Here is a 106,757-nt window from a genome sequence, read left to right as displayed (position 1 = left end):
AATTTTGTTATATGTTATTTGTTTGGAAAAAATATAATTTGTTATAATGTTTTATTTATTCCTAGTATTTAATCTTTATTTATTAATATAGATGGATTAAAATTGAAGTGTTTTTTTTTTCTGTTTTTGTTTTGTTTTTTATATCTTGTTAAGTCTAAGCCCCATTTAACACTAATGCTTTGAATATAAATTGTATGCCATTTTGTTTTGTAAATTTGTAATATTTTTGTTAATATTTAAATTTTTTTTTAAAAAAGTGTTGAATGAAAAAAAATACTGATAAGCATTTTTTAAATAAAATATGGGAACTATGAAGAAAAAGGTCACATCGTTTTTTTTTTAATCAACAACATTATTGTTGATAATTTTAACCCCTCCCCCTTTGTAGTCATTATGAATATCTAAAAGTCTAAAAAATATATAAAGACTAATTATAAATGATAAATATAATTTATTATAATATTTTGTTAATAAGCCTGTTATATTCTGAATATACTTTTTTATATTTTTCATTTTAAATTTATTTTTGTCTAAGCCCTTGTTATATAAGTTGTAAATTAAATGCCATCTTGTTTTAATTTTTTTGTTTTCTTATTAATACAAATGCAATACAAACTACAGTAAAGTGCATTCATAAACACATTGTAAAGCTAACAAATGTTTAAAGTCTTAAAGGTTTTTTTATTATTTAAAGAGTCTTTCCTGTCAATACCCAAGCTGGTTTCACCATACGAGTTACTGAGAATAGAGCTGTTTGTAATCCTAAAATCTTGGTTGTTTTTGACTTAAAATAAGATCTGTGGTTAATATGTTGCTAACAATGTTCTACATCAGGACTCCATCCACAAGGATGTAATTTTGCATGCATGAGTGTAACGCAGTTCGTAAATATGGGAAGAAGGAGGCGGGAACTGGCGAACGTTTAACAAAACTTTAATATAAAATAAACAAAGAACAAAATGAAAGTAATGCCGACAGACCTCGCGGACGTCTGCCAGCCACACAAACATAATAAAACATAAAAATAAAGTCCAGGCCTGGTCCTCTCTCGTCGTTCACTGTCGTCGCTCCTCCTTTTATGCTCCCGGAGCTCCTCCATGAGAGACTCAAGGCCGGTGCGCCATTCCGGCCTCGCGCCATTCCCTCACGGCTCTCGCCTGCCCTGGTCGCAGGTGTAGTTCTTATGCAACTTGTTAGAAAATAATGTTTTAAATACCACAGCAGCTTCAAAACTCAAGGTATATAATTTATCTTTTAGTAAAAAAAAAAAAAAAATGAAGGTCTTTCAAAGGGGACCTATAAAATTCACTTTTACATGGTGTTTGTTTGAACATAAATGTGTGTCGGCAGTGTGTTCACAACCACCCTATAATGGTAAAAATCCACCCACTCCTATTATTCTAATCCCTATAAATCATAAGTAGTGTCTCGGAATAAGCCGTTTGCAGATTGTAGATTTTGTGACATCACAAATGCTTAGGCCCCGCCCACGACTGCTGACGGACTCTGCCCTATTAGCATAGACCCCGCCCTGAGTGAGCTGTACACACTCCACCATGTTTATCTCCTCGCCAGATCATTTACCAGCAGCATTAAAGACAGTCATTCTTAATAATCAATCAACAGCAGTGAGTGATTTTCTGTTTTTCTTTTGTTGTTTGATTCATAATAACAGCATATACATCAGTAGGTACTGTATATTACGCTGCTTTCACTTTAATACACAGATCTAATACACATGCAATTTCTTTACTTGATATAACCTTGTTTGGATTTGACAGTTTAAGCACAATAAGACGTGAAAGAGAACTAAGTTTAATACTCACAGGACGCGCCGTCTGACTTTCTGTGCGCGTGCTTCAGATGTGTGCGTTCAGAAAACCATATATCAGAAGTTTAAACTGTTATGGCTTTAAAATGCATGCAAATAATTAACTTTCATGATGACAAAGAACTTCAGTGTCACGTGAGTGTGACCACGATACAGATGATAAGCAAAACCAAACAGATGTTTTAGTTTTTGACAGAGTATCCGAAGCACAAGTTGTACAGGCTCTTCTGGGAGCAGAAGCTCATTTGCATTTAAAGATACACGAAAACAGCATGTTTTCCCTTTCACTCAAAAATGGGCATTTACAACATGGTATAATAAATTATCTGGTGTATTTTCAGCTGAAACTTGTAAAAATGTGCATAATAGGTTCCCTTTAAAGCAATGTTAATAACCACAGACCTTATTGAGCATGTATTTTCATCCACCGGGCCTGGCATATTAGCGATACATAGTGACGTAATTTTGTGATGATGTAAATGAATCTGACATCCCATCACTATTTGTTTAACTTTTTCTTTTTTTATTAATGCCAAGAGCATAATAATGCCAGGGCTATGTAAGAAAGAAAATTAAATTACATATCACAAAAATACATATAAAAAAATTAGGAAAATAACATAAAGATGACACAGTAAGATTTTTAAGGGATTTGGAGTTGTCCAGGTAAAGTTCCTTACAGAAAATAAAAAATAGGCCTAGCACCATTTGTTCAACTCATAAATTATACAACACAAATCTTTCAGGTTGGCTAACAAATGAGGTCATGACTGAACAACTCTGTTGGTTAAAAGAAAAAGATGTGCTTGCACTCTTCTCTGAAGATAAAACTAAAGATATAATAATAAGTTACATAATAAATCGTTTTGATATATTATCATATTGTGTACAGAACCGTTGAGTGTTTTAAAATGGTAAGGATTCACTGATCTATAATGGAGATCAATGTATGGATTAAATTTTGGATGTTATTGTATTTAAACTTCACCCTGACTACATTTACAGTTTGAATTTATGCGTTGTTAATGATTAAATTACTCATTTGCATATTCCATCCTCACTACTCAGATATTTCAAGCACGTGGTGTTGCTTTTTGTAGAATATAGGCTACAATTTAACGGTGATTCATTTTTGGACACTTTGATAAGTTATACAAATGCCCCACATTAGCGAAATATTACATATTTAGTTAGTAACAAACCAAATTTTGTTCGAAACCTACTGTGTTCAACTTGAAGCGGCTCTGTGTAGACCGATTGGTGTATGACATCAAAGTACCGCGAGAGCGATTAGAGAGCAGACGGATCTGCATAGACATTATGATACAGGACGCTGTCACACATTGAAAAATTCTGCTTTCATGTTGAAAGACTTTGTATTACGCTCTCTAACAAAGACATATGGTACGCTATGGCATATTGATAAATGTATAAATGAATGAATTTTATATTTTAATAAAGAAACAAGTTTGATTGTTCATTTGAATTTATTTATCTCTCACTCACACTAACTCATTTATAATTTTATAAATGGTAAAATAACCTAAATCATTGCTCAATCTTACTTGTGAAATGTAATCCCATGCGATCTGGTATCAATACTGCACAAAATACGGGCATAATTGCTCGCTCTCCGTTGACTCTTGTGCTAGCGTTGAGTGGAGAGACCCAACCAATATGGCGGCGACGCTGGATCTGGATCACGCTCCAGCACGTCATGAGGCGTCTACGTATATATGTCTATGACGGATCCGTGTGCTTTCGGATCGCTCTCGCGGTACTTTTAATGTCATACACCGACAAGGCATCTGAACGCAAGATAACATGACAGCGTTTATTGGGTTTCATCTGCGCACTCTCAGGTGCAGGTATATACGAAAATTATTATATACAGTGACTTCTACTGTACCTTAAACCTTAAATGGTTAGTTTACCCAAAAATTAAAATAATGTAATTTATTACTCACCCTCATGCCGTTCCACACCGTAAGACCTTTGTTCATCTTCGGAACGCAAATTAAGATATTTTTGTTGAAATCCGATGGCTCAGTGAGGCCTGCATAGCTAGCAATGATATTTCTTCTCTCAAGATCCATTAAGGTACTAAAAACATATTTAAATCGGTGCATGTGAGTACAGTGGTTCAATATTAATATTATAAAGCGACGAGAATATTTTTGATGTGCCAAAAAAACAAAATAACGTCTTATATAGTGATGGCCGATTTCAAAACACTGCTTCAGGAAGCTTCGGAGTGTTATGAATCTTTTGTGTCGAATCAGTGGTTCGGAGCGCCAAAGTCATGTGATTTCAGCAGTTTGGCGGTTTGACACGCGATCCGAATCATGATTCGATGGGCCGATTCATAACGCTCCAAAGCTTCCTGAAGCAGTGTTTTGAAATCGGCCATCACTAAATAAGGCGTTATTTAGTTTTTTTGGTGAACTAAAAATATTCTCATCAAAACATCAGCCAAAACATTAACAGATGTTTACATAAAGTCTACAAGACAAAAAAAAAAATATAGCTGAATTTATATAAATGACCCGGTTCAAAAGTTTACATACCCTTGATTCTCAATACTGTGTGTGGTTATGTGGATCATCCATGACTGTTCATGAGTCACTTGTTTGTCCTGAGCAGTTTAACTGCCAAATATTCTCCAGAAGGTCTCAAAATTCTTCAGATATCCAGCATCTTTGGCATATTTGAACCCTTTCCAACAATGACTGCATGATTTTGAGATCCATTTATTTTTACACTGAGGACAACTGAGGGACTCAAACACAACTATTAAAAAAGGTTTAAACATTCACTGAAGCTCCAGAAAGAAACACGATGCATTAGTCAGGGGTGAAAACTTTTGAACAGGATGAACGGTCTGGAAATTTTTCTTATTTTGTTTAATTTTTTTTTTTTTTTTTTTTTTTTTTTCATATAGTACTGCCTTTAGGAAGCTACAGGAGATATTTTCATGTTTCCCAGAAGTCAAATTAATACAATTTACCTTGATCTTAAAATTTAAAAAGTTTACACCCCCCGACTCTTTTGCAGATTCTACAAGGTGTGCAAACTTGTGACTTCAACTGTAGGAATACACAAAAATCATGCCAGAGCATACAAAGCATTGATTCATCAATCAAAAAACTGTATATTCATTAAAAATATGACAAGTTTTCCTTGTTTTTTTATTTATAATGTTCTCCAAACTGGTGCAGTAGTCCTTAGAGAAATGAAGAAAATTTGGCTTGGATCCTGACCATTTCTTCTTGTGCATATGACATTTTCCCAAAATAATAATAATAAAAAAGTTGTACAATAAAAGTAAAAATATTATTTTTATTGGCATAATACATACATATATCAAAATGATTTAATTTAAATTATAAAAATTTTTTTCTAATGAAATTTTCCACATCCACCCAAAACATCTTTGTGTTTATACAATTACAAAGCATATGAATAATAGATTATTTTTCTATTGAACAAAAATCACATAAATAATCAATATCTAAATTAAACCTCTCTAACACACTTTTAACTGGATATATACTATTAAAAAAAAAATTTTAAACGTAAGAAGGCAGCATTGTTAAAGGGATAGTTCACCCAAAACTGAAAATTTGATGTTTATCTGCTTACCCCCAGGGCATCCAAGATGTAGATGACTTTTTTTCTTCAGTCGATCTCAAATGATGATTTATAACTGCAACCGCTGCCGTCTGTCAGTCAAATAATAGCAGTGATTGGGAACTTGAACAATAAGAGTCGAAAAAACTTCCATAGGCAAATCCAAATTAAACCCTGCGGCTCGTGACGGCACATTGATGTCCTAAGACACGAAACGATCGGTTTGTGAGAGAAACCAAACAGTATTTATATAATTTTTTACCTCTAATACACCACTATGTCCAACTTCGTTCAACTTCCGGTTAGTGAGGTCTGATCGCGCTCTGACAACGGAAGTGATGTCTCGCGCTCATTGAAGTATATGGGCGAGACATCACTTCCGTCACCAGAACGCGTTTTTTGACCTCACTAACAGGAAGCTGAACGAAGTTGGACATAGTGGTGTATTAGAGGTAAAAATTATATAAATACTGTTCGGTTTCTCTCACAAACTGATCGTTTCGTGAATTAGGACATTAATGTGTCATCACGAGCCGCAGGTTTTAATTTTAATTTGTCTAAGCAAGTTTTATTTACTGTTATAGTTGAAGTTCCCATCTACTGCTATTATTTGACTGACAGACGGCAGCGGTTGCAGTTAAAAATCATAATTTGCGTTCGACTGAAGAAAAAAAGTCACCTACATCTTGGATGCACTGGGGGTTAGTGTTAATTTCGTCACCTATTTTTAATTTAGTCTTAGTCTTGTGCCAAATGTCCTTGTTAGTTTTAGTCATATTTAGACATTCACATATCTTTTTTTGTTAGTCAAGTTTTAGTCGACTAAACGTCTCGTCATTTTAGTCTAGTTTTAGTCAAAAGAAAACTCAAGGTATCTTAGTCAAGTTTTAGTCGACTAAAAGTCTTTTAATTTTAGTCTAGTTTTAGTCAAAAAATTGTAGTCTTTTTTTAAAAATAACACATTATTACTGAGATTATTACTGATAAACATTTCAGTAAAAAAAAGTGTTTCACATATCTCAAACATTGGTTAAATGTCATAATTACCTGACAAAATACACTTGTTGAATGATTTTTGTTGAATGCAAATGTTAAATGTGTCTGGTTTTCAATTTCTGATTTAGGAGACACATTCACAAATGGTTAACCTGTGCTGAAGAGTATTTTATATTAACCAACACAATTCAAAAGCTGGGGCCCAACAGACTCCGACTGACAACTTAAGTTACAAAGGTTTTTAGTCAGACATAGATGGCCTCTCCTCTTTCCTGGCTGGTTGCTTGACCATATCTAGAAGCTATTGTAAGAATAAATACAACGAGGCCTCATTAAATGCAATAATATCAGGAACACACGTGTTATAGTGGAAATAAATATGACTTAATGAAACTTAATGAAAAGCCTAAGATCAAAACTATATATAAGTATAAAGTAAATTACCAACTTAATGCAAGTTATACATGGTATTGCACACACCATTATTGATATTTGGAGCAATATTACATGTAATTGTTAAACTTGATTCCCTTACATATACATTTGCTTTTAAGCCTAATTATTAATTTTGTTTATGATGTAATGTGACAGGGGTGTGGGAAGAGGTTTCAGGTTGGGGGTGCTTAGTTTTTTCTGTCACCACTTTTGAATAAGAAACAATATCAAGGCTATAAAACTTGTCAAAACTCCGCGAATCACAAAATAATCAGTGAGAAGTTGAGAACACTCGTTTAAACAGTGCATACACTCGAACTTGACTGAACATCACATTTTTTTTACTTAATTGATAATGCTTTTAATCGTAATGCAAAGACCGGTCATCGGGACATAAGCTGTCACGTACAATAAAAGAACCTGCGCAGCGACAGGAAATATAATTTAACACAAAAAGCCTGCCTAGACGGTGGACTTGCACTGTGGGGTTTTTTTGTTTGTTTTTTTGTTTTTGTTTTTTGAGCGGTGTGTGGACGAATTCTTTCTACGCACACACTATAGACCTTTTTCTCACTTCCTGGTTTTTGGCTTCCGGAATAGCCCTCGCCGTGCAAAGGTTTTTCCGGTTGCAGTGATAGATAGCCTTGTTCAGAACCAGCTCGGGAATCAAAGTCGTTTTACGAATTAAATGCCATGAAAATGTTTGAACGTTCTTGGTGAATTATTGGTGAGACTACAGAGCTCTCATTAAGATCTACATTTAATAAATAATTCAAAGTGATGGCGGTTAAACTGGTTAAATTATTCGTGTCTGTTTGGCGCGGCTGTGCATTATCGCGCTCCATGTGCTGTAAAGACAGTGCCTGCTTCTCAACGTGCATACTATACATCCTAAATAGTAGTCTATGTGACATTAGTAATATTCAGTACTGTTTAGGCTGGATATGCACATTGGGATGTGCGCTATATAGATTGTTTTTAGTGACGTGCTGGGGAAATGATCAGCTGGCAGCTCCCTTATCACACAAGCCTGATCCTCTGATTCATGAAACAGGACCGCTCGCACCCTGATATTTCTGGATATAAACACTTCAGTCTCTCACTCGTATTTTCCTGTCGTCATCATCATAAAGTGTGTATTATGCACAGTGTTGTGCTGTTGCAACATTAATGCAAAGACTGATAGTTGTAAAGTGTGGTGTTGGAAATTAATTATGTCTTAGTTTAATCATTTTAAACGATCAGGATTAATTATAACATAATGCTTGAATGTGGGATGTGATGCCATATGAGATTACATGCTATATATTTTTAAAACATATTAAACGACAATATTATGTATCTCGACTTTATATCCCCTAGCCTATTGTGATTTTTTTTTTATTATTATTATTATTAATTAATTATATAAATAATGTTCGTCGTAAGTGATACGATCGGGGAAATTGCTGAATGAGTAGCTGTGTAGCCTTTACTGTATGACAGCTGGTGATATAAATCCACCTGCCGGTAAATACGAGCAACGGTCTGAGTGGCCGTTTAAGCTACAAACCAGTAGAAAATAATTTATTTGTAGATTATACAACAGCAGGTTGGAAAACAGAAAAGGTAAGAAGCGATATTTGAGAAAAAGCATATCAATCTAATAGACGCACAGCGGTACTAACTTTACCCATCGTCACGTGATTTCCGATTCTTGTGAAAAAGGTCTATTTTATTTCTTGATAACAGACCGCTGCTAACTATAACACACCGTTGCCATGGACACACAGGATTCTAACCGTAGAGACGGAGCGCACTATTTTCTTTAGCGGAAGCAATACAATCATTTTTAAATCAATAAACTCCTTTTTAAATCATCATTGTGTGTCAAATTATTGATTTATTTGGTAGGTAGTCAGCCTAATCAGCCTGTTGGGGTTGTATTAGCTATAACAACTGCCTCGCTGAGACTATTGTAGACGAAAATGAAGAGAGATTTTATCTTAGTTTTTATTTCATACAAAACATTTTCGTCTCGTCTTTTTTCGTCAACAATAATGCATGTTAATTTAGTCTTAGTCAGCGTTTTTGGACAGTGGTGCAGTCTTGTCATCGTCTCGTCTTAGTCATGAAAAAAAGGTCGTTGACGAACATATTTCGTCTCGTCTCGTCTCGTCTGACGAAATTAACACTACTGGGGGTAAGCAGATAAACATCAAATTTTCATTTTTGGGTGAAGTATCCCTTTAAGCTTTCGGACGCAGCCTCTGTGTGGCGTCATGACGCATGTGCGTCTGTGAGGCGGAGTCAGTCAGAGTCAGACAGGTTTCACAGGTGTGCAGCTCCGCAACAATAACCCCAGAGAACTGAACGAAACTCAGACAAACGAAAAACAGGAAAGAAGAAGAAGAAACTCAGACAAATCACTGCCTATTTCGTTTATTTTGGTAAAAGGTAGGCTCCAGATTAATTAATTGTTTTAATACTGAGTTACATGTAGTTTTTCGTTGCCTAGTACGGCTTATTTTGGTGATTTAATTCAGGAAATTATACCTTCTTGTATACGGAGTGACTAGATAAACTTTTAAACGTTTACTTTACTTTATAAAAGAATTATGATTAAACTGAAAAATATTTTTAGTTCAGAGATTGAATAAATGTTTGAAACCACAACCAGTTCAATCACATCAGTTAACTGATACTGTAACTCCGATGTTTTGTGTGTTGGTTTCATTATCCGGGGACTTTATAGCTACTCACGTGAACGTGCATCAAGTTTGAAACACATGATATTGGTGAAATACAGGCTACTTATCTCATCTGTTAACGGAACGTTCAAAGTAACTTTCACTAATGTTTTGTAAAGGTTATGTAAATGATGTTGAACAACGTGATTGGAATCTTTATGAGGTGTTTACTTGATGAACAATCTCATAATGTTAAGAGAAAACGTACATTTTTAGAACATCCATATGATTTGAACTTGAATGTTGATGTTAATCTTGGAATATTACAAATAAATGTTCAAAGAATGTTATATTGTGAGTAAAAATAACTAATTAAGCTTATGAGAATGTTCTAGCGTTTTCATAACCTTTTAAATAATGTTTCAATCATGACAAGAAAACTGGACACTTTAACGTTTTTTTGAAACATTTCAAATCGCTGTTTCCACAACGTTTATAAAAAATAATGGGTTCTCGTTTCTTAGGCAATGGCAGAATCAAACCGGCATCATCACACAAGGGACAAAGACTACTCTAGTCGAGACAGGAGAGATGAAGGGGGACGTGAACACAGACAGGACAGGAGATCCAGAGAGGACAGAAGAACACCTGATGAAGACGACCAAACACGAAGCCACAGAGAGAAACAGAGATATGCTGACACTCAGAGGGACCCCCGTGTGTACGAAGCCAACCGTTACCATAGTCAGACAGTGTAAGGAATGATTTTGATGTGCTTTTCCTCATCTACAAAAATATTTGTTCTGAAACATGCAAAAATATGCATGTGTTCTGTGACTTTCTGCCCTGATTGTTTTATTATTTTTTACAGGCCCAGTTACACCGAGACTTCATCTTCATACTATGATGACAGTCAACCACATAATCATAAAGGGGCACTTTACAACCTAAAATACATTACAACAAGCAGAGGTAAACTAATTTTATGATTATGCTGGAGAAACTACTTCGAAACTGTCTTGCTAACCTAATAATTAGTATATCAAGACTTCTGATGCAAAAGCCTCTAAGTGCCATCTGAAATTTGCTTATAAAATGAGCATTTTTATCAAGATTGTATGTTTAGGGCCAGTAATTTCACTGTAATAGTAATTAATAGGTCCTTTTCATTGCCATTAAAGTGAAATAACTAAACATAAACATACAAGCTTGACAAAAATGGCCTTTTTAGAAGAAAATTCAGATGGTACTCAGAGGCTTTTGCATCTGAAGTCTTTTTTATATATATATATATATATATATATATATATATATATATATATATATATATATATATATATATATATATATATATAAATATAAATATATAAAAAATGACTGTTAGTAGTTTCACTACTTTCAGTGGTTTTGCACTGAAATGAAAGACATTTGTATGTTTTTATATACACTACCATTGAGTGTCAAGATTTTAATGTTTTTGAAAGCATTAATTTGATCAAAAATACAGTAAATACAGTAATATTGTGAAATATTATTGCAATTTAAAGGGATAGTTCATCCAAAGATGAAAATTTGATGATTATCTGCTTACCCCCAGGGCATCCAAGATGTTGGTGACTTTGTTTCTTCAGTAGAACACAAATGATGATTTTTAACTCCAACCGTTGCCGTCTGTCAGCCGTATAATGCGTGTAAATGGGAACTCCACCTATAAGAGTAAAAAAAAAACATGACAGACAAATCCAAATTAAACCCTGCGGCTCGTGACGACACATTGATGTCCTAAGACACGAAACGATCGGTTTGTGTGAGAAACCGAACAGTATTTATATTATTTTTTACCTCTAAAACACCACTATAACCAACTTCGTTCAGCATCCGGTTAGTGAGGTCTTAACGCACTCTGACAACGGAAGGAATGTCTCGCTCTCATTGAAGCAAAGCGCGAGACATCAGTTCCGTCAGCAGAGAGCATTTTTTGACCTCACTAACCGGATGCTGAACGGAGTTGAACATAGTGGCGTCTTAGAGGTAAAAAATTATATAAATACTGTTCGGTTTCTCGCACAAACCAATCGTTTCATGTCTTAGGACATCAATGTGTCGTCACGAGCCGCAGGGTTTAATTTTTAGTCGTGTTTTTTGACTCTCATACATGGAATTCCCATTGACATGCATTATACGACTGACAGACCGCAAAAAATCATCATTTGTGTTCTACTGAAGAAACAAAGTCACCTACATCTTGGATGCGCTGGGGGTAAGTAGATAATCATCAACTTTTCATTTTTGGGTTTTAAAAGGTTGTTTTCTATTTGAATATTTTGTAAATTGTAATTTATTCCTGTGATGGAAAAGCTGAATTTTCAGCATCATCACTCCAGTCTTCAGTGTCACATGATCCTTCAGAAATCATTCCAGTATGCTGATTTGCTACTAAAGAAACATTTCTTACTATTACCAATGTTGAAAACAGTGAAAATACTTTTGTGAATATCGTGATCATTTTTTCAGGATTCTTTGATTAACTTGAAAAGAATAGCATTTATTTTAAATAAATCTTTTGTAACATTATAAACAGTAATTTGCGCTACTTGTTTTAAAAACTGATATTTTGTAAATTTAAAAGTAGTTACTTGAAAAGTAATCTGATTACATTACTCACATTACTTGTAATGTTACCCCCAACAACACTGATTATAAAATGTCTTTAATGTCACATTAGATGAATTTAATGCATCATTGTTGAAAAAACTACTAATTTTTTTTTTTTTTAAAAAACGTACTGACCCCAAACAGTATTTATGAAATATATTTTAATGTGCATATGTTCTGTAGGCATCTGTCAGGCCATGGAATTCTTTTTAAGCTTGTTGATTATCATCTGTGCTGGAGTGAACCACAGTAACTCGGGTCGGTATCGGGATATCGCCAGCTTAGGCGGTCTGTACCAGTACTATTATGGAGGAGCCAACGCATTCACTGGAGCAGAAGCACAGAAGGTCCAGCAGCTCGACGACCAGTTCTACCAGCTCAAACTGCCCCCTTACGTCTATAGCATGGCATGCGGCGGGGCATTGATGCTTTATGTTTGTGCCCTGCTGGCCCTCGGAGTGTTTCGCATGCCCTACCGCTTCCCCCCTCTGCTGCTGGCTGAAGCCCTGCTGGATGCGCTCATAGGTCTTGGTTTTATTCCTGCTCTCGCTTTCTACTTCATAAAGCTGCAGGAGATCTACAACAACCCCATCTGTAAAGAGAGGGAAGCGATGTACAGCAGCAAAGGTCACAGAGGATTTGAGTGCAATCTCAATGGGGCAGACATAGCAGGAGGGTTGTTTGGTGTTCTGGGGATTATTATTTTCCCCATAAGTGCAGTGTTGGCCATCAAAGCCTTCATAAGAGTGCGGAAGATGAAGCAGAGGCCGGCGGTAGACAACAACCTCTGAGTGTTATGTTATTTCATGTATCTTACTTGCAACCATGTAAATGCATAAGTTAGTATTTTTACAATGTCAGAAGGATATATATTTTCCAATTTTTTCAAAGTTTATTATAAGGGACTTTTGTATGGAAGCTTGTTTCTGCCATGAAAAAAAAGATTTTTTTTTTTCTCAATTGTTATAAACTCACAATTGCAAGTTATAAAGTCAGAATTGCGAGTTATAAAGTCAGTTACTCGATATAGTCAGAATTATGAGTTATAAAGTCAGATGCATGATATAAAGTCACAATTGGGACAATTCTGACTAAGACTGCGAGTTTATATCTCAATTCTGTGAAAAAAAAAAGTATAGTGAGAAAGTCACAATTACCTTTTTAATTTTTTTTTTGTTTTTATTTAGTGGCAGAAACAAGCATCCATACTTTTGCACATTTTTATACTTTTATAAAAATACTTTTTGTTGGAATTTACTTAAAGCCATCATATTTAATGCATTAATTAGGCCTTGTAATGCACTTATGGCCTCATGAATAATTGTAAGCACAGTTATAATACTTATGTATTCATTGAACACACCTTTAGAAAGTATAATGCAGTACAACCAATTTCAGATGCAACAAGGAATCTGCTAATATTATGCATTTTAACTTTGCTTTCAATTATTTTTTTATATAATGCATTATAATGTACATTATGAATACCTTTAATGCATTATACAAAGGCTTAATGTAAAGTGTTACCATACTTTTTTTTCATCGATTACAAAAAAAGAACCTATATTAACAAAATGAAGTCTACTGCATATTCATGAGTTAATTATGTCTATATTTCCTTTGGTGCCAATGGCTCACAGTTTGTAATTCACCATATTAAGCTGAATCATTTGTTTTTCTTCTCTTTATATGTGCATCTATTTTACAGACTATATTTAAAGTATTTTGAGACAAATATGCAAATACATCTGATAAAGAACTGTTGTGAGATCAAAGACACATGTTTCACAGTAAAAATCTTTATTGCTACTTGGCTGAAAAGTTAATTAAAAATACAGCTTTCTGCTCAAAACTAAGCATAGCAGCATCTGAAATGAAACGATGAACCAGAACCCACTCAAAAATCCCAAGAAGTACAGTCCTAGCTGACAGACGGCAAAAGTGCTCGCATTTAGTCCTTTTACTGAACTCAAATGATCTCCTAAACTAAAAACAATTAAATAATTTAACACAATGAAAATATTCAGCAGTGTACTGCATGCTAAAATAGAAACTTAAAAATATAATATACATTATGCTTCAGATATTAAAACAATTTCTTATAAACAAAAGTTAATATTTTATACAAATAATCACATGATAATATATTCTTTATATTATATATTTATATTCATTTATATAGGGCATGCTTCTCACATTAAATACATGAATAATTAGTATCTTCAACGATAGTACCTTGATGGGTGACGGTTTACCATAGAACCCTTAAATCCTAGATTCTGCACTGGAGGACCTATAAATTTGCATGAAACAATGAAGTACAAAAATAAACCTCAGCTTCTTGGCATTGAGAGGAAATATTAAAGCATCTCTTTAAAACAAAATGTACATAAAATGATGACAAGATCAAGCTTTGGTCACATGTCAAACAACAGGAACTTCATCTTAACCCTCGTCTGTCCAGAACGAACCATGATTATGTGCAAAAATGTCAATGTATACGCCAGATAAATATGCGTTTTTGCGTTCGAATGAAAATATTATCTCTGTCAGGGTAAAACCACAATCACACGTGTCATGCACCAACAACAACTCTCACACTGACTTGAGGCGAATGCTTTCTTTGTTAAAGATACAGAAGATGAAGCATGTTTCAGATAACCTCACTGGAGGTCGAGTCAAAACTTAGAAAAGCAGAAACATACTGTATTGTTAAATTAGGCCAACAATTAGGTGAAGACATTTCTGCCAAATGGAAGTGCAAATATGATCACTGTTTTCAACACTCCCCCATCTGTCATTGGTCAGACAAACAGATAGCCCCACCCCCAAGTTCACACCATTGATTGAGACCTTTTTCTGTGTCAAGCACAAAGCACACGCAGATAAAAATCCAGAATGTTTACACTTTTTGTGGGAATCGACCTATAAATGGCTTGCTTACAATTGAGCTGTGATAAGAGGAATTACTTTAACCTAAAAAAAAGACCAAAAAAAAGTTTTAATATCCAAAATTGCTTGTGATTATATCATAGTTTTATCTTCTAAATCACTGTTGTGTTGTAACATGTTCATGTTGTTCTGCGTAAGTGTTCCCACAAGAGTTATAAAATGAGAGAAACTTACAGAAAATTCAATAATGTGCTGAATCTGATACAAAAAAGAAGCTTTCTCTAACGTTTATGTTCAGTTTGAATATAAACATGTTTGAGATCATTTTCTAGTGCAATGCCCAACTAAGACACCACTAACACACTGGCATACAAATCATCCTAATCACATTTTAAAAAAGAAATATATATTTCATGCTCCATGATAGAATATTAGAATCCCCAAATGTCCTATAAAGTTAAAATATAGTAATAATAAAAAATTCTAATATGTAATTTAAGCGGGATGTTCTGTGCTTTGTGTTCTTCCGGTAAAGAAACGGTTCACCCTACAATGGAAATTCTGCTGTAATTCCAAACCTGTATGATGTTCTTTCTTCTGTTGAACAGAGGTAACCAAAACTGTTTGGTTACCAACATTCTTCAAAAAATGTTAATTTACTCACATGATGGTGAGTAAATGATTACAGAATTTTCATTTTTGGATGAACTATCCCTTTAAGAATCACCTCTGTCCTTCCATTTAACGGATGAATATAAACTTTATGGCTATTTGAATATAACGCATAGGAAAACTGCATTTGGCTAACATCTTCAAAAATGTTTGCTCAGTTTCACCACAACATGTTTTGGCCAGGAGATCACAGAGCACAAATGTTTAAGGGATCTAAGGGTATAATGCACTAAAACGGAAAAGTTTTTCCTTTGCTTTTTGTTTCTCGCGTACAGGCAACAATGTTGTCAAAACGATCCCCGTTCACACGGCTCTGTGAAAACATTTAAATTTGCAATGTGTAAAATTTAGGAGGATCGGTTGACAGAAATGCAATATAATATGTTTTCAGTGATGTATAAAGACCTTACATAATGAACCGTTATGTATTTATTACCTTAGAATTAGCCATTTCTATCTACATACACTGTGGGTCCCCCTCCATGTCAAGTTGTCGTTTTGCACCAGCATGTTTCTACAGTAACCCTAAACGGACAAACTGCTCTACAAAGCGCATTTCGCCACTGTGTTCGTTGGTGTTTTTAGAGGCAGCTTGCATTGTCACTATGTTGAATACGCACAATAGAAGCGTTCTTTGTTAGAAGTAAGAAGAAACCTCATTGCTTGACTGCTACTCTGCTGTCTCAGACAACGACATATTTGTCTTTGTGTCGGACACCATAGCTTCTCTAAAGTGCTTCGAAAGGGAGGGGTGAGCACGGTGCTGAGCCATTGGTTGCAATTGGCAACCTCACTGCTAGATGCCGTTAAAATTTACACACTGCACCTTTAAAAACGCTGTATTTAGTAGATGTCACTTTGTAAAGAAACACGTGATACGCACGCGCATGACGTCAAAAGTTTGCATTTTCAGGCCCCCAAAACGCTGTTGTCGTGTAAATAAATGGCCAAAACATTTTTAGTTGAAAACGTAAAACGGCCCCTAAAATACAACATTTGTCCATGTGGCAAAGCAACTAGCTTGTTGCCTAGACTGAAGAAACTATTCCACAACAGTGCGCTCCACTTGACACCCGCAGACTGATTTTCCCAGTCCCATTCTTAATAATTTCATATTAATAATCTAATTAGTATGATTTTAGCATATATCATTTTTACTATGATGCAGATATGCATCATGTTGTAGGGCTATACAAAGTCTAAGGTGCTCTCAAAAGCAGCATGATTTGCTGTGTCCATGACATTTGTTTGAAAAATGACTTTCCATTTCAGTTCCATAGCTAATAACAGAGTTAGACTACATCTTGCTAGCAAAGCAAGCCATCAAATGCTTGAACTCTGCTTCTTAGCACAGTATGAATCAGCATGTTGTGCCTCAATAACCACATCTCTACTCTCAACCAAACATAAGAAATTACATATTTTAGGGGTTATAACAGGAAAAAAATATCTACTTTCTAAAAGAGGCCATAAATCACAGCCTAATGTTGATTTATATGCATTTCAACAAATAGCTAAAATGCAATTCTTAAATATGTCTATGTATATAGATTCTCTGAGCTACGTACAAAGTGCTTATACAGTGTAAAACCCTTTTACTTTATATGATTGTACAACAATACTTGATGCACTTAAGCTCTAAATGATTTAGGTATTGGTCTAGGGATCAATTTCCAGTAAAATGTACTTCACATTTTTGTGTGCAAAAAAATGGGAATCAGAATATAAACACTAAAGAAAAACTACCTTTAAGACCATGACAGAAAAAAACCCCTATGAGTCATGCAGGGCTGCTGCATCCATGCCACTGGCTTCAGCTCTCAGTAGAACCCGAGGGACGGCTGAAATTCTCAAAATAACTCACCTACCTTCAAATACCACTACTACATATCTTTTGGCACAAGAGCTACAGTTTTAGATCTGTAGGCAATTAAAATTAACACCACAGATGACTCGCTAATGCTTGCAGAAAAGTTAATGGCAGTAAAAGACAGTAAAAAAAATTCAAAATGTTCCTGGATGTTAAATACTGGGATCCAGATTAGTTACATGGCAGCCTTTTCTCACACATATAGCAAACACAATCGGTATGCAAGTTTGGCACAAAGAGCATTTACCAGCTGACCATGAAGAATATTAATTAAAAAAAGAAAAACACTCAAAATGTCCGCCGCAATGGATATAATTCACAAAATGAATCTTTTGAATCTTGAGATGAAATGGCTTAAACAATATCTGAGCATACAAGTGTACTTAAGCTCATTTTCAAGTTGAATGTTTCATGGATGATTTACAAATTCAAGTACTGAATTTTTTAATATGCCAATGCTGACACTTTTTTTATGAGATGCGATTTCTACATTTGAAGTACATCAAAGTTTCAGTGTTGATAGGGAATGTTGTTTCCCCTGCACACCTGTGTAAAGACCGTTTCTAATGAATTGTGAGAGTGCACCTAATAAATTATTAATAATTTAATACAACCGATGCTCTAAAAGTGGCAAAAGAAAAAGTGGGCTTCATAGAACATCACTAAATTTAATATCTAACAATTAACAGTGGGCTTTGCACTTGATTTTCCCTCATTTTAATTTTCCCAATTCTTTATTATAAAAAAAAAAAAAAATAATTAAAATGTAATTATGAATTGCGAAAAAATAACTTGCAGGGAAAACACTGAAAAAAAAAAAAAAAAAACGTTGTTTCCAATGAACACCACTAGATGTCTCCTCAAACCATGGGAACAGTGTTTTACTGCACAGAATTCCTTGATACTGTGACTGTGGCAATTACAAACTCAAGTAACCCAATATGCAATAATACTTCTTTTTCCTCTTGTCCCCCTATTAAAATAAAACAAAACTCTTTTTTTGTACGTACCACGCATGGCTAAAATAAAGCGCACACACACAGCACAATACATGATATCATATGCCCTGTACCTCTCATACAAAAAAAAAAAAAAAAGTGTCAGCTGTTCACTTTTTTCCTTGATAATGAGAAAATATCCCAAACTCACTCAGATCAACAGAAAAACCACACTACTACAAAGACCCAATGACATATTCATGGCTTGAGGCTTTGTAGTATGAGCTCTGTCGTGTAGTCATGGCACACTCGAAACTTCAAGTACTCTAAACAACCCGAGACAGCTCAAGTTATGATTTTAGACACGGTTGTGAGGTCTTTCTGCTCCCCAGTTGACCTTAGCCATAAAGGTGTGGCAATGCTTCCACTGAGAAATGGATGTACTAAGAAATAGAGGTTCTCACTCTGACCTCCATCACTAGGCTGAGTCCCTCTCCAGGTAGATCTGTAAGGGCTTGAATGTTACGTTGGGTTCATTGTACTCTTCTATTGTGCAGAGTGTTCCAGAGACCCCCATGGCTTTGTCTGGGAGATCCCGTATGCATACAAGTGAGGAGATCAGGGGAGGTGGCGAAAGCTCTGGTCTTTTTCAACAATACATCTTTCCACAACAACTACTCTTTTCCATGAAATGGAGTGGGATGTTTCCAGCAGGTCAGATGGGGAAGAGATCCTTTTGACCCTCTGAAATATTCCTCACAGACTTCAAAGGTGAAGATTACTGACTAGTTGCCACTATAGGAAGGTAGGAGAACAAAACTGCACGTACACCAGAACAGTAAAGGCTCTCAGAACCTCAACCATCTTCAAGAGGCACTTTTCTCAACTTTTGGTCTCAGTTTAGCTGATAGTATCTTTCCGCCAGAAGGCAAATGTGATCATTGAGCCTACTTAAGCCTGTGACCTTTGATATAAAGGGCGAATGTCGAAATGAACTCGCGCATGGTGATGAATGAGGTACTCCAGCTCCATGCTGTGGTTTTTGGTCAGGAATAGCCCATGTATTTCCTCAATCAAAGACCTCAATCTTCGTGATTTCATCGGTCCTGACACTTGCACCCATTTCCACCCTTCCGGTTACACATCTCTGAGGTGGCTACGCCACCGCCGATCAGCCATAAGAATGCACATGCAGGGACCCACACGTGATGACGGCGCTAAATAAGAACTGGAATATCTCGAAGGCAGGAAGTGCGTGCTAGCCTCTTTGATGTGGTGCTATGATGCGGAGATGCTCCAATGGTGCCGCTTGCAGCCACTATAGAGCTGTGTCATAGACATCCTGTTGCAGGACGGTGGTGGGGTGGAGACCGGGGACGGTGGGGTGAGGATGGTCCCAGTTGGGGTCTCTTGCCGAAGGTGGTGTTGAAGGAGGCGGTGGCCCGGGAACCACAGGGCTCTGGCCTCTCAGCTGCTCCCGCACATCCTGCTCCAGACTAGGTGGTATAATTAACTGGTCTTCCGGGTCTTGCTGGGCTGGTGCGGCAAAATATCCGGATTTCTTTTTGGGGGCCTCGAGTGCTACTTCAATGATGTTGTGGCTGTCCTCCAGAGCCACTACCGAGCCATTAGAGAGCTTCTTTCCGAAGAGGCTGGAGGTGGAAGGAGACTTCTTCAGATCTGAGATCTCTCGTCCACATACAGCCAGTAGGCAGCCGTTGGTGGCAGAAACCACAACACTGTTTTGCCGACGCATTTTGCTGTTGGGATAGTCCGAGCCCCTCAAATCATGGCGGCCGTCCAGGTCCTTGGGACTTTCGGGTGGTCCAGACCGTAGCTGAAAAGCACAGCAGTGAATGTCCACCTCCACCTCTAGCTTACTCCCGTTTGAGATGACACCTTCTAAAGGAGCCTCATCGTCGCTGTCGAGCCCGTTGTCTGACTGGTTGCTGGAGAAGGTGGCACTGGAAGGTTGTCGTTGGAACAGAGCCGGGTGCGCCCCTGGTCCCAGGCTCACCAGTGGCCCCATGTTACACAAGGTAGCAGCAGGATGTAGACTACAGCGGCGCTCCGGACGAGCTGTTGGTCCCGAAGAGGGGTGTTCATCCGAGGCTGTGGATCCAGCCTCGCTGCCCACTTCTGAAGCTGACATCTCGCTGTTAAACTCAGAGGCAATGCCGCTGCTAGATGATGGTGTGGCTGGGTCACCAGGTGAGACGGAGATTGGTAAAGGTGTCGGGGCAGGTGGTCCTCGTGCTTCTGCGGTCAAAAGAGGAGGCTCGCAAGTACAGCTGTCTTCTCCGATATGCAAAGCCACCACTACTGCTCCAACATTATCCCGGCACCCGTAGCTCTGTGCCAGAGTGCAGAGCTTTTTGGCAGCAGCGCGGGGGTCTCTGACAGCTAGCACTGTGCTTACTGCCTCCTGGTACGAAACCTTCTGGAAGAGTGCTTTGTTTCCTAGGATCAGAAACTCATCCTGGGAACACAGAGGCTCTGTGTGCACCCAGGGTTTGGGAAGCACCCAAGGAAACAGGTAGGAACAGCCAAGTAACCGTGAGCAGCATGTCACCCCACTCACCTTGTTATCCTGCAGCACAAAAGAGCCAAATGATTAAAGACACAAAAAAGCTTTTACTTCTCACTTATGGACATATTGACGTCATGAAGCATCAGCCAGTTGACTTAACGGGTATGAACTGAGAAAGAGTCAATACCTCAGTGATAATAGCTTTAGCCAGTTTGACACGCTCCATCTCCTCAGCGCTCTGTTCTAGGCTGAAAACTTTCGAGAGGGCAAGAGGTTGCCCGTCACGACACAGGACAGCCTGGCAGGTGCCTACGTTGGCCACAGTGAGGCTAAAGTAGCTGCCAGGCTCGGAGGACTCATGATGGATGTAACAGAGCAGAGCCGAGGCACCTAACTTCTGGCCTGCCATGCCAAGTTTCCTGCAAAAATGCACAACAGCAACCAGAGAAATGCATTTATTATTAATATAGGTTGAAAAAAAAAAAAAAAAAAATCTAAGGCTATTTGTGAATTATAGTGAAACAAAAATATTTGAATGCAACATGTCACAACTGACCAAAATTCATACAATTCTTATTAAATGACAAGCTATCAAGTGTTACCAATTATTGTACAAGCAAGGTTTAAGCATACAAAATTTATGAATAAAGAAAAGAAAGCTTAATCAAATCATGCTTAATCAAAATGTGCAAAACACACCTATGAGAGGTAAGGAAAGTGTTGCACATGTATACACTATCCACACTGGAGTGCTGTATCTCCTCTGCCAATACATCTCCCATGGTGCACTGCAGTAACCTGGAAACTTCCTCATTACGGTCGCCATCAAAAATCCCATAAGCAGCCTCTGGACTGTCCCCGAAGTGATCCACAGCCAGCACAGACACACACAACCTGAACCCAGGTAAAACACAAGATTTCAATTGAAGAAATGGTCTTCATGAAAACAACACCCAACCAAAATGTTGTACAATATCACATTACAATACATTTCACTGAATGGTAATGGATATACCTATATAGGTACATACACAAACTCACTCTCACTGACAAACACACAAAAGTGGCCCCCCTTGGTGGATATAGAGTACAGAGGATGCGATATTTGAAACTAACTCCTTTGAAACTGGAGGTAATGCCCTTCGCAGGGGGAGCCATGCACACTGAGGTCACATTAAACATGTAGAAACAAGACCTTTAAGCCTATGGGAAGCATTCTGCATTTAAACCAGCCCCCCTGCTGCGTTTTGCCCCTGGAAACTGCGAAATTTACTGTGAAAACCAACGGTATGATTATTCTGAGAATGCCAGCGGTTTTATGCCATCCAAGTATTTCTTTTTTCGTGAATTGGTTGTCTCAGAGCCAGATTTTTGGTCGGCAAAATATCTGGGGCCAGATTCATAAAAATCTTCTTAAGCCCAGGATAAACTGCACGATTTTAGCAATCCTATAAGATCATTACAAATCACACTGTGCAACATGGATCTGAACATGCATGTAGTAGACTGTACGATAATGACACCTATTGACTTGTAGGCTACGATGCAAGTTTCTATAGAAGAATAAAACGTCATCTGTATGCGCTAGTGGTAAACAAAAAGACCATGTTGAATCACACTTTGGCAATTGTAGTTTTTATATGTGCTGAAAAAAAGGAAGCAGTGAAAGAAGAAGGGGAAAAGAGCTTGAGGTAAGCAGTTTTAAGTTTTAGCGCCATGTCATGTTGATTTCATGTCGTATTTTTATTGGCTGGTCAGTAGACGTAGCAGCAAACACACTGTGCACTGATCATGCTGAATTTCTGACACCGTCAGAAAATTATCGTAGGCTATCTTTGGTTGCAAGATCAGGAAAACCTCTTTGAACCTCTCTTACTGTACAACATAGGACCACTGATTAAGAGCCACGATCACAGAAATTACCACGATAGTTTCACAATGGCAATCTTTTGTCTACATTCTTAATCCTACCCAATACATAAACTTAACAACTACCTTACTAATTATTAATAAGCAGTAAATTAGGAGTTTATTAAGGGAAAAGTCTGAGTTAATAGTTTATATGTGTTCCCTATGCTAAAGTGTTACCAAATTTTTTATTAGACCGCAATGAACAAAAAAAAAATAGTTTGCGCCTTCAGATCCTGAAGTTTCACTGCAGCCAATATATTCTCAATATATAATAGAGAATTGGGGATGGTATTCTGGGCCTTCCTTTAACCAAACAAACCAACACTGACAAACACACTCATTCTTTCCAAATCTTTGACTCTCATGTCTCCAGATGTTGCTCACTTGTTCCTTTGACCACACATCTCAGCATAACCATGATCCCACAGGGTGGACGTGCCCTGTGCGTCTCCTGCTGTCACGGCTGGCTTCTGGTCCAGCTTCAGTGTACTTATGTGACTGGAAGAGAGAAAGACACAGAGAGATAAAGACAAAAGAAATTAACCATCTGTGTTTGAGTATATCAGCTGCATAATTAGTGTAGACAGGACTGTGTTGCATCCCACGGAGAGGACTGCTGTTTAGTAGCACCTCACCTGAAGAGGTTGAGTGTTTTATGCTCTAACATGAGGCTACTGTTGCCGGTCAGGTCCAGCTCTTGCAGTGTGGAAGGAAGAGAGTCCGGCAACAGGATTTCCGTCTGCTCATTACAGCTCACATCTACCAGCTACACAAAGAGCAGACGAGATACAGCATACTTCATGTGAAACACTGAATATAAAAATAATGTGTTTAACAAACAACCGCCCACATCAAACAAAATTTTGTTGGATTTGGGAGTAAAAACGATTTAATTTTGCCAGACTTAAAGGGATAGTTCACCCAAAAATGAAAATGATCCCATGATTTACTCACCCTCAAGCCATCCTAGGTGTATATGACTATTTTCTTTCAGCCAAACACAACTGGAGTTATATTAAATAATATCCTGGCTCTTCCAAGCTTTATAATGGTAGTGAATTGTGGGCGCCCTTTTTGAAGCCCCAAAAAAATAAGTCCTTCCATCATAAAGAATAATCCATACGGCTCCAGGGGGTTTATAAAGGCCTTCTGAAGCAAAGCCATGGGGTTTTGTAAGAAAGTAAATGAATGGATCATTTTCATTTTTGGGTGAACTATCCCTTTTTTTATAGTGCCATTTTCACAATTCCATATTATAAATATTGAAATAATGATAATAATTAAAAGAATATTTATAAAAGTATTAATCAAGCTATTAAAATCAAAATAATGCATATAAACCTTATAAAATAGAAACATTAAATCTAAACATGAACAATCTAAATCAATTTAGATAAATTTAGGTATAGAAGTTCTGTGAAGCATCACTAATTTTCATGTTCTCACCATTTATATTTAGATTTAGCATTTAAATGTAAAAATTCAGCTTTTTTCATAAGAATAAATTACATTTTATATTAAATATATTACAATGATGATCTCTATTAAAACAATGTTTTGTGACCTAAATTGCTATAATTGTCTACCCGTACATTTAAAATTGCATCTTTTTTCTTCTTTCTGTGTGTTACTGCCACCTGATGATGACTCTGTGGTTGACCCTTAAGATCCTTACAATATTTATGGCCAGGCTTTCATGCCCTGATCATCATATATCACCCAAACGCACACCAACCTTGATCTCGGGGAGGTTGAGGACCTCTGGGAACACGCTGATATGGTTGGAGTGGGCGATGAGGGTGTGCAGTCTCTTGCAGCTGGACACAGTGGAGGGGATCGTTTTCAGCTTGTTCCCACTCAGATTTAACTCCTCCAGTACCTCCAGTTTACTGAGTTTGCTGAAAACACAACAAAGGTGATTTATACAGATATAATCACTGATCGTCCTTGAATGATGTTAGATGGAAGTATCCTAGTTCAAGGTGTCAGTGAAGTATAGGTACCTAGCAGGAAAAGACAGCAGTTGGTTATAAGCCATATGCAAGACCCGCAGGTTCTGATGCCCCACCAGTAGAGCAGCGCAGTTCTCATTCAGGTTGTTTCTGGTGAGATAGAGTTCCTGCAGGGTGCTGAGGCTCTCCTCTGATTGGCTGCTCGGCGGGATTGTCTCCAGTGCATTGGCAGACACATTCAGATACTTTAAACTAGTAGACGAGAAGACAAAGGAAAAGCAATTTGGTGAATATTGTTTTTCTTTTCTTTTCATTTAAACAGCAATGTTTATAAAACAAAAATCCTCTTGGATACAATCAAAGCCTCAGAGCTGCAGTACATCTTTCAGCATTAGAGATGCTTAATGGATGACAAGTAAATTAACATACAGGAAATGGAAGAGCTTCGGGCTGTTCTGGCTCATATTACTGTGTCTCACTGAGCCGTATCCTCCTTTACGCATCCATGAGAGTCTTTGTAGAACATGTCAGTTCCTCTATGCACAGCACATGCACTTGCATACAAGTGTTGGACTAATATACTCATTCCTCCTTTCAAAAGTAATATTATTACATTATGTTTTATTTCTGGGCGACAGTAATTTACTACACTACTAGTTATATTACTTTTCCATTACAGCCCACAGAAATGATTATAGCGTATTTTCGCATGCGCGTCTCTATGAATGTTAGAGCATATTTAAATTATTTAGTTCACATTGTAAATATGAAACATATCTGTCAATGCATATTTAAAACTTTACAAACTATAAATCACTGGCTTCCGCTAACGGCCCTCACGCAATCATGAGAGGGTCGAGTTCTGGTGGAAGGGTGACCTCTGACCTGACATATGACGTAGGCGTAGCGTAAGCTTAGGTGAGAATAGACACCTTTCATGTAAACCCTCTCATAAACACGCGTACAGCCATTGTCGGAAGCCAGCGATTTAAGTTTTAAATATGCATATTTTTCTTACAAAAACCCCTCGCTTCGCTTCAGAAGACATTTATTAACCCACTGGAGTCATATGGATTATTTTATGATGATGGATGCACTTTTTGAAGCTTCAAAAACTCTTGTAATACTCAATAATATTACAAAGCTGGGAAGAGCCAGGATATTATTTAAAGACCCCCCTGTGGTGAAAAATCATTTTTTAAATGTTGTTTATATGTCTATGTAATGTTTTTAATATGCTTTAAGACAAACCATGTGCAAATTCATAAGACAGCATATTCCTGAGTATTTCATGTTTAAAACCGCAGTAAACCAAAGACCCGCGGTTTGAAATCGGTGGTGTTTGTGACGTCACAGACTACCTTGTAACCAATCACAACAACATCCCGGCTGGCTTTAGAATATCATTAACTATGACTGCTCTGAAGCAGGAAAGTCTCGAAAGAAGCCAGGTTATCCGGGTATATTTTCTGTTGATATGAAAAATTGTGTAGATTTAGCAATATAGCAGGTGTATGATGTATATTATGGTGTTATGATGAACTATTTGCCTTTCTCTACTGACGTTGTTCAAAGCGTCATTGTTCAAAGAAGTCAGCTGTCTGACTCTGAGATATATTTATTATTAGCTGTTTGATAACGTAGTCAAGCAAAAGGCTAATCATTTTAATTGTTATGTGTCCAACAGAACCGTCGCAAGGGCTGTGCCAAGTGTGTGAGCGCATATCACGGCAAATTAAAGTGACAACTGATTTGAAGTAAAGCCAATAAAGCTCATGTTTTTGACCTTCAAAATATGTTAATACTATAAAACACAGCTAAAACAATATTGCTCTGAGCGTGTGACCATAATTCGTGTGCATATGTCAGTTAGTGTGGAATCACACGTCAAGTTCAGGTTTTTTTATTTAACACTAAGAAGTTAAATAAGCATATATAGCATATTTTTCAATATATAAGCATATATAGCAATATATATATGCATATATAAGCAATATATAAGCATATATTGCTCATCGCTACAGCAACAGTAGACTCTTTGAGCTGGTGTGAGCGAGTGGAGGCGGGGCTAATTTGCATATTTATTGATCCGAGAATATTAAATTAGGCAAGGGTGTAGAGTTATATTCAAACTATTTTAAGGCATGAAGATTTTTTTTTTTTTTCACTCGAAAAAATGTTTAAATATGTCATTTTAGTGATCAAAGATGCATTTTAAGTGATACAATAATTGACTACATGGGGACTTTACTTTAATATAAAAGGCTGAAAGAAGATAGTCATATACACCTAGGATGCCTTGAGGGTGAGTAAATCATAGGATTATTTTAATTTTTCTGTGCACTATTCCTTTAATTAAATTTTTTCATGAGTCTGATGAATACTGCTCTGATTAAATTATAAATTACATAATCTGATATCTAATTAAAAAGATTTTGCCCAATTAAATAACTAATGTATTTGGATATTTTTTGTTGGTAGCTTGTAGTTACAAGCTAAAGTAGCTTCCGCAACTCTGAGAATCTGTTATATCTTCCAGTCAATATATATAGTGAATATTATTTCCAAAGAGCAATTTCCAGAGAATTTTCTTGTTTGATAAGTTCCTGTAAAAGGCTAGGAGGTCTAGTGAAGGGCTCAAGCAGCAGGGCTAAAGGTCAACAGAGCAGAGAGAGACACAGCTGCAGCTTGCACTGCACCTGTCACATGAAGAAATTGCAAGAAAAAGAGGAAAAACACTAGGAAAATGGAGGGAGAGAGAGAGAGAAAGCACAGCCTGGAGAGTAAGAGGAACAGAGAGAGTTCAGAAGGAGGGAGTGACCTACTTTAAGGCCTTGTAGAAGAAGCACTCCGGCAGTTCTCGCAACTTGTTGTGCTGCAGGTCGAGTGTTTCCAGTGGGATGTGGTCAAGCAGGTCAGCCAGTCTCTCCAACCTATTGTTGCCAGCCAGCAGTTTACGCAGACTCATACTGCTAAGAAGTCTGACAGGAAAGAACGAAGATGAGAGACATCAAAAGAAAATACACTGACACTATAAACATATTCAGAATGAGGGAAGAAACTCAGAAGCAAAAAAGGTTATTTTGTCCAAACATTAACATTCTAACATTATTTATTCATCATCATTTAATTCCAAACCCATTTGATCTATTTTTTCTTTTTTTTCTGGAAAATAAGAAAGAAGAGTTTTTGTTTTTTAAACAAACAAAGCACCATAAAAGTAGTCCATAACTTACAACTATACTTTAGGGCTGTGGAGGAATCAATTTGCGATTTTTCTGATTTAAAAAAATGTGAGTGAGATTTTTATAAATAAATAAAAGTTACTGGAGGTTTGCTGTGCTTGTTTGCAGGGCTGTAGAATTTGTCCAAAACTTTTGTGATTATATATTAATATGACTATAAAATAATAATAATAATAAAATATTACTACATTAAAATATTAAACAAAATATTACTATTGTAATAATTTAGTGTAAAATGAAAAAGAAAAATGATATAATAATTTTACTTTACAAAACAAACTGTAATGTTACAAAATTAATATAGCTTATATCTTAATTTCTTCATTTTCAAACGTTAAACCATCAAGCTTTTATTTCAGTGAAACACCAGATGGAGCTTTTAAATCTTCTCTTGACAATAAATGTTTGACTTGCATATAAAAAGAACACAATGCCTCACTTCATTTGAGAATCGCACTAAGCCGTATCACAATTTTGGTTTCATTTCAATTAATCATGCAACCCTAATATATACATACAAATAAGTCTTCTGTAGCCAAACAAGTAGTTATTCACTTAAATATAATTTACACCTTATATAACATATAATTTGACCAGGTATGACATTAAGTTCTTGTATATTTTGTAACCAAAAACTGGCATGGTAGATTGACTTGACGACTTTGCAATGAAGGATGACATTCGAGAGCTGCAACTGAAGATTTTCAGTAAACATGTTTTTGATATCATCGCTTTTTGGAGCTTGACAAGTATAATTTAAGTAAAAGATAACCACAATGCAAGTTTGAAACGATATGAGGTTGAGTACATAAAGACAGAATTCTCCTTTATAATGAACTTTTCCTTTAAAATACCAACACAGCATTTTCATGCAAGGCAAAGATTGCAACACTCACAGTCTCAAATGGGACACAAACTTCAAGCCGCATATTATCTCATTTGTGCACGGCTTTTAGCTCTTTCAGATGCAAATGACTGAATGTTAATGTGGAATTAGCTGGAAATGGTGCTTTCATCTGCTTGGCGTTTACATCACTTTGCTTTGAGACAGCAGAGTGGCCTCATCAAGCGTCTGCTGATGAACGCTGTCCCATTTCTATTCAGTTCCACCGTCTGGCCAGACAGTCGCTTTAACCGACATCATTCAAATCAAACGGGCAATTTTTGTTGAATAAATAAGTACAAAATGCTGACATTAAGATTCTGAAATGGTGGAGCAGCAAGTTTCTTTTTAGAGGAAAGGTGCAAATGCAGTTTATGAGGGTCTGAACACACACACACATACACACACACAAATGCGCACACCTGGCTGGGATCTCAGACAGCAGATTATGGGAGACGTCCAGCACCTCAATCTTCCTGCTGTCACACACCCAGTCTGGCAGGTATTCCAGGAGATTCCTGCAGCAGGGAAGTGAATTAACTCCAGGCTAATTACATGAGAGCATTAGCATTGTACAAGAGCGTGCGGAGTAAAGGACATGACTGCTGCGCATTGAGCCTCTTGTAAATGAGCTGATGAACATTTGGTCACATTTGCATTACAATATTCATGTACAAGTACAGAGCAGTGTTAATTTAGTATTATTTACCTTATTAGTATTTAATATTATTTGATTTTTTTTTACTGTTTTAAGTTATGTTTTAGTAATTTTGTCATGCATTTCTGTCATTTTAATTGTTTATATTTCAATATAACTATTTTGTAGTAATTTGAAGTAATTTTTTAAATAATTTTATTCTTTAATATTTATATTCCATTTTATTTCAGCTTTATTTCAAATAACAAAAACGATTTTGGTAGCACTTTATTTTAGTGTCCTTGTTACACGTTACATGTACCTATTATTAGTAATAACCAGTGTTGGGGAAAGCTACTTTTAAAAGGAATGCATTACAATATTGCTTTAATCCCTAAAAAAGTAACTAATTGCATTACTTGGTTACTTTTTATGGAAAGTAATGTGTTGCGTTGTAACTACTCATGTGGGCTGGGCATGCTTGTTTGTTTTTTATTAACAAAAAAATGAAAGTTCTATTTTTTGGCAAATTTCAAGGCCTTTTCCCCACCAAAAGTGAAATGACTCAAGAGAAGAAAGTTCAACACTCTCACTTCATTATTAAACAAAAAACAAAACAAAAAAACCCCACAAATGATATGTTTAACCCAAGTCATTTTTTCTTAGTATGGTTGAATTAGATCATTGAAAGTCAACAGCAAAGAAATTAGTTAATAAAGTTGTATTTAATACATAAATGATGTATTATTAAAAATTTTAATTATTAAAAGGTTTGCATTTTGAGGAATACTGATTCTGTTTTTGTGCAAGTTTGTGGAGTGGGTGCTGGAAAACAACAGACCAGCAAATACCTTCTGTCCAGTGTAGATCATTTCCAGCCCCACTCTGAACCCAGAGCCCAGCCAACCATCACCCCACAGCACGGATACAACACCAGAGCCCACTGAAGATGGAGGGATTAAGCCTGGCGCGATGCACGAGCCAGAGCCAGACAAAAGGACTGAGCCAGCCATCGCCCCGGAGCCCGAGCCCTACTGTAAGTCTGACCAGGTGTGTGAGCCGGCAACATTGTCCGTCATCGTGAGGCAGCTAGTGGAGTACGAGGGAATGGAGGAAGACCCCGTCCACACACCCACCACTGAGGTTGAGCTGATGCTGACCTCTGCAATATTTTGGTTTCATAGACAGGGCTTAATCTAAGCCAGAATTAGGCCTTAGTTCAATTAGGGCATTTAAGTATGTTTTATAAATATGCCCTAGAAATCTTGAGACAAAACAATGACACTGACATATTTTAAGATATTTCAGTGCAAGTTCCTTTCAGTTCAGACATCTCAAACATGCATTTTAGTCTTGGACTAGCTCAGGGGTAGGCAAGTTCGGTCCTAGAGAGCCGCTGTCCTGCTGAGTTTAGCTCCAACCTTAATCAAACACACCTGAACAAGCTAATCAAGCTCTTCAGGATTACGATCAGGATTAGCTCTGAAGGTTTTTTTTCAGGGTTGGAGCTAAACTCTGCAGGACAGCGGCTCTCTAGGACCGAACTTGCCTACCCCTGGACTAGCTTAAGCCTTGTCTGTGAAACCAGGGGTTTATGACTTAGAAGAGGAGGCTTACCTTAATCTCCCGTCCCTTGTAGTTCCGTCCAGCACAAAGTCTCTTGTGTTTCCGCTGGTTCCGCCCAGTTCAGTCTCCTGCATCCCCGCTGGTTCCACCCAGACCGGTGTCTCCTGTTTCTCCACAGTTCCTGCCCAGCCTCCCTCTCCCGCCTCTTCTTCCAAAGTTAGCCAGACCGTTGGCCCCACCTCTGCCCCTTCAGCCCCTCATCTTCTCCTCTAACGGCACTATGTTGTGTGGATTTGCCTCGGGTCTTCGGGTCTTCTGCTTCGCCCAGGCAAGTGGATCCTCCGGCTTTGCCTCCAGCCGCTGATCCGTCACTCCACCTTGGTCTGTCAACCTGTTGGCATCGATTGGCTCCTCCCTCCCTCGGCTCCACCAGATGCCATCATGCTTGAGGCTCCACTGGGCTTCCTCATCCTTCCGGCTCCGCCTTGGTCAGACGTCACCCTGCCTGTGCTACAGACTTTCGAGCTGTCCGCTGCGCTCCGTCTCTCCACCCCTTCAGCTTCATCTGGCTCCGCTTTCCCTCTGGCTCCACCTCCATCCTTGGTCTCACCGGCTCTGCCTCAGTCCTCAGGCACCCTAGCTTTGCCTCCAGGACCATCGGTGTCATTGTCAACCAAGTTTCCACCATGGCTCTTCCCTCCCCTGACTCCACCGTGGGCCATCGTCCTGGCTGGCTCATCTTGCTCCTGGCTCCACCCAGGTCTCGCCTGCCATCAGTGCCACAGGGTTACTGCCTTTCGCCTGCTCCACGTCCCTCTCCAGAGCCCCCACCCTGCCTCCTCAGTTGGACTGTTACGGCGCGAGGATGCGCCTTCCCGGAGGGGGGGCGTACTGTAAGGTGTATGTTCCGTTTTATTATCAAGGTGTTTTGGTTTCCCTGTTTGCCTGTGTTCCCTAGTTTGTTCCCTTGGTTACATATGTTCACCTGTCAATCATTATGTCTCCCCATGTATTTAATCCCTTAGTTTCCTCAGTCCTTGGTTCGATGTGGTCAATGTTTAGTGGTTGTGTTTACTATAATCTCCAACGATATCCTGTGTTTTAGTTTGTGAATTAGAATAAAGATTATTTTGTATACTCCGTCGTGCATGTCTCTACAGCACCCACGTCTGGCATAACTTGCATTATTTATTTGAAAAAGCAACTCAGATATTTTGTTGTGAATTTAAAGTAATGCGATACATTACTAGTTACTTGAAAAAAGTAATCTGATTGCGCAACTCACGTTACTTGTAATGTGTTACCTCCAACACTGGTAATAACAGGAAGTTACGCATAACTGCATGCAACTAACCCTAAACCTAACCCTAATCATAAATCTAACCCTATAGTAAGTGCATGTTGTTCATTAATATTACTCAGTACTTACATGTATAATTACACTGTTAAAATAAAGTGTAACTCAATTTTTAATAGATTTAGTTTACCATAACAACATTAATACATAGTTTTACTTCTAAACAACAAGTGAATAAATAACATATAATTAGTTTACCGAGATATTATTGATTACACATTATTATTACTGGTACTATTGCTCATTTTGTAAAAATGTTGTGTGTCATGTATTTAATTACAATTAACATTTATTAACTAGCCGCAACCATATACAAAAAGACATTTTTTGGTTACTTGTGAAATGTCACTGGTCCAAAATGTTGTTGCTAAGTTTGTGCAGCATTTTTTCGCTTTTAGTCTGGACAGAAAAAATTACTTGTTGCTGGAAACTGTCGCAACTGATTAGGATACGGTATGTACAGAATGAATATGTCAATTCATCATATGCTTGCCTTGATAGGTCCATATGTGTCAGTTGGTTGGGAACAGGGTAGATGTTCACTGTGGTTAGACCTATGAAAAATAATTTAGTAATTATGAAAATAATAAAATGAAAACGTCTGTAAATATTTTGGCATCAAATGTTTCTATTTGTACTCACGGTTGTTATTGGCGTGGAGTGTGCGCAGAGTGAAGCCGCTGAGCGTGAGGGATCCCAGCTGGTTTCGCTGACACTGCAGCGTCTCCAGACTGCAGGCCGCGCTCAGGTCTACAGAGGTCAACCGGTTGTCTCTCAGGTCTAGCTGGGTGAGATGTTTTACAGGCTCCAGAGTTTCACTTTTAACACAGCGGAGGCCGTTTAACCTACAGACAAAAAACAGGCCGTATGTTGGTGAACAAATAAAAACAGAGAAAAGAGTAGAGCTCCAAGACAATGAAAATTGAGAAAATTTCCTTATCTTATAATAAATAGTTACATTTTATGCTCAGAAAATGTTTGTACTGTATATTTTGCTTGTGCAACCAAAAAAAAAGCTACACTGCATATGCAATAACACAAATTATTAAATATTATTTAATGTTATTATAATATAATTCAATTTTGAAATACTGAATTGAATTATAATAAATACTGTTGTAGTAAATCGGTCAGTTGGAATGGTACACATAGTTTACCAGTCTTTACCAGTCTTTTTAGACATCAGAAACACTGAATAAGGGTAATTTCAACACGACAGGTAAGCAGCAAGTGTGTATAGACACTCGCTAGATATAATTTACAATACATTCCCAAAAAATAAATGTCGCAAATGTGTATATACACATACATACACACAGTACATTATAAATAGCAAATGCACTACATAATCTTCAAGATATTGCATATACAAATACATATGGCATTGACACTTGGGTGACATTCTGTCGGGGTCTGTAAATGCAGATCAGAACTGAAAGAACCAGAAATGACCTTTGCAGTGGTTCATCTACGTTCCCCTGCTTCTCCTGCCATCTGTTGAAACATAACTTAACCGAACGGCTTCCCGTTATGAGAGACGCCACAGTTCGCTAATGACTATCACAGTCAAATGAGAAGGGCATTAAACCTTTCTGTTTCTCGCAGCCCCCCGTGAACTCAAATTCCCACTCACATCTGCTGTTTGCACACATTCTGCCCGTGAGATCGGTGAATATGTGAGCAATCTGAGTGGTGACTCGTGTCAAGAGCAGTGGGATAATCCAGCAGAAAAGCTTGTTCAGGTGACAGACGCCTCCCTCTTTCCCTCAGCCTCAGCCAGGGAGTGTTTCAGACCCCGCGTGAGTTCCCGCCACAGCTCAGCTCTGCATTAAGAGCCTGGCTGGATTTCTAATCCACAGCAGGTGCAGTCAGGACCCTGAAAATCCTCAAACCTCAGTCTGTTTCACTCATTCGCTCTCTCTCAGGTGAGTCACAGACTGTGAGCTGTGATCGAAACCACAGGCTGTTTAAAAATGACTTTATGAGAAGAGCAATCGTGACTTTGTTAGCGACAGGGCAGTCTAAACCTCAGACAGTCAGTCCACAGACCGCCCACAGTCCGTTTACAAACCGTCTGATGAATATTGCACTCAAAAATAGCAAACGCTGACCAAAATCAACATTTCCAACCTGATTGGCTGGTTTTATGAAACTGGAAGTACACAGATTATGATTTATTTTATGATGATAACTTACGTTTACAAGGTTTGATACAATAACGCTTTTGTAGATAAAATAAGGTCAAATAAATCACTGGATTCAAAATATAGGAATATAAATATAAAAATATTATATATTCTTTTATATATATATAAAAATCTTTCTTACCCCAAACTTTTGAACAGTAGTGTAATAGCAGGTAAACTAGAAATCTCTGACCAGAATCAGTTTCTAACAGATAGAAATTCATATAATTTATAAATACACATTTTCCATAATTTATCAGTTTTCTCTGTATAAATGTTATCAGAGAATGCCAGGTCATTATTTAATTTTTTTTTTTGCACCAATGTATTATTGTGGTATGATATAAAAACAGCAAACTGTGTCTGGATGCTTTACATGTCAGACAGATGGTCTCATCCTTTCAAAATGGGCATTTTTTGCCAGAACAATCTACAAAGAGAACCAGATTTTAATGCCGTAGTCTGGCTGCATGAGACTAGCGACAGGGCCACCTGCGAGAACAAATAGAGCTGTGCTGCTGTCAGCTCTGTGATTTACTGATAGGTGATCTTATTACATTACTATTGTATATTGATCCTGCATTATGCATAAAGTCTGAGCTGAGAGTAATATCATACAGACAGGTGACAGACAGAAGAGAGAGAGAAAGGAGGAACAGAAGGAGCCCGACCGCATGACGCACAAAGATAGATAGATGGAGAGAGAGAAAGAGGAAGATGTTTGTAATAGCTCACCGTAAATCAATACTCTTAATGTGACTCATTCGTAGCAGACAGCACAGATCCAGAGTCTCCACCCTGTTCCCAGCCATCGCCAGCTTGTCCAGGGCACAGAGCCGCTCCACCACGCTGGGGATCTGAGGAAAATCGTTGAAGGACAGTCCCAAGCTGCAGAGCTGCACGAGGCTGCCCAGCTCCTCTGGAAGAGAATCCAAGCGATTCCCATCCAAACACAGTGTCTGTAAGCTGAACAGATAATGGTCTATGAATTCACAGCCAAACGGACTTGCTTTTAAGATATGGGAAATGATAAAGCGATAAGACATTGGTTAATAAAGTGAGATTAAATACATAAAGTATATTTGTGTAATTATTACAGGTTTGCATAAAATTCTGAGATTGAATTTCACTGTTTTTATTCATTTTGAGGAATACTGAATGTTTTTGTGCAAGTGACATGAGTAAATGCATGTTCACATTTAGTCTAGAACTACAATAACCATCATGTTCACACAGCGCACACAACACCTCTGACCTTTATTTCTCTCAACATGAGGACATGAGAGCTGTCAGTCAATAAATGTGAAAAAGTAACTTGCATTACTTTGAAAAAGTAAAGTGGTACTTTACCAGTTACATGAAAAAGTAATCTGATTACATAACTCAGGTTACTTGTGATGAGTAACCCCCAACACTGGTTACTATGATATTACACCACATTTTTGTCAATACTGTTTATTTGTTAATATTTACAGCTCTGGGGGAGGGAGGGGGGTATTTTAATAGTAAATAGCCTATTGGTAAATAAAGATTTACAAAAATCAACAACTTCTTTTTATAACATAGATGTCGCATTAAAATGTCTTGGTTTTACCATCTTTTTAATTGTTTTATCCTTGCCCCAGATCCCAACCTTTTTTTCCAAATAGTTTTGGCCATGAAGCACATCTACAATATCACTTACAGTTATGCTATGACTATATTTCTTATGTAAACCATTTTTTATTAACTGTAAAATGCATACATGTTGTCATTTTATAAATACCAATTACTGGTATTTATTGAATACTGTGGTCTTTTTTAGTCATATTTCTACTTTGCATCATACCTAAAAACATTTCACCCTTAACCAGAATGCATTATATACACCGATCAGGCATAACATTATGACCACCTTCCTAATATTGCGTTGGCCCCACTTTTGCTGCCAAAACAGCCCTGACCCATCGAGGCATGGACTCCACTAGACCCCTGAAGGTGTGCTGTGGTATCTGACACCAAGATGTTTGCAGCAGATCCTTTAAGTCCGGTAAGTTGTGAGGAGGAGCCTCCACTGATCAGTCTTGTTTGTTCAGCACATCCCACAGATGCTCGATTGGATTGAGATCTGGGGAATTTGGAGGCCAAATCAACACCTCAAACTCATCATTGTGCTCCTCAAACCATTCCTGAACCATTTTTGCTTTGTGGCAGGAGCATTATCCTGCTGAAAGAGGCCACAGACACCAGGGAATACAGTTTCCATGAAAGGGTGTACATGGTCTGCAACAATGCTTAGGTAGGTGGTACGTGTCAAAGTAACATCCACATGGATGGCAGGACCCAAGGGTTCCCAGCAGAACATTGCCCAAAGCATCACACTGCCTCCGCTGGCTTGCCTTCTTCCCATAGTGCATCCTGGTGCCATGTGTTCCCCAGGTAAGCGACACACACACACCTGGTCATCCACGTGATGTAAAAGAAAACGTGATTCATCAGACCAGACCACCTTCTTCCATTGCTCCGTGGTCCAGTTCTGATGCTCAAGTGCCCACTGCTGGCTCTTTCGGCAGTGGACAGGGGTCAGCATGGGCACCCTGACTGGTCTGCAGCTATGCAGCCCCATACGCAACAAACTGAGGTGCACTGTGTATTCTGACACCTTTCTATCAGAACCAGCATTAACTTCTTGAGCAATTTGAGCTACAGTAGCTCGCCTGTTGGATTGGACCACACGGGCCAGCTTTCGCTCCCCACGTGCATCAATGAGCCTTGGCCGCCCATGACCCTGTCATCGGTTCACCACTGTAGCAGGCAGCACAGATCCAGAGTCTCCACCCTGTTCCCAGCCACTTTGACCACTTGGACCACTTTTGATAGATACTGACCACTGCAGTCCGGGAACACCCCACAAGAGCTGCAGTTTTGGAGATGCTGTGACCCAGTCATCTAGCCATCACAATTTCAATTCACAAACACAATTCACATTTGGTCCTTGTCAAACTCGCTCATATCCTTATGCTTGCCTATTTTTGAATGTTTCTTTAATAAATTAACATATAATATAATATTATATTAGGGTATATCTATTAAAGAAACATTCTATGAGAGGCCATGCATTCTGCATAATATAATATAATATAATATAATATAATATAATATAATATAATATAATATAATATAATATAATATAATATAATATAATATAATATAATATAATATAATATAATATAATATAATATAATATAATATAATATAATATAATATAATATTCTGATGCTGATCACTTTCAGGACACAAATATTGACAGATATGGTCAGCACTATCCAGTAAGATTCCACTGCAGGCCTCCTACACGCTCAAATCACCTCATATAAGCTAAGCAGAGAGCAGTAAAACTAGGCTGATTTTTATGCTTGATTTAATCTGGTGGCGTAATATGCACGGCTGAACTTCATGCATTTTACTGGCTCATTTAGGAAAAAAAAAAAAAAAGAACTTCGCTTGACAGGCTCTTTGGTACCACACTGACTGTAATTGCAGGAGCAGCGGTGCTATAAAGCACTGAATATTTTAAATACAATCATGCAAATCAAAGGATTATTTAGATTATTACCCATAATCACGCTCATTATGTTGTGCGATATTTTTCAAATGACCTATAAGGCACATTTGTGCACTTACAAAAGTTGAGCCATTCTGGCAACAACAAAAAGGACAAGCACATACTTTCTCTTTTAGATCAGCTACAACAACAGCAACAAACCGTATTATTTGCTGGTTAAAATCTACCCAAAAGAGCGGGCGCAGATGGTGTGTTGTGCACAGTAGAGTCGTGTAATGTGCGCTGACCTCTGGAGGTTGTCGACGCGGGCCGGGATGGCGCTGAGGCCGTTGCAGGACAGATAGAGCTCCGTCAGTGTCAGGATCTCACACACCGACTCCGGGAATACGCCCAGCCCATTGTGAGAAAGGTTTAAGCTCTTCAGCTGGGCAAATCTGCGGAAATATTCTGTGCTGTTAATGGACAAGGTTATTTCCTGATGATATGACTCTATCATGAGACATGAGAAACACTTAAGCATAATGGACTTACAACAAATGCATTTAGAGGGCAAGCAAGTCTTTAGTAGAAAAAGCCTGCATAACTGTTTCTCTAAATATATAAGGCCAGCAATTCTGAAAAATCATCATGGTAGCCATACAGCCAACATACAAGATCTCAATAAGTATATTCTTCTCAAAATTATTCATTTAATAATAGTTAATTAATTTGAATAAATATTTCTATGAATTGTTCATTTATTTATTTATAATGTGGTATTGAGCTGAAACTAAGGTTCCCATGGTACATTTCTGTAAAGGAGACAAATTAATTAAATAGACATGCAATGGAGACGTCTGACAGTTTTGATCCTAATGTAGACAATATCTCTGCTGGGAGACAAAATTAGTATTCATCTTTTGTAGTCTTTTAGTAGCCATCTTTATTATCCCATGGGGAGACTTTCAGTGAATTTTGTGAGCATGACAAGACAAAAGGACAAGAAAAATCATCAAACATCAAACACCTTCTATAAATATTAAAAATAAATAAGTAATCTGCCATATAAATTTATCTCTGCATTATTATATGTTCAAGTCATACAAGGTACAATATATACACTACCATTCAAAAGTTTAGAGTCAGTTAGAAATTCATATTTTTTTTCAGCAAGGACATTTCAAATCCACGATGTTACAAAAGATTTCTTAATTCAAATATATGCTGTTCTTTTGAACTTTATCAAAGAATACTAAAGAAAAAGCACATCACAATTTCCTCGAAAATATTAAGCAGCACAATGTTTCTCAAGCATCAAATCAGCATATAGACTGATTTCTGAAGGATCATGTGACACTGAAGACTGGAGTAATGATGCTGAAAATTCAGCTTTGATTACAGGAATAAGTTACATTTGAAAATATATCTAACAGAAAACAGCTATTTTAAATTGTAATAATATTTCACAATATTACTGTTTTTACTGTATCAAATAAATGCAGCCTTGGTGAGCATAAGAAACTGCTTTCAAAAACATAAAATCTTACAAACCCTTTTTTATTATCAATGTTGAAAACAGTTGCGCTGCTTAATAATTTTGTGGAAAATGTGATACATTTCTCAGGAATCTTTGATAAATAGAAAGTTGAAAAGAACAGCATTTAATTGAAATTGAACTTGAAATCTTTTTATAACATTATACATTTCTTTGTCACTTTTGATCAATTCAATGTGTCCTTGCTGAAAAAAGTAATTTCTCTCTTCAAAAAAAAAAAAAAAAAAAAACCACAACTCCTCCAAATTTTTCAATGGTAATGTACATCTTCCAGGCAAAAACTGTAAGCCTGATCTCATAAAATATCCACTCGCTGTATAAATGACTATTCTTCCCAAAGTATCTTTCCAACATTGTTTTATTGGTTTTTTGTGTGTCCATGTGTGTGCGTTATTGCTGCTGTAAAAGCTTAATTTCCCTTTGGGGATTAATAAAGTAGTATCGTATCGTATCGTTTCAAACTAAATGACATCATTGCATGCTCATCCTGGTCTCTCCTTCCCAATTTCCCACACTCCTGTTTCCGGTAACTGGCTCAATGGCCTTTGTATCCTTGTTACCACAGGCAAATGACGATGTCAGACGGGGCTCTTCATGGACGAATGACTGCCAAAGAGCGCTCATCCAGCCCAGAGCAACCGCCTGACATGACAAACACCCCTGAGCGAGGCATCTTGCAGCGACACAAAAATATCTATAGCATGAAACCTTAATATCAGAGGCTGCAGCTATATGTGGTCTGATGTGCTAAGAGTGAGCCTGGCATGAATGATGTGGATGGGAGGTAAAGCAATGACACAGCCGTGGAGGTGGCAGCCTGACTCAGAACATATGCTGAGCGCTCGCCTCTCTCTCTGTCTCTCTCCGTCTCTCTCTCTCTCATACACACACATCACCCCACCACCATCATCCTACGCATCCTGCACCACCCACCACACACAGTTACTAAATATATGTCACAGCTGAGATGAATGGAGAGAGAGAGAGAGAGAGAGAGAGAGAGAGAGAGAGGGATGGAGGGGGGGAGCTAGAGGGAGAAAAGACCAGAAAGGAGAGGCATAATGGAGCAAGCATGTGTGAAAGCTCTCTCAAGTAGTAACATAGCAGAGAAGCTTCTTTCGTGAGGCAATATTTCACCCCAAAATCAACACCAAAAATAAGACGTTTAACCCTATAAAGCCTACTGTACCATATTTGATACACAAATTTTTAAGGCCTCTAAATTATCAACTTGACCAAAACCTGTTGTATCATAAAACTATAAGCTTTTAAATACTACCTTAAAGGATTAGTTCACTTTCAAATAAACATTTCCTGATAATTTACTCACCCCCATGTCATCCAAGATGTTCATGTCCTTCTTTCTTCAGTCGAAAAGAAATTAAGGTTTTTGATGAAAACATTCCATGATTATTCTCCTTATAGTGGACTTCAATGGGCACCAAACGGTTGAATATATTATATATTTATATATTTATATATATTTATATTTATATATATATATATATATATATATATATATATATATATATATATATATATATATATATATATATATATATATATATATATATATATATATATATATATATATATATATATATATATGTTTTAGCCATAAATGCTGATCTTGAACTAGCTCTCTTCTTCTTCTTCTCTATTAGAATTCCAGCAGGTCAAAGTTTGAACTACTTGTTATATACTTGCACTAGCATATTGTATATGACAAACTTTGACCTGTGGAGGGCAGTAATACACTTAGCAGTGTCTACACTGCTGGAATTCTAATAGAGAAGAAGAAGAAGAGAGCTAGTTCAAGATGAGCATTTATGGTTAAAACGTATAAAATTTGTATTAATTTTTTTTTGAAAATGAGTGACGGTTTCTCTAGATAAGACCCTTATTCCTCATCTGGTATCGTTTAAAGCACTTTGAAGCTGCACTAAAACTGTAATTTTGACCTTCAACCGTTTGGAGTCCATTGAAGTCCACTATATGGAGAATGATCCTGGAACGGTTTCAGCAAAAATCTTAATTTCTTTTCGACTGAAGAAAGAAAGTAAATTAGTAAATTATTAGGAAATTTTAATTTGAAAGTGAACTAATCCTTTAAGACATTGATAACTGATATTTATAAGCATTTTATGTCAGTAGTCTGTTATATGGTTATAAAATCTCGATTTACACTACAAAATTTCATCTTGTTTTTTTGGCCATATAAATGCCTCCACCAAAACTGCACCAAATTGCATATTTTTGCTCAGTTTGGTACACATATGCACCTTTCTTTTAATATGTTGTCTAAAGGTTTGATAAGCTATAAAAAAATTCAAAAATATACTTTAAGATATGTTTTTTTTTTTTTTTTTAAAGGGACATATAATGCTCCTTTTACAAGATGTAATATAAGTCTCTGGTGTCCCCAGAATGTCTGAAGTTTCAGCTCAAAATACCCAACTGATCATTTATTATAGTTAAATTTGCCCCTATTTGGGTGTCAGCAAAAACATGCCATTTTTGTGTGTGTGTCCCTTTAAATGTAAATGAGCTGCTGCTCCCCTTCTGATTTCCAGAAGAGGGCGGAGCTTTAACAGCTCACGCTTTGATTGCTCAACAACAACAAAGCTGGAGAATCTCATGCAGCCAAAATGAGGATTGTCAGTAAAAGTGTTCAGCCTTACATTGTTCAAACAGGAGTCGACACTGATGGAGAGACTCAGGAAGAAGTTACAACTTTTAGAATGAAACTGGACGTTTCTGAATGGTTAGATTCAACTCATCGACTAGCATGTGCCGCCGTGTTAATCTTTTGTGCAAATCCAGCACTGAATTGACCCTCGTTTGTGAAGCAGTCTGGTGTAAAATGACGCCATGGCAACAACACTCTACCACAGCAACTCTTCCTCTTCTCTAAAGCAGCCCAACATGGCCTCACCCCCTTTGTTGCGTGTTCTCGGGGGCGGGGTTTATGTAAATTATGGGGTTTTGATGTCACCAACCCAGGAAGAAGCTCATTGTAGTCCTTAAAAAGCGATTTCTGTAAAAGAAAATATCTCCCTTTGCATTGAACTTTGAGTGTCGTAAAAACTTAAGTCTTATTTTTTTAATTCTCTTGATTTTGGGGTGAAATATGACCAGAACATTTCTTTGGCATACAGAAATATACGTGGCCCATTTACTGCCGTGTCTGCTGTGTCTAATGGCCCGTCTAATGATAACCATACCGATTTAAACACCACTAATCATAGTTGATGATTAACGTGCGATAGCATCATCCCTCCTGTAAGTTCCCATTTAGTGAAGCTCTTATTGCTCGTGTTTGCACAGAAGCGGCTGTCATTGACATAAGTGCATGTACAGAATAAATAGCTCTTCTCTGTGTGCATGGCAGCACAGCGAGAGACCGCATCCCAACGGAAACAACAGACGAAATTTATGCACAAGTTTGTGATTATGTAAAGAGCATTCAAGAAAGGTTTTTTTCTGAAGTACATCTAGCAGGAAAACAGAAATTATAGCTCTGCTTTTCTGTCAACAATCTACATACAGCAGCTAAACCATTGGGGAACCTCAATGAACACAGTAGGAGACTCTAGTAATCATAAAAATTGTAAAGAGCATCTAAAGCTGAATCGTGTAAATTCACCTGTTGAAGTTGCTGAGTCCTCCAGGGCCGTCCAGCCTCATGAAGTTGTGGCGTAGGTTGAGGTGTGTGACGTCCTGGCAGTAGAAGAGATACTCGGGAACTTCCTCCAGACTGTAGCAGGATAAATCCACCAGACTTATAGTCTGAGACACCACCTACATGATATTGTGAAAATGCACACCTAATCAACATGATCACTATTCTGCTGCAGCCTATAAAATGGAAATGATGTTATAATGGTGATATCAAAATAAGGTTAGGCATGACATAGGAAAATCAATGTATTAGCCTTTGGCTAAAATGGTTCATTGCTTGAATTGCTTTCTCAACTATGAACTCCATATTCTCACTATATCATATTATATGAGCCATAAATACCTGATGTATCAAATACTCAAAAAAATAGATACATGCAAACTCCAAATCCTGTATGTTGCGAGGTGGAACCACCGTGGACAGAACTTGTTGGTTCAGCACATCTCACAGATGCTCAACTGGATTGAGATCTTGGGAATTTAGAGGCCAGGCAAAACCTTGAGCTCTTCATCATGTTCCTCAAACCATTTCTGAACTTTGGGCCTCATTCATAAAACATGAGCAGAACAAATTTGTGTGAAAATCATTCGTAAAGCCCTTCTGACGTAAATTTTCACAAGTTTGTTTGCCCAATCTCATTTTTTGAGAGGTGAAAACTGTTCAACTTTGGATGAAACGCAGCTCTCGTGACTGTCACTTTTTACCCAGCCTTCCAATCACAGTGGAGGAGGGGCGGGACAAATACAACACCAACCAATCATCCTAATTGTACAACAACTGAACATCAATGGAGAAGTTAAAGGATTAGTTCACTTTGAAATGAAAATTAGCTCAAGCTTTACTCACCTTCAAGCCATCCTAGGTGTATATGACTTTCTTATTTCTGATGAACATAATCACAGAAATATTAATAAACATCCTGACACATCCGAGCTTTACAGTGATAGGGATCAATGAGTATGAGCTGAAGAAAGTGCATCCATCCACATCAATCCATCAAGTATATTTAACAAGTTATGAAGTAAAATATCTAGCTTCCGCCAGACCTCCTTCCATATTCGTTAAGAAGAAAGTGTAAACTGGCGTCACGTCAGTTGCACTCTTTTCGTAAGTTGAATAGGGAAGGTGTAGGATGTAGCGTAAGCATTTAAAACTGTGAGAGTTTTACACTTTCTGTGTACGTTGAATATGGAAAGCGGCTCGTGCGGAAGGCGGATACTCCTACTGTATTATACTTCATAACTTGTTTAAATTTTTTTTTACACAAACACATCGCTTCACTTCAGAAGGCCTTTATTAATCCCCCGGAGCACATATTTATGATGGATTGATGTGGATGGATGCACTTTCTTTAGCTCATACTCATTGATCCCCATCACTGTAAAGCTCGGATGCGTCAGGATATTTATAAATATTTCTGCGATTATGTTCATCAGAAATAAGAAAGTCATATACACCTAGGATGGCTTGAAGGTGAGTAAAGCTTGTGCTAATTTTCATTTGAAAGTGAACTAATCTTTTAATATTGCTGGTTACTGCATTTTTATATTCAGTAATATTCTCCAAAATGAGATACTAGTAAAACATAATTGCAGTGGATATTCCAAATCATAGCAACCAAAGCTCCTCAGCTGGAAATGCTGTGCCTCCAAAGCGCTCTCTAGCGCCCCCAGCTCGCCGTTTTCAGAAGAGCACCAGGCATTTTTTCAGCTGGCTAAAAGCACTTTGGTGGACTCACGTTAATTTAATATTTATTGTTAGCCACATGGCCTATTAGTCTCTTTTGCATTTATGCAAAATACTTGAGCCAATCATGAGAAGGGAGTCCGCAAGATTCCTGAGCATTTGGGAACACGTAATTTGCATAGCTGTAATTCATAGGTGGGGATTACGCCAATTGTGAATGAGCGTGAAAGCACGCCGTAATTCCGAATGACTATAATAATTTTTGCCCTAATAATGAATGGAATACATTAACATACACGTTTAACTATAAAACCTGATGTTTATGAAGCGTTTCTGAATCCGAAGGACAGTTTGTCTGTTTTAAGCGCAAATTACTCCGAATTTACTCATATATTTACCAAAGTTTGAGGACATGAATGATGCCCAATGTGTGCAGTGTTGAAGGGTGCATTATCCTGCTTAATGAGGCCACGTTCATCAGGGAACACCATTGTCATCAAGGGGTTAACCTGGTCTGCAACAATGGGCCAAATTTAGGTAGGGGGCATGTGTCAAATTTACACCCACATGAATGGCTGGACCTAGTGTTTCCCAGAAGAACACTGCCCAGAGCATCACACTCCCTCCAATGGCTTGTCGTCATCCCACAGTGCATCCTGGTGCCCTCACTTCCCCAGGTAAACAGCGCACACCTACACAGCTGTCCATCAGAGAACAAAAATCTGCTCCAAGGTCTAGTTCCGATGCTGTATTGTAGGTGCTTTCGACGTTGTTGTAATAGGCACTGTGATTGGTCTTCGGCTACGCAGCCCCATATGAGGCAGAGTGTGATGCACTGTGTGTTGTGACACATTCCTCCTGTTTCCATCATTAAAATTTTGTGTGACTTGTGCCACAGCAGACCTTCTATTGGTTCAGACCAGACAAGATAGCCTTCATTGTCCTAGTGCATCAATGAGCCAACACCCTGGTCACTCCTCAGACCACTGTTGGTAAATTCTCACCACTGCTGACCGGGAGCAACACACAAGTTTTGCCATTTCAGAGATACTCTGACCCAGTTTCCGTGCAAAAATAATAGGGGCTTTTGCACTGAATAGTTCTAGGAACTCAGTTATAGGAACTAGCCAGTAGGATAGTTCCCCGGGAACTAATTTCTCCCCCGGGCCATGTTCCTGGTTGCATTCGCACCAGGAATATGAACTATGAAGCAGCGTCTTTAAGCATGGTATTTACAAACACTAAAAAATGGTGGATGGAGGATACCGAAATCGGAGCTGTGTTTGTTGTATGTGGAGGGATTCGAGAACAGAGATGAAATGTAAACGCATCATTTAAGCAACTGAAAGGGCAAAAAAGTAGGGCTAAGAGACAAAATCTCCTATGACAACTTTCAGTATTACATATCATCAAAGCGGAGAAAGAACAACCCTGCAGACTACAGGTAAATGTCGTTTGCTGTTTTCCATGTTCATGAAGTAAATATGTTTACACGGCTTTTTAAAATGCCGGGTGCCGGCGTTTGACCAATCAACGTACATTTACGTCCCTGATAGTCCCTATAGTGCTGGTTTAGACGCTACTCTGAAGTAGTTCCCCCAAAAGGGAGTTTCTAGAACTAAAGTCATTCCTGCGGTGCGAACACGGCAAAATCCGGGTACTTCAGTCAATAGTTCTAGGAACTATGAAAAGGTTCCTCCAGTGTGAGAGCCCCTAATTTGGCCCTTGTAAAAGTTGCTAAGATCTTCTCCTGCATCCAACACATTGATTACAAGAACTGATTGTTTGCTTACCATCTAATCTACCCAGACCTTAATACGTGGCCTTGTTAAGAGATCAACAATATTCGCTTCAGCTGTGACTGTTTAATATTTTATAAAAATATATACAAAAACATATACATATATTGTCTAAAGGTTCAATAAACTGTTCCTATAAAAAAAAAAATCTGACTTTTATTTCATATGTCAGGCTTTTTTCTTTTTCCAGCAAGAAATACATTAACTGTAGGCTGCTTACGGTCACCAATCTATATAGCAATTAATATATAACTTGTTTTACCATCTATGTTAAAGTGTGGATTATTCAATCAGATTTTAAAGCTGCAAAGACAATCCTCGAGAATGGCTGAAGAGCTCAGCGGTGACATCATTCAGGCACTGCAGCATGAGCCAAACTCAGATCAGTGAAATGAAGCACACTGTCATTACATCACTGGAACAAAATCTGAGTGCGCTGGTTAACTCACATGGATGGAGTCAGTGGGACGGACTAATGCTAAGGGTCAATGATGTCATGCTCATATTTTTGTCTACAGCTATTAATTCATTTTAAAACATTAATAAAATGCCATTCATACAGACATTTAGAATACAGTGTTCTATGATGAACATATATTCAATTTCTAAACTAAAATTAGTTGTCGGGCATTCAGTCATTTAATCAAAAGAAAAAAGGTAAGAGACTCAATAAGAGGCTGAAAAAGACAGTAGTTTGGCATAATCTTTTTTTAATTATTGTTATTATTTCTGAGAAAATACATCAGTCTTTTCCCTCCTCACAACTGGACATTATAACATGCAATTGTGAGTTTAAATCTCACAGTTTTGAATTTATAACTCGCAATTCTGACTTTTTAACTCACGATTGTGTTTATTTCTCACAAGTCTGACTTTAAATCACGTAATTCTGACTTTAGAACTCGTAATTCTGACTTTATAACTCACGATTGTGTTTATTTCTCACAAGTCTGACTTTATAGCTCGCAATTCTGACTTTATAACTCGCAATTCTGACTTTATAACTCGCAATTCTGACTTTATAACTCGCAATTCTGACTTTATAACTCGCAATTGTGTTTATTTCTCACAAGTCTGACTTTAAATCACGTAATTCTGACTTTAGAACTCGTAATTCTGACTTTATAACTCACGATTGTGTTTATTTCTCACAAGTCTGACTTTATAGCTCGCAATTCTGACTTTATAACTCGCAATTCTGACTTTATAACTCGCAATTCTGACTTTATAACTCGCAATTCTGACTTTATAACTCGCAATTCTGACTTTATAACTCGCAATTGTGTTTATTTCTCACAAGTCTGACTTTAAATCACGTAATTCTGACTTTAGAACTCGTAATTCTGACTTTATAACTTGCAATTCTGACTTTATATCAATCAATTCTGACTTTATATCACGCAATTGCAAAAAAAAAGTCAGAATTGTGAGATAAATAAAAAGTTGCAATTACCTTTTTATTTTTTATTTCATGTGGAAACAAGCTTCCATAGAAAATTCATGATATCTGAAATGTATTCAAGGTAAAGAAAATTGTGGTTGTTATTGTTTTACTCAACAGTCACACCACTTGACATTTTCAAAGTTATTAAACCATAACCATTTTTTTGTTATTTTTTTAAAAGTTTGCACATGATTTTTATAAATGCCACTGACCCCTAGATGTCTGACTTGGTTAAGTGTTATTTAAGTATTATTTATTGACTATTATTTGAATTAGCTTTTTATATATTTCTATTTAGCTTTAATAAATTTATTTTAATAATTTAAAAATTATAAAAAACTTCAACTTAATATCAGTTAGTTGCCAAGTCAACATTTTCCATCTAATATTTATATTTTATTTCAGCTTTAATTCAATTGATAAAAAATGATTGTTAGGAGTTTTAGTCAACAATGATTTAGACTTGATTGAAAGGCTCTTTTATTACTGAGCAAGTCAGACCCCACAGCACAGCGGGGCTGTAGCCATGCACATTAAGCAGACACACACACACACACACACACATGCTCTGTTTCTCATCTATCATGCCACCTCAAACAGCCCTTTACCTCAGGATCACCCTCGCACACAATTGTTCAGAACGCGTTTTGCATTATTCAGGAAGTTTCTGGTGTAAGAGAGTTAGCTGTGCTCTCCAGAGATGGTCAGACCTCATTAGACTCCAGAGACACAACCAGAGTTTGGAATGCCAATTAATTAGGTGATTAAGACAAATGAGGACTAACAGTGCGCAGAGAAGCCCAACAAAATAGAAACACAAAACAAACATACAAGTTCAGGACAATAAATGTGTGTGTTTAAAACACAAGACAGCTGTTTCAGCAAAGCTGTTCACTGCAGGCGGCGGTTACGGTGTGTCCCTCCGTACTCGAAACACAAACATGTACAAACTGTGAGGGTTTTTTATTGGAAAAGTGATGGAAGAGAAAACTCTGATCCGCTGTTGAATCACTGTGGGTTTCCTAATGAAATCTTAATGCATGTCTAGATTAGATAAAGCACATTCACTCACTTTAGAAGCCTGCCGATGCCAGCGCTGGTAGTCGGCCAGCGTGTCAAAGTTAACGTAGTAGGTCTGGGCCTGCGGACCAGCGGAGCTGAACATCAGACAGTGCTGCCTCCTCTTCACCTCTTCCACCTGAGCCAAGAAAGGAGCATGTCAACTCTGTTGGTAATGAAGACACTCTATGCTTTGAAAAAACACATGAACCTTGGCTAAAGTTGAACCAAATATGGTTAAATCCAGCAGTTAGTTCTTCCTCAGAGGGTCAACCTAAATATTTATTGTCACTGATATTACGGAAATAATACACTTTAAAAAAATATACTTAAGTGTGAACTGAATGTGATGCTTTTGGACATTTAATTTCATGTTAATTGCAATTAAATGAAAATGTATTATAGTTTAAATTTACATTAAGCTAGATCGATATTAGTCATGGTAAAACAAGAAAACAAGATTTAAACAAACTTAGTCTTGAGCTATATAACATGATTAGTTTTCTGTCGATGAATGCATCCAAACATTTGTCTAATAAAAAACATAATATATTAAAGCATCTTTGGTGTTTCCATGGTTTCTACAAAATAAAATAAAAAAAATAGAGAAATTGAAGGTAACGCATGGACATGGTCCATGTCCTGGTTAAAATTGCTCTGGATTTAAACATTTTTGGAAACATCTGGCATAATGTAAATACACAAGTCAACAAAATACATAACATTGTAATCCAAAAAAAGTCCATTTTAATTAAAAAATCTTACATATTGTGCCTTTAAGAGTATATCTTTAAGCATATATTTATTTAATTTTATAATTACTTCTATTGTCTTTTAAATATGCTTAAAGTGTACTTAAGAATGAACTGACAAGCATTTATGGTAAACTAAAATATACTTTGTCATTTCTATTGAAAAAAAAAACATTTTTAAATAATGTTCTCTGAGGTTCACATTCAAGACAGAAAGTAAAATAGTAAAATATACTTTAATGTCATTTCTTGTATGGCACATATATGAATATGTATGTATGATGAAGTTGCAATTTAGTAAATTAGTAAACTTTAAATGTAATATCGAACAACAAACAGGTCAAATTATAATTAGTACTTTACATGTGCTTTAATATGTTAGTTAACACATCAAAATAAGTGTACTTCTTTAAACATGACAAGTGATTATTAAAACAATGATTTAAAATGTACTTTAAAGTAAAACTTTTAATTTGGCATTATTGCAAAGTGCACTTTTTAAAAGTGTACTTGATTGTTTTAAGAAACAGTCATGAATGCATACTCTCTTTGAGTGCGCTTAAGCGGCCTTTTGTTTCATTAATATATTATCAAGTCCAGCTCTTTTAAAAATATTAATTTAAGATTTGAAGTACACTATAAATGCACATTCAATACAATAAGCACACTTCTTTTGCACAAGAATAACACCAGTTTTCCTTCCAAAAGATGATTATGAAATTCACAACAACAGTAACAAACATTAATTTTGAATGAAGAATTCATGCAAGTGAATAACAAAAACACATTTCTGCTTTTAAACCCTCTGGGAAACCCGGCTGCTAGATGTGCACTTGTATTACTGTAAATTGAAACTGAAATGGCTGCAAGCTGAAAGTATTGTCTGTGGTAATCGACAGTATGCCACACATACTGTCCATACACATGATGCTGAAAACCCAGAATATTCCTTTAAAGTCACAGTGAAATGGACAATTCTTGTTTTTATGGAGTATTGCAGTGTTTATTATAAACGATTTATACGTGCACATTGTTTTTTCTTAAAATTCTTTAATCGGAAAAATGTCCCCTTCCTCTTGCAGCGACATCTCTTCTCTTCTCTGACGATGTGTTTAATGGCGTGAGTGCGGGTCAACCTGTCACTCACATGAGATCCACCAATAGAAAACCACAACCATCCAACCATTCTTCACAGACAAAATCAAGTCCCACCCTACATTTTTACTTGTTGGAGAAGCCATTTCACTCAGATATATGTCACAACAGGTTAAGAAAAGACTATTGCAACTTTTGTTTCACACCGACTTTAAAGGGGTCATGAATTGAGGAATATAATTTGATATATAAGAGCTAACAGACCGTCAGCTTGTGACCATCGTGACGTAAGGAACGCTTTTCCGGGTCCAAGCCTCGACTCGTTTCACTTGAGAATGCCATCTCCACGGCCGTCTATGAGCACTATTTATTCATAATAAACATTTAACATTTTAAAAAGTTAAACATTTAAAATACTTACAGTCTACACAACAGTCTCTATGCTCACAGCATCACAGACATTAATATTTTAACGATTTATAAAAGATGAATCACTGTCTGGCCATCTGGGATTTTGGTATGGAGATAAAGGTTATTGTTTTATTAAGGTTGTTGTTTTCTTGTGGTATGAGAGAGAGCGCTTGGACCTATGTCATAGATAAGTGAAATGCCTCCTCCGCAGAAGAAATCAACGCCCACTGGCGTGTTAGTGAGATGACGAGGAGAGAAGAGCAATACTGGACTAAAAATAACTTTACCTTTCAAAGGATCCTAATGCTAGGAATATGGTTATTTATTTTCAACAATGTGAATGTCTCAGTTGAGCTTTAATTATTTGCATTATTTACATTTCACTGTGGATTCTTTGGTAAATCAATCGCATTCCGGCACAGGCTTTGCAAACAGACTTTTACGATATGGACTCGACAGTAATGCAACAACATGTAAGTAACTGAGTTCATTCTAATGCCTGATCTGATATGGAATGATTCATGTACAGTCAGATGTTCTTTGTCTATGTGACAGTAAATCAAATGGTCAACCACATTGTTTCTCTTAGTAGGATGAAAATAATCTGCTATTTAAATGGCGATTAAATTATAAAAAGAAGCGATCAAAGAACGTTCCCTTTACAATCGCTGGAGCTGTCAATCAAATAGTGACTGAGTTCTGGATTCGCGGCAAAATTCCCGTTTTATTCAATGAATCTCTTAGTTACATCGTGTTTGCACTGTTAGTGACGATGAAAGCATTCATTAGTGTACAGAAACTGAGTTGCAGTGACAAGATCACTGCTTTCTTGCGCTCAACAACATGTCTGTGATCGGCTACAATGTTCATCACTGCAACCTTTCATGCCACGTTCTAAATGTAATGCTATAATCAACACTTATCATGATTAGTTAACCTTGAGAGATGTAATAGTAAAATGTGCAAAAAGTTTTCGAGAGAGTAATACTATTCATACTATTTCTATGTTTAATATGCAAAGATGTTAGCCAATCACAGCAGTGGGCGTTTACACTGAAGTCTCACAGCAGACACGCCCCTTAAAACAGAGCGTTCAAATAAGGGAAGAAAAAATTATGACAATTTTTGATGTAAAAAGCATACTAAAATTTAAAGTGCACCCCGGGAAACATTATAAAAGAATAAAACAATGCAGTTCATGACCCCTTTAATAAAGGATCGAGAGAAAGGTCTGATTGGCATGTGTCTCTCTCCCTTCCACCCTCATCCTCCTTAATTCACAGCTGTGTTGATGCATCTGCTCTCTGTTATCTGTTCTCGGAGCCTGTGGTGTGTGTGTGTGTGTGTGGGTGTCTGTGAACCCCTACCTTCCCCCCGACCAGGGGTAGGATGTGCATCTTGCCGGTCAGGCTGTCCTTGACAGAGGCCACGATAAGACAGGTCCCACACAGGATGACCTGCCGCTCGGCCCATTTATGAAGCTGTGTCTTTCCCTTCCTGACGCTGAACACGCCCTTCAGAAGAGTCCGCTCCTGCTGGTCTGCATTCACTGGTTTCTCTGTGTGAACACACACACACACACAACAATCAACCCACTGCCACTCACAGTACAGATATCATTTATCAAACTAAACAGGTATATTTTCCCATGCAAAAGTCGATTTCACAATGCAAAGGTGTTCTGTATGCTTGTCAGCATGTTTCTGGCAACATAAATAATAAGTAAAAAGTCAAATTATCTGATACTTTAAGGGTCACAGTCAAGAGTGTTGCAGGGGCGTCTGATACCATTTCCTGATCCTTTTTTTTTCTGCATGTTCGGCTGCATTTAAAGGGTTAGTTTACCCAAAAATTCTGTCATAAATTAATACAATTATTTCGAAAATCCATACAACTTGCATTCATCTTCAGAACACAAATGAAGATATTTTTAATAAAATCTGAGGGACTTCAGTCCCTCCATAGACAGCTAGGCAACTACCACTTTGCCACTTCAAAAAGTTCATAAAGAGATCGTAAAACTAATTCGTATGAAATAAAGCGATTGTATTTGGACTAAACTGTTCATGATGAACAGATTGAATTTAACCTTTTTTTCACATATAATCATCAACTTACATCAGTTGTGGTAAACGGACGCTCAAGAATGTTTGATTGACATGCGAGAACCAATGAGGTTCATTCTCGTGTGTTACACTGCACCTTTTGTTCATGTTCGCTGATCAATGTTTAAATGTGAACGAAAATCTAAATTCAATTGTAGAATTGTAGCCAATTACAAACATATTTGTTGAGCATGTGAACGCAACGGCCAATTAGAGGTGCTTGTCAGTAAGGGGACGTTTACACGACACAGTTTTCAACTAAAACATTAGACTTTTTATGCGTTTTGGCCGGGTGTGCCTCATATGTCCTGAAAAGTGAAGCCGCGGGCTCTTTGATCGCCCCCTGGAGGCTGAATGCAGTACAGGTCATAAACCCCCGCCCACTCAATGCAGAAGAATGAGACTTAAGTTAAAACATAAAAATAAATGATGCTTCAAATAAAATTTTCCGAAAGATGGTTTTGGTCATTTAAAGGTACAATATGTAAAATTTTTGCAGTAAAATATCCAAAAACCACTAGGCTAGTGTTATATATTTTGTCCAGCTGATTACTAACAATATCTCTAATGTTTTCAACTACTTGCAAATCATGAGAAAATTCCCATTCTAAACAGTGACACGGGGCAGTGCAGTCGCCTGTCAATGACGCAGTTACCTTTGTTACCGCCTTTACTGACGTAGAAACCACATGACAAAAGTGCCGTGGACAAATGCGGAAGTAGAGTCTAGCGTCCAGCAAACCACTATCTTGCTTCAAGCAGTTCCTTATTTACTTCTTGCACGTTTTATGGTGGATTGTGTTACTTATTTATGGAACATAATTACTGTTTACCATCTGCCGCTGGTTCTGTCGACAAGGACAGCTCCCGTAAAACAGTAACGTTAATAATCGCATCCACGAACATGAGTTCTTCCAGACTCCAATCCCTATTCTTTTGCACCATCCGTTGAGATGGAGACCACATGTCCCAAGTTTCCGCTGTAAAACTTGGCGTCATCAAACTACGCCTTTGTTTTGAATAGGCTTCTAGCGACCTCTAGCGGAAAAAAATATCACAAATTGTACCTTTAAGGTAGTGGTTATCACGCTGATATATATTCAATTGTTCGTTTTTGAGATAAGTTTGATTTTAGCTAGCAATTTGGTGCCAAAGAAATCGGGCGTGTCGTCGTGACTCACAGTTGATTGACAGCTTCTCTGAGGACTGTCGGGGCTTCGAGGGGAGATTGAAGATAATTAACTATTAATTTTCGATTTCTGTGTTATTTCACACTGACAAAATGAGCTGTTCATCAGAAACTGTACTAACTGACCTACAGGATCTGACGGATATCTGAGCTTTGGGCTTCATAAGCTAATTAATAAACATTATTAGTTAAGATAACACGCCTAACGTTAGCCATGACGGAAAAAAGCAGGTGATCGTTATCTGGCAGTTATAATTATTTTTATGGGTATAAAATAATAATTAGCAGGATAAAACGTATGATAGCCTACTCTAATTAATTATAGAGCACTGTCTACAGCAATCGATCTCCTGTAACGTTTAAAGTTAAAGTTTATTTAAAATGGCAGAACTGTTTCTGGCATTTTAAGAGTTTCTAGAGGCATATTATATTGAGTTCATCTACTAAATTTGCTGTTTCAAAAATATTATTGCTCTAGAAACAGAATAGCCTGTTATTTTAAATTACGTATAATTTATATAGCCTATTTCAATGATGACGCAGCCGTCTGGGCGGAAGCTTGATACCGCGACTCCGCCTCCGGGCTCCACTGACGAGTCTTTTTGCGAATGCACAGGTTCCAAACTTTTTTTTTTTTAAACGTTTTTGCGTAACGTGTCAGCGCCCATCGGTGTCCGTTTTGGCTTCAGTTCAATACAATGGAAGAAAGTGGTGTCGCGTCGTCCATCTTTTTTTTCAGTCTATGGTTTTGGCCATTCATTTACATGACAACGGCATTCTGGGGGCCTGAAAATGCAAACTTTTGAGAACGGGTTTCAAAGTGCAAGTTTTTGTAAACAATACCGTCATCGTCTCCATGTAATTTATCCATGTAACACGTATTTGTGAAAATGGTGATGTCATGCGCATGCGTATTAGCTGTTCAGTAAATAGGCATGCAGTATTTCTTTACAAAGTGACATCGCCACCTACTGGCCTGGCATGCAGAACTTTTTAATCGCCAGCCTTAGTGATTATAAAGGGAGGCTCTTCTCTTGCTTTCTGTTTATTACCCATTCACAATCTGAATATGAGTTTAGTTTTCATGCTGCAACGTTTCTGGATTGACAACTGTATTTAAATGCGCGTTTGAATCGGAAACTGTGATGATTGCAGTGCACGAGACAAAAATGGGACATTTTTTAAAGCACTTAATTCAACAGTTTTTGCTCTGGTATCGAAATTGGTACCAAGAATCAAGAAATTTTACTGATATTGGTACCAGAATTTACAGACCCTAGTCTGAAGTAATTTTGCACATGACAGAGCTTCCTAAGGAGCAACTGTCTGTACATCAGACACACACGTGCACACAGATTCATGTGCTAACGAAGTCCATATGTAGTGTGAAGTGCGACCTCGCTGTGGGACGTGGAATAAGGGTGAAAAGGGCTGGCGGTAAACCATGTCACATGTATTAGTCAGCTCATAACGATATACACGTACACACATACACACCCTTCGTGGGCAGCTGCGAGTATGGAGTAGAAACAGAAAGTAATATCTTGCATGCAGATGGGCCATCAGATGGCTCAATCATTAACCAGTATAACTTGTAAATGTAGAACAACTCGATGGTGCTAGAGCATTAAAAAACAAGACATTTTGCAAAAGTTATGTAATTGTTGTTAACCAATGGCATTATATCTAATATCGAGTGGAAACTTCATAACATTTTTTAATTCAGTGCTGAGTGAATTAACATCAATAGACAATCTCATTCATCTAATATTCTGTATATTAGAATATTGCCTCCTATCCCAGCTTAATATGCCATTAGACCAGCTCTAAGTAAACCATGAGGAGGTTGACCTCCTAAAGAGTGTCAACACTGTGACACTGTGATGCTTTCAAAACATTGTTCTGTTTGTTTGATTTGCCCGACATATCGACTTCTGACTCAAGCGCTAGCGTGAGTTTGGCTGGGAATGCCAGTAATAAGCCGTTTAGAGGAACTAGCCATGCTTAATGATTACTGTGCACATTGTGCAGTACATACTGTGTACTTCCTACTATCTTTTGTTAAGAAAAATAGTATGTGACAGCATTACACAAGCGTTTCAAAGAGTAGCATTGTCACGTGAACTCATTACGTTGCATGTATAATCATCTCAGAAATAAAGTGCAACAGTGCCCGCCCACTTTTTCAGCTGTGTTTTCAGCTGGAAGTATTTTTTTTTCATTCATTTCTCCCATAGGGATTTCATAACCATGAAGCATTATAAGCCATGGACCAAGCCAATCAGCTACAAGGTGAATCGTAACATTAAAAACTGATATGAAGCCAAAAATTATTTGAAAATCGGACAAAAAAAATAGGTGTACTTAACAAATTTAGTGGAAGAAAGAACTACAAACACTTACCAAAAAAGATTTTCAGTAGATTTAGTTAACAATAACAATAAATAAACTAAAAAAAATAATTTGTTTGAGCAATTCATTTGAAGAGCTGGCCCTCATTTGCTTGTGAGTCAAACACAACTTGCATTGTTTGTCTGTTTTTGTTTCGCATTTAGTTTGTTTTTGTCTGCAGCCTGCAAGGACAACTCAAAGCGATACCTTGTCTTGGCAATATTTTGTGGTACACAGAGAAAGACATCAGCATAATATGGTAGAAACCCACATGAATAAACAAAGAAATTGCACAGAAATGCTTTAGAAATACAATTCACGCTATAGTTGCACATCTCCATAAGACTGTGCACCAGATGCTCCAGTTAGCCTGATGAATGCGTCAGGCTTTTGTCACTTTAAACGTGCTTTGCTCCATCTAATTACATAACATACTCCTCTTCGACTCCTCTGAAGGGCACATCAAACACGGCTCAGCATTGGGCCATTCTCTCAGGTTAATTGCTGGTCAGACCACAACTCTTCTTCCCTTACATCCTTCTATAACCTATGACTTTACTAAGGCAGTGTGAGCCGGGATGTGCTAATACAGAAAGAGTGTCTCAAGAGAGTCGGCAGTCGCTGATGGCTTTTTGTTGGAGCTCTCGTGAGACGAGGGTCAGCGGATCAGACTCAGTGAGGGGATATGCTGTCTGAAAAGCTGCTGAGGAACAACAGACAGAGCTGACAGTCTGAGTGAGACAAGACTGGCCATCAGATCACTGACAGCTCCAGGACCATGGAGGGGTATTTCTGTTTGGGCATGAGAGGCCAAATCCAGAACGAGAAAATGGTGCATATCATTATCATATCATATCATATCTATATACACACACACACACACACACACATATTCTATACATATATACTCATATTATATCTTATCACTATATTGTTTTATATATAATATTTTTTTTTCAATATTTTTTATTTTATTATAATATTATTATAATTATATATATATATATATATATATATATATATATATATATATATATATATATATATATATATATATATATATATATATATATATATATATATATATATATATATATAAAAACAATATACGTGTGTGTACTGTGTATTTTTTATTTTTATTATATATATATAAAGACACACGTATGTATATATTTAACAAATATAATAAAATTATATGTAAATTAATATAAATATAGAAATACACGTAAATATTTCTTAAATATATACATGTATTTGTGTGTATTTATATGTACACAAAATAAATATACACAGTACACATATATTATGTAAAACTTGTGTAAAATTTATGTAAAGAGATACTTGTGATGAACTTTGATTCATCATGTGGCTTTCTGTGTTTTTACGGTGGTTGCCAGTATATTATAAAAACAATCATGTAAAAAACTAATTTTAGCAATCTGGTGTATTAACATTTTTTTCAGTTAATGAAATACAAATTTTACTCTAAGTTTACTATAAATGTCCCTACTGTATTTTATACAATTAAAGGTGCAGTAAGCGATTTCTAAGGAACGCTGTTGAAAGTGGATTAGACCGAGCACCAAAACACACTTGTAGCCAATCAGCAGTAAGGGGCGTGTCCACTAATTAGGGAGGAGGTGCCTGTGTTGCATAGAGTGTTCATGAATTTGTGAATTTATATAAAATGCAATCTTTAACAAATTTCAAAATGAATATCCATTTTTCATACTGCATATTACAATTCTGCTATGAGTTAATTATGAATAGCATTTATAATGACTGATTTTAGTTTTTTAGTTTCATTTAGAATCAATTCAGACAAAATAGTTTAATAGTTTTAATATGGCCAATTTATCAGTTATTGCTGATAAAGAAATTAAAGGTTACTATTGGATTGGCCATCATTTTAATAATCATTTAATAATTTAAAATTTGACTTCGATTAGACTAGATTTTCACTAGATTTATTTTCCATCTTGCTTTAGACATTTTAAATCTACTTGGCAACATGGCTGTCAAGATTACAATTCCTTTAAGAACACCTGTATGCCATTTCAAAGCAAATACATAAATAAACATAATACATTTAATCAAAAGCCTAAAAAAAATAAGACAGATACCTTCCGAACTGCTCTCACATGCACAGACACATAGACACGTGCAATAGCACTAAATCTACATTAACAACCCCATTTCCATCCAACATCTAAGAAAAGTAAATGCCTGCCTAGTCAGCAGACATCTGACCGCACATCTCTGCTCATTCTGCTGGATGACCACTTCTATGAGTCATGGGAATCAGTGACACGAGAGCTAATCACACACCAATGCCAAAGTGCTGACGCCAAATGAAACACAACCACAAAACACGCACCACACAAACTAACCAATAACCTTCAGGCCAGCCCGGCCCGTGGGAGAAGACACTGGGATGGTTCCAGGATGACCAACACAAGATCCAGCCCAAAAGAGAAACAGAGCAAACTCGCAATAAATAAATTCAGCAAAAGAGTCACTGCTGAAACTGCTCACTTCAAATACATCTGTATTAAGAGAAAAGACCGTTGATTGTGGCTGGGATGAATCAGGACTTTAAAATGCCCCTATTATGCTTTTTCAAATATTACCTGTCATGCAATGTGTAATATAGATGTTTGTGAATGTAAAAGGTCTGCAAAGTTTTTATAGATCAAAGTTTTATAGATCAAAGTGCACAAGGCTCGATGAAAGGAGGGGTTTAGAGAGAATGAATCTTCAAATGAACTGTTTCAGAAAACAAAATTAGAAACCTTTAATATGGCATAATAGAGGCAACTCAAGCTTTCAAATGACTGCAAGAAACAAAATAAAAGGCTGAAATGGCAGCTTACTCTTTCTATGGTAAATCTCTGTAAACCTTTGAACATATCACGGGTTCAAACCAAAAATCACAGAAATAGAAATGTAGCATTGTTATTATTTATTTTTTTTGCATTGTGACAATTGTAAAACTCACCAAAATTACATATTTAAACATTTTTCATGTGAAAAAAATGCTTAATGCCTTAAAATAGCTTGAAAGTAACTCTACACCCTTGCCTCATTTAATATACATGGATCTATGAATATGATAATTAGCCCCGCCTCCATTCACTAGCACGAGCTCAGAGGAGATCCACTCGGTCAACTTACTGAGGTAAACGCTGCACAATGGTATCACTTTTTACAACACAGGACACATAGCGGTAATTAATATGATTAGCGTTTTGCTTGACAACATTATCAAATAGCTAATAATGCTAATGTTACACAAACCATGTTCACATTCATGAGTCTGACAGCTGCCTCTAACAATCAGTATCCTTAAAAACGCTTTGAACAACTCAGAACGTCAGTGGAGAAAGACATACAGTTCAACATAACATCTTAAAGGCAGGAACACACCAAGCAGACAGTCGGCTGTCGGACAGTTTTTGTTCATCGACCGAGTAAATTTTCTCAGTGTGTTCCACTCTGTCGGCTGAAGTTGGTCCTCGTCGGGTCATCTGAACGGCTGTTCAGCTACTGCCACCTGCTGGTACAGATAGGCATTTCATCTTACGCAGACACAGAACGAACGTGCTACTTGGCCGTCGGCTGTTGAGCGTCGGTTTGATGTGTCTGGGCAACTTTGGACCCAGACGCTGTCGACGTGAGCCAACCCCGCAAAAAAAGCGGGGTTGTGTTCCTGCCTTAATATTCATCATACACCCACCATATTGCTAAATCTAGACGATTTTTCATATCAACAGAAAAATATACCAGGATAACCTTCTTTTGAGACTCCCTTGCACAGTCAGTTAATGATATTCTAAAGCCTGCTGGCACGTTGACGTGATTATTTTTTGTGACGTCAGAAACACCAGCAATTTCAAACGGCGGGTTTGAGACGGTCTTTAGTTTACTGCAGTTTTAAAGAGAAAATGCACAGCAATGGTGTTAACATGGTTTGTCTTAAAGCATGTTGAAAACGCCAGATATACACATAAACAACATTAAAAACTTAATTTTCACCACAGGGGGTCTTTAATAAAAATAAAGCTGAAATATTAATATTAGATGAAAAACGTTGTTAAGTCAACATTTCTAACTTTTAAGTACTAAAATTAATAAAACTAAAATTGAAAAGAAAATAAGCTAAATAGAAATATTATTTTTTAAATAATAATGACAAAAGCATAACAAAATTATTAAAACTAAAATTCAAACTGATTTTAAAAAATTAACACTGATTTTCATGAAAATAAAAAATAAAATAAAATGAGAATTACAAAAAAAATTTAAAAGTAAATCGTCCAGTTGCATTATGCTTGTCACGATCACCATCAGTTCCTGTCGGTTCCCAGACTACATTTCCCACAATCCTCCCTGCCAGTCACATGTTCACTCTACACCAATCACCTGTTGCCACATACAGCTTAGCACACTACCTGGGCAGCGTTTCCCAAAAGCATCGTAAGCCTAAGTTGATCGTAGCTCCATTGGTTTCAATGGAGCTACGATCAACTTAAGCTTACGATGCTTTTGGGAAACGCTACCCTGGACTATAAAAGACTCACATACACACTACCTTTTTGCGAAGTCTTGATTACCCTGTGTGTCAATTCCAAGCGTTATCCTGTGTCTATCCTGTTTCCGCCTTTGACCCTTGCCTAGTTATCCTGTTCCGTGATTGATATCTGCCTGCCTTTGACCATTCCACGATTCTGCCTGTTCCTTGTGACTCCTGTTTGCTCCTGTCTGACCCTGCCTGTACGACCACACTCACTTTTAATAAAAGCTTTGCATTTAGATCCCTACCTGAGTCCCGCTCCGTTACAGAGCTAATGAAAATTTGGGGGAGAAATGTCATGAATGTAAAGCCTTAATGGTCCTAATATTATATATATATATATATATATATATATATATATAATGTTTTGGTGCTAAATTTTATACACCTTCTACCTTATTTTAATTATTCTCAGGTTAGGTAAAGTAAGTCGAATCTGACCTAATTCATAAGTATTTGAAATCTTATACATACAAAACAGGTCTCAGAAGACTTCTCCGTGGTCTGTTCAGCTCAGTTTAGAAATGAGAGACTTTTTGGCACGCAAGCTTCTTAGTTATAAGTAATATAGTTTTATTAATTACAGGTTAACTAGTTTACATACAGAGTAGTAAATATAAAAAAAAAAAAAAAAAAAGTAAAATAAAATAACAATAAAACTTAGTTTACAGGTGTTTGTCTGCTAACAGCAAGGCATCTTACACCGGAGAGGTCGTTCTCAAGAATCAGCGTCTGCCGTTATTTCCATTCCTTAGTCTTTTATAGACGACTCAAAACACTGAGGTCAAGACCTATAAAAGATCCCCTCATAATTCATCAGTCCTTTATAGTCAATTGGTCAAATCCGAAATCTTGAGCTGACATAAGCCCTGAAAAGCACCTCAGGATTTTCTTATATAAAGCCCCTCGCTTCTTTGTTTCTCTTTTTTTGGGCCCTCCTCCTTTGCTATCTCCTGCTCCACGTCTGCAAGACATCATTCAAGGGTAATACCAACTTTTCTATCTAATGCATGTTTTTTCCTCTCTATTCTACTAGCATGCTTTAATAAATGCTTTAAAACACCAGTTGTCTTTCATTCTATAAACCAAACATTTATTTTCCTCCAAGTTATCTTCAACATTTTTTTATATGAAAAGCTATCACTTGTTTTCCTATAAACCAATTTTTCTATTTAAACAATTATTATTCTCATCAATCACTTATCTCAAATGTTTTTCCAATAAATGTTTTGCAATTGTTTTTTGCAATTATTATTCTTATAAATTAGAAAAGGTACATCTAGCACAGAAGTTGCATTTTCTAATGAAGCAGAAACAGGGTGTGGCTGATAACAACAATACACACACACACACACACACATATTCCTTTGTTTGCCTCTTAATTTTTGTATGAAAAATGACCTGAATCATAAGATTCGTAGTAAATCTGTAATGGCTAAAACAAGTAATCTCAAAACAGAATATCAAATCAAACATTTTGTCAGCAAATGTTTCTATACTAGAAACTAAAGATGGGTGAAGATGGATGCCATATGATCGCATTGCCCTCATTCAACCGGAAGTACTAGTAAATCACATGACCCATGACATACGAGTGAGTAACTGTACAATCATCAAACACAGATGAGTCTATTCTAGCATGCTAAATCCCAGTGATCACAGCTGTCTGACATCCTTGCGAGTGATCTGGAAAAAAAACGGAAAGAGACTGCAACTGTACAACCCACAAGACCACAGATATGAAATAGACTTTCCTCCTGAATCTCCACTAATAGAACAACACTGTGACTGAGTGTTAATGCACTGAGATACATTAGAGGCCAACAAGATATGCTTTCGATGTGGTAAACAAGCCAGCGCTCAATTACATGGAGGAATCCTCCGTAATTGCTGGAGAACAGCCTGTCTGAGAGCAGATGAAAGCCTTCAGTTGTGGAAGCAGTATAGAGGACGCCTAAATGTCCTCCAATCAGGCCTTGGAAGCGAGTCTTCAGCGCTAAAGTGGATGCCAAACAGCAAAGATGTGGCTCGCCCACACTGGAAAAGCCCCCAGTAAAGCGATTCATCCTAGTCTCTTGCCTTCATGCCTCCAGCTGATATTACACTTGATGATGCTGTTATTAGTCCTGCCATGGGAGAAAGAGTGACAGAGACTCATGAAACCCTTCATTTTAGCACGGTCAGTAAAAGGAGGAGGTCTGAAACACTCCGCCAAGTGTAAATGCGTCTGGTTGTTCAGGCCACATTCGCAAACTTCAGTCCTCCCAAATGGAAAACTTCAGCAGATAGAGTCCCACAGGAAAAAAAAAGATGTATGTTCTTGAAATACACATAAAATTTCCATCTATTTGGATTACAGTTTAAACAAATTATTAGCATTAAATGTGAAGCATAAATGAATCAGTCATTCATAAATGAAACACGTACGATTTCTGTTGTAGTATTAAAGGGATAGTTCACCCAAAAATGAAAATTATCCCATGATTTAGGTTTTTATGACTATCTTCTTTCAGACGAACACAGTCGGAGTTATATTAAATCATATCCTGGCTCTTCCAAGCTTTATAATGGTAGTGAATTGCGCTCGATATTTTGAAGCCCAAAAAAGTGCATCCATCCATCATAAAAGTAATCCATACGACTCCAGGAGGTTAATAAAGGCCTTCTGAAGCAAGTGATGGGTTTTTATAAGAAAAATATCCATATTTAAAACTTTATAAACTATAATAACTGGCTTCTGTCAAGTTCGGGCAGAAGAGTGACCTCTGACCCCAAGTATTACGTAGGATGTAGGAGTAATGTATTCAAAGCGCTGGTCCAATGTGACTACAGCTTAATATCATACAAGTATACATTTATTTTTAATTTATTATTAATTAATGTTTATTAGGGGTGTAACGGTACACGTATTCGTACCGAACCGTTTCGGTACAGGGCTTTCGGTACGGTGCACGTGTACCGAATGCATTTCATTGCAACCTTGTATCCTAACCACCTTTAACCACCAATAATCGCAATAAGTTCTGCGTTTTGTTACTTTCGATAAGAAACAAAGTGTCATCCTTTAAATTCTGTTCGAATTTAATTCAAACAAATTTCTATGTAGATTCAGAAGGCAAAAACTGCAGCTAACATGTTTGCATACAATTGGTTATTGGGTGTTGATTATTATTTCTAAAAATAAATAGCAATTGAATTTAGGCATCTCAGAGACAACGTGTTTTTGTTGGCCAACCCGGAAGTTAGCGGCGCATGGGTTCCCTCGATCGAAAGCCTATGCATTTTTCCCATAGACTTTTGGAAAAACGTAAAAAATAAGCTCTGTGTTTAACAAAGGGTTATGGCACTTACACGTTTTGTCTATCAAGATAATCTTTACAAGTTAACACAACATTTATACATTTCGAAGCCTAAATAAAGTCGTCAGATATAAAAAGCTACTGTTATAAATGTAGCTATAAATGGACTACAGCATACCATGGGCGCGAATCAACGTCGTCACCACCAAGCTTCCTCAAACTTTATTTAGAAAACAACAAGCGGGTTATAACATGTGTTTCATGTCATAGATCAAAACGTGAAAGTATTTAGAGGCTTTGTTAACCACAGACCTTATTTCAGGCAATTTAGCAAAAACCCATTCAAAAAACCCATAGACTTTAGTGCAATGGAACCAGAAGTCATAAAATGCTCACTCGCTTCCAGGTTTTGCCTACAAAAACACGTCATCTCTGAGGTACTCTATAGTTTGGGCTCAGTTGTTAACCTTTAATACAGCATTATAGTAGCCTAATGTTCAAGTAAGGGCTCCCAACATAGTTTATAACATTAGCAGAGATAAATTTTTAAGAAACCCTTTAGTTAGAATTTAATTTATTAAAGACACAATTTGTTCAGTAAACCACTGTTTAATAAAAAAATAAATAAATTAAAAAAAATCAATTTTATGTTTACATTTCTCCCCACCTGCTGTACCAAACCCGTACCAAACCATGACTTTTGTGAGTGAGTTTGTGTACCGTTATACCCCTAATGTTTTTATATACTAGCTTCCACGTCAAGGTTAAGGGCAACCAAATAATCAAACGCTGCGTCCAAAATCGTACCATCTGAGTAGGAGTTACATTTAAATTTGAATTTAATATGCGACTGTTAAAAAAAAGTATGTTCTCTATATTATATGTATGAATGAAATTTGTACGTACTATATCCGCCATGTTCATAAATCCTCTCCCGTGGCCTCATGGGATAGTAAAGTGTCCATCGAATGCACACTTTAGATTGACGGCAGAATATAGTAGGTCATCCAGGTATTTTCGCCTACTGTGTTTTTTGAATACTATGTATTCCAGCATACTACTCTTTTGGTGTTGGTGATAACTAAGTGAATATTTAATTACTATAATAGTCATTTCTTGCTAGAAATGGCATCAAAGTGAAAAAAATCAATCGCAACTTTCAGATGCCATTTTTATTATTTAGCTTAGCTGTTACAGAAAATGGCTAACCAAACCAAAGTTGATGGGCCCCATTGACTTCCATGGTACCTAGTATTTTCCGACATTCTTCAAAATATCTTCCTTTGTGTTCAGCAGAAGAAAGAAATTCATACAGATTTGAAACAACTTGAGGGTAAGTAAATGACAATTTTCAACTATCCCTTTAGGGATTATAACCCAATGTGGATCTGACACATCTACATCACATTGTCTTAATGATTTCAAACCCATAATAAAAATAGTCTAAAGAAAAAAAAAAGGTCTAAAATAAAATCGCCTAAAATAATATATTAAGAAAGAATAAAATGAAAAATAATGTGTGCTACACTGTAAACCCTAATGCTCAAAATATTTAATTGGTTTGAGTAGGACAAACTTAAATTGAACAAATTAGTTCAGTTAAATTAACTTATTAGTATTTAGAGCTTTATTTATCTTTAGAGTTCACAGCACTGACACATTTCATAACTGAACTGTTATATTGTTTTGAGTTGTATGAACTAATTTCTTTTAATTTAGATGAACTTAAGTTTAACTGAAACTGGGCTGGGATTTCTATTTCCCAGCATGCTTTGCCATGGCACTCGAAAGGGAGAGTAAATGCTAAAATTAAGTGTTATATAATGTTTTTTATGCAAGAATAATGGTAAGGGAGATTTAGTAGTAATTGATGTTTTGTTATGCTAATTTAGAAGAGTTTCAATTAATGTGGGATTTTGGAGAGTTACAATCATGGTGACAAGTGGTGCATGTGGCTTGGTTTGAGAGCAGGTAAGTTACATGTTTTAAGCTGTGGTACTCATTCAGTAAGTGCTATACCATGCTTTTGTTAACATGTTAGAAAATTAGCAAGTTGGCATTTTCTGAGTTTTTTTTATTAGAGTTTACAGTGAAGTAAATAACTCATTTCATTTTCAAGAACTCAAAGAAAAAGTTAATTAACTAAATATTTAATGTTAATTGCTATAAAGTACTGAGTTAGCGAACTCATACAATTTTAAGTTGACATGCATGCATACTACACACTCATAACTTAATAGTTCTGCTTACTTAAAATTGGGAAAATCATAACTCAAAAAAATGATGTAACTGATTACCTCAAATTTGTTGAGTTAGCCCAACTTATTTGGGTTTACAGTGTATTATTGTCTTCCATTATATGTAACATGACCATATAATTTGAGACAAAAGGGGACAAACGCAACTCATACTTTCAAAAAGTTATTATTCGCAACTAATACTTCTGATTGGCCGGAAAAGCACCTGTCTCATGAATATTACTGAGAGTTCCTGCTGACATATATGTGTTGAAATCTACTGTGAATATGTCACATTGATTTAGAACCCATAAAACTTAAAAAACTAGTCTTAAATAACACAAAATAAGATAAAAAATAGAAATCACATACCCCTTAAAATGTGCTACTACTGACTTCCATTTTGTACAACACGACCATATGCATCATCTCAAAAAATTTGCTTTTGTGCTTTATGAGCCTTAAAGAAGCAAATGATCCTTTAAATCACATTCTCTTTACAAAATTCTGACAAAAACATTTTATTTCTTTATTGAGGTTCAGCATGGACTAGCTTCAAAGAGCTTGGCCTCCATCAAAGAACAAAGTCTCGAAATGATCTGACTCCTGCAGAGTTCAGAAATAACATCCCCCGTATAGACCAAAGATGAATAGGTCCGCTTGTTTAAACGATATAACGTAGCATAGATTAAGCCTGCTCGCAGGGGGGACCAGTAGGGGCGGAAATACAGGTTTACTCAGGGCTCAGCTAGGAACAGCATGAAGCCCCACTAATAACAAACATATAACAAAAGTGATGGACTTTGACTGTGAGAAATCTGTTAGTGGCATTTTTATCAGAAGTCTTTATGTAAGAGGAAAATGAATACTGACCCTATTTAACCCTCTAGTGCAGTTTACAACTTTTAGAATGCATCTGGATAAAGTTTCTGAATGTGGATAAAAATGTTACATTTAGATTTTTTAGAATTTTTTACTTCATCGTAATGGTATGAAACTTGATAAAGCACTTCCTATGTGAAAAAAAAACAATCATCGAGCTGATTCGAAAAGGTTAAATGGTCCTGAAAAAAAGTCACACTTTTATTGTGTGCAGTCAAAAATGATCAAATTGAAGATAAATGGGAAGCGAATTTCATCTAGTGGAAATGTTTGGTACTGCGCCTGAACAAAATCTTACTGAAAGCTCATTTTTTGAGATATCAACCTCAAATTTGGAACACAACTTGTTTTGTATGGCTTTGATTTTCTCACAGTTTTAAAGTAAAACATGTTTTGGAAAATATATATTTCATATTTCAATATAGTATTACCAACACTGTTCACGTGAGCAGCACGACGCATGCGTGTGATGCTGACACAGGAGCCGGCCAATAATGAGTCGACGTTCGGACGTAAATATGGAAGCGCTGAACTGTGTTCACCACGTCAACTGCATAGGAGACTGACATGGTAGAGAAGATATTGTTGAATAAAGTCGCTATTTTTGTTTTGTTTTTGCGCACATCAAGTATTCTCGTCACTTCATAACATTAAGGTTGAACCACTGTAGTCAAGTTGACTATTTTAACAATGTCTTTACTACTTTTCTGGACCTTAAATTATGGTAATTACGTTGCTTTCTATGGGGGGTAAAAAAAAACACTTGGATTTCATCAAAAATATCTTAATTTGTGTTCTGAAGTTGTCTGGCTATCACCAGACAAAGCTCAATTTAAAATTGAACATTGGTCTGGGGAGTTTGCTATACTTTTCTACTGCACAAGAGGCGTGATCAACGAGCATTATTCACGCAATTGGATAGTCCTTCAACCAATCAGATCAACGATCCGGGTGACGTACTTTGCAGAGCAACGTGAAAACTCCAGACAGGTTTAGTTTGTATTGGTTTGTAGCATTGATCAGCGGTTTGCAGAAGCAGCAATGGCATTGAGCGATTTTTGCTGGTTGTGCAAAAAAAACATGACAGTAAGTGGTATTTACACCCACTCTAGCGATTTGTTTGCTAATCTAACTAAAGAAGTCACACCATGCATGCAGCTGAAATTCGACAAATACTAGTAGTGGCCATAGACATATGCATATCATAATGTCACACGTTAAAAATACACATGCTGACACTAGTAGTTATTGGTGTTACTTCCTATTTCCTGCAAGCACATTCAAATGAACATATTAGTTCCCTACAAAAGACTGATCTCAATAAAGACAGAACAGAGACATTTAATACATTATTAACAAGCTACACATTTGTTGCCAAATGGGTTATATTTCCTCTCCGATTTGTCTCAATTCACTTACCAGATCACAGATTCAACAATACACACTAACAAAAAGTTCCACAAAGCACCTTAATACTATCATAAAAGGTTTTTGAACATACAGTATATCATGTAAATATGAATATAGTAATTCAGATTCCCTACCAAGGAAAAAAAATAAAAAATAATAATAATAATAATAATAACACATCAGCACATAATTTTCATCAAATAGTAAACTAAATGCGGAGGAAGCAACTTGAGTCAAAAGGTTTTGGTTAACAATAAAAATAATATCCATGAACTATTGTTTTAGTTAATTGAAGTAACGCTGAAATAATATCTAAATTTTAGATGAAAAACTCAAACTTAAAAATCTAGTATGTTACATTTCAGCTGCATGTACGGTGTAATGGCATTAATAGCTGGATAACTCATAGAAAGAAGAAAGAAAAAGTGGCCCATTTAACAGTCATGGGGAAATAAAATAAAATATAAACATTAGATGAAAAACTTAAACTTAAAAAAATGAAACTTAGAAATGTTACCTTGGCAACAAACTGAAATAAGTTTAAGTACTAAAATTACTAAAACTAAACTGAAATAAATATTTTAAAAATAAAAAATTAAAGAATAGATGAATGCTAAACATTTTTAAAAGAAGCAAAAACTAATAAATATGGCAAAAGCACATAAAATTCCTGAAATGTAAGCTAAAATGAAAATGAAAACTGAAAATATAATAAAAGCTAAATATTATAGTAGTATATACACATGATACTATAATAGCACTGTTTTTCACCAAACATTTATTGATTATTTTAGTTTAAAAGTGAATTACTGTAATAATAGCCACTTTAATACTACTATTAATGAAAATGCTCAATCATATATCTTGATATCCAAGTACTATGGTATTTTGTTGTGATATCATCACTGCACCACAGAACTACTGAAGTAAAAGAATCAGAACATTCCCAGTATGTGGATGTGTTGATAGTATTTGTGTTGACTTCAATATAATAAGCTTTGAGTTCCTGTTGCCTTGCCAAAGGTTTCAGATTCCTAACCAGCTCTCTCGATTCACAGATCATACCTGTGAAAGACTGTTTCAGTTTTTATTCAGCTGAACATTTTCTATGTTAAATATAAGTATTTTTAGCCATGTAAACGTCTGCATGTGGTGGTCTCAGCCCACGATTCTCTGTCTACTTCCTGAGCATTACCCCTGAAAAGTTAAGGCTCCTCACAGATCAATACCTCATTAGTGGCTAAATCCAGCACCACAGATGATTTATTTTTGTAAAGCCACAGCAACAGCCAGCAGATCCCATATCAAGAGGAAATTTGGTGCAAAACAAGTAGAGCTGCACGATTAATCGTTAAAAGATGGCAATCTCGATTCAAACACCCACTCGATCTCATTCCTAAATGTCAGCCATTCGGCTCTGTCTATTAAAACTTTAAAAAGTACGATCACAGTGAACATTCAAATCTGTGTTGTTGCTGTCGCTGACCCAGAGAGGGCAGATGTTATGTAGCCTAATAGGTATGAAACAGCTTCACAAACAACATCGTTATTTTTGTATTACAATAATTCTGATGATAACAGAAGTACAGGGGTAAAAGATTACAGTTCAGATGTCTATGGTACTGATCAAAAGTAACTTGATGCTTCAAATGAGGATTGTATCAATTAGATTGTTACGCCAGTAGGTGGCGACAAGTGACTTTAAAAAAATGTGTTTGTCATTGAATCATTCATTGAAGAGATTAGTTTAAAAATGCTAAGTCATTCATTCAAACTGAATTTAAAAGGGACCCATTATGCCCTTTTTCACAATGTAATGTAAGTCTCTGGTGTCCCCAGAATGTGTCTGTGAAGTTTCAGCTCAAAATACCACACAGATCATTTATTATAGCTTGTCAAATTTGCTGCTATTTGGGTGTGAGCAAAAACACGCCAATTTTGTGTGTGTCCCTTTAAATGCAAATGAGCTGCTGCTCCCCGCCCCCTTTTCAGAAGAGGGCGGAGCTTTAACAGCTCACGATTTGATTGCTCAACAACAACAAAGCTGGAGAATCTCACGCAGCCAAAAGTCAACGGTGTTTATCATTATGCTGTTCAAACCGGAGTCGGACACTGATGGAGAGACTCAGGAAGAAGTTACAACTTTTAGAATAAAACTGGACGTTTCTCAACAGTTAGTGGATAAATTTATGTAGTTGTTGTGGAGTTGATTCAACTCGTCGACTAGCATGTGCCATCATGTTCATCTTTTGTACAAATCCAGTGTTGAATTGACCATCGTTTGTAAAGCAGTTCAGCGTAAAATGACGGCATGATATCAACACTCTGCTACAACAACTCTTCCTCTTCTCTAAAGAAGCTCAACATGGCCTCACCCCTTTGTTTTGTGTTCTCAGGGGCGGGGTTTATGTAAATTTTGGGGTTTGTGATGTCAGCAACCCAGGAAGAAGCTCATTGTAGTCCTTACCAGCCATTTGTTGTAAAAGAAAATATCTCCCTTTGTATTGAACTTTGAGTGTCTAACTTTGCAGATGTTGTTTATGCTCAAACAGCAACATTACACACTAACTAAAGTTAAAAAGTGAAATCATAAGGATCACTTAAAGGTGCCGAAGAACATGTTTTCAAAAGATGTAATATAAGTCTTAAGTGTCCCCTGAATGTGTCTGAAGTTTCAGCTCAAAATACCCCATAGTTTTTTTTTGTTTTTTGTTTTTTTTAACTGCCTATCATTATAAATGCGCCGATTCAGGGTACGCGGACCCTTTAAATCTGGTGCTCCACGCCCCAAGAGCTCGTGCTTGCCTTAAACACCATAAAGTTCACACAGCTAATATAACCCTCAAAATGGATGTTTACAAAGTGTCCGTCATGCAACATGTCTAATCGCGTAAGTATAGTATTTATTTGGATGTTTACATTTGATTCTGAATGAGTTTGATGCTGTGCTCTGTGGCTAAAGCTAACATTACACACTGTTGGAGAGATTTATAAAGAATGAAGTTGTGTTTATGAATTATACAGACTGCAAGTGTTTAAAAATGAAAATAGTAAGAAACAATGGTAACTTTAACCACATTTAACAGTACATTAGCAACATGCTAACGAAACATTTAGAAAGACAATTTACAAACATCACTAAAAATATCATGATATCAATGATCATGTCAGTTATTATTGCTCCATCTGCCATTTTTCGCTATTGCTCTTGCTTGCTTACCTAGTCTGATGATTCAGCTGTGCACAGATCAAGACGTTAATACTGGCTGCCCTTGTGTAATGCCTTGAACATGAGCTGGCATATGCAAATATTGGGGGCGTACATATTAATGATCCCGACTGTTACGTAACAGTCTGTGTTATGTTGAGATTCGCCTGTTCTTCAGAGGTCTTTTAAACAAATGAGATTTATATAAGAAGGAGGAAACAATGGAGTTTGAGACTCACTGTATGTCATTTCCATGTACTGAACTCTTGTTATTCACCTATGCCGAGGTAAATTCAATTTTTGAATCTAGGGCACCTTTATAAAAAAAAAAAAAAAAACACTATATTATTATTTTTTTTTTATATATCACATTTTTGTCAGAACCTGTAGTAAATTACATGTTACTTTGTTTAGTTGTCTATTCAGAATCTTGGGAGAAATCTCAATTTATCCAGAATTGTGCAGCTCTAAAAAAGGACTACAAAGAAACACCCAACCCCACCACACAGGACAAGTCCAGAACTCTGTCCAGGTCTCAGGGTCTGTTTTTGCCTTACAGCGTCTCTTGAGTCAGCATTTATGTTCACTCCCTTAGATTGTTCCATGACCACAGCAGGATTTTTTTAAAAGAGGGAGAGGACTGAGGAAACTGGTTAATGTGTTTTCAGAAAAAATATATATACTGTAATCAAACACTCAATAAATGAGCTCTTCAGAAGAGTTTTAACAACATCTGTGCACAAGAATACAACATTTTATCATTTTTGAAAAATCTTTGAGTTCTGATCAATGAAAGAATACTGAAACTTTGTAACCCCCAAACTCCCTCCACAGTGAAAAAAGACCATCTACTGAAACCAAGCTGATTGATATACACGTGACTTAATTTGCAGGCCAGTGACGCATCTTTCATATTCAGCAACGTGGCTTTCCAGTCACACTGACATACAGTAATAAGAAAGAAATAGTACAGATGCTAGTATCTAATGAGCAAGGGCTGGGTATTGGTACAGATTACACAATTTGATTCAATTCTGATTCCCAAGCTCTCAATTCGATTCTGATCTTGATTTGATTCGATACAATACTGATTCATTTAGAAATATTTCAGTTACACTCTTTTACACTTTTATAAATGAACGTTCCAAGAGGGCATTTACGTAGCGATGCCATAGAAGAACCATTTTTTGGTTTCCCAAAAAACCTTTCATTAAAAGAACCATTTTTGTCTTGAAGAACATTTTAATAATCTTAAAGGGATAGTTCACTCAAAAATTAAAATTTTGCCATTACTTGCTCAACCTCAATTTGTTTCAAACCTGTATGAGTTTCTTTCTTTTGTTGAACACAAAAGAAGATATGTTGATGAATGTTGGTAACCAGACAGTCGACAGAACCCATTAACTTACATAGTATTTTTTTCTTACTATGGAAGTTAATGGGTGCTGTCGACTGTCAGCATAGACTAAAAGATTGATCTCGGGATTTAAAAAAAAGATTGATTAAAATCAGGAAATTAACATTTCAACACTCATGGCAGTTCATAACTATTTTATGTTTTGGCAAATTGGTGGCTAATTCACAAATTCGTAAAATCTTATTTAGTACTTTTCCATACAAATCACACTGTATGGATTCATACAAAATGGCCACCTCGTAAAAAAAAAAAAAAAAAAACTCATGATGTGAGTGTTTGCTTGTAACTCTTCACAACTCTTCAACACTTTTTGAACTATTACCTGGTTTCACAGACAAAGCTTACACTAGTCCCAGACTAAAATGCATGTTTGAGCTGTTTAAACTGAAAGCAACTTACACTGACATATCTTAAAATATGCCAGCATCATTGTTTTGTCTCAGGATGCACAAAAGTAAGGAACGTTTAAAAAAAAAAAAAAAAGAAAGAAAAAAAAAACTACTTAACTAGCAATAATATGTTTTTTTTAAAACTGGGTACAATGAGATGACATTATTCTACTCACCCTTCAACCAACAAACATTAAAAAGGACATTTAAAAGTGTAAAAGCATCAACAAGGTTCTTTCAACAGACCGTGAAAAAGCGCGATTCTTTCCAGAGCAATGACGGACGGATAAAATACAACTGTAGTGATATATATCTGTATTATGTAATATGTTGCCTTAATAAAAAATGTTCATGAACTTCAGTATTGCGTGATACTATTTCAAGATGATTCCCATCATTTTTACAGATAATAAATTGTATTTACCTGTGAAAACAAACCTGGAAAGAGACTTGAGGATTTAAAGGAGAAAAACAAGAAGTTCTTCCAGTGAATTATTAATGGGATTTATCGTAAATTATATCAGGAAAACAGACCACAAATGTGCAGTATGTTGTCCTTTTTCATACCATTACAGCGGAATGCAAAGGGAAAAAAGAAAATAATCACAAGGAAAAGAATGCAGCGACTGAAAAGAGCTCTTGCAATATTCTTGTTATAAGATGTCATGTTGAAATACCAAGTGTTGTGTTATTCTCATAATGTCTGAATATAAAACATGAAAGAAAAACTGACAGCTCATTCAGTAAAACTGGCGGATAAGCTTTATTTTATATGATTTGAAATGATTCATTTCAGTTTTTTTTAAATGGAAGTTCCCCAAACCGGAAGTGCCATCCATAATTCAAAACACAGTAGGCTCGTCAGCAAATAAGATGGATAGAATAACAAGACTCGTATTGGTTTGAATGGAAGAAAGTGCAACGTGCAATATGGCAGAATAAGTCCCGCCTTCTAAATAAGAGCCAATCGCCGACTGGTAAAGTCATCGCGTCACTGCAGCGGCCGTAAGAAGCTCCGGTTCCCATAGAAACAGTCAGACGCGTGCCTCCGAAATGAGATACAAGAGACATCTCTTTATCAACTTTTTCAAGCGTCAAAGTGTTAGTTGTGTAGCTGTCATTGGATGGAAAGAAATCGCTCAGATTTCATTAAAAAAATAAAATATATAAATAAATATACATTTGCGTTCCGAAGATGAGCAAAAGTATTATGGGTTTGGAACGATATGAGGGTGAATAAATGATGACAGAATTTTTGGGTGAACTAACCCATTAATCTAAGCCCCGTCTTTATTGTCATAGTTATTGTCTTTAATGTAAACGGGCCTTTACTCAGATCACAAGTGGCTGAGCTGGCTTTGACTCTGGATGGGTGTTTTTCCCAAAAGTTAACAAAACGAGCGGCCAAATCTCGCAGAGTCTGGCCAGCATCTAAGTCACCCGCTTGAACTCACTGTGAGGACAGTAATCTCTCTCTCTTCCTTGATCTATCTAGGAGAGCTTCTTAAACAGAGTCCAAAAGTCCAGCAGCCACTCAAGTACTGCAGTTTCCTCCAACAGGCCAATAAACACCTTTCCTGAAATGAGATATTCCTGAGATACCACTTTAAAATTTGACAACATCTAAGACATTTTACAACATCATAGATAGGATTTGACACGCTCAGTACCGGAAGGGTTTACAGCTAAGAGCTGATATTAACTTGTGTAACATTTCTCTCCAATAATTAGTCTTGTAGCACTTTCTTATTGCACAGTGCTCCAATGTGACAATGATTTAAGAATACAGACATGTTTACAAGCAAACGCTCACTCACCCTCCCAATTAACACACTAAATATGAATGCATATATAACACATCAATATTTTCTTTTAAAAGAATCATTGAATCTATCTTGTGTATTAGTGAACATCACAATGGATCACATGATAAATTACAGCGATACATACATGATTATTACCGCAATACTCTGTTGATATTTTACTGCAAGGATTCCGATTTTTAGCAGCTGCACTGTACCTTGAACCATCTTCTGCGAACAATTACACAACGATACACCTTACCAAGATAAAGACACCGTGTTCACCATGATACAGTACAGGAGATGAACTCACCACAAACATAAAACGCTCATCTGTTGCAAACATATGAACATCTACAAACTAACATCTATTTTATGTTTCCGCCTAAACAAAGATAAAATGTGGTCATACATGTGCATACATGAACATGTGGATCTAAATATCTCACTAATGAACTGTGAACTTTCCTGAGGTAAATGCAATGTTAAGTGACAATGTTCACAAGCCGTTTTATTGACGTCTTTCCACAGTTGAAACACTGATTGAGTGATTACATGAGACATGTATAACATACCTTTTGATGTTCATGCATGTTTTTTCATGCTTTAACTTGGATTAAAGTGAAAGAAAAGCATTGCTACAGCAATGTCACGTTACCTCATTTAAGAGCGTCAAAACGCCATTTATTGTTCGAATTTTGTGATAAAAATAGACAGAATTTGAAAGCTGAGACTTTGTTTCTTATTAGAAATAAAGCACAAAACACTTTGTGTTACTGAATAAGAGACGCACTACAAATAATGTTTGCTGTAGGGAAAAACGGATTCACAGGGTCAAATAGAGACTGCTTGAACATCACTATTTGTTTAATTGTTAATGCATTATTGTCACATTAAATTTCAACAGCCCTGAATTCAACAAGAGAGATTTTCTTCACACACAGTATGATTTTTTGATTGACAGGACATAATCAGCCCTGATCATCTGCTGTTTTTAAATAATCGGCCGATAGGCCGAGAGTAATTGCTTTTATTGGGTGATACCGATTATTGGCCGTTACATCGGGTGCATCCCTAATTTATTTAAATTTATATTTGCAATTAGCTGAACTTTAAAGAGATTTTTGACCCACTTAAGTAGTACATCTTTATATGTAATTTCATAATTGCTTCCATTGTCTTAAAAATATGGTACTGCTGGATGTTAAATAATAACTTCTGAATGAGACACAATGAGAATGAAACATTCAGCACCTGCGGTTGTGCTAACATTGTTATTATCACAAATAGAGGCTCATTTATTCTCGCATGAGAACAAAAGCATCCATTGCATCATCTGCCCTATTTCAAAAGCAGAGCAATTTGTTACACCTATGAAACTGTAAAGCCTTGCGATGTAAAATAAACACAAGTAAAAATCAATAGTTGGCATCAGTGGATCAATGCAACATTGTGATAAAGTACTATTACCAAGCTTTGTGATATTGATTGTCTACCTCACCTCTGAGATGTAGGGAAGGGTGTTTGGAGGGTTTAGGACAGTGAACACACAGCACTCTATTCCGCTAGTCTCACCTGTCCCCCGAGTCACAGTGTACAAATGAGGAGGATGCAGGTCGTCCATTCAGTCTCCGTGGCTATATATCAGGACTGTACCTCACCGCTACGGCCCTGACAGGACCCGAGGATGAGAAATGGTATGTCTCCGTTCCCCTGCGGCCCTGACAGATGGGCATTTACTCACTGCCCCAGACCAAGGGGAGCCGTGGGTTACTCAGGCCCAGAGAGAGTCTGCGTCTAACAGCCACTGCTTAAATACACTCAGGAAGGACAGTATGGAGGACGCATCCATATGCAAGGGATTTTCACTTTAATAAAGCTTTCCATTATGTAATTATGCACCATTATTATTACTGCTCATGCTTAAGGTTAGGGATGCGAACCAAAGTTATATATATTTAAAGCGAGAATATAGCGGTTTAGACCTCAGATATGCGATTTATATGTAAACATAGCGTCTGTTTGAAAATTAGTTTAATTTGTTAAATTTGTTTGATTGTTTAAACATTAGTTATAAACCAGAGTAAAGAGACCAGAGCTAATAGATTTGGCTTAAGGGCTATATTAAATTTTTAACTTTATATTTACATTGAAATTAAATCCTGTACTAACTAGAGCGCTGCTTTTGTATGTTTGACTGAACTGTTTGCTTGTGTTTATTTCCCGTATTATTTAAAAAAAAAAAAGTTGGGACACTGTACAAATTGGGAAAAAAAAGGAATGCAATAATTCACAAAATCTCATAAACTTATATTTTATTCACAGTAGAATAAAGATAACATATCAAATGTTGAAAGTGAGACATTTTGGAATGTCATGCCAAATATTGGCTCATTTTGGATTTCATGAGAGCTACACATTCCAAAAAAGTTGGGACAGGTAGCAATAAGAGACCGGAAAAGTTAAATGTACATATAAGGAACAGCTGGAGGACCAATTTGCAACTTATTAGGTCAATTGGCAACATGATTGGATATAAAAAGAACCTCTCAGAGTGGCAGTGTCTCACAGAAGTCAAGATGGGCAGAGGATCACCAATTCCCCCAATGCTGCGGTGAAAAATAGTGGAGCAATATCAGAAAGGACTTTCTCAGAGAAAAACTGCAAAGAGTTTGAAGTTATCATCATCTACAGTGCATAATATCATCCAAAGATTCAGAGAATCTGGAACATTCTCTGAGCGTAAGGGTCAAGGCCGGAAAACCATACTGGATGCCTGTGATCTTTGGGCCCTTAGACGGCACTGCATCACATACAGGAATGCTACTGTAATGGAAATCACAACATGGGCTCAGGAATATCTATATCTAAACATGATCCAGAAGTGCAGGCGTTTTCTCTGGGCCAAGGCTCATTTAAAATGGACTGTGGCAAAGTGGAAAACTGTTCTGTGGTCAGACGAATCAAAATTTGAAGTTCTTTTTGGAAAACTGAGATACCATGTCATCCGGACTAAAGAGGACAAGGACAACCCAAGTTGTTATCAGCGCTCAGTTCAGAAGCCTGCATCTCTGATGGTATGGGGTTGCATGAGTGCGTGTGGCATGGGCAGCTAACACATCTGGAAAGGCACCATCAATGCTGAAAGGTATATCCAAGTTCTAGAACAACATATGCTCTTATCCAGACGTCGTCTCTTGCAGGGAAGACCTTGCATTTTCCAACATGACAATGCCAGACCACATACTGCATCAATTACAACATCATGCCTGCGTAGGAGGAGGATCCGGCTACTGAAATGGCCAGCCTGCAGTCCAGATCTTTCACCCATAGAAAACATTTGGCGCATCATAAAGAGGAAGATGCGACAAAGAAGACCTAAGACAGTTGAGCAACTAGAAGCCTGTATTAGACAAGAATGGGACAACATTCCTATTCCTAAACTTGAGCAACTTGTCTCCTCAGTCCCCAGACGTTTGCAGACTGTTATAAAAAGAAGAGGGGATGCCACACAGTGGTAAACATGGCCTTGTCCCAACTTTGAGATGTGTTGATGCCATGAAATTTAAAATCAACTTATTTTTCCCTTAAAATGATACATTTTCGCAGTTTAAACATTTGATATGTCATCTATGTTGTATTCTGAATAAAATATTGAAATTTGAAACTTCCACATTATTGCATTCTATTTTTATTCCCAATTTGTACAGTGTCCCAACTTTTTTGGAATCGGGTTTGTAAATAACCCGATTCCATAATATGCCGTTTTTTTGGTACTGTGAGTCAGTGATTTCGACTTCAGTGAAAGTTAAATGAATACGCCATTAGATGGCAGCAAAGTCAGTCAGACGCAAAGACTTTTATATTGAAATGGACTGAAACAAGGAAACAAGGATGTTGTTTTTACTTTAAACAACATCTGACGATACGCAAATGACGAATGCATTGACTAGCACTGTCATGGGAATGTCTTAAATGTTATCGCTTTCCTCAGCGGACATTTAAACTGATTTTGTGATTATGAATATAAGATTGACCTGAAGAATATCAGCTAGATGCAGGTAATGCACTCGCTCTCTCATAATACTCAACATATTACAATGAGTTTCAATGAAGAAAATCAACGTTCCTTCTTTACTAAAGTGACATTTTATAATTAATAACGGCGGCTTGGGCTCAACTGCTAAACTGTCAACTTGAGATTTGAATCTGTGGCAGAAGGAAGTAGTTCTTCACAAAAGAGGGTTTTAAAGACACTCTGTTGTTGTTATTTATTTATAAACTCGTGCCATCAAACTGTTGTATAAATGCAATATCACACAGCATGCTGTGATTACCTGTGGCCTCATTCCTACGGCCGAATCACAAGCGTGCTGATATACAGCCATATCGCACTGCTACGAGTGTGATATTTCTCATATAAAAAATACTGTTTCAGTGTTATTTTAATAATGCTGTAATATTTACAGTTTTCATTTTAATTGTATTCTCTTCTCTGATGATGAGTTCACTGGTGCGAGGGCGGGGCAACCTGTCACTCACACGAGATCGACCAATAGCAAACCACAACCATATCCAATCAATTCCCCATGGACAAAATCAAGTCCCACCCTACATTTTTTTAACTGTTCAAGAAGCTATTTCACTCAGATATACGTCACATTAGAAAAGAAAAGACCATCTCAACTACTACATGGTAATACGAGTGATACACAGTGATATAGATACACAGTCTTTTACAATATCATACAGTATTGTAGACACTCTTATACACCACTGACCAGAAAAATAATGGTAAATTGCTACAGTAGTTTTGTAATTGTATTCATTTGTCACCCAGGTTTTCATTCTTGACAGAGATTGCCAGTAGTCTGATGGTATTACCATGGCTATCTGGACTGATTTGGACATGCCATGGTGTGTTTTCCTATCATTTAATACCAAAGCTACTGCATTGTGGTACTACCACAGTACTTTTTTTATAAGAACTGGAAGGAGGAAAAACACATTTTGCTGATGCGTTTTTTCAGTCTGGCTCTGCACTCTCAAACAAGCAATCACATCATCAGAAAGAGGCTTGTACATGATGGATACTGGAACAAAAGCGTAATTGGCATCCTTTGAGTGACTGAAGAGAAAGAACTAGAATCAGACACAATCCCCTCAACACTGATGTTAACACACACTGATGCCTGATATGAGAAAAAAAGCCCATTACTCATTCCAAAGCCGTCAGTCCAAAGAGAGAATAAGGAAAAGGGTTGTATACGAAAACAATGATTTGCACCTTTACAGTTGCATTCGCATTGAAAACGGCAGGCAGAATCTCTCTCATGCGGATACGAAACAACACAACGACTCTGGTGGACTCAAAGAGTTTGCTCTGTAAAGCCAGCAAATTGTTCACAGAGCTCTGGGATTTTGGCCCGGTCAATAGAGCTAGCAGTGCCAGTGTTCAGGCTGAAGCTGGCCCACAACTCACCACTGTAGAAGCGGATCATGCAGCTGAGGTCCGAGTTGGCGGCTTCCTGCTGGACACGGAGCGGGTCTTCATAACCCATAGCAGTCAGGTAGTCGTAGACCATCTGAAGAGGACGCTCGGAGGGGTCCAGCCTCCTGCAAATAGGAGGAGAAGGTAGTCAGAAAAGAGAACAAACTAACTAGGGGTGTAACAGCACACAAAACTGACGGTTTTGTACGTAGTTTTTCTCAGTTTTTGAAGTCAGGTTCGGTACTTGCACATTACTATAATATTATAGGTTCAGAGCCCAAACTATTAGCCTAAATTCAATTTCTATTTATTTCTAGATATAATAATAATCAATCAAATAACAAATTGTATGCAAACTTGTAAACTGCATTTAAGGCAGTTTTTGCATTAACTTCTAAATCTATTTATAAAATTATGTTTTTACTCCAATTTGCTGTTGAAATATAATCATTTTAAAATAGTGGCTGTCATTTTAATGATTTATTTGAACATGCATTAAATAATAAAGACAACACTAACAAGTAAAATATAATGACTATAAAGGCTAACGTTAATACAGTGCATAGATTTAGCGAAACAGTATATTTCTTTGGCGAACTAGCTGTGGACTCCCCTGAGGTAAATGCTACGTGACACAATGTTAACAAGCTGATTTATGACGTCTTTCCGCCATTGAAATGCCGATTGAGTGATTACACGAGCTATGATACGTTTCAGTAAGTTGTACTACATCTTTCAACATACCTTCAGATGTTTATTCTGTAACTGGTATTAAAAAGGAAGAGATGATCGCGTTCTCTTGAACAGTGATCTGTCACGCCACATTAAAAAGCGTCAAAATGTCATTTTTTGTCTGAATTTTGTGAAAAATGGACAGAATTTGAAAGATGACACTTTGGGTGTACTCACACTAGGCGCTCCGAACCATACCAGAGTGTGTTTGACCCTCAAAGCCCAGTCCGTTTGACAAGTGTGAGTGCTCCGTTCAGTGCCCAGGCGTGGTTCGTTTAGCCGGCCCTGGCCCGCTTGGAACAGGTGGGTCAGAGCTCGGTTCGGTGGGGCTCGAGCGTGTGGTTCGCATGCAGTATGAGCGCTAACCGTGCCAAAGCACGGAACAGCTACTACTTTTGTGTGTACTACTTTTTGTGTGGACAATTGCGCTCGGGCTGGGTTCAAAGCAACTGTGCCTAGTGTGAGTACACCTTTGTTTTCTTATCAAAAGTAACAAAAGCCGCAGTTTATTGCGATTATTGGTGGTTAATGGTGGTTAGGATACAACTTAGCGCGAGATTTAAAGGGGCCGCAGCCTGAATCGGTGAAAAAAAAAATATAAAAATCTATGGGGTATTTTGAGCTGGGGGGGGGGGGGGGGGGGGGGGGGGGGGGCATGTGTTCTGGATTTTTGAATACATAAATTCAGCCTTGGTAAGCATAAGAGACTTCTTTCAAAAACATTAACAAATCTTACCGACCCCAAACTTTTGTACAGTAGTGTATTCTCAAGTGTTACTTTCTTCTTATTTTTAAACTTAAGAATAAATTTAAGAGTACTTTGCATTTCCAAAAAAATTTCTTAAGTTTAGTCTTTAGAACAATCTTAGGGAAAAAAGGAACATGCTTAAGAAGAATCTGAATTCCTGAAAAGAATGTTCTTAAAAATCATCGTAAATAACCTCTTACATTTAGAATAACCTCCAACTTGTCTTAAATCCTGAAAGTCTATGTTTAAGGGATTTATTGGGTTGTTTCAAATATTAAGCTTTACAACATATAATAAATATCTTCTTAAGAACTGCACTTCAAAACATTCTTATGAACTTAAGAAATCTTAAGAAAGTAGTTAAGAAATTTCTTGTTGTAGTAGGAGATTGACATAGAAGTCAAACATCAATCAAAATTTTATACACATCCTCCACCTCTTGCTCGTTCAAGTAATTATATATGGAGTGTTTGTTATATATGCATTATATAATTTTTCTAAACACTTTTTATGTTTAATGTTTAGTAGTAATAATAATCACAATAATAATAATAATAATAATATAAATCATCAACAATAAATTATTAGCCTATTGTTATATTACAGTCATATTGATATGCAAACACAATTTAAAATTGTGCAGCCCTACAAACAAGTACAGCAAAGCTGGAGCTTTATAAAAAAAAAAAAAAAAAAATTGTTCAGTACTAGACAATAATAATTTTTTACAACAGTTGTACACAACCAAAAATTAATTGATATTTTCAGTCAATTTTCCTGGAAGAGAAAATGTGATTTTAACTGAAAAAAAAAAAAAAAGCAGAATTGCATATAGTTGGCCTTAAAGCCACAAAACCCCATTTTTAATGAGGTTTCCAATAAGTTATTCACCACAAATATGGACAGACTGGTGCACATTATCTATAAAAGGTTTCACAGGCAGTATATAATGTTTATGGCACAATATTTAGTAAGTTGTAAGCAAGTATTGAACATCTAAAAAGATACAAAAGTGCAAATTCCATGTGGGCCAACACACAGCCCTGTGCAAGTAGCCTAGCTCTTAACAAGTGAGATAACACACAGGTGTTTCGATTTAAGATCAGACTCTGTACTAACATCCTCCAGCAGTGACTCTCCCTCAGAGTTGGGTGTTTTCCCAGCACGGCAGACAGATAATATATCCCAATCCAGAGGGATCACGTCTAGTCCAACTCAATATCTCAACATTCATTAAAGCGCTGAAGTGAAAGAACACCGAGCTCATGGCGTCTGACAATATTCCTTTTAAACAAAGCAAATAATCAGTCTGCCCATCTGACTCGATGATCTGTTCGTGATGTGATGGCATCCTGCTTTTTATTAAAACTGTCCGGCCTCATATTCATCCACCTTCCGCCTTTCTCTCCCTGATTAAATCATTATCTCATTCCACAGCTCTAATCCTGTTAAATTAAATGGTTTTACTTTACAATAAGATCCCATTATTTAACATTATGGTATGTTTACACAACAATGACGTACTAAAAATGAAAAAGTTTTTCCTTTGAGTTTTTGAAGTTTCACATACAGACGACAACGTTGTCAAAACGATCCCCGTTCACACGGATCCACAAAAACAACTAAAAATTAACTGTGTTATTCATGCCAGGCCAGTAGTTGGCAATGTCACTTTGTAAAGAAACTCTATGAACATATAATATGTCACCGTTTTCGCAAATTTGCGTTTTTGTAGTTTACACGGAAATGATAACGGTATCTTTTTCAAAAAGTTGCACTTTGAAACCCGTTTTTTTTTTTAAAGTTTGCATTTTCAGGCCCCCAAAGCGCCACTGTCCTGTAAACAAATGGCCAAAACGGATAAAATTTTTTCCATCTTTAGCTGAAAATGGTGTTGAGTAAACGTCACCTTAGTTAATGCATTAACTAACATTAACTAACAAGGAACAATACAATCGTAATGGTATTTAATCATCTTTGTTAAAGTTAATAAAGAAAAATACAACTGTTCATTCATGGTTTTAATAATGTATCAGTTGATTATTAAATCAACATTTACTAGGGCTAGGCGGTGTGACAATATATATCATTACCGTGGTATAAAAAGTCTATGGTTGGAGATTTTGCTATATCATGCATATCGCGGTATGTAAACATATAGCATTACTGACACTTCAGAGTAATGAAAAGCATTAATGAGAATATGAAGAGTGGGTCATGCTTGATGTTAAAGAGTTATATATATCCTGAAAAGGAGCTCTGTGAGGTGCTTGTGCTGAGTGGCACACTGCCAAAGTGCACACACAGAAAGCTGCCTCTCTCAGAAGGCAATCGCGAATTTGGGACATGCTCGATGTTAAAAAGTGTTATTAATCATGATAAGCAGTGAAAAAGAACTCAATGAAGTGCACGTTCTGAATGACACAGAAAGCCGTGTCTCTCAGCAAGCGATCACAAATTAAGTTCTTGAATGGTCAAATACACATGCAATTATGTCAAAATGCCCATTGTGTGAAGTATTCATGTTTATATTCACAGCCGGTTATGTGTTATGCTGCTCTGTGTTATTAATGTGAATCAAACAAAAGAGAAAATAACTTACTGCTCTTGACTAAATTTTTTTTTATAATAACTGCACGCTATTAAGCATTAGTAAATAGTCAATTCATCACTTATAAAGCATTAATAGACATTAGTAAGCAGTTTATAAATACAGCTATAAATGCTTTTATTTTATAAGCATATCTATAATGAGTTTAATAATTGTATTTTCATACTTTATTAATAATCAATTTATAATTTCTAAATTAAGTATTAAATTATTTACAAACCAGTTATTTAAGAGCTGTCAGTGGTTCATAAGATCATTTAGGAAGTGTAAATAAATGATTAATAAACTATTTAAACATTCATTTATACATTTTATTATTTAGACATGTAGTAATAGTTACATAGTGTATTAATAAATACTTTATTGACACATATTCCTGCTGCAATTCATGATTAATTCAGGTAGTTACAAAACATTTAGAACATTTGTGAGCTCATCTAAAGTGAGGACTATTTATGCTTTGTAAAGCTTTTATAAATGAAATTTAAAGATTCAGTGATCTTCTGCACTGCTGTTCTCTAATGTTTTAAAGTTGGTACTGAGGTAGTTTTGACACTAGGAATATGTGTTAATAAAGCATAAAGTAATTATTAATATACGTCTAAATAATAAAATGCATAAATGTACATTTAAATATTTTATTAATCATTTATTAACACTTCCTAAATGATCTTATGAACCACTGACAGCTACTAAATAACTGGTTTGTGAAAAATGTAATATATAATTTAGAAATGATAAATTGATCATTAATAAAGTATGAAAATACAATTATTAAACTCATTATTGATATGCTTAGAAATCAACAACAAAGTATTTATAGCTGTATTTATAAACGGCTTACTAATGTTACTATTAATGTTTTATAAATGGTGAATTGACTATTTACTAATACTTAACTAATGCTTTAGCGTGAGTTATAAAGTGTTACCAACATTTTTTAGCTTTAATAAGAATACATTTATATTTAATTCATACAGTGAAGACTATGCAATATTTTATTTTTACATTTGATTATTATATTTCTGTACTAATTCCAACTAACCTAACCCAAATCAACCTACTGCACCTGAAAAAGTTCATTTCTTTAATTCTTATTTTTGTTATATTGTATTTGTCCTATTGTTTGTAATTTGCTTCTTTTTTCTTAATTTTAATAACAGAAATGAGATAAAATAACTATATTGTGATATATATCATTATTGTGAAATAAGAATTTGGTCATATCGCCCACCGCTAACATTGACTAATACATGATTAATACATGATTTAAAAGTATTTTTTATTGTTTTTTTTATTTTACAGTGAAATGGTTATTTCTTATTTTGTTTATTATTTATTTTATAGGTAGTAAAAACAGCAATAACCATAATAAAAAATATATAAAAAATATTATTATTATTTTAGTCATGTTGATATATAATCATAAAACTTTTGGCCAAATTGTGCAGCCCTGCAAAAAAGTACAGTAAAATTGGAGCTTAAAAAAAAAAAAAACAATCAGAAATATACAATTAGATTTTTTCCATAAATCGTTCAGTCCTAGCCAATAATGTTTTGTACACAACCAATAAGTCATCAATGCTTTTTGGTCAACTTTCCTGGAAGAGAAAGTGTGATTTTAAATCAATTTAAAAAAAAAAAAAGAAAGAAAGTTGAATTGCAACCTTAAAGCCACTAAACCCCATTTTTGATGAGGTTTCTAATAACGATAATTCACTGTCCAGCCTCATAATCGCCCAACTGCACAGCGCCACCACCTTTCTCTCCCTGATTAAATCGTCATCTCATTCCACCGTTCTAATCCAGTTAACAGCTCCTCGTGGCTCCGAAGCAGATAAACCAGCGAATGCTGCAAACCCGTGACCCATAGCCTGGCACTACCAGAATGCAGCTGCTCCGACCCACATGCTTGCCTACAGACCTGTCAGATGTCCTCGTGTTAAAGCAGAGCAGGGGTCCGTCGGCGGCCCCGCACCTTCACGGCACAGGGCCAATTCAGCTTTGCTCTTTGCTTTTAGAGGCAGAGTACAGCTGACAAGGACACTTTAGGGATTTAATGCTTTCTTGCTGCTTACCTGAAGTGAAATAAATAGTAGACCTGAGAAAGCACACACACACACACACACACACACACACACACACACATCAGCAGATGTCCCTGCGAGCTGCCCTAATGTGCAGCCTCCTCACAGCTAATTCAGCTTAGCTGCCTGGCTTTACCTCGGCTCAGGGCTGGACTGCTTCCTGCGAAATAATGTGATTTCAGCCATCTCAGCTGCAGCCCAGTCATTCCCAGAAGGGCAGAGAGAGGGGAAAGCATGACTTGCTTCTCTCTCTTTGTCAGGCGCACCTTAAAAACCACCACAGAAAGTACAGACGACAGACACTAGAAACACTCGGAAGGAAGCACAAACGTGCCTCAAGAGTACGAGGAGTGTTGCGAATGACTGCATATTCCACGTTTTGCTGTTATCTTGCTAAGCTTCTATTGCAAATTTATGGGTGCAGTAAACGATTTCTGAGAAACGCTGTTGAAAGTGGATCGGACCAAAAACACCTGTAGCCAATCAGCAGTAAGGGGCGTATACACTCGCGATGAGGGAGGTGCCTGTGCCGCATAGCATGTTAGTGAATATGGGGGCGGAGCTATCAAGATAGGGGCGTGTTTGTTTTGGTGATTTCAAATATCAGCAGCTTTTCTCTGGAATTGTTTACTGCACCTTTAAAGGATTAGTTCACTTTTAAATTAAAATTTCCTGATAATTTACTCACCCCCATGTCATCTAAGATGTCCATGTCCTTCTTTCTTCAGAAATTAAGGTTTTTGATGAAAACATTCCAGGATAATTCTTCATAAACGATACCAGGCCAGGAATAAGAGTCTTATCTAGCGAAACGATCCTGAAAAAAAACGAACCTGGCACCACGTTCGTTCCATAAGTTGAATAGGGAAGGCGTAGGACAAACAGCGTAAGCTTTTTGAAGAATACGAAGGTGTGGTTTTGGCGGAACCGCTTGGAAGGCGGTCATTTGTTTATATACAACATATATATTTGTAAAAAATTGGAAAATGACCGATCGTTTCACTAGATAAGACCCTTATTCCTCGTCTGGTATCGTTTAAAGCCCTTTGAAGCTGCACTGAAACTGTAATTTTGACCTTCAACCGCCTGGAGACCATTGAAGTCCACTATATGGAGAATAATCCTGGAATGATTTCATCAAAAACCTTAATTTCTTTTCGACTGAAGAAAGAAGGACATGAACATCTTGGATGACACGGGGGTGAGTAAATTATCAGGAAATTTTAATTTAAAAGTAAACTAATCCTTTAAGGCCCATTCATACCAAGGGCGATAACTATAACTATAATGATAAAGATTTATTTCGAAAATATTTTCAATATAAAAGAATAGCAGTGTCTACACCACAACAGAAAAACAATAAGGAATCACTTTCAAAACGTTTTTTTTTTTTTTTTTTTTTTACAGCTGACATAGAAGCTTTGAAAAACGTCTCTGTTGTTTTGTCCATAAGGGAAGTCAATGGCCACCAAAACTGTTTGGTTACCAAAAGTCTTTAATACATCTTCACTCGTACTGTGCAAAAGAAAGAAAGTAAATGTCAGAATTTACATTTTTGGGTGAACTATCCCTTTAAATATGTCTGCTATTTCCAGGAACAGGAAACTACTTTTAAATGACTCAAGTCAATCACACAACAAGATTTTTGAACCAGAACCATTGACACAGTGAGTGCAGTTTTCTTTGCTGACAATTTTCTTTGTTGATGTATTTAAAATTGAAGCCAATAGCCTTTACTTTACCTCAGCAAAAACATTTGCTGACTTGCTAATTGCTCTTGGTTTTGAGGAGAGATCGTTTATATTCTTGAGGGCAGTTTTTTTTTTTTGGAATTTGAAGAAAGAAAAAAAAAAATATACATCTGCATACAAGATCCTCATTTAAAATGCATATATCTGCAAAATGTTAATTTTGTGAACTTTCAGGGTACATTAGCATATCCACCTCATGTTTCAATGTGGAAGTAAGCTATTTTCTGTGATATGAAAGACTCATTAGCTCCTATAGGTTAAAAAAAACTACAAGACTAAAAAAGTGCAGTAAAACTATCTGAACAAAAACAAGTGTGTTTTTAGTTAAAATCATAATTAATCAAATAATTTAAAGGGGCTATATGTAGAATTCTAAAACCCTTGTTATTACTGACACTGGTGGCCTTTAAGTGAACTGCAACCAGCAACTTTTTGCTCGTGCTCGCACTGGTGCACACAAAACATACAAGAGACTGAATGTGATTCAATGCCCCGAAATATATTCACAGCGAAGTTATTTTTCGTTCTTCAAGTTGCACCAGCTCTGCAATTCACCAGCATCATGTTGACAGATGAGGTAATTATAATCAAACCATCATAGCAGTGTAATTTTAAAGTATATTTTAAACTATAGACTTTATGGAACAGGCTATGTGAGACTAATCTGAATGAAACCCTTTTCTTTGCATGACACATTGACAGTACAGTACAGAATAGCTCTTTCGGCATTATCCTGAACACTGAATAAGCATTCATTTCAAGTATCATAGAAGGGAAGAGAGGCTCTCAGGAGAGCGTGACCGTCGCATCCTAGACCTCAGATGACCTCAGAAGCTAACAGACATGAACTAAAAACCACAAAACTCATTGATCCACTCAGTGATTTTGTGTCAGATTTCCAATAATGATCGGCTGAGCTCACAAGGCTACTTTACTAATAAATTAATAAATGGACATGAAATATTCATTATTTGAGTTGAAATTATTTTAATATGTGAGATGAAAGATAATATTACCACAGCTCAAATCAATTGCCAATGACAATAGTCAATTATACATTTTTTGTGGTCACTATGTGAAAATATTTGAGCACAGAAAGTGGCAGCTGACCAATAAGAATCAACAGGAGAGCTCTTCCCTACAATTATTTAATTCATCTACTGTATAAATTTTTTTAGGATGCACCAAAATTTCGGCTACCGAACATTTTCCTGTTTCATGTAATCCGTTACTACCCAGCTCTGCGCACCGATCATCCCATCTCCTCTTTACAACTAGTTACAGCACGAAATAAGCATGAATGAACATCACAAGGTATGTTGAAAGATACAGTACAACTTACTGAAATTAATCCTGTCTCGTTTCAACCAGGGGAAGACGTCAATAAAACAGCCTGTAGGCTATAAATATTACATGTTCCTCAAGAAAGCTTTAATGTTCATAAACTCAATAGTTAGCAAGAAAAAAAAAAACTCCAGAGAAGAGCATTTTGCTAAATATATGCACTGTATAACATATACATTATAGTGATGTCTTCATTATTTAATGTATGCTTGAATAAATCTGTCATGAAAACAAGGTATTACAGTTTACGGTTCTTTAAATGTTAAGATTTGACCAACAAGCTGGAGTAGAAACAATTCTGTTAGGCTATTAAAAAGTTAAAATAAAAATGGGCTTATGTGCAATTTAAATGTTTGTAAAACTCTGTTTTAGCTATTTGAGTGTTAATTGTTATTTAAGTTAGATTAATTATTTGATTATTCATTTAATATTTATTTTCGGTTTTCGGCCAATCGCATCCTGAATATTCGGTTTTGGCCCAGAATTTTCAGTGCACCCCTAATATTTTTACTGTTACTAGTCCATAAACACAGAGATGAGTCAGGCTTCAAAAATAAACCTTCAGGCACAAATAGGCATAAAAAGAAAGTAAAACACCGTGCTGTACTTTCTATTTATGTCTCTTGTGAATCAATGTAAAAAATACTCCGTTTTTAAACACTGACAGAACACATCCTTCAAAACAAAACACTGAACATCAAATGTCACAGATCTTCCTCTTCCTGTCGTGATCTTGTTATTGCAGTAGTTGCCCTGCTGATATTTTCACATGGGCTCAGTAGAATTTGTTTTTAAAATATTTATTTTTATCAAACGCTTTTGAGTTAAAATGAAATCTATCATATTAAATTTTAATACTTTTCCTTTACAAAAACAAAAAAACTACAACAAGTGACTTATTAGGTTTTTAATCTGAAATGATCCAGCTATGATGTAACCGGCTATATATTCTCACACACACTTTAGCTGGAAAACGATGGGGTCATTTGTTTATAATTGTTAATTATAATTTCTATGTCTATGATTCGTTTCCCAAAATGAATCATTCTCAAAATTTCAACAAACCTCATCACTGAAAACCTGATGTTCAAGTCTGCAACGCGTGATACAAAAACAAATATTTATGGACAATGAACATAACCTTGTGAAAGGTACAATTTAGTATACTTTTAAAAAGAGCACTTATTACGGGTATAATATACTTTAATAAATTACATTTTTGTGGAATCTTAATTGTTGATTTCAACTAAATGAAAATGTATCATAGTTTAGACATTTATATTAAAGTAGGATTTAAGTACATATTTATATTTAAGTATATAATTATTTGTATTGTCTTAGAAATATTGTTAAAGTTTACTGCCGAATATACATTTACATATACATAGTGAAATAAAAAAATATTTGAATATCATTTCTATTAGAACTTGTATGTCATGTATTTAAATATATTTGTAATACTGAAGTTGCAATTTAGTACATTTAAAAAATATTAACTTTAAATGTAATATTGAATAACAATTATATTCAAGTACTTTACATGTGCTTTAATATGTTAGTCAACACATCAAAATAAGTTTAACGACAAAAGATTATTAAAACATACGGATTTCAAATGTAACATTTTTAATTTGACATTATTGCTAATTATAATTTTATTATTTGACAATTTAATTGTACTGAAGTCTCTTTACATACACTTAAATGGCCTTTTATTTAATTAATATTATATTATCTGCAAGTATAGGTTTTTAAAAAATACACTTTAAATATTTGAAGTACATTACAAGTTCAATACAATTAAGCACACTTGTTTTTCACAGCAGTAAAGGCCTGTTCACACCATAACTATATTGATAATGATAAAGATATAGTTCTAAAAATTCTTCTAAATGGTACAGATATCGTTGGAATCACTTTCAGAATGATTTTTTTCAGCTGATGAAATGATAAAATGATAAAAACATTGACAGCCAAATCAAAGAGCTTGAGCATTTAAAGCAGCAGATGAAAAAACTGCAGCACGCTTAGAATAAACAATGACATTGACACTAAGACAGTTATCTCTCTTGGTGTGAACGAGCCTTAAAGGGATAGTTCACCTAAAAATCATTGACCCACCCTCATGTTGTTCCAAACCTGTATGAGTTTCTTTCTTCTGTTGAACACAAAAGATATTTTGAAGAATGTTGGTAACCAGACAGTTGACTGCAACCATTGACCAAAGAAACTCATACAGGTTTGGAACAACTTGAGGGCGAGTAAATAATGACAACATTTTTGGGTGAACTATCCCTTTAAGACTCTAGCTCTCTCACAGCCAGGCCATCATCCTTATTGTTGAATCCTGAGATAAGACAAACATGTTCGTGATGACGTTATTTTGGAGGATCATTAACATTTATACTATCAAGAGGTGCAAATGAATGACTAATCCCACAACTTATCCAGTAATTTGTAAACAATGAGCATGTGATATTCACATTGTCATTTCTGATAAACAGCCTGAACTGTGTGTATCTGGCCCGACTGTTCCACAGCGCGAGTCTGATAAGGATCATTATCGAGACAAGACCTCGTCTAGCCAGAAAATTACAGCTCGGGAGCTGCGAGCATCACTGTGTCTGCGTTACCTGATTAAGTCTCCGTGCAGCTGAAGGTAGAGACCCTGTACGTCTCTCTGAGCACACAGCTCCTCAGCGGTGGTGTTGGTGGAGCAGAGCACCAGCTTCAGGTCTGGCTGCGGGGTGGTGGAGGTCTGGGGGCCCGACGCTGGAGGCTGAGGCTCCGAGGCCCCGTAGAGACACACGCAGCCTCGCTGAGCGTCGCCCTTCAGCCAGTCCCGCTCGCGAGAGCCGAACCGGGTCTTCCGGGTCACGCAGCCTCGACTGCCATTCCTCTTCATGTTACGCTGAGGAAAAGAGTCAAGATTAGATGCTGCTTGTGCTTGTGAAATTATGCCCTTCTAGAAATAAGGCCAAATAAAGTGTTTTAGAGCCCAAATCAGTCATAGGAAATCATGCCTTGGTAACCACAAGTTGGTGGCTGTCGGGACTCCACCCTGTAACAGAGCCTGTTTGAGAGACATCAGGTTTTGTTTTCAGTTGCAGAGAATTACTACAGCCCAAATATTTACCCAGGGCACAAACGCCCTGGAGAGATGTGCGAGTCGAGACCATTTCGGAGACGCCGTGTCATTAGTCTGCCTGGTGAAATCATTTTGTGATGATGCTCTGCCCTGCTTAATTAAGTGACCACTGGCATCAGCAGCACAGGGTGTGCAAAACAACATTGAACCTTTTATTGTGAAGACGAAACAAAACAATATCTAAATAATGAATTCTTCTTTTGTGTTCCACAGAAGAAAGAAAGTCATACAGGTTTTAAACAGTAGGTTAAATAATAATGATAATAATAAATGATGTAATATATAATAATAATAAATTATTTTGTTTAATTATTAATATTATTATTATTACTAACATTATTATAATTATTATTGTTGAACAGTAATAATAATAATTTTATGTTTATGAATTTGTATTGATTTATTTGTAAGGATTATAAATAATAATAGTTATACATTGTTTATTTTTACTTTATAATACCAATTGTAATAATAATAATAATAATACAATAATATAATAATAAATCAATAAATATAAACAAAACAAAAATATTTATTTAAAGTTAGTTCACTCAAAAATTAAAATTCTGTCATTCATTACTCACCCTCATGACGTTCCACACCCGTAAGATCTTCAGAACGCAAATTAAGATATTTTTATTAAAATCTGATTGCTCAGTGGGGCCTGCATTGAAAGAAATGACTCTCAAGATCCATTAATGTACTAAAAACATATTTAAATCAGTTCATGTGAGTACAGTGGTTCAATATTAATATTATAAATAGTGCTGGGCAACGATTAAATATTTTAATCGCGATTAATCGCATGATTTTTCTGCGATTAATCGCGATTAATCGCAGCATGCGCAAAAATTCAATAATGAAATCAAAAGTAGTTGATTGCGTAATTTTATTCTTTCAAAGTACTGCTGTATGAACAAAAGTGCAATAGAGAATACGAACCGACGTCACACCTCGTTGCATGCCGGGGCGGCGTCGCCATTTTGACAGGGTCGCCCTCTATTACTCGTACTGAAATTAATACGGATTCTTGCTTACCTTTTGTTTTGCTTCTGCCATTAAGTGGAACGTTAACATTTTTAATGGTATCGTTTGCATGGAATAGAAGCTATTTTATCGCATCGCATGATCATTTTATTTATTTTTTCACTGAAGTTTTGTAGGATTTCGTTTACAGTGTTGATCTGTTTACCGTGTCGCACGCTGGGCGCTCACTGCTGCTTCAGCCATCGTATGAATATCATCGTATGAATATCCAAATAAATCTATGTAATTAACACACTGAGAAAAGTCGATTCATTTATTTGTTGGAAATGTTTAAATGATGCTTAACCGAGCATACTGAGTAGGCCTACAATTGTTGTCATTGTAATTCCCCTTTTCCATGATCACAGATGAGGAGAATCAGAGATTATGGGTCAAATTCAGCGGACAGACGGACACGATCACACTGTATTTTTATATTTATTTTAACAAATGACAACCACACTAAGCTACCTTTATAAAACCGTTATGAAGAAAATTTATAAAATGGTTACATTTTAAGTGATACTGAAAGTTTATATTTTGGTGTCATCCGTTTTTCTGCATGTGCTTTATTTGTAAATAGAATTTGGTATCTTTAATATCAGTCTAAGTGCATTAAGCGTTTTCTTGAGATGACATGAGAGGAAACCGTTTAAGATATAAACGTGCTGCATTCATATTTTGGGCTCATTTGTGTATCTCCACACAGTATGCTTTAATAAACATTTACAGAATTGTTGGTCACATGAAGCGTTTTGTTAAGCATTTGAATGTCCCCGTCAAGTTCTGCTAATTCACGAGTGCAGTGAGAGTCAGACTCGCAAAGGTAATGTTAATTATTAAACCAAACGAAATCAAAACGTTCAAAAACACTTAGCAATGTGATTCTTTTATTGAGTGATAAGCAGTGGGTACCTTTTTCCATTTTTCTGTCCGCACCAGATATTTTCTTTTTCGCGCTGTAGCTCTCTTAGGCACACAACAAATGCTTTCATTGGTTGAGACGCGTGATGACGCTCATCCCAAGCAGCCAGTAGCCTACTGATAAACATCCCACCCCTCCTGTGACCCATGGTTTGTGTTGTATTCGGTTGTAGTCTATCTATGTGTATTCAAACGCAGTGAGCAAAGGACTTTCAAAATAAAAAGTACGTTAATGCGTGATAAACTAATTGTCGGCGTTAATTAATTAATGCGTTAACGCGATAAAAACGCGTTAACTTGCCCAGCCTTAATTATAAAGTGACGAGAATATTTTTGGTGTACCAAAAAAACAAAATAACAACTTATTTTGTGATGGCCGATTTCAAAACACTGCTTCATGAAGCTTCGGAGCGTTATGAATCAGCGCATCAAATCATGAATCATGAATCATGACTCAGAGCCATCGTATTTCATCAAAAATATCTCAATTTGCATTCCGAAGATTAAGGAAAGTCTTACGTGTGTAGAACGTCATGAGGGTGAGTAATAAATGACATTATTTTTGGGTGAACTAACCTTTTAACCGGTTGTTCCAAACCTATATGACTTTCTTTTGTGGAATAATAATAATAATAATAATAAATCACATTTATTGTAAAATCCATCTAATGCAATCAATTTTAGAACAATAGTTCTGTCTATAGATCATTAGATAATCAATGACTCATCATCATTACTAACTTTTCACATGTTCTACCAAACAGGCAGCTGTTATGACATATTTCTACCATTTATGCTCCTTTTGTGTATTTTTGTTTACCCATATAAATATTTTTGGAATAGTATCTATCAACTAAAGGTCATTGCTAAATCACCTCTAATTTCTGATCAGATTTTTACCAATTTCTCAAGTCTTTTATGCACTGTATATGTTGACTCTACTCATTACTCTGCATTGCTCACTCAAGTAATGCAGTAATAATAATGAGCATAAAGATATCTGATCTTATCTAAAGATCATAGCTGACTCACAGTCATATTTCAAATGCGTCACTGTTATTATATCTCTAGCATCTGCATAAGTTTACTGTACTTATGTCATTATTATTATTGGATAATTATGTATATCACATGACATATTTGACATTTTGTTAATAATGACAAATGAGAACATCATTGGATCCTAATGCTGTGAATAATAAAAATGTATTTTTCAAATAGATAAGATTAACTAGATAAGATAGCATGACTAGAAGAATGCAGTGGTCTAATAATACGTAAAAAAGCATTGTAAACTCAACAAGGTAACTGTGCTTATGCAGTTAGAGGAGAAGGAAGCAACTAACATCTTATTTTAGTTATGATTATCTATTACAATGCCTGAATATAATGACTGGTATATTTCCTGTAGGCATAATATGTGAGGTGTGTTGTGAAGATAATGGCAAAGGCATTGTCACGTAACACACAGAGGTGGCGTTCACACAGCACAGGTTCTTGCATTCATAAACAGCTGAAGTGCAATGGAACATAACACAAGGGTTTCAAGATGTGGCAAGCTTTTTTAATATTTATTTAATTAAAATAACTGTCTATTGTATGTTTTAGTACTTATTTTTATTACTAACCGATTACTATCCGTTAACCCACAAGATTATGTTAAATTAGAATTAAGCCAAAAATAGATAAGTGTCTCTGATCAATTAGAAATATTTTTTTTCCCAGGGGTTTAGCTTCAGAATATGAAGATTCACATCATGCATACCCTCTATATATATCTATATCTATATCTATATCTATATCTATATATTAGGGCTGCACGATATATCGAATGCTTTTGTCACGCGCATTTCGTCAGTAAAGCCGGATCCCTGATTGCCGCTAAATCGCCATCACCTGCTTTCAAATGGAGCGGCATTTAATAGTCAGAGCCGTAGATCACTGATAAGCCACGCAATATCGCGTTCATTATCGAAGGCGATACATCTGCGATATGAACTCGATATTGTGTGGCTTATCAGTGAACTACGGCTCTGTCTATTAAATGCCGCTCCATTTGAAAGCAGGTGATGGCGATTTAGCGGTAATCAGGGAACCGGCTTTACTGATGAAATGTGCGTGACAATCGCATGCGATATATCGTGCAGCCCTAATATATATATATATACATACATACATACATATGCAGGGCTTGAAATTAACACACGTCAAATGCGGGTAGATCTCAGCAGTAGTGTGTAACGCAGTCACTCCTATTAGCCACTTTGGTGGGTTGAATTTTATATAGCCTATAATATATACATTTTTTCAATTGTAGTCTTTTTAAAAAGACACCTGAAACAAACTAAGTGCAAAGTAGTGTTGTCAAAAATATAGATTTTTCGCTACATCGATACTGAAATATTTATTTTTAGTCACTTTTTTAGTCATGTGACAGTAGGGCTGTCCCCGACTAAAGATTTTTCCAATCGATTAGTAGTCGTTCATTTAAAGGTGATAGAGAGGATTTTTTTGTCAACTGAGAAACCAAAGACTGTAACAGAGTTTTTGAAATGAGCGCATGCGTAAGAACAGCCCCCCTCCTTCAAAGGAACGCCTCCCAAAACTCGTAAACACTCATATAGGAACACGAGTGTTTACCACCGGCATTCGCTGTGTCGTGTTAGTGGATTCATTATGTCGGACTCACCGCAGGTAACTCATAATCTGCAGTTGTTACTCCTGTCTCCTGACAAAAACATTGCATGCGGCGCCTGTGGAGTGTGGAAAGTTACTGGAGCGCGCAGCCGCGCTCGTCTCTCACAAGGAACGTCATGGCAGTGATTGACAAGCCAGAGGGCCAATCGTTTATGCGATGATCGCGTAAACGATTGGCTGATGTTTTTAAGGCCCTACCTCGTGCACAGATGATGTATATTAATATTATTCCTTTCAGTGCACCTAATAAATAGTCTTTTACCAGTTAGTAAAGACAGTTTCAAGTAATATTGCAAAAATGTATAAAACAAAACATCCTCTTTACCACCTTTAAGCCATTAGTTGACTAATTGCACGTTTATAATAATTTAATTACTTAAATATGGGGTGGAATATATGACTCAAGCACACACATAAAGCGCACTGGCAAAAGTAAAAATTATGAATGTGTTGTAAAATTGAAAATTGAAAATAGCTTGAAGACATTTTAATTATTTATTTATTAATAAACTAGTGTTTTCTGAGTCAGTGTCGGCTGGAAAGATGAAGTTGACGATGCCGACTCATCATCTCCACAGATGTAATCATGTGGATTATAATCAGAGAGTACTTGTTTTCAATTTGTATTTGTTTAAAAGTAGATATTTCAAGCATTCACATATTTCTCATGTCTGTGAGGCAAGTAGCCTATACGCTGAGTTTCGGTTCATTTATGTGACGCGTTGCTGTTCAGGGAGACCGAGACGGCAGAAAGCGCATCCTGATTGTTTTCTTTATTTTACAAAACCACAACGTTTTGTTGTTATTGTAAGTGTACACAAAAAGTATAAAAGTTTGGAATGACTTATTATTCTTATCTGTATGACAAAAAAATTAGAGTATTTTAAGTTGAAAAAAATTCAAGTGATTGCGCCGGCACCTCCATGTCATGCAGTAAGCGTGCTAATACTTCAGCTTCCACACTCTACACAAACACTTGAATATGCGCCTAATAATAGCACACATGTATCTAGATTAACATTACAGCGAGCGGCCATGTAAAGTTGCTACTTACATGTTTTAAATGACAAGCCATATTTGAGGTCGATGGATGATAGGCGAATGTTTGGATTTCCTGCCCGAAGTTAACAATCAGTCCCTCATGGACTGTGTGACTTTGCCACGTCCTGTGGAGTTTTTTTTTCTTCTGCAACTAAAGGCCTGGGTACACTTCGTTTTTTTTACAAAGCCGAACGCACAGCCTTGCAAAGTGTACTTCATTTGACTCGTACATGTACACAGGCGTTTAACATATGCACAGTTCTGAGCAATCTCTTGCCATGAGTTACAACCCATGTAAATATATTTGTATTATTTCATGCTAGAGTTGTACAAATGAGGGTACTTTCTAACCTCTTTGCACAATCTGTCTATATAGGCCTCCATTGTCACTGTAGCTTGCATGTGTTCCAGTCTGTTCTGTTTATGCAGGTTTTCTTCGACTACCTTGTGAATCGACGCCCCCAGGGCATGGTTGCCACCTTGTGGATAAACTAATAACTGCAAAAAAAATTAAATGCACATATGCAAACTGCATGTGCAAAGTACGCGCGATTACAAAACCCAAAAAATGTGTCTCACGCACATTACGCTGACCCTCGCGTATGCATAAAAAGTGAAGTATACTTTGGGCTTTACCAACTACTAAAATCTTGTTCGACTAATCCTCTTCTAGTTGACTATTAGGGGGCAGCCCTACTTTTCAGCTTTTCCTTTTAAAGGTGGTACAGAGGATGTTTTCATCGACTGAGTTTTTGAAATGAGCGCATGCGGAAGAACAATTCCCCTCCTTCACAGCTCATTTCAAGTGAACGTCTTTTATTTAATTAATATTACATTATCTGCAATTACCGTTCATACAAGTACACTACAAGTGCACATTCAATACATTTGTGCACACTTCTTTCTAAAAAAGGCAGTAGGGTACAACGGGGCTAAAGGCGCCGCGGGGCAAAAGGCGCCATTGATTTTATTTTCCTCTAAACCACTAGATGGCACAAAAACTTGCCGCACTTTCCTAAATATCCACTTTTCAAGACGCACGTGCAAATTTGTCTGATCTTTGACGCGATCGCGGACAGCAACGCAGAGTTGATTCTGAGGTAGTTTGATCTAATATTTGATGTTTTTTAAGAATTCAATTTAAGTAGCAAATAAGAATCCATTAAATTAATGTTTGTTTTTTCAGACAAAGGCCTTCTTAATGATTTTCAGTTTTGTTCAAGGTAATTCAAGCAACAGTTTTTCAAGAACAGGTGAATATGTAAAAAAGTATGGTATTTGGGGTCAAATGCGCACCTGCTGTTAGGGCAAAAGGCACAATAATTAACATGATAATAAATAGCTGGCTAACTTTTCCATTTCTAAACATGACATGGTAAGATTCACATAGCAAATATTATATATCAAATTGGGTATTCATCTTAGAGATAATCACCATATTTATGAAACAATCATATTTTAAAATATATTAATCATATCATAATAACATCATTTATTGTTACTACTGTAAATCTATATTAAATTGGCTATTATTGGATCTCCTTCAATGCCTTCAGAATCTTTACTTTTTAAAATAATTTTGTTTCTGTATTTTTAGAATCTATAAAATATAGGCCTATTTTAATGACAGTATGTTTATTGAACAAAAATTAATTCTTTTATTTATCAAAATAAACAGAAAATAGTACAAACTTTGTTAAAGTCATTCTTTTGAACAAGTATTAACCGAGTCATTATTAAAAACATATTATTTTAGCAAAAGTATTTGTATGAATACTGTGTGCCTTTTACCCCGTGTGTGGGGTAAAAGGCCCCCTCACCACCTCATACATTTATACGATTTTTTAAACAAAATTAACCACTTTTATTTTTTTTTCCACACAAAAATATATATTTTTCCTGCAATCATATACTTTGAGAGTAGTGAAAAGCAACATTTTTCTTAAGGTGTGCTTTTACCCCTGTTGTACCCTACTGACAAAAGGCTAGAAACGCCCCTGGCCACTGGTTTGAATCAATAAAATCTTCACTGTATGAAATCACTGAAGCAGTCAGAGCGGTGTCAGATACAGTTTTAAGGAATACATGTTAAAACAGCTTGCCATACTCAATAACTCGTTTTTAAAAGTAGAACTAGACTACTTTTCATTTGACATTTGTCAACGCTGGCCAGGGCGCGAGCTGCTGAAAAACAGCGAGATGCAACGCAAAGCCCAAAGATGTACATCTGACGCAGGTGTATATAGACTGAAATAGCAATTACAAAAAGCGCCCTGTGAGAACGCCCCCTAACAGGTTACAGGCGTTACACCTAAACTATTCTGATGATACAGCCAATAAAACATCAAGTGAGATGGCATTGCTAATCCAGACCATCTATTACCACAGGCTGTCCCACAAAACCTAGTGAACCGCCTACATAGACAGCAATATCGGGAATCACAGGCGCGTTCGCAGCACGCTCGCCTCACAGACGCGGAACGCGCCTATGATGCCCAAATCTGCTGTCTAGGCAGGGAGCGCACTAGATTTTGAGACAAGGCGGCGTGTGAAAGTGTTATACAGATAATTGCTGATGCAGTTCACGAATTCACGCGTACTTTGGCCCTGTCGCTTAACAGCAACACTGCGACCTAAACGGAACTGGATCTGGTACCTTTAAAACGCGTATTCCTGTTCCTACTCGGGCTGTCGGTGCGGTGGCTCGGTCAGATGCCGCTTCATGCAGCACCGGGTTCAGCGCTGCTCCGCTGCCCGCCCGGCCATCCTCCACATCAGCTGCATTTCTACGCTCCGTGTCGGCACTCTGGAGCGACCGCGCTGTGCTTTTCTCGTCCTTCATTTCGCCTACATTTGACGTCTTTCAGCACAGAAATCCAGATGTAGAAAAGCAACTGGCGAGTGATAAATTCCAGTACAGGAGGCGGTAGAAAAAGCCCATCCTGATTTGATGAGACGCCATAGTGGGACTGAAGCTCACGGCTGTCAGATAAACCCAATCAATAAACATGAGGGGGCGGCGCTACTTATTATTCATAGCCACCTCCCATTCCTGTACTTCCGTACTCAATTATTCATGAGGATAAACTGGTGATTTGGAATGGATCGTGTTAAAGGGGTCGATTTGCCACAGTTTATTATCAGTCACATTTCATTCAGAATTCAGTTACTGAGCCAGAAGAGGAGGAAAAAAACGATGTTTGTGCTTTAGTTAATCAATACCCATTTAGTTCCTATTGTAAGAGTTCATGATAAACATAAAAATTACACTTCCTTCATCAGGTCTGTAAATCTAGCGAGATTTGGAGTCATACACTCTTATCGAGAATCACTGAACTCTGCCACCCATACTGGAATGATTATCTCTTCTTGTGCAATGTGTTTTGTGCAAGTTAAACTGTAAACTGAACATACATTTTGTTGCACGCTATAAATCACAGTCATATTGAGGTACATTTTTACGTAAACTCTGTGATGGTCACACATATGAGGAAGAAATGAGGACTGGACGCTTACCAAGAGTTTGATAATATATTACATAAAACTGGGTTATGGAATTTATGGGTGTTTCTTCAACTGGAAGCACTTTAATGTTCTCAGGATTGGCATCTTAATTTTTTTTTTTTTAAATGAAGGTCACATTAAACCTGTCAGAATTTTTATTGTGTGTAGATTTTGTCTGACCTTTTTCCTAGACCCAGACTTTTAATCTTAAAATCTTAAAATCCATAAAGAGATTTAGACTTTTATCAGCTGTCTCTCATTTGTATATTTACACATCCAACAATTTTGGCACTGATTACATTTTATCAGTACCTGGAGAGATTGAGGTGATCGAAACCATGTCAAATCAAGGTAAATGTGAGCAGAACTTTTTTTCTTGTGCATAATTTTCAATCAAGCTGTTGGACATTAGTGGACCAACTTAGTTGTGTTGAAGAAACACTTTTAAATTACATGTTCAAGGCCTGGTTTCACAGACAGGGCTTAGATTAAGCCAGGATTAGAGCTTAGTTCAACTAGGATATTTAAGTAGCTTTTATAAACGTGCCAGACGCCAACTCCGTCAGGTTTTATGTCTGATGGTTGACAAGTGCTCTCAAAAAGTCTATAATGTGATTTAATGGGGTTTTCTTGATTATTTGTTGTTTTGTTTTTTGCATATGGGGAATTCTTCTAATGTTGTTTCATGATATATTTTACATATACTGTAAACCGTGTATTTGGCCCAAGCTAGACCATTGTCAACTCTGTCAATATTTGTCAAAATCCGTCAGCATTTGTCAACTTTGTCAGTATTAGTCAACTCCATCAGAATTTGTCAAATCTGTCAGCATGTCAACAGTCAGTATTTGTCAACTTTCAGTATTTGTCAACACCGTCAGCATTTGTCAACTCCGTCAGTATGTCACCTCTGTCAGTATTTTTCAACACTGTCAGTATTTTTCAACACGGTCAGCATTTTTCAACACGGTCAGCATTTTTCAACACGGTCAGCATTTGTCAACTCCGTCAGCATTTGTTAACACGGTCAGCATTTTTCAACACTGTCAGTATTTGTCAACTCCAGCAGCATTTGTCAACTCAGTCAGTATGTCACTTCTGTCAGTATTTGTCAACTCCCGTCAGTATGTCACTTCTGTCAGCATTTGTCAACTCCGTCAGTATGTCACTTCTGCAAGTATTTGTCAACATGGTTAGCATTTTTCAACACTGTCAGCATTTTTCAACACGGTCAGCATTTGTCAACTCCGTCAGCATTTGTCACTTCTGTCAGTATTTGTCAACACGGTCAGCATTTTTCAACACCGTCAGTATTTGTCAACTCCAGCAGCATTTGTCAACTCCCGTCAGTATGTCACCTCTGTCAGTATTTGTCAACTCCAGCAGCATTTGTCAACTCCCGTCAGTATGTCACCTCTGTCAGTATTTGTCAACTCAGTCAGTATGTCACTTCTGTCCGTATTTGTCAACTCCGTCAGTATGTCACTTCTGCAAGTATTTGTCAACACGGTTAGCATTTTTCAACACTGTCAGTATTTGTTAACACCAGCGGTATGTCACCTCTGTCAGTATTTGTTAACTCCGTCAGCATTTGTTAACTCCGTCATTATGTCACCTCTGTCAGTATTTGTCAACTCCGTCAGCATTTGTTAACTCTGTCCCGTCAGCATTTGTCAACACTGTCAGTATTTGTCAATTCCAGCAGCATGTCACCTCTGTCAGTATTTGTCAACACGGTCAGCATTTTTCAACACTGTCAGTATTTGTCAACTCCGTCAGCATTTGTTAACTCCGTCAGCATTTGTCAACTCCGTCAGCATTTGTCAACTCCGTCAGCATTTGTCAACTCCGTCAGCATTTGTCAACACAGTCAGCATTTGTCAACACAGTCAGCATGTCAAAACTGTCAGTATTTGTCAACTCTGTCAGTATTTAACACCGTTAGGTGAAGGTTTTTGTTAATTTTGAAAGAGATGTCTTGTTCTTTTTTTCAGTTCATTGTGTTAAAATATTAAAACATCAACTGAACTACATGACATCATGTCTGATTTACCTAAGAACATTGGTTATATATGTTTAATATTAAAAAGGAGGAATTTAGGAACTGGATTGTTCATAACCCTAACCCAAGTATTTTTTTTTAGCAAATTTATTTTTTTCCTTAGCTCCTTTACTGAACACCATTATTGAAGACTTTACACTGTTGTTGGATGGATCAAATTAAAATATTATTTTTAAATGAGTCTGACGGAGTTTACACGAATTAAGTTCTGAAGAGTACATTTATAAAAAAAAAAAAAAAAAAAAAAAAAAAAAAACATCATAAAAACCTGTTCCCTTATGGTTCATTAGCTGAGATCTTGGTCTACAAATATGTCAGTTTAAAAATAATGTTTTATTAAATAATAAAAACTAACTTCTTAAAACATGTTTTGTCCCTTAATTGGAGAACCAAAAATGGTTCTGCAATGGCATTGCTGTGAACCCCCTTTTTAATTTGGCTTAAAAAGTTCAAGTAATTTCTGTCTGATGGGTTTGATTGGATTGGAGGACATTTTAAAAGAATCTGAATGGGAAATAACAGGTTGATTTTTAATTCAATATTAATTTAACAGCACAGCTGTCCGCTCAACAAAATATTAGAAGGTTAAGATGAAAAACAATAGAATATGAAAGGTTATTCAGTCTAAATTTCATAGGAACATAAGGAATAACCGTTTTGCCTTGGCTTCCATGACATGTACTACTGCAGTTTCAAAGTTTAACACAAGAGGGTGACAGGAGACTACCATTTCAAAGCTCAAACTAGATAATTCAGAATGGTGCTTCACAGATTGTTCAGTTACAAATGAAAAAAAAAAAAAAAACATTTATATCAAAAACACACCAA

At 36.6% G+C, this 106,757-nt stretch overlaps 2 protein-coding genes across 4 annotated transcripts; one reads left to right on the top strand and one right to left on the bottom strand.

Moving 5' to 3' along the window:
• Positions 1–7,529: 7,529 nt before the first annotated feature.
• Positions 7,530–18,489, top strand: marveld3 (MARVEL domain containing 3). Of its 2 annotated transcripts, none has more exons than XM_067400040.1 (4): positions 7,530–8,500; positions 10,086–10,315; positions 10,433–10,533; positions 12,400–18,489. In XM_067400040.1, the coding sequence occupies exons 2-4, from the start codon at positions 10,089–10,091 to the stop codon at positions 13,005–13,007; spliced, it is 936 nt and encodes a 311-aa protein (XP_067256141.1). In that variant the 5' UTR covers positions 7,530–8,500; positions 10,086–10,088; the 3' UTR covers positions 13,008–18,489. The 2 variants fall into 2 exon arrangements, with proteins under 2 accessions (XP_067256141.1, XP_067256140.1); XM_067400039.1 differs by lacking the exon at positions 7,530–8,500 and adding an exon at positions 8,799–9,328.
• On the bottom strand, positions 18,392–103,314 carry phlpp2 (PH domain and leucine rich repeat protein phosphatase 2). Of its 2 annotated transcripts, XM_067400037.1 has the most exons (19): positions 103,020–103,314; positions 94,161–94,438; positions 82,246–82,379; positions 53,229–53,419; positions 49,617–49,742; positions 43,580–43,734; positions 38,687–38,833; positions 35,591–35,821; positions 33,312–33,514; positions 33,163–33,223; positions 29,532–29,627; positions 27,807–27,962; positions 25,033–25,233; positions 24,765–24,927; positions 23,665–23,795; positions 23,414–23,527; positions 21,818–22,012; positions 21,306–21,537; positions 18,392–21,178 (listed from the first exon to the last, which is right to left on the bottom strand). In XM_067400037.1, exons 1-19 carry the CDS (start codon positions 103,203–103,205, stop codon positions 19,907–19,909), a joined length of 4,272 nt encoding a protein of 1,423 aa, XP_067256138.1. In that variant the 5' UTR covers positions 103,206–103,314; the 3' UTR covers positions 18,392–19,906. The 2 variants fall into 2 exon arrangements, with proteins under 2 accessions (XP_067256138.1, XP_067256139.1); XM_067400038.1 differs by lacking the exons at positions 94,161–94,438; positions 103,020–103,314 and adding an exon at positions 88,569–88,758.
• Positions 103,315–106,757: the final 3,443 nt, after the last annotated feature.

The sequence above is a fragment of the Chanodichthys erythropterus genome, chromosome 11 (genome assembly GCF_024489055.1).
Source record: "Chanodichthys erythropterus isolate Z2021 chromosome 11, ASM2448905v1, whole genome shotgun sequence".
Lineage (NCBI taxonomy): Eukaryota > Metazoa > Chordata > Actinopteri > Cypriniformes > Xenocyprididae > Chanodichthys > Chanodichthys erythropterus.
The sequence above is the reverse complement of the archived record's forward strand: the minus strand, read 5'-3'. Positions and strand labels throughout refer to the sequence as shown.

Coding starts and splice junctions, on each gene's coding strand:
- marveld3 (XM_067400040.1), top strand. CDS start 10,089: ATGGCAGAATCAAACCGGCATCATCACACAAGGGACAAAGACTACTCT. Junction 10,316..10,432: donor CGTTACCATAGTCAGACAGT/GTAAGGAATGAT, acceptor TATTTTTTACAG/GCCCAGTTACACCGAGACTT. Junction 10,534..12,399: donor ATACATTACAACAAGCAGAG/GTAAACTAATTT, acceptor TATGTTCTGTAG/GCATCTGTCAGGCCATGGAA.
- phlpp2 (XM_067400037.1), bottom strand. CDS start 103,205: ATGAAGGACGAGAAAAGCACAGCGCGGTCGCTCCAGAGTGCCGACACG. Junction 35,822..38,686: donor CGCGTCGACAACCTCCAGAG/GTCAGCGCACAT, acceptor TTATCTGTTCAG/CTTACAGACACTGTGTTTGG. Junction 24,928..25,032: donor CTGCTGTCTTTTCCTGCTAG/GTACCTATACTT, acceptor TTGTGTTTTCAG/CAAACTCAGTAAACTGGAGG.